The sequence below is a fragment of the Pelobates fuscus genome, chromosome 13 (assembly GCF_036172605.1).
Source record: "Pelobates fuscus isolate aPelFus1 chromosome 13, aPelFus1.pri, whole genome shotgun sequence".
Lineage (NCBI taxonomy): Eukaryota > Metazoa > Chordata > Amphibia > Anura > Pelobatidae > Pelobates > Pelobates fuscus.
Window position 1 is genome coordinate 88856929 of NC_086329.1, and position 144179 is coordinate 89001107.

At 44.3% G+C, this 144179-nt stretch overlaps 5 protein-coding genes across 12 annotated transcripts in view; 1 reads left to right on the forward strand and 4 right to left on the reverse strand.

Moving 5' to 3' along the window:
• Positions 1 to 713: 713 nt before the first annotated feature.
• Positions 714 to 4359, reverse strand: SNAPIN (SNAP associated protein). The gene is made up of 4 exons (XM_063440124.1): positions 4208 to 4359; positions 2300 to 2346; positions 1743 to 1861; positions 714 to 1521 (listed from the first exon to the last, which is right to left on the reverse strand). The coding sequence occupies exons 1-4, from the start codon at positions 4312 to 4314 to the stop codon at positions 1417 to 1419; spliced, it is 378 nt and encodes a 125-aa protein (XP_063296194.1). The 5' UTR covers positions 4315 to 4359; the 3' UTR covers positions 714 to 1416.
• A 12993-nt stretch (positions 4360 to 17352) lies between these two features.
• LOC134583135 (mothers against decapentaplegic homolog 4-like) lies at positions 17353 to 62635 on the reverse strand. Of its 4 annotated transcripts, XM_063439939.1 has the most exons (13): positions 62594 to 62631; positions 61611 to 62535; positions 27384 to 27632; positions 23045 to 23219; positions 22909 to 22929; positions 22491 to 22718; positions 20541 to 20699; positions 20219 to 20320; positions 19945 to 19998; positions 19674 to 19857; positions 19342 to 19510; positions 19004 to 19142; positions 17353 to 18633 (listed from the first exon to the last, which is right to left on the reverse strand). In XM_063439939.1, the coding sequence occupies exons 3-13, from the start codon at positions 27618 to 27620 to the stop codon at positions 18422 to 18424; spliced, it is 1680 nt and encodes a 559-aa protein (XP_063296009.1). In that variant the 5' UTR covers positions 27621 to 27632; positions 61611 to 62535; positions 62594 to 62631; the 3' UTR covers positions 17353 to 18421. The 4 variants fall into 4 exon arrangements, with proteins under 4 accessions (XP_063296009.1, XP_063296008.1, XP_063296007.1 ...); XM_063439938.1 differs by having other exon boundaries at positions 61611 to 62635; XM_063439937.1 differs by lacking the exons at positions 61611 to 62535; positions 62594 to 62631 and adding an exon at positions 32313 to 32662 and having other exon boundaries at positions 22491 to 22697.
• A 34565-nt stretch (positions 62636 to 97200) lies between these two features.
• Positions 97201 to 111794, reverse strand: CHTOP (chromatin target of PRMT1). Its single transcript, XM_063440154.1, has 6 exons — positions 111660 to 111794; positions 109711 to 109792; positions 108472 to 108622; positions 100364 to 100544; positions 100152 to 100283; positions 97201 to 98437 (listed from the first exon to the last, which is right to left on the reverse strand). The coding sequence occupies exons 2-6, from the start codon at positions 109773 to 109775 to the stop codon at positions 98235 to 98237; spliced, it is 732 nt and encodes a 243-aa protein (XP_063296224.1). The 5' UTR covers positions 109776 to 109792; positions 111660 to 111794; the 3' UTR covers positions 97201 to 98234.
• Positions 111795 to 117246: 5452 nt separating this feature from the next.
• S100A1 (S100 calcium binding protein A1) lies at positions 117247 to 120393 on the reverse strand. Its single transcript, XM_063439061.1, has 2 exons — positions 120163 to 120393; positions 117247 to 117468 (listed from the first exon to the last, which is right to left on the reverse strand). Exons 1-2 carry the CDS (start codon positions 120298 to 120300, stop codon positions 117325 to 117327), a joined length of 282 nt encoding a protein of 93 aa, XP_063295131.1. The 5' UTR covers positions 120301 to 120393; the 3' UTR covers positions 117247 to 117324.
• Positions 120394 to 134396: 14003 nt separating this feature from the next.
• Positions 134397 to 144179, forward strand: part of S100A13 (S100 calcium binding protein A13) — a 12259-nt gene continuing 2476 nt past the window's right edge. The window contains exon 1 of one of the 5 annotated variants that reach the window (XM_063439208.1): positions 134397 to 134456. In XM_063439208.1, coding sequence (XP_063295278.1) covers positions 134431 to 134456 — 26 coding nt within the window. In that variant the 5' untranslated portion in view covers positions 134397 to 134430. Of the gene's footprint in view, positions 134457 to 137241; positions 137332 to 143251; positions 143331 to 144179 lie in introns of those variants that run through there. The other 4 variants (XM_063439210.1, XM_063439212.1, XM_063439211.1 and 1 more) reach the window with 4 other exon arrangements.

Below are 144179 nucleotides of genomic sequence, written 5' to 3' on the forward strand. Positions count from 1 at the left end.
CCAGATACATAAGGGCAGTAACCGGAGATATAACGGTTTGCTTCGTGGTTTTGGCCCACTGCAAGGCTTTAGGAAGTGTACAATTTGAAGGTAGTGTAGTGATACTATTTGGAGATATCCCCTTCGCGGTCCTCACAGAGAAACGCAAATTGGCTCTGATCTCTAAGAGACCATCAGTCCGATATCGCTAGGGAGCGGATGGTGCTTTAATAATCCCACATAAAGACAAGACCTTCACCTTAACCTGAGACACAACTGGGGAACCTACAACTACCAACTACCTACCAGGCAGTACCCGCCACTAAGAGAAAAGACACAGCATGGAAGGAATCCAGGAGAAGGCACTTCGCTGACTGTGACCAAGCCACACATATTAGGCAGTGCTAGTATAGTTCCTATGTGAGGCCTCTTTGTGCTGTCCTCACTATCACTGTTCCTAGTGTTTTACAGTCAACTTACGCACATCTTACTCGTGCTAAATATTAAATAGTGCACAAAGTGGCTACCCTGGCTTATTGTATGAAAATGTTTTGTTGCTTCGTACCTAGTTACTTTTTTCATTTTTATCAATTTTCTTATCATAAATATGCAATGTACTTGGAGTGTTTAAAACGTGTAACTAGATGTGATCTTGACTCAAATTTTACATGACCTTAGAGGTATCTATTGATTCATGCACAACAACAAAAAAATGAAGGGGAAAGAAAAAAGTATTTATATACATTCAATTTAATATTTATTGCAATTCAAATGTCGGAAAAACACAACAGGAAAAATACACTTAATTTAAGCAAAAGCCTGTTCACTTTGAGAGACATCACATTAACACAGAAGGTGCCAAACAGAATGTAATAAATTAACCATTTCTCCTCCTGATATATGGTATTCCGCAAACGATTAATCCTGTTCTTTATTCAACATACAGGTAATAGTGAAACCACTGTTCTCGTGGAATGTATGGAAGCTAGCAACGGAAACACCTACCATAAGAACAAGGAATTTACCAAAATGTTTTTTTAGTTTTACAGCACAGCCAGGATCTGCATGACATTGCAGAAGCGACACAATAGGTTTACAGAGACAGGCTTTGTAAAAGTAGGTTATGTTCGACAATAGCAGCCAATTCTGAGGACATCTGACCTGCAGCTAGAGACACATGAAATCAGCATCTTTAATCGCTACAGCGACAAAGATCTGTGTTATTAAAAGATGTTTCATGCATTAGGACAGAGGATATTCCCTCCTAGTGCAGTTCATCAATACATTTTTGGCACTGCTGGCCCAGGGTCAGGCTTTGTGTAGAATTCGGTCTCAGAAGATGTGAAACGAGACCACTACACACCTGGGCTGGCGGGAATCTCATCTGGCAATCGAAAGGAGAGACTGCTCAGCTCCAGAATTTCTCCTTTTCACGCTTCATTTATTGGGAGATGCTTGATTGTGGTGGGTACCAGAGTCCAGCATTGCTCTTCTGCGAGCGCTCTCTTTGGCCACGCTATGATTGAGACGCCTCAGACGTTCCTGCAGAGATCAAAAATGCTGATCAGCACATGCTTTCACATAAGTAGTGGGAACCACTGATCCTCCAATGATTTCCTAATCAAACATTGGGCAGCTTAGCAAAGACCAAAAATATGTTTTGTGTCTTTAAAAATAAAAATGTTTCACCCCAGCAACATTCTTTCTATTATATTATTAGGTGACCCTCCATATTTATCGCTGACCCGATCTTCTTTCATTACCTGTGCATTCTGCAGGATATTGTTGACCAAAACCACCCGACGCCTGGCATTCAGGAGCTTCTTCACATATGGGTCCAGATCAAGAGCCACCTTCTGATCTTCATTAATCTTGCAAAGTTCTAGAGCAAGAACAGTAAGTGTTGGTTCTGATAAGCTCAGCAAGCAACCCTGCTACGAAAGGTCTCTCAATCAAAGATATTCGGAGATCGGTGCCACTTAGAATTAAATCACGGTACTGGCACTCTCTGTGCTAATTTATGGGACAGCGGATAAAACTGAATGTATTAAATGTCATGGATTTGTTACTATTTCATCTGGATTCAGGAGGACTATACACAATATACAGAGTTATTCTTACAGAATCAAGGAAAAACGGCGACATAACATTTCTCAACTCATAGCTTGTAATGTCTAACTAGAACCGCTTCCACCAGCATAAACTCTGCATAATTCTTATATTAACTTGTGATCCACTTAACCGGCTGACAGTATATAAAGTAGGAATATCATAATTCAGCCCATTCTCATTTTGCTGTGTAACCATGATACCGACTTACCTGATGCCAGACTGTCAATATGTTCCCGCAGGTCCACTTGGCTCTCTCTGCAAAGTAAAGGATTTTTGTTACAGATTACAATCCCTGTACACGTAATATGTATCATAGATTCTTCAGGTGTGATGAGTGTGCTCCAAACAATACTTTCGTAAGCAACAGTAATTCTGTAAGTGTTTGCAATAAAAATGCACATTAAAGGGACACTATAGTAACCAAAACAACTTTAGCTTAGTGAAGCAGTTTTGGTGTATAGAACATGCCTCTGAAGTTTTACAGCTCAATTCTCTGCCATTTAGGAGTGAAATCACTTTTGTTTCCGTTTATGAAGCTCAAGCCACACCTCCCCTGGCTGTGTCGGGCACAGCCTGCATGACAAAATGGTTTCACTTTCAATTAGATAGTAACTTGCTGTAAAATATTGTGTAATCTCTCTAAATTGAATTTAAAAAAACATACAGGAGGCTCGTGCAGGGCTTAGCAAGCTATTAAAGCAGAAGATAAATTCTAAATTAAAAATTATTTGCAATAAAGGAAGCATAAACATGAGATGACTCTTTACAGGAAGTGTTTAGGAAGGCTGTGCAAGTCACATGCAGAGAGGTGTGCCTAGGGCTGTATAAACAAAGGGATTTAACTCCTAAATGGCAGAGAATTAAGCAGTGAGACAGCAGGGGCATGATCTATACACCAAAACTGCTTCATTAAGCTAACAATGTTTTGGTGACTATAGTGTCCCTTTAAAATAGCCAAATGGGAAGTTGATCAGACAATAAAATACATACACATACTATTGTATCATGTAAAAAAGATGCTAAAGCAGGACCTTCTTTCTTGTCTAACTATCACAGTGGCAATCAAATCTAAAAAGAGGGGTTTTTGGCTATAGACCATGTAATTGGCTAAACAGTTATTCATTTATTTGGAGTCCATCTTTGTCTCAAAATAAAAATCCCCTTTTCCTAAAATGCCAGTAACACTTTGTATTTTAGGGTAACACTCTGTGGTTCCATGTTATTTAAGTCTCATTGTTTAGGGTCCCTTGTATTTTGTGCATGGATCCCCAGAGGTTTATTGGAGTGGGTGTTACCCCATGTTTGTGCAGGAATCCCCAGAGGTTTATTGGGGTGGGTGTTACCCCATGCTTGTGCAGGGATCCCCAGAGGTTTATTGGGGTGGGTGTTACCCCATGCTTGTGCAGGGATCCCCAGAGGTTTATTGGGGTGGGTGTTACCCCATGCTTGTGCAGGGATCCCCAGAGGTTTATTGGGGTGGGGGTGTTTGTGCAGGGATCCCCAGAGGTTTATTGGGGTGAGGGGTTACCCCATTTTTGTGCAGGGAACCCCATAGGTTTATTAGGGTGGGGGTGTTTGTGCAGGGATCCCAAGAGGTTTATTGGGGTGGGGGGTGTTACCCCATGTTTGTGTAGGGATCCTCAGAGGATTATTGGGGTGGGGGGTTACCCCCATGTTGGTGCAGGGATCCCAGAGGTTTATTGGGGTGGGGGGTGTTACCCCATGTTGGTGCAGGGATCCCCAGAGGTTTATTGGGGTGGGGGGTGTTACCCCATGTTGGTGCAGGGATCCCCAGAGGTTTATTGGGGTGGGGGTTACCCCATGTTGGTGCAGGGATCCCCAGAGGATTATTGGGGTGGGGGTGTTACCCCATGGTTGTGCAGGGATCCCCAGAGGTTTATTGGGGTGTGGGGGGGGTTACCCCATGTTTGTGCAAGGATCCCCAGAGGATGAGAGGGGTGTTACCCCATGTTTGTGCAAGGATCCCCAGAGGATTATTGGGGTGGGGGGGGTGTTACCCCATGTTTATTGGGGTCAGTTCATTTGGGCGGGGCCAGTAACAGGAAGCTGCTGTGTGTGGCCCCCCATATTCCCGCTCTGGGGCCCCTCACAGTACCTCACGGCGTGTACATGGGAGTCGAGCTGCTGCACGGCCGGTTTGAGCAGCTCCAGCAATCCCTCCGCAAAAACATCCCGCCCGGGTGACACAGGGACCGCCATCATGCGAGATGCTGAAAATGACGTCACTACACAACATCCCTCGCACTGCCTGCCGGGAAGTGTAGTCCTAGCCAGCCACAAGCCGGGTTAGCAATGCCGCCTTCTGATTGGCCGCGGTCAATACATAGATCCACAACTCACCGCCCACTACAAGTCCCATCTTTCTTATTATACCAGGAGTAGTACTAACTCTTAACTCAATGCAAGTCCCACCATCCACTGTATGGCCAAAGCTCCCTGCTAACTACAAGTCCCATCATCCTAATTATGACTGTAACATGCCTAGGTCTCTACTACCAATCCCATCATCCTCAGATACTTGTAGCACACCTCTCTCCATTCACTTCAACTACCATCATGCAAGATCAGGGCTGCCATCATCACCCACAACCATGTGTACAGTGGATGCAGTGTGTGTACAGTGGATGCAGTGTGTGTACAGTGGATGCAGTGTGTGTACTGTGGATGCAGTGTGTGTACAGTGGATGCAGTGTGTGTACAGTGGATGCATTGTGTGTATTGTGGATGCAGTGTGTGTACAGTGGATGCAGTGTGTGTACTGTGGATGCAGTGTGTGTACAGTGAATGCAGTGTGTGTATTGTGGATGCAGTGTGTGTTTATTGTGGATGCAGTGTGTGTACAGTGGATGCAGTGTGTGGGTATTGTGGATGTAGTGTGTTTATTGTGGATGCAGTGTGTGTACAGTGGATGCAGTGTGTGTATTGTGGATGCAGTGTGTGTACAGTGGATGCAGTGTGTTTATTGTGGATGCAGTGTGTGTACAGAGGATGCAGTGTGTGTTTATTGTGGATGCAGTGTGTGTAGTGGATGCAGCGTGTGTACAGTGAAAGCAGTGTGTGTTTATTGTGGATGCAGTGTGTGTATTGTGAATGCAGTGGGTGTACCGTGGATGTAGTGTGTTTATTGTGGATGCTGTGTGTGTATTGTGGATGCAGTGTGTGTACAGTGGATGCAGTGTGTGTACAGTGGATGCAGTGTGTGTATTGTGGATGCAGTGTGTGTACAGTGGATGCAGTGTGTGTACAGTGAATGCAGTGTGTGTATTGTGGATGCAGTGTGTGTTTATTGTGGATGCAGTGTGTGTACAGTGGATGCAGTGTGTGGGTATTGTGGATGTAGTGTGTTTATTGTGGATGCAGTGTGTGTACAGTGGATGCAGTGTGTGTATTGTGGATGCAGTGTGTGTATTGTGGATGCAGTGTGTGTACAGTGGATGCAGTGTGTTTATTGTGGATGCAGTGTGTGTACAAAGGATGCAGTGTGTGTTTATTGTGGATGCAGTGTGTGTAGTGGATGCAGCGTGTGTACAGTGAAAGCAGTGTGTGTTTATTGTGGATGCAGTGTGTGTACCGTGGATGTAGTGTGTTTATTGTGGATGCAGTGTGTGTACAGTGGATGCAGTGTGTGTATTGTGGATGCAGTGTGTGTACAGTGGATGCAGTGTGTGTACTGTGGATGCAGTGTGTGTACAGTGAATGCAGTGTGTGTATTGTGGATGCAGTGTGTGTATTGTGGATGCAGTGTGTGTTTATTGTGGATGCAGTGTGTGTACAGTGGATGCAGTGTGTGGGTATTGTGGATGTAGTGTGTTTATTGTGGATGCAGTGTGTGTGCAGTGGATGCATTGTGTGTATTGTGGATGCAGTGTGTGTACAGTGGATGCAGTGTGTTTATTGTGGATGCAGTGTGTGTACAGTGGATGCAGTGTGTGTATTGTGGATGCAGTGTGTGTACAGTGGATGCAGTGTGTGTACTGTGGATGCAGTGTGTGTATTGTGGATGCAGTGTGTGTATTGTGGATGCAGTGTGTGTTTATTGTGGATGCAGTGTGTGTACAGTGAATGCAGTGTGTGTATTGTGGATGCAGTGTGTGTATTGTGAATGCAGTGTGTGTACAGTGGATGCAGTGTGTGTATTGTGGATGCAGTGTGTGTACAGTGGATGCAGTGTGTGTACTGTGGATGCAGTGTGTGTACAGTGAATGCAGTGTGTGTATTGTGGATGCAGTGTGTGTATTGTGGATGCAGTGTGTGTTTATTGTGGATGCAGTGTGTGTACAGTGGATGCAGTGTGTGGGTATTGTGGATGTAGTGTGTTTATTGTGGATGCTGTGTGTTTATTGTGGATGCAGTGTGTGTACAGTGGATGCAGTGTGTGTACAGAGGATGCAGTGTGTGTTTATTGTGGATGCAGTGTGTGTAGTGGATGCAGCGTGTGTACAGTGAAAGCAGTGTGTGTTTATTGTGGATGCAGTGTGTGTATTGTGAATGCAGTGCGTGTACCGTGCATGTAGTGTGTTTATTGTGGATGCAGTGTGTGTACAGTGGATGCTGTGTGTGTATTGTGTGGGCAGTAAGCATCTTCTTTCTTTTTTTAATTAAAAAAAAATATCTACATATGCACATTGGTGTTATAGGGTCCGGTTTGCGGGATCCATTATGGCGTCTCCTCTCACACTACGTGTGGAATGCCTAGCTCTCTATTTACTACACCTCTCATTGTCCTGAGTAATACTGAAAACATGCTCTGCTCTTCATTTACATGGCTCATGGCTATCTGATCGCTATTGAACACTGTGGCGAAACCAACTTCGCCACTGTGAACTGGAGAAGCCTGGTTGCTAGCCTCCTGTCCTGCGACTATGGCCCCTGGACATATTGCACTGTAAAAACTATATTTGGGCATGTAATAGTTTATATTACTGCTACTGGGCCTTTAAGGGCCATCCGTGGACCTATTGGGACTTTTTGGGATATGTGAAATGTCTGTGTGTTATGTGTAAAATGTGACTTTATGTATTTTAAAGTGTTTTATGTCGTTTTGCAACCATGTGGTTAATGGAGTCTGCCTCTAGTCCTGGATAATTGGATTACTTCTCCAATTAACTCCAGGGCAGAAGGGAGGAAACCAGGGTGCATTGTGGGGATGTTTTTCTGCCAGCCAGGAGGGACAAAAGATACTTTTAGTAACTTTTGAACCCCTGGTCGGATTCATGCCATTTTTTAATATGTTGTTCCCCTGAATGGATTGATTGTGGATATGTATTTTTATGTGAATGTGATGTATGGTTTTAAAGTTATGAAAGTTGTGTAAAAGTATATTTTACACTGTATGCATAATGGGATTATGTGTCACACTAAGGGGAGGGGATGTGTGGGAGGTAACATCTATGTCATTGGTTATTTTATGCCTCCCCCTGGGTGTGGCCTGTATGTGTGAGATGGAAATAAAAGCCGGGCTGGATGAGCCAGTCCAGAGTTCCTGTTTAACCCTCAAAATGAAGTGTCGTCTCGTTCTTGGGGGGGGATTGGATTGTATGCTGACTGCCAGGAGTGTAAGCGGATTGTATGCTTTTCTTGTTCAGCTGTTCCAGTTCGGAGTGTTATCTTGTATCCAGTTCGGGAGTTTGGTGTTCTGCAGTAGCTGTGCCGGTCTCTCAAAAAGGGGATTATCGCCTAAACTGGGTTTTATCCTCTCGTAAGTGAAACGGTCCGTTACAATTGGTGGCAAGCGGCGGGATTGTTCCTACAACCAGAGGGACAGCTACAGACAACACCATTCCTGGATTACAAATTGAGGGCAACGCTAGTACCCGTACAGCGACCCTATCTACAAGGAACCAACTGCAGCAGAGCAAGCATGGCACCCAGCTACACGCAGGAGGAGTTTGACAAAGAGCTGAGATCACGGCTGATTTTCCTCGGACCCAACCTCCCGGAGAAATACGTGCAGCTTGTGAGTAGACAGGTAGAAGAGTACCTGCAGGTCGGAGCAGGGCGGGCACGGAAGTTGGCAGGTTGGGAGAGACCCCAGTGGCCAAGCAAGTTGCAGGGAGAGAAGCGTGTTGTCCTTCCTCCCCCGCGGCAGTGTGTACCCCAGGGAGCTGATGGTGTCGTCCGTCCTCCCCAGCGGCAGTGTGTGTCCCAGGGAGCAGAAGGTGCAGTCCTTCCTCCCCAGCGGCAGTGTGTACCCCAGGGAGCTGATGGTATCGTCCGTCCTCCCCAGCGGCAGTGTGTGTCCCAGGGAGCAGAAGGTGCCGTCCTTCCTCCCCAGCGGCAGTGTGTACCCCAGGGAGCAGAAGGTGCCGTCCTTCCTCCCCAGCGGCAGTGTGTACCCCAGGGAGCAGAAGGTGCCGTCCTTCCTCCCCAGCGGCAGTGTGTACCCCAGGGAGCAGAGGGTGCCGTCCTTCCTCCCCAGCGGCAGTGTGTACCCCAGGGAGCAGAAGGTGCCGTCCTTCCTCCCCAGCGGCAGTGTGTGTCCCAGGGAGCAGAAGGTGCAGTCCTTCCTCCCCAGCGGCAGTGTGTACCCCAGGGAGCTGATGGTGTCGTCCGTCCTCCCCAGCGGCAGGCTGAGTTACAGGGGGCAGAGGTAGTTGTTCCTGCCCCCCAGCAGCAAAGTGATATGCCAAGAAGGCAGTGTGAAGTGAAGGGAGAGGAGAGCAGCGTCCTCCCTCCCCAGCGGCAGTGTGTGTCCCAGGGAGCAGAGACAGTCAGTCTCGCACCCCAGCAGCGGGACAAGAGAATGAAAGGGGAGACAGCTGGTCTCCCTTTCCACCAGCAGAGAGAGTGGCAGGGAGAGGAGCCTGCTAACCCCTCTCCCCAGCGGCAGTTCACCGTCCAGAGAGAGGAGCTTGTTACACCCTCTATCCAGCAGCAGCCTAACCCACCAAGGGGAGATGTTAAGCCCCACAACTGTGCAGATGGGACCGTAGTCTCTGCACTTACAGCACAAGGGGTAGGGACGGTCGGTCCTGTTCTCCAGCCACAGAGCGGTGTATCCAAAGGGGAGACAGTCGGTCTCCCCCTCCGGCAGCCGAGCTATGCACCTAGAGGGGAGACAGTCAGTCTCCAGCAACCAGGCTCCAACCAGCCTACTCCCGTGGTAGTGCTGGCACCAGGACAGAGTACCGCTGGTCTCTGCCCACTCAGCAACCCACCAAGGCGGCCTACCAGTCCCCCACACAGCCGTGGTAAGGCACCTGGACATGGACAAAATTCTCCCTTACCCAGGTGGAGTAACCATTTATTGTGGGTGGGCTGTACTGCTGGTTTTGTCTTGTGGGTGGGTTGCTGGACTAACCAGGGCACTGACCGGCAGGAGGTCAGGTACCCTGTTAGTCTAATTGGTAAAGGGGAGAATTGGGGCGAAACCAACTTCGCCACTGTGAACTGGAGAAGCCTGGTTGCTAGCCTCCTGTCCTGCGACTATGGCCCCTGGACATATTGCACTGTAAAAACTATGTTTGGGCATGTAATAGTTTATATTACTGCTACTGGGCCTTTAAGGGCCATCCGTGGACCTATTGGGACTTTTTGGGATATGTGAAATGTCTGTGTGTTATGTGTAAAATGTGACTTTATGTATTTTAAAGTGTTTTATGTCGTTTTGCAACCATGTGGTTAATGGAGTCTGCCTCTAGTCCTGGATAATTGGATTACTTCTCCAATTAACTCCAGGGCAGAAGGGAGGAAACCAGGGTGCATTGTGGGGATGTTTTTCTGCCAGCCAGGAGGGACAAAAGATACTTTTAGTAACTTTTGAACCCCTGGTCGGATTCATGCCATTTTTTAATATGTTGTTCCCCTGAATGGATTGATTGTGGATATGTATTTTTATGTGAATGTGATGTATGGTTTTAAAGTTATGAAAGTTGTGTAAAAGTATATTTTACACTGTATGCATAATGGGATTATGTGTCACACTAAGGGGAGGGGATGTGTGGGAGGTAACATCTATGTCATTGGTTATTTTATGCCTCCCCCTGGGTGTGGCCTGTATGTGTGAGATGGAAATAAAAGCCGGGCTGGATGAGCCAGTCCAGAGTTCCTGTTTAACCCTCAAAATGAAGTGTCGTCTCGTTCTTGGGGGGGATTGGATTGTATGCTGACTGCCAGGAGTGTAAGCGGATTGTATGCTTTTCTTGTTCAGCTGTTCCAGTTCGGAGTGTTATCTTGTATCCAGTTCGGGAGTTCTGCAGTAGCTGTGCCGGTCTCTCAAAAAGGGGATTATCGCCTAAACTGGGTTTTATCCTCTCGTAAGTGAAACGGTCCGTTACAAACACAAGTCCCATCATGCAAAGCATATTGAAAGCATGTCTCACTCTACAGCACACTATGCGAATACATGAGTCTGCCAGAGTAACCAGAGTTATTCAACAAAACCAGGAATTGGCAAAATTCAAAGAATTAAAATGTTCTGACAAAATAGCTGAATTTAAAAAAAAAATCAGACTGAGCCATGATTTTCCAAGTCTATTTTGGCTTAGAACAGATTGAGGTTCTTTAAATGCATACTCTACACACCATAACCACTACAGCAAGCTAAGGATGGCAGGGGTCTTCTTCTGCGCTGTTTCTCCAGTCTGAGCTGGTATTCTGTGACCTTCCTATATCCGCAACATCACACTATCTAATACCAAGCTGAAACAGCATAGACTTACACACTAACGACTCATTTGAAATTCACTTTACATTTCTGACAATTCTCATTTTAGTAAATAACCCTGTCAGTCTTATTTTTTACTAGGAAAAGGCCTTGTTTGTTCTTGTCTTGGACGTTAGGGACAAAAAGACTGAACTACATAGGTACACGGTGGTATGTGTACATCAATGGTACAAGCCACTAGGAAACATTTTGCACCAATGTCTTGCAGCACCATCTTCGTCTTCTTAAAAAACTGTGAACAGATTTGCGTTTGTGAAAGGGACACTAAGCATCAGGACCACTTTATTTATTTGAAGTGGTCATGGTGCCTGCAGTCTGTATGTGCAGAGTTTTACTTTGAAACAAAGCATATAAACAGGGGATAACCTCTCTGCTGCTCCTCCAGCACCATCATAGGGGCATCGTTAATCAGCCTGCAACTAGAGGGCTATAATTAGGGTAATTTATTAAAGTTCTAAATTCTGCACTCTTTGTAAAACAAAAAAAAAGGATTTTTTTTTTACACAAAAAGCACTTTAGCAAGTCCGAATGCTTTAGGTGTTTGGCGTGTCCCTTTAATGCGGAAATGTAGTCACTACATTGTCAAGGAAGCTGAAATGGCAGCGGACAATGGGTGCTGGGGAGAGCCCCGTTATTGTCAAGGCCTCCTAGAATGGTTTGATAAAAAATGGACAGGGCAGCGTCCATAGAATTCTAGCACCATAATCACTAGAATGAGATATGAAATGATGATGTACTCTACATTGTAAGCTCATTAGAAGAACCAATGAGTTGTTTGTTTGAAATTTCCCAAACATATTGCACTAAATTTACAAATAAAAGACTGTTAGTGGGGCAAACCACCGCCAATCTATAGAGTTGAGCACACCTAATGGTGTGTGTATATACAATAAAAAACCTACCCCTGGTTGGGGAGCAGCAAATAATTTTGGGTGTCCTAAAAAAGGAAAAAGATCTTTATTGTGCAGATAACTTTAAACTTGTAAGACCCCTATGTGAAGTAGTGATGGTTAAACTCACATGGTTCTGAGCCAGATATGGCAGCCTCAGGTCGTTCTTGCAGTAGTGTACTTGGCACAATCCCCTTCCCAGATTCTGTGGTATATACTCTCAAGGAGACAAAAGAATGGAAGTATAGGAGATAATACTCCTAGTATTATACAGTTGACTTTCAGTTGAATACCATATACCATAAATGACTGCTCACCTTTGCTAGAGCCCAAGGAACCTGGCTCTTGGTATGTTCACTTGTGTGCCTGTTAAGGTGACACAACCCTTCTTTGGAAACAGACAGGTCCTTTACAAAAATGTATTGTACACTAGAAAACACAAATAATAAAAAACTTGCTCAAAAGTGCTTCAAGGTCCTCTGGCTCTCCCTCTTCCGAGACGCCTTTTCGCCCGTCCACCCGGCTTTCTCAGTTGGTATGATGAGATATGAAATGATGATGTACTCTACATTGTAAGCTCATTAGAAGAACCAATGAGTTGTTTGTTCAAAATTTCCCAAACATACTGCACCAAATTGCTCTCCTTTCTAATACAATTCTTTTCTCTCCATTATTGGAGGATACTGACAATACCACTCCACAAGAAGGTAGTGTTGCCGCCTTAAACGCAGGTAAGCCCATACAATTTAGAGCTTTTTTTTCTACAAAAGGCTCCCCAAATGCGAGTGTTTACTACCAATATTCATATCATACAGAGTTGCACTATTATGTTTTTTATATGTCTATATGCTGCCCCGTTGTATATACTAAGGGGTCAGTGTTTGTATCACTTTGCGTTTTTTGGTGGGACATATCACCTAAACACTGAGTATAAACTGAGTGTTTTTTTGTTTTTATTGTGTGATTTAGAGGAGTATTCACAGAGTGCTAGTATTTGCTGTTTTCAAATAATACGTATTCATTTATAATAAAGCGCCAATTTTCACACTATTGTATTTTTCTTTCTTATTGCTAAATTTATCTTTATAATAATGGAAAGCACTGCAGATTAAGTTGGCAATATATACATGACATTAATAATAATGTAAATTAGAGCGTTTATATCAAACTGACCGGCACACGACTTGCATTACCTGCTTTTGTCAGTAGGTGGCGATTTGACCCTAGGAGAAATGCATTATCACGGTTATTTTACCAAATGACAGGAGGCTTCATATTTTTGCTTTAAACTTGTTTTACGAACTCCAACAGCAGCACCAATTTACAAGACAAACTAGAAACCAATCAGAAAACGAGAAGAAGATAATATCATGTAATATAAGGGAACCAGCACATCTCACAGGTTTGGGCTCCTGTAGTCCAGACTGTACTATTTATTTGCCTTACTTGATTTATTTCTCGATTTATTTTATTTTAATTGTGTTTCATCTTTATGACTTAGTTGTGTTACCCGACTTTACATCCCCCATCTGCGGCCCCGTTTTGCCTCGCCACTTTTAGCTACGAAGGAGCTTACTGGGGTTTAAGGGGACTTCCAGAGGCCTAGTGTGACTTTTCCTGGCCTTTTGTGGGTCATGGGAGCTCATCTCCCGCAGACCGGTTTGAGCACAGCCAACATCTTGCTTCATTTATTTATTGCCTTGATTGTGCCCGTTTTTTTCTGTGTGCATCTCTTATTGGCATAAACCACTTATCACATCCTGGCAATCGTAGGGCTTTTCCACGTACTGATCTCTGGACAGTTCTTGTTTTAGAAGGTTGCTTTCTAAAGGATGCGCTGTCCCACCCTGATTGGGCAAATTCTGGGTGAGCCTCAGTTCTGCAGCGTTGCCCGTTTATTATATTGAAACGATTTACGGTCTCTCAGACAAAATTCGCTGCCTGTGAGGGTTTCTAGCCATGGAGGATTCTGTTGACCATCCTCCGTAATATCAGATCGTGATAAACACTGCTGTGGCTGTCAGTTGTAAAGGCATTGTCTAAAGTACTCACACAAATTCCATCAGAATGCATTACATGCCAGAACGCTCAAAGCAGACGAGGGTTGGTAGAGGAACTGGATTTTTTTTCTAAGAGTAGAAATGTGATGTTATCCTGATACCATGTTTAAACGCTGTTAGAAGGGCTCAAAATTGGCATCCAACAGCTTGAAAGACAAGAACCTACTGAAAAGAGCATGCCAAGTGGAGGACATAGACTGTGGTCTGGTGCCTTCCCATTCTTCAGAGGACGAGGACAATGCTCCCCTGCCCTGTGAAAAGAAGAGGACCACCACGCTTTAGATGGGTACCCAAATTTGAATGCTTACTACTATGAAGACCTCCCCCTATGTTAAAGAATCATAGTGGGAAACGTTCAGCGATTCACAGCTGTCCTCTTACCTCACTGATGAAAAGGTTTTCTTGGACGCGAGTGGATGACCGCTATTCGATCAATGGATTATAGAACACCCTTGTTCATTAGAATGTGCTCTTCCTGATCATTTAGCCAATTAAAATCCACTCAACTCTTGCATAGTGTACAGACACTGCAAGATGGAGTGTGTACATCTTCTACAAGACATACTCGTAAAAGACAACTGGTTCACGCATCTGGATGTCCAGGAAGAATATTTGTCGGTACTGGTGATCCAAGTAAGCCACTGGTTCTTGCGTTGGAATGGAGGAACATGTCAGTTAATTTACCTGCCTTTTACGCTGGAGTTCCCACCCTTGGTATTTCACCAAGATGATGAAGATTGTGATGGTTCATCTCAGAGCGGAGGCCTTTTTTTTTCCATTGCCTAATTTACTTTGATGATCTTATGCAACACAGCCTCACGCTTCAGATTGCAATCCACGATTCGCTTATTGAATCGCTGGACTTCTAGATCAAGTCGGATTGGATTCCACCATATCATAGGAAGCACTGCAAACCCGCTCCTTCTTCCAGTACCTGTGCTTTGGTACCAGAAATGTAAATAATTAAAGGTCCAAAGAACCCACCTACCTTAACGGAAGACCCATTCAATTGCCCTACAATGTTTTCAGCAATACAGAGCATTTAATAATTTGTAGAAATAGATCAGGATTAAACTGAGAATATACTCCTGAGCTATTTTGAATTTTTAGGCCAACTGTGGTGATTTAGGTTCCAGATTGGATAAATATAAAAGTAGTTTGCTAAATTTCTAGCATAATAAACTCTATTGAACTACACCAGCTACAATATATCCTCGAAATTCTCCCAAGATGCAACAAAATATAAATGTAAACTTATGCACAATATCACCGTCACAATGTGGAGAGTAGAACAAGACTCTGCATCTCAAATCCAAAAGCTACACATCTGCATATAAAGTTGTTTTAATTTATTTTTACAGGGTTATTTCACCAACATGTCAAATGGTAGAATTCTAAGTGAAATACAAATTTTACACTTAACTGAAAACGTAGCGGACTTGGACAATATTTCCATTTTATTTGTTTTGGCGTAGAAATTCACATGGAATTCTCAGTATTTTAGTTTATAGAATAAGCCTGAAGTACTTATTGATAAAATGGCACAGACTTCACAAAAGCCATATACACAAAAATAAGTCCTGCGCTCAGATTCCCACTACTCGTGGGCAGTAGCAGTGGCCATAGTACACATCAGCCCCAATACATACAATAAAAAAAACAAAGAAAAGACTTGCACGCTATCAGAAATTCCTATGCATATTTAAAGGACCACTGTAAGTGCCAGGTCCCTCTAGTTTTAACCTTGCAGCTGTAAACATAGCAGTTTCAGAGAAACTGCTGTGTTTACACTGCAAGGCTAATCCAGGCTCTAGTGGCTGTCTCCCTGACAGCCACTAGAGGCCACTTCCGCGATTCTCAGTGAGAAAAATTGCACTGAAATGACGCTGGATGTCCTCACAGAGTCCAGAGTCAAATAAGATCCCCATAGGAAAGCATTGAGTAATGCTTTCCTATGGGCGGTTTAAAGGAGTGGGCGGCTCCACTCGGGAGCTGACGTAGGCAGAGGGAGGAGAGGTCACCAGCACCGAGGGAGCCCGGTGCTGGATTAAGGTAAGTGGCTGGACCAATTAAACCCTATAGTGCCAGGACAATGTGTTTGTTTTCTTGGCACTATAGGATGCCTTTAACCCCATAAGGACACAACTTCTGGAATAAAAAGGGAATCTTGACGGAATATTTCCGTCATGTGTCCTTAACCCCTTAAGGACCAAACTTCCGGAATAAAAGGGAATCATGACGTGTCACACATGTCATGTGTCCTTAAGGGGTTAAGGCCATTACATTGTAAGATCACCTGCCATGTCAAGGCCTGGCAGGTGAGCGTACAATTTAATGGTCATTGGAGTAATACTAAAAACCTCCATTTATTTAAATATACACAGGGATTTGGGATAGTGCGCAAGTCACTCTTATTTGGTTTTCACAAAAGCCACAACTCACACCTATCAAACAACATCCACACGGTCACAAACCGATAAGTTGCTACACACAAGTGACAATATAAAGAAGTGCATCGTGGTGACGTTCAGTATATTCACGGTACATTTTTCAGCTTGTTTCCAACAAGAAATGTACAGTTGAAATCAAACACGGTGTTATTTGCATGTGCGGTAGTACTAACATGTTCTGGCATTACCATCCCTCCCTCGTCAATATGCATTTTCATCTCCCCTTACAAGATTCCAGCTGTGTGTGATGTCATTCAATTGTGGATACAGCTGTGCCAAGGAAAACACATTAACAAAGCCCGCAAATTAATTAATGTCACATCACAGCTTTGTTATAAATGTAGCTAATTGCAATGTCTGCAAGCTTCCGTAAAGATCTGAAGTACAACTCCTTTCGACCCTGGTGCCTCAAAAACACATAGGCATGTCAGGATTGGCTAATGGGTATTGTTTAATTACAGATGTTCACTGTTGGCTCTTTTTAAGGTGTGTGTTATTCTCTGATTAAGTCTATCACGTTTATCTAGAAGAAATGAGTCGGATCATTTTATCCAAATTAATATTTCATCCACTGCTCCAAGTTTGTGCTTGTCCTCTCTTTGCATTTTTGTCTGTATAGTACATTTTGCTCAATATTTAAATTTCTCACAGAAATAATTTTAGATTATAAATTATTAATATAATTTATATACAAAGCGAGGTCTGCAGCGAATCAGGTGTTTTTACAAGTGAGCGGATTAACTCCTAACATTCTAAAGAACAGTGATTACTAAATGGTTCTGTGATCTGGATTGCCTTCATGGGTTTGACCATGGTTTGATATATGAATGGTATGGTTTAGGTCGTTTTTAACATTACAATATGAATTTTCAAAACGAAATTGTTGAAATGAATAACAGATCTTTTTTTCGGTCTGGTCCACAGTCACCTGCAACTACATCCCCAAAGTCCCCAGCTCAGACTTCGTTCGGGTTGGGGGGGGTATATTTTATATATTAAATTAATCACACCTGTAATTCTAACTCATGTTTTAGAGCATGGGACGTGTAGACATCCAAGAGAACAATGTGCTATTAATAAAACAATTTTTTTTAAAAAGACCGTCACTAACCAGAAAAAACAAAACAAAAAAAAAAAGAGTCACTATCAGCAATCCTGAACAAAACAGAACTTCATTTTCTTCAAGCAACCGTACATAAATATTTTATTTCGATTAAGTCCGAAGATATGACAGTTTGTGAAAACCTTCTTTGTATCAAAAAACAAAAACAAAAAAAACTGACTATTCTCCATATCTGTGCCCGTGTCCCCATACTGAGGATTTTTGGTAGGGCTTTGTCTTTTCTAATATTTTAAACATGGTAAATAAGCACTCTTCCATTTGTAAAATTCATTTTGACAAATTGTTTAAAAAATATTTTTAAAATATAAAAGCAAGACACAGATGAATTACTGGTGTGCTATATCTAATAATGGCACATGATCATTTCAATCTTAAAAAACAAACACAAAAAAAATATATATATATAGAAGTTGACCATTGCCTTTTTGATATGGATGCAATCTTTTCTTTTGGTGTTGGAGGAAACTTTAAAGATTGCAACTGAGGTAGCCACAAATTGTTTTGACCACAATGGCAAAAAAAGAAATAAAAAAGATTGTGAATACATATTTCTTTTGGAAGTTAATGCATTAAGTGCTCAGTGAAAGCGGGCGCCTGTAATTTTGAATAGGTCTTTAAGTAATACAGGGTTAATTTATATATAAAAAAATACCAACGCCATTGCAGTTTCATCCGCTGTCCTTGACACCCAATTTGATGTGCATTTTAGTGATGTAAAGCTCAGTCCGAAGAAATTTAAGGCTTTCTACAATAGACGACATCTTACAAGATGAAGAATTCTCCTTCTAAACGGCGCAAATTCCAAGAGTCCTAAAATGCCTCAGTCACCAAACTGCTGAGCCCAGACTATTCACAGGGTCACAAACATTTTGTGGAGTCTTTTGGCTTCTACTCAACTTCTCATTAGTCTCTTTGCATCTGGTGCCAATTACGATCTCTGTGGCGCAGTACTACCCCATCCTTATGGCATATGATTGGAGCGATTTGCAGATGGGACAATGTGAAACATTTGAAAAACTCGTAGAGGTGAATGTCTCCGAACGTGTGAACTCTCGAGCCTCTAGAGAAGTTTTCCCAGAAACGATATCACACTGGCTGATACATCATCATGGGAGGCAGGACTAATTCACAGAATTTGGGTCTGCCATGGGCAACGTGTGTAAGACCTCATCCAAAAGCTGCAAGGCGCGGTGGAGGTGGACCTCGATCCAACATGGGGTCTGCTTGATGCTTTGTCGTGGGTAATCTGGACCCCAGCCCTTTACAAAGCTTAGTCGCAAGATACAGAGGCGTCGAAGGTCATCCACGCCGATACCGGCCGCAGCAGACAGACCTATGGAAAAAGCCAAAAGTGCTTAATTTTCCAGCGGACTACTAGTTACTTAGAAAAGGGACTCCAGTCTACTGATAATCTTGCTTGCCAGCAGTGCCAACAGTATAGAAACATTTACAATCTGTTGGATATACCCAATAAAGACAATTTTAGGTACAGGATATATCACTGTACTTCTGAAAGCAGGAATTGTGACTTCAATGGAAGTTGGTTTATAACAGACATAGTTATAAGCTCTTTCAGGGTATATAAAGGGCACATACCGCTGCAATCCTTTGCATATATAGTTTTTGCCTACATATCTTTTGCTTTTGTTAAAAAAAATACAAAAATAAATAAAGTCCTGTATTTCTTGGTACACAATACTCACTGACAGCAGGAGCAATGCCCCCCACGGAGCCCGGTCCAGGGATTGTTCCAGCCACAGCAGCCGCCTGAGCTGCAGCCGCAGCCTGTGCCGTGGCTGCTTGCTGCTGCATCTGCCGATGACACTGCCGTAGATCAAACACCTAGGGTACAGATATTAAACACACAGACACTTTAGGTCCACTAACTGCATGGAATAGTAGTTTGTCAGTAAGCCAGTAACGACACCTGGCTCGAACAGTCATTATCACATCTCAGAGAGTGATAGGAATTTTATTTAAATCAGTTCGTGCCTAAGTCAGCCAAAACCAATTTCAGTGGATGTAGAAGTTAGTCAGTCACCTTAATGTAAGCTCCAGGATATATTTTATGAACAGCATCCCCTGGTGCACGACCAGCTTCTCTGTCTAGGTAATAACTCTGCACAAATACAGCGTGGTCGCTGAGACATCTCATCCAGACATCCCCTTCTCCCCGACACTCCAGTTGCACTCCTTTACCAATGTGCAACCTGTTCCAAAAAAAAATAAAAAAAAAATAAGAATAATACGACAACTCAACCAAAAACAAACAAACAAAAAACAGCACTGTTACATGCAGGATGCCATCATATCATTCCTTGTTGTTTTCCCTTCCTTGTTCTATAGGACATTTCCTGGTCCTCAGGTTCTTACCGAGCTCGCTCACTTGTGTCTGTGCGATGCACATTTGACAGCTGTCCCAGACAAAATCTGTCACCACCAGATGGGTCCACATACCCATCGACCGTGACCACAGGGCAATTAGAGGGAACTTTGAATATTTCTCCAACTTGGACATCCATCTCAAAGTAGGCAACGGAACACCAGAATTCTGGGCCTGGGGAAAGAGGGGAAAAGAGTGGTAGAAACACTGGCAGGTGCCACAGTGTCACTCGTCTGACCATGTTCTTGGAGAGTTCCTCACCTGGGTGGTTGGAGACTTGGTGCTGGTACTGCGGAGGGCTTTGGTGAAGGGGCCCTGAAAGGAAGAGGCAGCAAGAGGTTATGATAAATAGTAAGGTGTAAGTAATTTAAGACATAATAAAAAGGGATAAAGATAAAATCACAATGGGAGATCATTTTCCCCTAGTGCAAGAAAATAATGAAAAAAAATAAACAGACTACATAAAAATACATTTTCACATTTCACTGTAAAGAGACCACCAAAGAAGTCAAGGCTGATGTAATAAGAGACTTACAGTATGGATTTTGATGATGCAGATTTGGTTGTTGGTTCCCCCTCCCGTTCTGCTGGGGTGGGTTAGGGGTATATGCAGCTGTGCTGCTTCCCGTCCACGTGGCTGTAAAATCAGAGAGACAGGTGCAATAGGTGAGGCATGAGTAAGAGACATTCAGCACTGCAAAACATGCATATTCCTGGCATTCTGTAATGAGTTCCTGGTTATTAGTATGCTAGCAGGGACAAAAAAATAATAATCTGTAATCGGTTTGTGCAAAGCTTTTATAAAAAAAGGATCCATGGACATGAATGCCGTCAAAGATGTGAGGGTGGTAACTCACGGAGGTACTGCTGTTTGGGCGGGGATGGGTATCCGTTCTGCTGTGAATTTTGGCTTGGCGTGGAAGGGGGTGAAGTGGTCATCAACGATTGGTGGGAAGGAGCAATCTGCAAGAGTCCATCCCCATGTGTGAGGGGGCCAAGAGGACAGCCAGGAGCAACTGTATGAAAAACAGTAGCTGTTAAAAACAGTATGTAGAAAGCAAATGCATTCAAAATAGACCTGGCCACAAATCTACAACCTGTTGGCAATGCCAGGCTTGAGCACTGCATTCCACATTATCTCCACCTCATATCTATTATTTTTATAGCGCCAGCAAATTCCGTCTACTATAAGAATACAGATCTCTTGGCAGCATTATAGCTTCAAAGCTGCAGGCTGTCCGTCCGTCCGTCCCTGGCTCTAGCTCTCATTCTAGGTTTGGTTATATGAGAAATAAGATTTTCTGAATCCTGTCAAGTATATTACTTTACTTAGAGCCTACTGCACTTGTTAGATTTAGGGATTCTAGGTCAGTAACACACAAAGCTGTTTAAGAGAATTCAGAGAGGAAGAGAAGACAGTCCAAAGTTGGATTTTTTGTATCACAATCACAGTTGGTTCAATCATAGACTGACACAAAGGCATGTCAGTTCATCTGTGTTTGCACATCATACTGATCATTAACAATACTCTAGGTGAGATCTTACCAGGGATCTATAAAGTACTATCACTACCTCTCTATGTCCTCCTGGAGATCTGCTCTATAGAACTGAACGCAATACTCTAGGTGAGATATTACCAGGGATCTATAAAGTACTTTCACTACCTCTCTATATCTTCCTGGAGATCTGCTCTATAGAACTGAACACAATACTCTAGGTGAGATATTACCAGGGATCTATAAAGTGCTATCACTACCTCTCTATGTCCTCCTGGAGATCTGCTCTATAGAACTGAACACAATACTCTAGGTGAGATCTTACCAGGGATCTATAAAGTACTATCACTACCTCTCTATGTCCTCCTGGAGATCTGCTCTATAGAACTGAACACAATACTCTAGGTGAGATCTTACCAGGGATCTATAAAGTACTATCACTACCTCTCTATATCCTCCTGGAGATCTGCTCTATAGAACTGAACACAATACTCTAGGTGAGATCTTACCAGGGATCTATAAAGTACTATCACTACCTCTCTATATCCTTCTGGAGATCTGCTCTATAGAACCGAACACAATACTCTAGGTGAGATCTTACCAGGGATCTATAAAGTACTATCACTACCTCTCTATATCCTCCTGGAGATCTGCTCTATAGAACTGAACACAATACTCTAGGTGAGATCTTACCAGGGATCTATAAAGTACTATCACTACCTCTCTATATCCTCCTGGAGATCTGCTCTATAGAACTGAACACAATACTCTAGGTGAGATCTTACCAGGGATCTATAAAGTACTATCACTACCTCTCTATATCCTTCTGGAGATCTGCTCTATAGAACTGAACACAATACTCTAGGTGAGATCTTACCAGGGATCTATAAAGTACTATCACTACCTCTCTATATCCTCCTGGAGATCTGCTCTATAGAACTGAACACAATACTCTAGGTGAGATCTTACCAGGGATCTATAAAGTACTATCACTACCTCTCTATATCCTCCTGGAGATCTGCTCTATAGAACTGAACCCAATACTCTAGGTGAGATCTTACCAGGGATCTATAAAGTACTACCACTGACTCTATATTCTCCTGGAGATCTGCTCTATAGAACTGAACACAATACTCTAGGTGAGATCTTACCAGGGACCTATAAAGTACTATCACTAACTCTCTATAATCCCCTATAGTATTGTATTCAGTTCTATACAGCAGATCTTACCAGTGATCTATTTAACTCCTTATTACATTCTGGGAGCACACCATATGATTACAGAAAGACGTTAAAGTAGAGAATACCCACCAGAAGGTGACAGAGGCATATTGGGATATATGCTGACGGCAGCCTGTGGACTTTTAGGTAATGTAAGCGGGGGGAGTGGCTGTCGATAGGACTCTGAAGGAGGCATTGGTGGTAGTGTAACCCGTTTGATGGGCGGTGGGAGATCTTGGGGTACAGAGAGACATGAAGACGATTCCATCTCACACTCATGGGTATATTCTTCTTTAACTGAACGACAAGGAGTACTTGCTGTAGGACAATATATTACATTACAAGAAGAACAAGCGTTTTCCGAGGCCATTCAGAAATCAGAAGGACAAGGAAGAACAGCCAAAGCAACAGATATTTCAAAGGATGCACGACAGAAACCATTTACAAAGAAGAGAGAAAAACATTAACAGAGATGTAGAACTGTGTATTCTGCATGCAGCGCACTCACCAGAGCTTGGTATACTCAGTCCTGTAACATAAAGAAAACAACCTTTAATATGGAGCAACAACAACTCATCCAAGGCAGGAATACACTCCAGGAATGCAGAATAAAGGATTGATTGGACGTTCCCACAAACACTCACCGATGCCTGGGGACACCACACGCTCATAGTGATATGGATTAACACAAACACTGTCGTACTTCAGGTCAAAGGCAAATTGACAGAACTTAACGTGCTTCAGCTCATTCTTGTGCAGGTCGGGCCAACGCCACAGTCGTGCATATATAACATGAGGAAATCCCTTCCTGCCAGCCACCTGTATGAGAAAGGATAGCAGAGATCAGATACAAACACTATGAAGATGGCAGCAAGCCTTTTGAGAGGACTGGTCAATAGATCCCTCTAAGTAATTATTTGAGCAATGTTAATTTAAAGTGACTGTCACCTTCTGTGGTCTTTGCTGTATAAAGACCCCAGATGGTGACATTGGCGTGCAGTGGCCTGGGGTCCCAGTAGAGGTTAAAAACATTTATACACTGATCAACCACAACACTGAAAGCACTGACAGGTGAAATTAATAACATCGATCATTGTGACGAGATTGTATGAATTAAGCTGCTACGGCTCTTGCCTTCTCTTAGTAGACACTACCAGACCAAGTGCCCAAAAATCCTACCACCCGGTCACCTATCTGTGCTCAGAGAAAATCTGCTAATTCGGGCAGGCCGTACGGAACTATTCCTCGGCTCATAACTCCATCGCGGCCAGTCAAACGTTTAATCGTACATGGTATAGGGCTCTATTTTACCAGTTAAGGCGCTTGGGGATGAACTATCCAGGAATACCGTATAATTCCATTGTACAGTGCTGTGGATTTTGTTGGAGCTTTATAACTACTACTACTACTACTAATAATAATAATAACGTGGGGTTTACCGATGTCTAAAAGTATGCCTGGATGGGATCTACATTGTTCTAGCTAAGGAGCCCCTGCCGGAAGTCTGTGGAACCCAATAAAGTTTTCCTGACTTTGACAAGGGCCAAAAAAAAAAAAAAAAAAGGCTCTCTCGTCTAAGTCCATTAAACAGAAGAGCTACTGTAGCACCAATTGTTGAAACATTTCAGGCTGGACCATGATAGCATGGTGTCAGAACACACAGTGATCATGGTTTGACCGGTCTGAGGTTACTCGGCCCGGTACGCAGCAGAGTGACCCTGATGTCCCCTTTCCATCACCAAAAGTGCCTTCAATGGGGACGCAAGCATCACAACTAGACCATGGAGCAATGGAAGAATGTTTCCTGGTCTGATGATTCACTTTTTATTTTACATCAGGTGGAATGCAGAGTTAGTGTGCACCTAGGGAAGAGATGGCAGCAGGATGTAGTATGAGAGGAAGGCAGGCTGTCAGACGCAGTGTTATGTTGTGGGCAATGCTCTGCTAGGAAACCTTGGGTCCTGGCATTCATGTGGATGTTACTGGCCATATGCCACCTACCTAGAGATTGCTGGAGATCACGTACACCTATTCATGGCAATTGTGTTCCCTTTGTGTACCTGATGGCTATGGCCTCTTTCAGCAGGATAATGCACCCCGCCACACTGCAAAAAAATTTCAGGAATGATTTGAGGAACATGATAAAGAGTTCAAGGTGTTGCTTTGGCCTCCAAATTCCCCAGATCTCAATCCGATTGAGAATCTCTGGGATGTGCTGGAACAACAAATCCGATCCATGGAGGCTCCTCCTCGCAACTTGCAGGACTTGGAAGGATCTGTTGCTAATGTCTTGGTGCCAGAAACCACGAGACATATTCAGAGGTCTTGTGGAGTCCATGCGTTAATGCATCAGAGCTGTTTTGGCAGCACGGAGGGGACCTACACAATATCAGGCAGGTGGTTTTAATGTTGTGGCCGATTAGTGTTTTAGACAGATGTCTATGGAGGATCCCATGAGAGCCTTCATAGATAATGACTTTTTCTCAAGCCGTCACTAGTGACAGCTGGGGTAACTGACAAAACTGGACAATGACAGCTTTTCCCTTTTGTCAAGCAGAGGAAAAAAAAAATATACATAAGACGAAGAAGTTCCTAATTTGTCTTATGATTTTTTTTGACTGTGTTGGAATTTCAATGAAATATGAGTATTTCATAAAGATTGTACTTCTATGGAATGCTCAATTTTTATTTATCTATTTTTGGGGAGGACAACAAAGCATTACAGCCGGTGAAAGCCTCAAGTATATCCAGAGTGCTCGCTGCTCCCAATAGGACTGTCACAAGTAAATAAAATAAAGAATACCCAGCAACATATACCACACAGGGTACACAAAGGCTACATAGGTCAACATTCAGAGTACTAAAGAGAGGGAAAAAAGTGCGGCAACTCTTTAGGAGTATATGTGTTGTACTAGGCATTTGTTTCCTGTGATTCCACATACTCAATCTATGTTTATTTAATATTTTTCTTTCTGATGTAGTTTCAGTCTATGGTTTGCTAGAGACCATTTTTGTTCATAGTGTTCCACGTTGGCATCTGATCTAATTTTTTTGTGTTATGCCCATCACTCCATGTATCCCACTCAACAATCTTACAAAGGCTATGTGTGTGGGTTATCCATTTTTTGAACCCTTAAGGCTCAGGTTCAGAAACCAGTAAAAGTCCTGGTTTTGTCAGTATTTCCTTTGGAATAGAAATTTGGGAAATTTGGGGTCCTGATTTGGGAACCACTGCCTTAAAGTATCTGACCAGCCAGGACCACGTGTACATGGAATACATACGCATGCGAGTATAGGAAAGTCAAACAGAAATCAAGGAATGGGCACACAGAAAAAGCACAAAAATCATGACGTCCTCTTTGTTATCCTGAGATCTGAATCTAAAGCAGGTTATCCTGAATAAAGACGAGCTTGTATTTTAACTCCGCCATGCTCATAACCGCTGTATAATCGATAAGGCTGCCTCCGTCAGACTGTATGCTACAGGTCAGTATTTACAGAAATCAGACTGACTAAGCTTTACAGTTGCTCTACCTAAATAAATTCCTGACTCGAGCCACCAGTCCTGCAAGTCAGACAGTACTAGTAGAGTATGAGCTCCCACAGTGTTTAGAACTGGGTGTTTGCCTGTTAGCAAAGCCTTCCTGTCCGTACTGTTTATAGTACGCTTGCAGCGCCTGCTTCCCTCCCCCCCTCACACTCCTCTCCCTGGAGGGATCTTTGCAGACAAAACATCCCCCCCCCCTGATCCTGCCAGACAGTGACTCATCAACACAGCCAGCCCAGTTGCTAATTGCTGGGGAGAAGGAAAGTAGAAGACTTGGAAAGCAAGGATAGGGGGAAGAGTTGAAGGAGGAGAGAAAGAGACTTCAGGAATGAGAGGAGGAGCAAGCAAACAGAAAGAGCAGCTGGAATTACTGAGGATTACAGGAGAAACATAGTGTAAAGGCGCTTGGATGCAGCTAGGAGTCAGAAAGAGAATAAAATAAAATAGAAGAGGTGAAGTAGCGTTGGGCCAGGAGCCACAAAGAAGCCAGTCTGAAGCCAAAAACAGAGTCCAGGTAGCTGTAGGCCAGTAGCCAGAATGGAGCCAGTGAGAAGCAATGAGGAAGTAGCCAGAGGCCATGAGCAAATGTAGTAGAGCTAGCCGTAGGCCAGAAGAAAGAAGCAGGCTTGCCAGAGGCATAGAAGGAACAAGCAGCCATAGGCCAGCAGCCCTAAACAAAATCTGTGGGTAGAAATGGAAACAGAGGGAAGAAATAGCTTGCAGCAATGAGGAACTAGACACTGCCTGGTATATAACCAAGATGTTATTCATGGCCATCTATTGTGCTTAGTAAGATAGTAGAGGGGGGGGGGGTTATTTTGCTTCTTGGTGTGTAGCTGGTATTTGACATCAAGTAGAGCTAGCCAGGGAGAAGTTTGACTAGCCATTCCACTAGTCAAGTCAACGTTCTGACACAAGAAATACATTCTGAGGCCAGAATGTTAGTGGCTGAGCCTATGTGCAGTAACAAGACCTCACTACTGGGCTGAACGAGAAGCCTAGAAACAGGGAAAAGGGGCAGTACATGACTTTAAAAGACTTAACTAAAACTATTCATACTGCAGTCTGGAAAATACTTGGCATGTTAATCATACCATACACATTATGCAAACATGCTGCATGCAGTACATGTCTTGTGCTTGAACACACTCTACGTAAGTTATAGGTAACCTTCGGCAATCCAGAGGTTTTTGACTACATCTCCCCTGATGCTTTGCCAGCGTTATGGTTATAAGAGCATTATGGAAGGTGTAGTCCACAACATCTGGAGTGTGGAAGGTTGCCTACTGCTGCTCTATGTGGTGACGCACGTTACATATAGCCTGTGCTGAGAAACATGCACACTCTTCATAAATACGCTATTTGCACACGCTCAGTGACACACTTCATTACGAGTACATGTTCAGCTCCATCAACACACATACACCATGTTGTACCTGCAGTCTTCCGTCCAAGGTGCGCTGGATGGTAACGCACTTGCTGGGATGCACCCCGTTCGTGGTGATGGCAGTTATCAGCGAGTCAAGCTCATCTTTCTTCTCTTTTAGCTTCTTCACCAGGCTCTCGATGGCTCTCTTGGCAAAGCCTTCGTTCTCCCCCCCCTGCCGGTGGCACATCAGGCTGTGCACAATGCTGAGACAGGCGTCATTGCTGTTCGGGGGGGTTAGTGACATGGCAAAGATCTCCTGCAAGACAGAGATTAGCTTTAGATGTCGTATACACCATTTCTAACGTTGTGCGCACACATGTTCAACGAAACACCCCCCCGCATTAACTTGTTAACCATCTGTGTGCTGGGCGACAAAAAAATAAATTTCTGAAGCAGCTGTATTTGAAATTGGCCACCGAGAAAAATAAGCAAAGAAATAATACTTCAGAAATAGACACCGAGTCATCAATTGAAGAATGGATGGGGGGGGACGGGTGGAAGAGAATATGCACACATTAAAATGCTTCATTTTTAATATCAACCAGAAAGCCAATCAAAGAGATTCAAGAGCTTAAAATGAACTGTCTAGTGGGAAAGCTGACTAAAGACAGCAAGCATATTCATTGAGGGGGGATGTCCTGATGACTTAAGAATAAATTCAGAAGGTACGGACTTTTTGGAGAGCGGAGGGCAATGACAAAACGATAAGGAGAATAAGGAGGAAGTGAGATGCCGAGGGGCCACACAAGCAAGCCAGATGCCAGTGATAAGTGGTGCGCATGGGAAGACCGATATCAAGGAAGGGCAGTGTGAAGGGGAGGCCAGACCCCATGTGAGAGATGGCACGCAGGGGAGGCCAGACCCCCGGGGAGGGACGGAGCGTAGGGGAGGGCTGGGAGGCATAGGACACAGTGCTGCAGAAGTAATGGAGGGACAGAGTTGAAGGAAGGTCGGCGCTAGGGAATGATCTATCTAAAATATGCAGAATAGAGAAAATGTAGCAGACGAGATACTTTGGCGTGGAGGGTATAGATGAAGAGAGACAGAGCAGAGGGAAGGTAACCTAGAACTAAAATGTAGCAAAGCAAACCTGTTTTAAATAAGAAACACAGAATGAGAGGTAATGAAGTAAAAGCAGAGATAAAAGAAAGACTGATCGGTGATAGAGGGGTAAAAGAGAAAGCATGAGGTTCTAAAAAAAAAAAAAAAAAAAGATATACTGGGGGTTGGGAGACATAGCCTGCCATGGTAATGACTCAGATCAGCCAGGCTTTCGAGTCTTTCCATAACATTTCCCAACTCTAAAAGAATGACCCAGCATTCCATCACTAGTCCAGGACACACAGAGCTATACGCTGTACCTAGATATATACAGAGAGCATTTACTGCAATATATCCAGTCTAGAGCTGCCATGTTATATAAAAGGAATACATGTCCCCAACAGCTTCTTTGGATGGAGGCTTCACTGTAAACTTTTATGGATCAGCTAAAACAGTGCTTTGCTTTAATACTGTAATATAAAAGGTGGGATGTATTAGAGCTAACCTCATGCCCTCTCAATGTTAATACAGGTTTTCCTATGGCTGAATCCGAGCTGTGGGGGATGGGGATCCGAGGAATGTACTGCTTACAGAAGTCTAGGGTGGAGGCAGGCAGTGGCCACACAGGGTGCTGATTGACAATTTTACTGGCAGGATACCTGCCAGGGAGCACAACGTGTACTGCACAAATACTCACCTGGAGCCCCCCCACTCCCTGGAAGTGAGAAATACCTGTCTAGCAGCAATCACAACTTCAACAAGGGACAACTGCCCAAATAATGCTACATTAACCACTTCAGCATGGGGTGCCCGGAGAGACCCCCTTCATGTTTGGGGTGGGGGGGAATTACCTATATTGCAGTAATGGGACACCTTACCACTCCCAGAACGTTGGCAGTAGGGTTGCCATATTGATCACGTATGCTTGAACACTGTACATACCAATAGGCTCCTTGGAATGTGTAGAATTTAAATATTAAAAAGGAGGGAGAGCAAGTTCTCAATCACTGCAGAATCATGTAGCATGTGAATGCTACATACTGCAGGGCACCACTTTTCTTGCACTGCCCATTTTAAATGTGCCCTCACAAAAAAATAAATTGGTGGGTCTGGAACTCTAGATGAGGTACACGGGTACAAAAATGACTCACTGCTTCCAGCAAGGGATATCAATACTGAAAACAGCTAGACGGTAATAAGATTAGGAAAATGACAAAAAGCAGCAGGGCATGTCTTCATTTTAAACAGGAGGCACAACGGTATAGTAGGAGTGTGACTACGTTAATGCCTGCTATACACAGGGTTATTCACTAAAAGTGAGAACTGCATTCAATTCTGTGTGATTCAAAATAGCCAAACTGAACAATAAATCAGCGATATTGACTTTAAATGTGAAATTCTCTTTGAATTTCCAACAATTCGCACTTTATTGGATTTACCCTGACAATGCAGATTTTGCAAGGACCCACCAAAACTGACGCTTTAGATGCCAGGAGCCACGTCAGTGTTAGACTCTTGCGCATGTGCGAGATATACTGCTGGGTATCACAGAGGATCGAGTCTGAATCCCACAGCCATCATTTGTGAAAGTAGTCCACAGTATTTGTGAAATACTGACAAGTGACAGACCCGCTTTGAGGTTTACTGAGAATGCCAACAGTTTAAAAGGGGTATTTAGTTCCAAATTATTTGGATTTATCTGAAATGAAGACAAGGCATGGGATACAATGTAAATAATGATATTTCCTACCGTTACATCATGTCTACAACAAATTGCAGGCCTCCTAACAGTCCCTATTTCAGGGTCCATTTAACAAAAGAAGAATTGTAACCAGATTCACTATGAACAAATCCAGTAGGAAGCAAATTCTGCGGATAATTTCATCTCCTTTTTGCAGGAGAATCTACAAACACGCACATTATTTGCCAATTGGCAAAGCAAGAAGGCAAATAGGTAAAATAATAATTTAATAAAATAATTACCAAAAAGTTACAAATTACAGCTTCTAGCAGAATTGGCAACTGCCTGCCAGGAAAATCATCAAAATGGAATTGCACACATCCGGCTGGACTAAATTTACATGCTGACAGATGCCTATTCTAACTGTCTTTGAATTGGACCACTCGGTTGTGCACTTCCATACTTTATTTCAGATATCAGCCCTTTGGTTTTAACAGGCAGGCGTAACGGGACACTATAATTACCAGTACAACTACAGTTTAATGTAGTTGTTCTGGTGTCTACTCCCTGTCCCTGCAGGCATTTTCATGTAAACACTGCCATTTCAGAAAAAAAAAAACCACAGTGTTAACATTTCTCCCTAGGGACACTTCACTCAGATGGCCACTAGAGTTCTTCCTGGGTTAGTGCACGTGGAGGCGCTTATCTTTTCCCATAGAGATGCATTGATACAATGCAACTCTATGAGAAAATGTTGATTGGTGCGTTTTGCCATGCATGCGCAATAGCCTCCCAATGCTTTCCCATAGGGAAATTTTGATGATCTCAGCCCAGGGGCAGAGCCAGCGCTGGCAGACATGTGCCGCACCAGATAACCATAATTAAGAGGGGGACCTTAAACATAAAATGTGTTTTTAACACTATAGAATACATGTTTGTATTCATGACCCAACAGTGTTCCTTTAAGTCTAACTAGAAATCAGTACAGGAATATGTGGACAGTGATACATGGAGAACAATGTCTGGATTTTAAAGTCCAAATACACCTAGATAGTATCAAACAATTTTTATAATCTGGACCTAATGTATTTGGGCTTTATTGAATGATCAGTCTTAGCTTGGTCATTTTGGCCTTAATTTCAATTTATGTCAAATTTAGCAAATAATTCTTAAAGAGTTCAGGTTATAAACTCTGCTGAGCTGATCTTAAAAATTAAAGGAACACGATAGCGTAATGGAATAAAAACCATGTATTCTAAACGTTATAGTGTTCCCCTACCAATCCAGGTGTCTCTGCCATACCCTCCCTGATGGTTTAACCCCTTAAGGACACATGACATGTGTGACATGTCATGATTCCCTTTTATTCCAGAAGTTTGGTCCTTAAGGGGTTAAAAGGCTAAGTAAGTTCTTCTTACCTTCTATCCCATGACACAATGGTCTCGGCACGGCCAGCCTGTATCTTCGGCTGAGAGGACGTGGTATGGTCCCTTTAAACACTACTTAGTCCACAAAACATAATCTCTGTAAACTCTAGAAAAAGTAGGGCTGCTAGATCCTCTATGTTGTCCTGGACGCATCATTGATGGGCAGTACATGAAACGTGCTTCCCTGTAGTATGTATATATATATAGTAGTATATATAGGAAACATGGGGGGATGGTTGCACTCACCTAAACATGCTTAAATGGGGTGCTGCTGGGGGCCATATTATACAATAAACAATACACAAGATCCAGCGCACTCTCCTATCTGCTAAACAGCAACTTCAATGTTGACAGATTTTATTAGTTTGTAAAAGTTTTTTTTTGGGGGTACATTGACGTTGTGGCAGGCTTATGCAATGTATGATCATATAATGTAACTAAATCCCCATTTTTTTGCCTAGATTAGGTGTTTAAAAAAAAAAAAAAAAAAAAACACCTAATCTAGGCAAAAAAATGGGGATTTAGTTACATTATATGATCATACATTGCATAAGCCTGCCACAACGTCAATGTACCCCCCAAAAAAAACTTTTACAAACTAATAAAATCTGTCAACATTGAAGTTGCTGTTTAGCAGATAGGAGAGTGCACTGGATCTTGTGTATTGTTTATAGTAGTATATATATATACGTGCTTCCCTGTAGTATGTACTGCAGTGCAGCACGTCTCAGGAAGATATACAGAACATCTGTTGAGAGAAGCCCACCCATATGTATTACAAACTTACCTCTTCATATAATTCATCACTCAGCACGCGTTGCTCCAGCCATAGCTCCAAGTAAGAAGACATGGTTCAACGTATGTCCACAATGGAGGTACCGAGAATAGGTGCTGAGCGTACTGAGAGTACAAAGTGTATGACCTAGACTTAACTGCCACTAAGTGTTTTCAGGTGAATCAAATAAACTCTGTTTCTTCATATCCTGCAAACAGATCAGGTAGCTCAGTGTGGTGAATGGGAAACTGGCATAGTGTAAGGGTTTTTATTTAAACCGGGAACCAACACAGGATATTAGACCAAAATAGTGGAGCTGGTAAAATAGCCAAATTGAAGATATTTTTTCCTATTCAACTAGTTTAGCCTCAAACGTGCAGCACCCTTTCATGTTCTCCAAAAACTGGTTTCAACGTGAACAACTGCACCAGGGTTATTAACTGCCCTCAGAATAGTACACAATTGAAATATGAAATAGACAAGCTGTGGCTATCGCTCAGTTGCAGAAATCTTCCAGATCAGCTCATTTTTGCCATTCGGATTTCAATTCCCTAAAATTGTGAGAGTAGACTGGAGGCACAAACAAGGATTCATTCCTTAAAGGAACACTAATGTTGTAAATCAATGTATTTGTAACAGAGTGTTCCACTGCTTGTTTACACTATGGGTCCCCCATGTGAGAGGGGGCAGACACTCCTCTTTTTAACCCCTTAAGGACAAATGATGTGTGACATTTCATGATTCCCTTTTATTCCAGAAGTTTGGTCCTTAAGGGGTTAAACTATCCTAGTGGATGATGTAAGAACAGCCCAATGCTTCTATAGAAATCACAGAGACCCTACCAGGCATGCACAGCAATCCCTGCACTTAGCCAATCAGATGCTTTCCATACAAAAGCTATGAATCCAATGCATCTCTATGACGAGCAGTGTGATGCTGGACGTTCACAAGGAAGTACATCTCATGGCTGCCTGATTGACAGCCACTAGAGGCAGGCTGACTGATAAATGTAAACATTGTTGTTTTTATGACTGCAGGAACAGCAGCCAGGCACCAAGACCACAAAGAGTATCATTTTATTTGTGATAAGTACATGGATCACCCCTGCAGAAGTTGGCTTTGAGTATATTACAGTCCTGACATTACCTTCCCATACATTATCCATCTATAGATTTATGTAACATATAAACAGAGTACTCATTCTATACAGAGGTAGGCATACGACAGATTAATCAAACACAACTCCCACCACTCTAGGCAAGCGAAAACACAAATCCCATGAACCTCTCCAGCTGATGACCACCTGCCACGACCATCTTCCTCTAACTAGAGGCTTCCCATGCACCTAGAATTGCAAGATTCACCATGTGTTCCAGGAAACGTATCATTTCGTTGGGTGGATGGGTGGTAAATGGAAAGTGCTTCACCACAGTATTATTATTATTTATATAGCGCCAACAAATTCTGCAGCGCTGAAGTGCAAATACAGGCCAGCCATTAATTCTGTATATACCACTATGGGTACAGTGACCAACCATTAATTCTGTATATACCACTATAGGTACAGTGACCCCTTCCTCACACAGAGACCAACCATTAATTCTCTATATATACCACTATAAGTACAGTGGCCCCTTCCTCACACAGAGACCAGCCATTAATTCTGTATATACCATTATGGGTACAGTGACCCTTCCTCACACAGAGTCCAGATGGTAATTCTGTATATACCACTATGGGTACAGTGACCCCTTCCTCACACAGAGTCCAGCCGTTAGTTCTGTATATACCACTATGGGTACAGTGACCCTTCCTCACACAGAGTCCAGATGGTAATTCTGTATATACCACTATGGGTACAGAGACCCCTTCCTCACACAGAGACCAGCCATTAATTCTGTATATACCACTATGGGTACAGTGACCAACCATTAATTCTGTATATACCACTATAGGTACAGTGACCCCTTCCTCACACAGAGACCAACCATTAATTCTCTATATATACCACTATAAGTACAGTGGCCCCTTCCTCACACAGAGACCAGCCATTAATTCTGTATATACCATTATGGGTACAGTGACCCTTCCTCACACAGAGTCCAGATGGTAATTCTGTATATACCATTATGGGTACAGTGACCCCTTCCTCACACAGAGTCCAGCCGTTAGTTCTGTATATACCACTATGGGTACAGTGACCCTTCCTCACACAGAGTCCAGATGGTAATTCTGTATATACCACTATGGGTACAGAGACCCCTTCCTCACACAGAGACCAGCCATTAATTCTGTATATACCACTATGGGTACAGTGACCCTTCCTCACACAGAGTCCAGCCGTTAATTCTGTATATACCACTATGGGTACAGAGACCCCTTCCTCACACAGAGACCAGCCGTTAGTTCTGTATATACCACTATGGGTACAGTGACCCTTCCTCACACAGAGTCCAGCCGTTAGTTCTGTATATACCACTATGGGTACAGTGACCCTTCCTCACAACGAGTCCAGATGGTAATTCTGTATATACCACTATGGGTACAGTGACCCTTCCTCACACAGAGTCCAGCCGTTAGTTCTGTATATACCACTATGGGTACAGTGGCCCTTCCTCACACAGAGTCCAGCCGTTAGTTCTGTATATACCACTATGGGTACAGAGACCCCTTCCTCACACAGAGACCAGCCGTTAGTTCTGTATATACCACTATGGGTACAGTGACCCTTCCTCACACAGAGTCCAGATGGTAATTCTGTATATACCACTATGGGTACAGTGACCCCTTCCTCACACAGAGTCCAGCCATTAATTCTGTATATACCACTATGGGTACAGTGACCCTTCCTCAAACAGAGTCCAGATGGTAATTCTGTATATACCACTATGGGTACAGAGACCCCTTCCTCACACAGAGACCAGCCATTAATTCTGTATATACCACTATGGGTACAGTGACCCCTTCCTCACACAGAGTCCAGCCGTTAGTTCTGTATATACCACTATGGGTACAGTGACCCTTCCTCACACAGAGTCCAGATGGTAATTCTGTATATACCACTATGGGTACAGAGACCCCTTCCTCACACAGAGACCAGCCATTAATTCTGTATATACCACTATGGGTACAGAGACTCCTTCCTCACACAGAGTCCAGATGGTAATTCTGTATATACCACTATGGGTACAGTGACCCCTTCCTCACACAGAGTCCAGCCGTTAATTCTGTATATACCACTATGGGTACAGAGACCCCTTCCTCACACAGAGTCCAGCCGTTAATTCTGTATATACCACTATGGGTACAGAGACCCCTTCCTCACACAGAGTCCAGCCGTTAATTCTGTATATACCACTATGGGTACAGAGACCCCTTCCTCACACAGAGTCCAGCCGTTAGTTCTGTATATACCACTATGGGTACAGTGACCCTTCCTCACACAGAGTCCAGATGGAAATTCTGTATATACCACTATGGGTACAGAGACCCCTTCCTCACACAGAGACCAGCCATTCATTCTGTATATACCACTATGGGTACAGTGACCCCTTCCTCACACAGAGTCCAGCCGTTAGTTCTGTATATACCACTATGGGTACAGTGACCCTTCCTCACACAGAGTCCAGATGGAAATTCTGTATATACCACTATGGGTACAGAGACCCCTTCCTCACACAGAGACCAGCCATTCATTCTGTATATACCACTATGGGTACAGTGACCCCTTCCTCACACAGAGTCCAGCCGTTAGTTCTGTATATACCACTATGGGTACAGTGACCCTTCCTCACACAGAGTCCAGATGGTAATTCTGTATATACCACTATGGGTACAGAGACCCCTTCCTCACACAGAGACCAGCCATTAATTCTGTATATACCACTATGGGTACAGAGACTCCTTCCTCACACAGAGTCCAGATGGTAATTCTGTATATACCACTATGGGTACAGTGACCCCTTCCTCACACAGAGTCCAGCCGTTAATTCTGTATATACCATTATGGGTACAGAGACCCCTTCCTCACACAGAGTCCAGCCGTTAATTCTGTATATACCACTATGGGTACAGAGACCCCTTCCTCACACAGAGTCCAGCCGTTAATTCTGTATATACCACTATGGGTACAGAGACCCCTTCCTCACACAGAGTCCAGATGGTAATTCTGTATATACCACTATGGGTACAGAGACCCCTTCCTCACACAGAGACCAGCCATTAATTCTGTATATACCACTATGGGTATGATGTGGAATTATTAAAAATCTTTATTGTACTTGTACTGAATTATTGTACTAACTCCATTTTGTCCTCCTAACCTGACTTCCTCAATCCTCCATTTTGTCCTCATGACTTAACTTGTTCATTTTAAAACTACATTACGTGACTGAACTTCTCAACCCAATTAGTACAGTAGACAAAGACTGTGTTTCCTTCATGGACAAGTACCAGGAGGTGCTGGCTACTCCTTAAGACTTGCTGGCTACTCCTTAGAGCTTGTAAGATAGTACAGTTTGAAGGCCACAGAACACAGTAGTAATGAAATGTTCTATTCATAAGAGACCTTGCACCTGGACATAAAGCCTGATATCATTGACTGTGTAAAATGACGCTTAGGACCCCCTTGTCCCCCACCCGTGTCCAGAATAATCCCACCTCTGATGGGTGGGCACGGGACTAACCTCTTAATTTTACGAACCAATAGGTAAGACACTAACCCCGTCACTTAACAATTAATCCAATTGATGATGTTTATTTGCTGATATTCTAATAATCAATGATGACGCAAAATGCCTCTTAAAAGGGCCTGCGCGCCCGCTTTTACTGCACTTGCCAATAAACTTTCTCGAAGTTATTTTAACCTGAACCTCGTGTGTCAGACTTAATTACTTCAGCGTATATACGCAATTTAATTTATTGATTTGGACAGGAACAGATAGACTTTGAACATTTTGGTTTACTTTCAAAAAGTACCATAACAACTTGGCGCCCAACGTGGGGCATCGGGCTATGTCCGGCCGGTGAGCCGTCCTAAGGAAGACAAGGGTGGACGGAGGAATCCAGGGGGAAGGAAGGGAGATTGATCACCTCCAGATACACGGTAGAGACTTCTGCAGAGCCACCGGTATGTTCCGGCCCCTTTGATTGACCCGTCCACGTGTCTGTGACTGCTTCCCGGGAGGACATCAAAGACAGGTAATATCTTGCCCGGTGTCTCGTTACTCATTTGTTTACCTGCATTTTAGTCTATCTGTTGCCTGGGTGTGTTCGAATTGTGTTTGAATTGTTTGCCTGTTTCCCCATTTTGAGATAAAGGGGGGGTGGACCTGCAGGGGATTTGCCTGGGGTTCTGTCTTGCTTGTTTTCCCCTTTTTGGGATAAAGGGGGGTGGACCTGCAGGGGATTTGCCTGGGGTTCTGTCTTGCTTGTTTTCCCCTTTTTGGGATAAAGGGGGGTGGACCTGAGGGGATTTGCCTGGGTCTTCAGTGTGTTTGTCTGTTTGTATTTTACCCCTTTTGGGATAAAGGGGGGTGGACCTGTGGATTCGTTCCTGGGAGTCTTCTGTTGCCTGTTTTACCTCTTTTAGGAACCACTGTGCTGTGGTTGTAAGGAAAAAGGGGGGTTGACCTGTGGATGTGTTCCTGGGGGTCTTCTGTTGCCTGTTTACTTCTTTTAGGAGCCTCGTGGCTGTGGCTGTAAGGAAAAAGAAGTTGGTGGAACTGTGGGATCTGTGTAGAATCATAGGTTTCTGTGATCCAATGGTGTGTCACTTTGATAGCCTAGCTAGCTTCACTGTGCACGTTCGGACCATCCAGCTCTAGTTGAGTTGGGGACGTCCTGGCCCGGACCTTTCGGCTCTAGTTGAGCCGGAGATCCACTGGTTATTTAATTGTGGTAGGAGTCTGAGCCTTGTGGCAGGGGACTCAGTTTCCGGGGGGGATTCAGGCAGGTATTGCTTGTTTTTCGCATCACGTGGTAGTGAGACTTATAAGTGGGTTTTATAGGGGCACTACGGGAGTGAGGATAGACGTGGCCACATTCTCGTGGACTGCAGAGTAGAGGGAGGCTGGAAAGGATTTCGGACCGGTGTTAGCTGTTATCCTTGGCCGCTGGTAGTGAGACTTATGAAAGTCGTTCTCCGAGCGGGGACACTACGAGGTTGAGAAAGGTGACTTTGGAGTAAGCACATGTAGAAGGAAAGGGATTATTGTTGATTTTATTTGAACTGTAATGCATGCACTGTATTTCAATTGTATTGTTGTCTTGTCTGTTTTATTAGGAGTCTCATGAACTCCTGTGTCTGTCTCTAAGGATTTTTCCTTGCCTTTCATCTTTTCTACACTTCCTATATTATTATACTATCCACCCCCATTTCTCTTGAAAGAGAAGTGATTGGTCACACACTTCTCACCTCGCTCCAATCCGTGTCTACCACCCCGGGTAGGCGGATTCAGTGACTAGTCTACGTTTTGGGAAGACGCACCTGAGAAAGTCCCACGATTCTCGGGTGGCAGTCGAGCATTGTAGACGTTCTTGTTCAGTTTTCCGTCTCTCTCCCTATATCTAGGACGCTGGTATAGGGGTAAAGGGATTATGGGACAGGATTTAAGCAAGCCCAGTAAGGGCTGGTTAGCATGTGATTTAGTCGAAGACAGAGAGGGTGAGGAAATGGTTAAAGGTGTTGAAAAAATTGCAAAAGTATGTAGAATTGCTGTACCGACATGTGGAAGATTGCAACCAGAAAGTTGGCGTAGGTTACTGACAGAAAAGAAAGGCAAGCTTACAGATAATGGTTTATTAAAGACTGCTGAAGCATGGTATAGAGTAGCGAAGGCTATTCAGCTAGAAGGTTGGATTGAGGAAGAGATAAATCACAAAGGTGTGAAATTGTTTGTGTATCATAATAATTGTGTTGCTGGGGTCTACCCTCAGCCAGCGCCCAAAACCGGCGCCCAGGGAATGTCTATCCCCAAGGTTCAGTCAGCAATAAGTGATAGCCAGCTGACTATGTTCCCCACTCCCAATACCCATCCCATTACCTCCCCTGTCTGCCCGGTCCTGAATTCTGATGGATCTTTCTTTTCCCCTGCCCTATCTTTAACATTCCCATCATCCTCATCCATCCCTACGCTACCTGCTATACCTCCCCCTAACATGTCATCTGCCATTCCTTCCCTACACTCCCTCTCCATTAATGATCCCCTCCCCTCTTCATCCGCCCAGCTAACCACCTCTTCCACACTCACCCCGGCTCCTCCCTCTACACCCACCCCTACCAATCCCTCTCCGTCCCCTCCCATCTCCGCCCCAGTCCAATACCCCACCTCCTTTCCCTCCCCAGCCTGGCCCTACCCCTTCCCATATCCCATGGCCCTGCCCTATCCCGGATATCCACTACCCCTTCCCCAAGCCACTCCCCAGGTTCCGGTTATGCCCAGTCCGGCACAGGTTGCTCCGGGTGTGCCCACATCTAACATGGCCGCCACTCCTTCCCCTAACCCTAATGTAACACCTTTTCCGGCCACCAATATGGCGGCCCCCAGTTCGGCCCTGATGCCGGTAATTCCCGGTGACTACCTATCCCCAGGTTATGACTCGCTAGCCACCCCTGCATCTGGGGCCCGTTCCCAACCACCGATCCTTTCACCTCATGCGGGCCCTGCACCGCGCAAAAGAGCCAACATCATAGAATTCGATGATGACGAGATGGACAGGGTGTCCCATGTCTCATCGGAGCTTGCCGCGGGAGCCCCAACTCATCGTTCTATCGATGACCCCTTTGGCCACAAGGGTCGGGGAGAACAGGCCCCTCCTAAATATGTTGCTTTCAATCCCACCCAAGCTAGTGCTCTAATGAAATCACTCCCTGACCCAGAAAAACAGCCTATGCCCTTCTACCGAGGGATAGTTCAAATTCAAAAGACTTATTCCGCAGCATGGCGTGATCTACTGAGCATTTGTGCTATAAAAGCAGGGGATGCATATTGGCCAAGCATGGCCCGACACCTCAGTACGGATCTGCTCGGCAGTGACGTTGATTACCCCTCCGGAGTAACTTTTTGCACCCAATTAAGAGAATGGGCTAAGGACAAACTTGCGGATCAGGCTGCTGGCCTTACTGATGTTATTCAAGATAAAGGAGAATCAGTGGAAAGGTTTCATGCAAGACTGTATCAAATGTTCACAGATTTGGGGTTTGATCTTACTGACAAGATTCATTCACAAATGCTGTCAGGTGCGTTTGTCCAAGGTGTTAAAGACTCTATACGCAAGGGAATTATTGCTGCGCGTCCTGAATACAAGGTTGTTCCCCTGGATACCCTGCTTTTAGTTGCTAGAGGGTTGGAATCTGTTCAGACCCCAAGAAGATCCAATCCAGCTCCCCTCATGGTAGCTCGCGCTACCCCCGTCACCTCTGGCACCAAGAGAGTCAGGTTAGAAGATGTAACTTGTTTCAATTGTGGGGCTCAGGGACACTACAGAGGCGACTGTCCGGAACCTAAAAAGGAACCAGGGGCACCCAAGAAGTTCTCTAAGCCTGCCCCAGGCCCCAGGACCGAGACAAAGGTTCCAATTGTTGAAGAACCGGACGATTAGGAGACTGGCAAGCCTGTGTCTGTAACCCCTGTAATGGCAGTGTCTACAGGGGATAAAGGGGGGCCACTCGCCACAGTGACTTTGCCTATTGAAGGCCACCCTACCACATTCCTTGTTGACACAGGTGCAGCCCGTAGTGTTCTGCGAGAACAAGACCTGCCAGACCCATCTTTTCTGTCAAATATCGATGTCTCTTGTGTTGGAGTGGATGGCCAGCCGAGACATAGCCCCCTAACAACTCCGCTGCGAGTTGGTTCTAGCCTGCTCGCTCGCTTTGTAGTATCCTCCACATGCCCCATTAACCTGTTAGGTGCTGATGTCCTCTCACGCCTGCAAGCATCCATCACTTTTACCCCGGATGGGCAGGTAGAAATGTTTACACCTCTGTCTGTATCAGACACTTCAGCCCTATGCTCTTTGCCTCTGATGCTGCATTTAGAAAAGCCCCGTGAGGAGGCAGCAGAATTAAGGTCCAATTTCCCAGAGGAATTAAAAACACAGGTGCCCGCTAAGTTATGGTCCTCAGGCCCAGAGGACATAGGTCACCTAAATGTTCCCCCTGTGGTGGTAAAGCTTATTTTAGGAGCTAAGTTACCAAGAAAACCACAATATCCATTAAAACCAGCACAGTCTGCTGCAATTTCTGTCCACATCAAGGCACTCTTGGGGAAGGGTGCCCTTGTCAAATGTAAATCTGAATGCAACACCCCGTTATTTCCTGTGAAAAAGAAAACTCCAAAGGGTGAGCCAGAGAAGTACAGGATGGTTCAGGATCTCCGTGCTGTTAATGAAGCTACCGTCCTGGACACCCCTCTTGTACCAAATCCTCATACTCTGCTCTCTGGAGTCCCACCATCTGCAAAATTCTTCACAGTTATTGACCTGGCCAATGCCTTTTTTAGTGTCCCACTGGACCCATCCTGTCAATACCTGTTTGCTTTCACTCATGAAATGCAACAATATACCTGGACTGTCATGCCCCAAGGGGCACAAAATTCTCCGAGTCAATTTGCTAAGGCCATGGGCACCATTCTTGACCCATGGCAAGCTGAGCACCCAGAAGTTGTCCTGCTTCAGTATGTGGATGATCTATTGCTATGTGGAGATGATAAGCCCACTACTGAAAGGTGTTCACTTAGTCTTCTTTCCTATTTGGCAGAACAGGGATGTAAAGCTTCCCTCATCAAGCTACAATTCTGTCAATCTTCAGTGATCTTCCTTGGACATTGTCTATCTCAAGGTACCAGACATCTTACTCGAGACCGGGTAAGAGCTGTGCTGGACATTCCGCCTCCAAGGACTTCTAAGTCCCTTCATGCCTTCCTAGGCCTCATTTCCTACTGCAGAGCATGGATCCCAGAAGCCTCTCTGCTCATGCAACCTCTCTATGATGTTCTTAAGTCTGACCCATTCTGTCTGGCTGCTCAAGCTCTGGACAATTTCAATGCCCTCAAACGGGCCATCGCCTCTGCTCCTGCCTTGGGCCTGCCTGACTACTCCAAACCTTTCAAATTATTTGTCTCTGAAAGACAAGGCCATGCAACGGGAGTCCTCACCCAAACTAATGACTTAAGAGGCCGCCAGAGGCCTATTGGATATTTCTCATGTCAACTGGACATTGTGGCCAGAGGGACTCCTTCCTGTCTCAGGGCTGTTTTTGCTGCAAGAGAACTCATAGAAAGAACCTCAGACCTAGTCCTTGGCCACCCTCTGGTTGTTTTGGCCCCTCATGACATTTCTGCCATCATCAACCAAGTCCAGCTCAAGCACGTGTCTCCAGCCAGACATCTGCGCTTACAGTGTCATCTTCTTTTGCCTGACAACATTTCCATCCAAAGATGTCAAGTGCTTAATCCGTCCACTCTTCTTCCACTCCCTGAGGGGGGTATCTATTATGGATTTATCACGGATGAAACCTACATTCACCTGCTCTGTGGATGTATCAAGAAAGTCATGCATCCACATTTGACATTTTATGAAGGCGAAAAACCTCTCTGTGAAGGCCCAGATCACGCCTTCTGCACCACGTGGTACAAACCGAACATTACTCCTGAACCTTGCTATGAAGATGAGCTTTACCACCGGACCGATGTAAAGCTTACTGCACAAGACTTCTATTGTGACTCTGAAGGCAATAGCATGGTCTTGATCCAGCTACCTCAACAACTTAACTACCTTTACCGTCATTGGGACACTGCTATCCCACATATTCCTGTTACCAAGTTGAAGACAAGGTCATGGAATGATCTTGGGCCCATGGCAAAACTATGGGCCACCATGAATGAAGAACAGCTACAGGAAAATGGTATTGTCAAATACCCAACAACTGACCTTCTAGAAGCATGGCCACGCCATTTCCTGGAAAAGGAATTTCAAGATCTGGTCATAAAGAATGATTATGACCCAGAAACACCTCATGACTGTTTTGAACAGATGAAAATGGAAACAGTGCACTTACCAACTGTGCATGAGAACCCATTACCAGATCCGGATTTTACCCTGTTTGTGGACGGATCGAGATATGCCGATGAAGGAGGAACATATCACACAGGATATGCCGTAACCACAACAGATGAAATTATTAAATCATCATCCTTACCGCCAGCAATGTCTGCGCAAGAAGCTGAATTACAGGCTCTGACTTCAGCATGCAAAATTTCCGAAGGAAAACGTGCCAATATCTATACAGATTCAAGATATGCTCTGGGTGTGGCACTTTACTCCCTAAAGAAGTGGCCGTTTTGAAAGTTAAGGCCCACGGGAAATTGGATACAGATGAAGCAAAGGGCAACCATTTGGCTGACCAAGCTGCTAAGTTAGCGGCCAGGGATCTGCAGGAAGTGGATGAAGAAGTGTCCGGACAACAAGAAGAAGAAGTCCCTATTTTTGCTCTGCAAACTCTTCCTACTGATTTGCGAATCTTACAAGAACAACAAGCTGCAGTCACTCCTGAAGAAATCCAGAAATGGAAAAAGAAAGGAGCTGTCCAAAAGGACGGAATATATTATAACAACTTCAAATTTTGTCTCCCCAGAAATTTGTATCCAGCAGTTGTCCAATGGGCACATGGGCCTGCACACCTGTCAAAAGAATTGATGGCCGCTCTCATACAGAAGTATTATGAAGCACCTGGAATCACAACATTGATCAGTAGCTTCTGCAAGGCCTGTGTCATTTGTGCAAAATGCAATCCAGGAAGACCAGTCAAGGTGCCTGCAAAGAACCTGGCAAAGCCCATGTACCCCTTCCAACGAATTCAAATTGACCACATCCAAATGCCCAAGAGTGGGCCCCATGAATATGCACTAGTAATAGTGGACATGTTCTCAGGTTGGCCAGAAGCCTACCCAGTGGCCAATATCACTGCAAAGACAACCGCAAAGCGCCTAATTACAGATATTGTATGCAGATTCGGACTCCCAGAAGTCATTGAGAGCGATCAAGGCCCAGCCTTTACAGCAACTGTGACTAAAGAAATGTGGACCGCTCTAGGGGTGACTCTAGCCTTCCATACCCCTTACCACCCACAAAGTAGTGGTAAAGTGGAGCGCATGAATGGCACCCTAAAAACCAGAATGTTAAAAATGTCACAAGAAACAAAGATGCCCTGGCCAGAAAGTCTGCCAATAGCTTTATTTAGTGTTAGGCACACACCTAGAGGGAAGCATTCACTGTCCCCATATGAAGTTCTATTTGGGACAGCACCCAGGCTAGGTTGTTATTATCCACAGCAGTTACAGCTCCAATCAGATGTTTTAGTAGATTATGTAACTGAACTTGCAAGTGTTTTAAACAAAATACATGCCCAAGTTTTCTCTTCAATTCCAGATCCCGAATTGGATACAGGTTCCCATAACCTGCTTCCCGGAGATTGGGTCCTGGTCAAGAAGTTTGTGCGGAAAAATACCCTAGAACCGAGATTTGACGGTCCATTCCAAGTTCTCCTGATTACCGCAACCTCCGTCAAATTGGCCGGTAGACCAAATTGGATCCACGCTTCCCACTGCAAGAAATCTTCTGCCCCAGAGGAAGCGAATATCGCACAAACATGTATCTCTGGTACATCTTCTCCTTAATTAGCCTTATGAAGGCCCAGCAAGTAGCCATTACCAAAGATATTAGTGGGTACACCTTCTGGTATAATTCATCGTGCACCCAGGTGGCTACTTACACCTTTGACTACTGTGATATTGTAGAATGCCCATTTCCCACACCACAAATCCAGAGCATCTATAGAGATATCCCTCATTCGAAAGACCCATATGTTTGTGTAGTTGACAAGCAATGGGGGCACAATTGTGACCATTGGGGGGCAGCGGGATGGAATGCCGGGCCTGCCTGGGGTTACAAACCAAAAAGTGCCGTAGCTAAAGTAGATGATCATGGTAGATCGCTTCTCCAGAGAATGACTTTAAGAAAGCCTGGGGGGAGCACACCAATGAAATTAATCCTTAACATTGAGCACCCAAGCCCAACAGATGCAGACCAGTATGTGATGGGAATGTACTGGAAAAGGGGTTCCTACCAGAAATTAGGACATTTCTACCTCAAAGATATGTGCAACTCTTCTGAGTGGCAAGGGGCCACCCATATGGTCCCCAATCCATTAAAACCTCATATACAGACCTTTCAGGACATGATGGCCATTGCTAACCCCACCTTTGAAGATACCATGGCCGCTGAAACAGGTTTTAATGATGTAAATTTATGGTTAGAATGGATGAAATATAATGCTAATAAGCATAATAGAACTGCATGTTACGTGTGTGGCGGTGCCCGGCCTCACCTGGGTACCGTACCTTTAATCCTACCCGTAGATATAGAAGAATGTATTTTAAGCCTTTTTGCCTATCACTATAATTTTAACAGGTCCATATGTATTGCATGGACAAAGGAGTATCCTCTCCTAGCCAACGATGTCAAACCCCCTGATGGTATTACCGTATATAAAGGTAATTACACGTGCTATGCCATGTACGATGGTATTGGTAAATTTGTGGGTAACTTCTCCAAAGGTTATTGTGCTACATACAGAACTGTTCCTGTACGCTTGCTGCAACACCATACTAGGTCACTAGGAGACATTTACTGGTTGTGTGGGGATTTACAGCTGAGATCCAGAATGGATACGGAATGGTGGGGAGAGTGTACTTTGACTAAGGCCATTATGCCTATACATATTATTTCTGACACACACCTCAACACCCATGAGTTCAGCCACACTAAGGTTAAACGTGACGCCCCAGTGAAAGGAAGTTTTGATCCTCATGTATATATTGATGCCATTGGAGTGCCCAGGGGGGTGCCCAATGAGTTTAAAGCTAGGGATGAAGTTGCTGCAGGATTTGAATCAATTTTTACCATAGTTACCGCAAACAAGAATCTAAATTGGATAAATTACATTTATTATAATCAACAGCGTTTTGTCAATTACACCAGAGACGCCCTCCAGGGGTTGGCCGAACAGTTACAGGCCACATCCCAAATGACTTTCCAGAATAGGATGGCCCTAGATATGATCTTAGCCGAAAAAGGAGGGGTTTGTAAGATTTTGCCCGACACTATGACATGTTGTACCTACATCCCAGAAAACACAGGCCCTAATGGTAAAGTCACACTAGCTATAGAAAAATTAAATGACCTGTCTGAAGAGTTAAAAAGGAATTCTGGGATAAAAGATCCCTGGGAAAGATGGTTTGGTTGGATGACAGGATGGCAAAAGGCTTTAATGCAGATTGGTATGGCTATACTAATTTTTCTTTTTATCTTTGCTCTTCTCTTTTGTTGTGTCCTCCCATGTCTGAGAAAATCCCTCATGAAGACTGTTGACCAAGCGGCACCCACTTTCACCCATCTCGAAGTTGATGACCAAGAATTTCAAGACATCAACTCACCCTGTCTGCCGCTGCAAATTATCCCCTTTGTTGATAAAGTGCAGGAATTCTAGGAAGGGACTAGATTAGGGACAGCATCTGTCAGTGAATGGTAAAGGCCCCATGTGGAGAAGTGGTGGGTTAGCTGCCATGGGATACCCTTGGGTGTGAAGCGTTCGAGAGCCATACTGATGGATGGTTAGCCTATTAGGGTCAGATCTAGGGACAGCCTTGCACTTTGCATTAACATCTAGCTAGCGGCCACGGGGTTTCTGTGCCTTTGGGTTAACACGTCTTCTGATACTAACATAATAAAGTTTTATCTCTTAGAATCTAACATTTCATAGGGGGGACTGATGTGGAATTATTAAAAATCTTTATTGTACTTGTACTGAATTATTGTACTAACTCCATTTTGTCCTCCTAACCTGACTTCCTCAATCCTCCATTTTGTCCTCATGACTTAACTTGTTCATTTTAAAACTACATTACGTGACTGAACTTCTCAACCCAATTAGTACAGTAGACAAAGACTGTGTTTCCTTCAAGGACAAGTACCAGGAGGTGCTGGCTACTCCTTAAGACTTGCTGGCAACTCCTTAGAGCTTGTAAGATAGTACAGTTTGAAGGCCACAGAACACAGTAGTAATGAAATGTTCTATTCATAAGAGACCTTGCACCTGGACATAAAGCCTGATATCATTGACTGTGTAAAATGACGCTTAGGACCCCCTTGTCCCCCACCCGTGTCCAGAATAATCCCACCTCTGATGGGTGGGCACGGGACTAACCTCTTAATTTTACGAACCAATAGGTAAGACACTAACCCCGTCACTTAACAATTAATCCAATTGATGATGTTTATTTGCTGATATTCTAATAATCAATGATGACGCAAAATGCCTCTTAAAAGGGCCTGCGCGCCCGCTTTTACTGCACTTGCCAATAAACTTTCTCGAAGTTATTTTAACCTGAACCTCGTGTGTCAGACTTAATTACTTCAGCGTATATACGCAATTTAATTTATTGATTTGGACAGGAACAGATAGACTTTGAACATTTTGGTTTACTTTCAAAAAGTACCATAACAGGTACAGTGACCCCTTCCTCACACAGAGTCCAGCCGTTAGTTCTGTATATACCACTATGGGTACAGTGACCCTTCCTCACACAGAGTCCAGATGGTAATTCTGTATATACCACTATGGGTACAGTGACCCCTTCCTCACACAGAGACCTGTCATTAATTCTGTATATACAACTATGGGTACAGAAACCCCTTCCTCACACAGAGTCCAGCTGTTAATTCTGTATATACCACTATGGGTACAGAGACCCCTTCCTCACACAGAGTCCAGCCGTTAATTCTGTATATACCACTATGGGTACAGAGACCCCTTCCTCACACAGAGTCCAGCCGTTAATTCTGTATGTACCACTATGGGTACAGTGACCCTTCCTCACAACGAGTCCAGATGGTAATTCTGTATATACCACTATGGGTACAGTGACCCTTCCTCACACAGAGTCCAGCCGTTAGTTCTGTATATACCACTATGGGTACAGAGACCCCTTCCTCACACAGAGACCAGCCGTTAGTTCTGTATATACCACTATGTGTACAGTGACCCTTCCTCACACAGAGTCCAGCCGTTAGTTCTGTATATACCACTATGGGTACAGTGACCCTTCCTCACACAGAGTCCAGCCATTAATTCTGTATATACCACTATGGGTACAGTGACCCTTCCTCACACAGAGTCCAGATGGTAATTCTGTACATACCACTATGGGTACAGAGACCCCTTCCTCACACAGAGACCAGCCATTAATTCTGTATATACCACTATGGGTACAGTGACCCCTTCCTCACACAGAGTCCAGCCGTTAGTTCTGTATATACCACTATGGGTACAGTGACCCTTCCTCACACAGAGTCCAGATGGTAATTCTGTATATACCACTATGGGTACAGAGACCCCTTCCTCACACAGAGACCAGCCATTAATTCTGTATATACCACTATGGGTACAGAGACTCCTTCCTCACACAGAGTCCAGATGGTAATTCTGTATATACCACTATGGGTACAGTGACCCCTTCCTCACACAGAGTCCAGCCGTTAATTCTGTATATACCACTATGGGTACAGAGACCCCTTCCTCACACAGAGTCCAGCCGTTAATTCTGTATATACCACTATGGGTACAGAGACCCCTTCCTCACACAGAGTCCAGCCGTTAATTCTGTATATACCACTATGGGTACAGAGACCCTTTCCTCACACAGAGTCCAGCCGTTAATTCTGTATATACCACTATGGGTACAGAGACCCCTTCCTCACACAGAGTCCAGCCGTTAGTTCTGTATATACCACAGTGACCCTTCCTCACACAGGGTCCAGATGGTAATTCTGTATATACCACTATGGGTACAGAGACCCCTTCCTCACACAGAGTCCAGCCGTTAGTTCTGTATATACCACTATGGGTACAGTGACCCTTCCTCACACAGAGTCCAGATGGTAATTCTGTATATACCACTATGGGTACAGAGACCCCTTCCTCACACAGAGTCCAGCTGTTAATTCTGTATATACCACTATGGGTACAGAGACCCCTTCCTCACACAGAGTCCAGCCGTTAATTCTGTATATACCACTATGGGTACAGAGACCCCTTCCTCACACAGAGTCCAGCCGTTAATTCTGTATGTACCACTATGGGTACAGTGACCCTTCCTCACAACGAGTCCAGATGGTAATTCTGTATATACCACTATGGGTACAGTGACCCTTCCTCACACAGAGTCCAGCCGTTAGTTCTGTATATACCACTATGGGTACAGAGACCCCTTCCTCACACAGAGACCAGCCGTTAGTTCTGTATATACCACTATGTGTACAGTGACCCTTCCTCACACAGAGTCCAGCCGTTAGTTCTGTATATACCACTATGGGTACAGTGACCCTTCCTCACACAGAGTCCAGCCATTAATTCTGTATATACCACTATGGGTACAGTGACCCTTCCTCACACAGAGTCCAGATGGTAATTCTGTACATACCACTATGGGTACAGAGACCCCTTCCTCACACAGAGACCAGCCATTAATTCTGTATATACCACTATGGGTACAGTGACCCCTTCCTCACACAGAGTCCAGCCGTTAGTTCTGTATATACCACTATGGGTACAGTGACCCTTCCTCACACAGAGTCCAGATGGTAATTCTGTATATACCACTATGGGTACAGAGACCCCTTCCTCACACAGAGACCAGCCATTAATTCTGTATATACCACTATGGGTACAGAGACTCCTTCCTCACACAGAGTCCAGATGGTAATTCTGTATATACCACTATGGGTACAGTGACCCCTTCCTCACACAGAGTCCAGCCGTTAATTCTGTATATACCACTATGGGTACAGAGACCCCTTCCTCACACAGAGTCCAGCCGTTAATTCTGTATATACCACTATGGGTACAGAGACCCCTTCCTCACACAGAGTCCAGCCGTTAATTCTGTATATACCACTATGGGTACAGAGACCCTTTCCTCACACAGAGTCCAGCCGTTAATTCTGTATATACCACTATGGGTACAGAGACCCCTTCCTCACACAGAGTCCAGCCGTTAGTTCTGTATATACCACAGTGACCCTTCCTCACACAGGGTCCAGATGGTAATTCTGTATATACCACTATGGGTACAGAGACCCCTTCCTCACACAGAGTCCAGCCGTTAGTTCTGTATATACCACTATGGGTACAGTGACCCTTCCTCACACAGAGTCCAGATGGTAATTCTGTATATACCACTATGGGTACAGAGACCCCTTCCTCACACAGAGACCAGCTGTTAATTCTGTATATACCACTATGGGTACAGTGACCCCTTCCTCACACAGAGTCCAGATGGTAATTCTGTATATACCACTATGGGTACAGAGACCCTTTCCTCACACAGAGTCCAGCCGTTAATTCTGTATATACCACTATGGGTACAGAGACCCCTTCCTCACACAGAGTCCAGATGGTAATTCTGTATATATGTCAGGATCGGGACAGGGATCCAACACGCAAAGTACAAACAGGTACAGGGTACGTATACCGGTCCTTAGAATGGCCGGGCTAACGTACAGAGAGTATAGAGAATGGTCAGAGACAAGCCGAGGTCGAGGGAACGAGAAGACAGGTAAGCGAGGAACAAGCCGGGTCAAGGATAACGGAGGTAAACAGAGTAAGGAAACAAGCCGGGTCGAAACCAAAAGGATAATAGAGAAACACCAGAGCACTGTGTGACTAGACAGGCTAGAACCACGACAGGGCAATGAGCAACAGGGCGAAGTATGTTTAAATACCCTGGCTAGAGAGGATAGACACGCCTCCGACGAAACCTGATTAGTCTGTCTCGGACTGAGTGACAGGTCGTTCCGGATTGGCGTGATGACGTCGGCCTCCGGGCACCATGCTACAAAAGGAAGAGACTCCCTCGCGGCCGGCGTTTGTGTGACCGGGTCGACCGCGAGGAACAGAGGAAACATGGCGTCCGGACGGATGAACGTCTAAGTCTCTACCTCTCTCGGAGGTAGAGACTTCAGGTACCCTGACAGTACCCCCCCCCTCAGATACGCCCACCGGGCGGAAAGAACCGGGACGAGATGGAAAGCGAGAGTGATACGCCCTGCGGAGACGAGGAGCATGAACATCCTCCTGAGGTACCCAACTCCTCTCCTCAGGACCGTATCCCTTCCAATCGACCAGATATTGTACTTTCCCCCGGGAGATACGAGAATCAATAATAGAGTTAACCTCATACTCCTCCTGACCCTCCACCTGAACAGGACAAGGAGGGGCTGTTGTGGAGGAGAACCTGTTACAAATAAGAGGTTTCAGCAACGACACATGAAACGAGTTAGGGATGCGTAAGGTATCAGGAAGAGCTAGACGATACGCAACTGGATTGATACGAGACAACACCCTGTAAGGTCCAATATAACGGGGAGCGAACTTCATGGAGGGCACCTTTAAACGGATGTTCCTCGTGCTCAACCATACCCTATCACCCGGAACAAAGAGCGGAGCCGCCCTTCTACGTTTATCAGCATGTTTCTTAACCAGCATAGAATTGTGCGTAAGGATTTGCCGAGTTTGATCCCACAACTTCCTCAAATTAGCAACATGAACATCAACCGACGGCACCCCCTGGGAAGGAGAAGCCGAAGGAAGAATAGACGGGTGAAAGCCATAATTCATGAAGAAGGGGCTTGAATGAGTAGAATCGCAAACGAGATTGTTGTGTGCAAACTCTGCCCAAGGAATCAAACCGACCCAATCATCCTGGTGTTCGGAAACAAAACATCGCAAATATTGTTCAATTTTCTGGTTGGTACGTTCAGCAGCTCCATTAGACTGAGGGTGATAGGCAGAAGAAAAGTTCAATTTGATACCAAGTTGCGAACAGAAGGACCTCCAAAAACGGGAAATAAATTGGGAACCTCTGTCAGACACAATTTGAGAGGGTATCCCATGTAGGCGAAAAATCTCCCTAGCGAATATCTCGGCCAATTCGGGAGAAGATGGAAGTTTAGGCAGAGGAATGAAGTGTGCCATCTTAGTGAATCTGTCAACCACGGTGAGGATAACAGTCTGTTTTTTAGAGATAGGTAGATCGACAATAAAGTCCATGGCCAAGCAGGACCACGGCTTCTCTGGAACTTCTAAGGGGTGCAGGAATCCACAAGGAAGCGTATGAGGTTGTTTGGTCTTAGTACAAACCTCACATGCAGCGATGAAATCTTTAGTATCCCTACGTAAAGCAGGCCACCAGAAATCCTTAGAGATCAACGCAAAAGTCTTGCGAATACCAGGATGTCCCGCCATCTTGCTGTTATGGAAACACTGCAACAGTTCCAGTTGAAGAGCAGGAGGAACGAAATGTCGACCCACAGGAGTCTGTCTAGGTGCTAAATGTTGTAGCTTAACGATCTCGGCCAGTAACGGAGAATGAATCCTGAGATTCGTATTAGCAACAATATTGCATTTCGGGACTATAGAGGAAAGGACCGGCTCAGGTACAGTAGAAGGTTCATACTGGCGAGATAAGGCATCGGCTTTAGAATTTTTTGAACCAGGCCTATAAGTCAGCACATAGTTGAAGTGAGTCAGGAATAAGGACCAACGAGCCTGCCTAGAGGACAGGCGCTTAGCCTCCCCAATGTAGGACAAGTTCTTGTGGTCCGTCAGGATAGTAATAGGGTGTAAGGTTCCCTCTAATAAATGTCTCCATTCCTTTAAGGCTTTAATGACTGCTAAGAGTTCTCTGTCGCCAATGTCATATCTGCTCTCAGGGCCCGAAAGTTTCTTAGAAAAAAAACCACATGGGTGCAATGGTTTATCTACCCCCAATCTTTGTGACAGAACCGCCCCTACTCCTGTCTCAGAGGCATCGACCTCGAGCAGGAACGGTAAGGTCGTATCCGGATGGACTAGTATTGGAGCAGAAGCAAAAAGTTCTTTGAGACTCTTGAAAGCAGCTAGAGCATCAGTAGACCATGTCTTAGTATCCGCCCCTTGTTTGGTCATATTGGTGATGGGCGCAATAATAGACGAGTAGCCCTTAATGAAGCGTCTATAATAATTAGAGAAGCCAATAAATCTCTGAATAGCTTTGAGTCCCTGAGGCAATGGCCAATCTAAAATAGACTGGAGTTTGTCAGGATCCATCTTAAAGCCCTCCCCAGAAATCACGTATCCAAGAAAGTCTATCTGGGTCTGGTCAAAACTGCATTTCTCAAGTTTACAGTACAAACCATGTTGTAAAAGTTTGTGTAATACCTGTCTGACTTGTCGATGGTGGGTCTCAATCTCTTTAGAGTGTATGAGTATGTCATCCAGGTAGACAATAACACAATCATGTTGAAATTCCCTAAGAACTTCGTTAATCAAATCTTGGAAAACTGCAGGTGCGTTACAGAGACCAAAAGGCATGACCGTATACTCATAATGACCATAGCGGGTATTAAACGCTGTCTTCCACTCATGGCCTTGCTGAATTCTCACCAAGTTGTACGCCCCTCTGAGGTCCAACTTGGTGAAAATCTTAGAGCCCTTTAACCGATCAAAGAGTTCTGTAATCAAGGGGATAGGATAGGCATTCCTGATGGTTATTTTATTCAACCCTCGATAATCGATACAAGGTCTGAGTGACCCATCCTTCTTCTTAACAAAAAAGAACCCAGCCCCGGCAGGAGATGAGGATCTCCTGATAAATCCCTTGTCTAAATTCTCCTGAATATACTCCTCTAAAACAGCATTCTCTTTAGTGGATAGAGGGTATACATTGCCCCTAGGAGGCATGGTACCAGGTAATAGGTTAATTTTACAATCAAAGGACCTGTGTGGAGGTAGAGTATCAGCGTTCTTTTTATCGAATACTGCCTTTAAGTCCATGTACAAAGGAGGTATCTGTCTCTCTTTAGGCTGGGTAGTAGTGTCAGGTGTGTAAATTACAGCCAAAGGGGATACCTTCTGTAAACACCTCTCCTGACAACCCTGACCCCACGAGAGTATCTCCCCTAACTCCCAATCGATAGTAGGGTTATGTCTCTTTAACCAAGGATACCCCAGGACTATGGGAACGGAAGGGGACGAAATAAGCATAAGAGATATACTCTCCTCGTGTAAGATACCAACAGACAGGCTCATGGATATAGTCTCACGAGTAATAACAGGCTCGAGTAGTGGTCTACCATCAATGGCCTCAACGGCCAAGGGGATCTCTCTTAACTGGGAAGGAATAGTGTGCTTAGTGGCAAAGGCTTGATCGATAAAATTCTCAGCAGCGCCGGAATCTATCAATGCCACGGTCTTAAGTACTTCCCTCTTCCATGTTAAAGAAACTGGTAGTAAAAGCCTGTGATTTTTGTAATTATGCGTAGAGGACAAAATAGAAACACCCAAGGCCTGTCCTCTAGAGAAACTTAGGTGCGGGCGTTTCCCGAGCGAACAGGACAATTCAGGCGTAAATGACCTCTGACTCCACAATACATACACAATCCCTCCCTTCTCCTGTACAGTCTCTCCTCTTCTGAGAGATGAGTATTGCCTATCTGCATAGGTTCAGGAATTAGTGAGGTATTGGACTCAGGACTTAGAAATGCAGGTGCTAATTTAAAGGCAGGTCTTAGGTTCCTCTCTCGAGTGTTCTGTCTTTCTCTTATACGTTCATCAATACGAGAAATGAACGAAATTAAGTCCTCTAAATTCTCTGGTAGCTCCCTAGTAGCAATTTCGTCAAGGATAACATCTGATAACCCGTTCAAGAATACATCCATATAAGCCTGTTCATTCCACTTAACTTCTGACGCCAGAGACCTGAACTCTAGTGCATAATCCACTAATGTTCGGTTCTCCTGTCTCAGGCGCAACAGTAATCTGGCTGCATTGACCTTTCTACCAGGGGGGTCAAAAGTTCTTCTAAAAGCAGCTACAAAGGCAGTATAATTGTATACCAACGGGTTATCGTTCTCCCATAATGGGTTAGCCCATCTCAGAGCTTTCTCAATGAGTAAGGTGATAATAAACCCAACCTTTGCCCTATCGGTAGGATAGGAGCGAGGTTGCAATTCAAAGTGAATGCTGATCTGGTTTAAAAAACCACGACACTTCTCAGGTGACCCACCATAACGTACAGGTGGAGTAACACGGGAAGAGGCACCTACAGTAGCTACCTCTAGGCCTGAACCTACAGAGGAAATAGGAGTAGGACGCGTCTCCTCTGGAGGATTATTAGCACGAGACAACAATGCCTGTAGTGCTAAGGCCATTTGGTCCATTCTGTGTTCCATGGCGTCAAACCTGGAATCAGAGGAACCAACCTGACTGTTTGTACCTGCAGGATCCATTGGCCCTGTCGTAATGTCAGGATCGGGACAGGGATCCAACACGCAAAGTACAAACAGGTACAGGGTACGTATACCGGTCCTTAGAATGGCCGGGCTAACGTACAGAGAGTATAGAGAATGGTCAGAGACAAGCCGAGGTCGAGGGAACGAGAAGACAGGTAAGCGAGGAACAAGCCGGGTCAAGGATAACGGAGGTAAACAGAGTAAGGAAACAAGCCGGGTCGAAACCAAAAGGATAATAGAGAAACACCAGAGCACTGTGTGACTAGACAGGCTAGAACCACGACAGGGCAATGAGCAACAGGGCGAAGTATGTTTAAATACCCTGGCTAGAGAGGATAGACACGCCTCCGACGAAACCTGATTAGTCTGTCTCGGACTGAGTGACAGGTCGTTCCGGATTGGCGTGATGACGTCGGCCTCCGGGCACCATGCTACAAAAGGAAGAGACTCCCTCGCGGCCGGCGTTTGTGTGACCGGGTCGACCGCGAGGAACAGAGGAAACATGGCGTCCGGACGGATGAACGTCTAAGTCTCTACCTCTCTCGGAGGTAGAGACTTCAGGTACCCTGACAATATACCACTATGGGTACAGAGACCCCTTCCTCACACAGAGACCAGCTGTTAATTCTGTATATACCACTATGGGTACAGAGACCCCTTCCTCACACAGAGTCCAGCCGTTAATTCTGTATATACCACTATGGGTACAGAGACCTCTTCCTCACACAGAGACCTGTCATTAATTCTGTATATACCACTATGGGTACAGAAACTCCTTCCTCACACAGAGACCAGCCATTAATTCTGTATATACCACTATGGATACAGAGACCCCTTCCTCACACAGAGACCAGCCATTAATTCTGTATATACCACTATGGGTACAGAGACTCCTTCCTCACACAGAGTCCAGATGGTAATTCTGTATATACCACTATGGGTACAGTGACCCCTTCCTCACACAAAGTCCAGCCGTTAATTCTGTATATACCACTATGGGTACAGAGACCCCTTCCTCACACAGAGTCCAGCCGTTAATTCTGTATATACCACTATGGGTACAGAGACCCCTTCCTCACACAGAGTCCAGCCGTTAATTCTGTATATACCACTATGGGTACAGAGACCCTTTCCTCACACAGAGTCCAGCCGTTAATTCTGTATATACCACTATGGGTACAGAGACCCCTTCCTCACACAGAGTCCAGCCGTTAGTTCTGTATATACCACAGTGACCCTTCCTCACACAGGGTCCAGATGGTAATTCTGTATATACCACTATGGGTACAGAGACCCCTTCCTCACACAGAGTCCAGCCGTTAGTTCTGTATATACCACTATGGGTACAGTGACCCTTCCTCACACAGAGTCCAGATGGTAATTCTGTATATACCACTATGGGTACAGAGACCCCTTCCTCACACAGAGACCAGCTGTTAATTCTGTATATACCACTATGGGTACAGTGACCCCTTCCTCACACAGAGTCCAGATGGTAATTCTGTATATACCACTATGGGTACAGAGACCCCTTCCTCACACAGAGTCCAGCCGTTAATTCTGTATATACCACTATGGGTACAGAGACCCCTTCCTCACACAGAGTCCAGATGGTAATTCTGTATATACCACTATGGGTACAGAGACCCCTTCCTCACACAGAGACCAGCTGTTAATTCTGTATATACCACTATGGGTACAGAGACCCCTTCCTCACACAGAGTCCCGCCGTTAATTCTGTATATACCACTATGGGTACAGAGACCTCTTCCTCACACAGAGACCTGTCATTAATTCTGTATATACCACTATGGGTACAGAAACTCCTTCCTCACACAGAGACCAGCCATTAATTCTGTATATACCACTATGGATACAGAGACCCCTTCCTCACACAGAGACCAGCCAGTAATTCTGTATATACCACTATGGGTACAGTGACCCCTTTCTCACACAGAGTCCTGCCGGTAATTGTACAGGCAAAGTGATTCCTTTTTCTTGTGGGGGCCAACCAGTACCCAAGCCAGTGCCTCTGCAGACATTGGTGATACTATCTGAACACTCGGACCAGCTGTCAGTGCCACAACTTCCAGGATAAAGCCTTCATCACACACAGACCAACCGGTAGCCATGTTATTACAAGACCGCTACAACGATCTCTTCCTTTTGCAAAAATCTACCGTGATGCCTTCTTTACACAAAGGGCTGCTGGTACTCAGTCAAACACGTTATGGAAGACTTTGCAGATATATACATAAATGTTGTTTACAATGCATGCAATGTGGGGAACAGAATAACTCATAAAATATCTTCAGTGCAATAAGTACGAACATTAAAGGATCACTATAGGGTCAGGAACACAAACATGTATTCCTGACGCTTTAGTGTTAAAACCACCATCTAGCCCCCCTGGGCCCCTCATGCCTCCATGAACATAGTAGAAATCTGTCTGTATTCAAGCCTGAAGCTGTAACTCTGCATGCTGTTAGACTCAAAAACAGGCAGTCTGCTGACATCATTAGAAGTGGTGGCCTGATCCAATCACAGTACTTCCCCATAGGATTGGCTGAGCCTGACCAGTAGGCAGATGAGGGGCAGAGCCAGCATGATTCAAACACAGCCCTGGCCAATCAGCATCTCCTCATAGAGATTAATTGAATCAATGAATCTCTATGAGGAAAGTTCAGTGTCTGCATGCAGAGGGAGGAGATGTTTGGATGCATTTTAGGCAGCCATGACCCAGGAAGGATCTCTAACAGCCATCTGAGGAGTGGTAAACACTGCATTTTGTCTGAAAAGACAGTGTTTACAGCAAAAAGCCTGAAGGTAATGATTCTACTCACCAGAACAAATGCAATAAGCTGTAGTTGTTCTGGTGACTATAGTGTCCCTTTAAATTGATAACCAATTCCCAAGAAACCCACTGGGACACACTAGGACTGCAGCAAGGCCTCCAGAAATATTAGGACAGAAAATGTTAAACAGCTGGGGGACGGCCGAGGCTGGCAATGGGCTTAGTTCACAGTGAGAACCAATAGAGACTTGGGGTCAAGATAGCAGTATGGAGGAGGAAGGGGCGAGCTGGAGAAACAAAATATGGTAATATGTTTTAGGGGCACGGAGAAGTTAATGAGAGTGTAGCTGGGAAGTTAGTATAGAGGAGTTGGTGCTGAGCAAAAGCACACAGTCCAGTGGGACAGGAGGGGAGCATTGGGCATCTGAGTGACCAGATTTACAGGAATACAGCAGACAAACCGGTGGGAGCTTGGAGAGCAGACTGGGCAAGCGTAGATAGTAGCTGTGTGGCAAATTAGCTGAGATGAAGTTAGGCTGAAGTGGGAGGCCATGAGTCAGTGTAATCGTTCTTAGAGGATTACTCCATGCATCATGAGCACTTTAGTGATCTGAAGTGGCCATAGAGCCTGGAGTCTTTATGTGCAGTGTTTTACTAGGAGTATCTCTTTAGAAGAACATTACAAGCACCATAATCACTACAATGTGTTAGAACAGTTCGACTTTGTATGTAGGGAGTGCCAGGCATCACCTCCTGCCTCTACTAGAGCCTTCTCTTTAGCCATAAATTCTCTGTCTGAGCTAAGCCCAGTGGTGAAGAGTTTAGCCTATTTGCAGATAGCGATCAGCTAACACATTCAGCCATTAAGCTCAGGAAAGCTAAGCAGGACCATCCGTCTTGTCTGAAGGTTTAGAGGAAGTGGGGAGCAATGCCCAGCATATCCTAGAAGAAGTCAAAATGACTACTTAAAGTGGTTGTGTGGGGCGCCAGGGCACCCCTTGAATTATAACAATCATGCTCACAAAAGGGTCCACTACAATTATTATTATTATTTTATTATTTATATAGCGCCAACAAATTCCGTAGCGCTGTACAATGGGTGGACTAACAGACACATAATTGAGATCAGACCACTGGACGTACAGGAACAGAGGGGGTTAAGGGCCCTGCTCGATGAGCTTACATGCTAGAGGGAATATATATACAATAATATATTCTGTCTGTTTCAACCAGTGGGGGGGGCTCACACATAGGTCAAGATCAACTTTTGGTATGAGGGGGTTAACCTCAGTTGGTACCCAGTGGAGAGGAAAATGAACTAGTATTAGTAATATTTGGTGGGGAGTTTGGTGGAAATTATGAACCAGGATTAGTAATTACTAGTGGGTAGAAGAATGAACCAGGATTACTTATTAGTAGTGAAGAGAGGGAATGAAAAGGCAGCTAGTGATGGTGAGAAGCAATGAACCAGGCTAGTAACTAGTGGTGGGATGTAAAGATAACCAGGATTGGTAAATAGTGGTGGGCAGTAAAGATAACCAGGATTAGTAACTAGTGATAGGGAGATGAAATGAATCAGCCTAGTAACTAGTGATGGGGAGAGGGGTGAACCAGGCTACTTACTATTAATGGGGGGAGGGAATGAGCCAGGCTAGTAACTAGTGATGGGGAGAGGGGTGAACCAGGATTAGTAATTACTAGTGGGTAGAAAAATTAACCAGGATTAATTATTAGTAGTGGAGAGAGGGAATGAAAAGGCAGCTAGTGATGGTGACAAGCAATGAACCAGGCTAGTAACTAGTGGTGGGAAGTAAAGATAACCAGGATCAGTAACTAGTGATGGGGAGAGGGGTGAACCAGGCTACATACTATTAATGGGGGGAGGGAATTAGCCAAGCTAGTAACTAGTGATGGGAGTGGGGTGAACCAGGCTACTTACTATTAATGGGGGGAGGGAATGAGCCAGGCTAGTAACTAGTGATGGGAAGTAAAGATAACCAGGATCAGTAACTAGTGATGGGGAGAGGGGTGAACCAGGCTACATACTATTAATGGGGGGAGGGAATTAGCCAGGCTAGTAACTAGTGATGGTGAGAGGGGTGAACCAGGCTACTTACTATTAATGGGGGGAGGGAATGAGCCAGGCTAGTAACTAGTGATGGGAAGTAAAGATAACCAGGATCAGTAACTAGTGATGGGGAGAGGGGTGAACCAGGCTACATACTATTAATGGGGGGAGGGAATTAGCCAGGCTAGTAACTAGTGATGGTGAGAGGGGTGAACCAGGCTACTTACTATTAATGGGGGGAGGGAATGAGCCAGGCTAGTAACTAGTGATGGGAAGTAAAGATAACCAGGATCAGTAACTAGTGATGGTGAGAGGGGTGAACCAGGCTACTTACTATTAATGGGGGGAGGGAATGAGCCAGGCTAGTAACTAGTGATGGGAAGTAAAGATAACCAGGATCAGTAACTAGTGATGGGGAGAGGGGTGAACCAGGCTACATACTATTAATGGGGGGAGGGAATTAGCCAGGCTAGTAACTAGTGATGGTGAGAGGGGTGAACCAGGCTACTTACTATTAATGGGGGGAGGGAATGAGCCAGGCTAGTAACTAGTGATGGGAAGTAAAGATAACCAGGATCAGTAACTAGTGGTGGGAAGTAATGATAACCAGGTTTAGTAACTAGTGGTGGGCAGTAAAGCTAACCAGGATTAGTAACTAGTGATAGGGAGAAGAAATGAATCAGCCTAGTAAACTAGTGATGGGTGGAGGGATGAACCAGGATTAGTAATTAATGATGGAGGGGGATGAACCAGGCTAATAACTAGTGGTGTGGGGGGTTAATAACTAGTGGTGGGGAGGTTAATAACTAGTGATGGGTGGAGGGATGAACCAGGGTAGTAACTAGTGGTGGGGAGGAGGGATGAACCAGGATTAGTAATTAGTGATGGAGGGGGATGAACCAGGCTAATAACTAGTGGTGGGGAGAAAGGATGAGCCCAGGCAGACTAGCTCTGCGATAAGAAAGAATGAGCGAGGGTTACTAAGAAGGGTTTGATAGAGGGGGAAAGCGATCCCGTAACGTTGTTTAGTAAATAATCCTCATTTAGGGCAGATACTCACAGTTTGGGCAGTGTGTTCTTCAGCCTGCAGTGCTGGACCTCCACAGCATCCTCACCCAGCCAGGCCGGAGACTGACCCTCCTACTGACACTCCCCCACAGATAGGTACCTCCCTGTGCTGTCTCTACATCCCCCGACAGACAGACCCTGCACTCTACTGACTGTCTCTCTAACTCTAACCCTCACTCACACACTCTGTCACTGACTTACTAACTCTATCCCTCACTCACACTCTCTGTCACTGTCTCACTAACTCTAACCCTCACTCACACTCTCTATCACTGTCTCACAAACTATCCCTCACTCACACTCTATCACTGTCTGACTAACTAGCCCTCACTCACACTCTATCACTGTCTCTCAGTCTCTCTATGTGATTTTGTCTCAGTCTAACAGTAGCTCCCTCTATCACTGTTTCCCTCTCTCTTTTTCAAACTCTTCCTCATCCTCAATACTAAACTTGTGGCCTTCACTGGTTTATATCTCTAAATCCCTGCTCGCAATCTCACTGTCTGTCTCTGTCCTGTGCTCACAATCTCACTGTCTGTCTCTGTCCTGTGCTCACAATCTCACTGTCTGTCTCTGTCCTGTGCTCGCAATCTCACTGTCTGTCTCTGTCCTGTGCTCACAATCTCACTCACTGTCTGTCTCTGTGCTGTGCTCACTCACTGTCTGTCTCTGTCCTGTGCTCACACTCACTGTCTGTCTGTCTCTGTACTGTGCTCACAATCTCACTGTCTCTGTCCTGTGCTCACACTCACTGTCTGTCTCTGTCCTGTGCTCACTCACTGTCTGTCTCTGTCCTGTGCTCACACTCACTGTCTGTCTGTCTCTGTACTGTGCTCACAATCTCACTGTCTCTGTCCTGTGCTCACACTCACTGTCTCTGTCCTGTGCTCACACTCACTGTCTGTCTCTGTCCTGTGCTCACAATCTCACTCTCTGTCTCTGTTCTGTGCTCACAATCTCACTGTCTCTGCTCACACTCACACTCCCCCTGTCTCTGCTCACACTCCCCCTGTTTCTGCTCACACTCACACTCCCCGTCTCTGCTCACACTCCCCGTTTCTGCTCACACTCCCCGTTTCTGCTCACACTCACACTCCCCCTGTCTCTGCTCACACTCACACTCCCCCTGACTCTGCTCACACTCACACTGTCTCTGCTCACACTCACACTCCCCCTGTCTCTGCTCACACTCACACTCCCCTGGGTGAACTAGTTGCTGCCCATAATAACAATAGGTAATGCCGGGGTCCAAGTCGGGAGCTTCTGAAAGAATTAACCAATCAGAGCACGTCTTCCATCACCCTGAACGACCACCAGCCAACCACAGGCTTCGTACCTTACGGGCGCTGTCTGCTCCTGTCTGACGCTCTGTGCTCTTGTTTACTTTAGGTTTTAAGGTGGAACAGAGCTTTCCCAGAGCTTTCCTGGTTATACATTACATTATACAGAGTATATTTTATATAAATTATATACATTACATAGAGACAGTGTACATTATACAGAGTATACATTATACAGAGTATACATTATACATTATATACATTACATAGAGACAGTGTACATTATACAGAGTATACATTATACAGAGAATACATTATACAGAGAATACATTATACATTACATAGAGACAGTGTACATTATACAGAGTATACATTACATAGAGACAGTGTACATTATACAGAGTATACATTATACAGAGTATACATTACATAGAGACAGTGTACATTATACAGAGTATACATTATACAGAGTATACATTATACATTATATACATTACATAGATACAGTGTACATTATACAGAGTATACATTATACAGAGCTTTCCTGGTTATACATTACATTATACAGAGTATACATTACATAGAGACAGTGTACATTATACAGAGTATACATTATACAGAGAATACATTATACAGAGAATACATTATACATGACATAGAGACAGTGTACATTATACAGAGTATACATTACATATAGACAGTGTACATTATACAGAGTATACATTATACAGAGTATACATTACATAGAGACAGTGTACATTATACAGAGTATACATTATACAGAGTATGCATTACATAGAGACAGTGTACATTATACAGAGTATACATTATACAGAGCTTTCCTGGTTATACATTACATTATACAGAGTATACATTATACATTATATACATTACATAGAGACAGTGTACATTATACAGAGTATACATTATACATTATATACATTACATTATACAGAGTATACATTATACAGAGTATACATTACATAGAGACAGTGTACATTATACAGAGTATACATTACATTATACAGAGTATACATTATACAGAGTATACATTACATAGAGACAGTGTACATTATACAGAGTATACATTATACATTATATACATTACATTATACAGAGTATACATTATACAGAGTATACATTACATAGAGACAGTGTACATTATACAGAGTATACATTACATTATACAGAGTATACATTATACAGAGTATACATTACATAGAGACAGTGTACATTATACAGAGTAAACATTATACATTATATATATTACATAGAGACAGTGTACATTATACAGAATATACATTATACAGAGCTTTCCTGGTTATACATGACATTATACAGAGTGTACATTATACAGAGTATACATTATACATTATATACATTACATAGAGACAGTGTACATTATACAGAGTATACATTATACAGAGTATACATTATACATTATATACATTACATTATACAGAGTATACATTACATAGAGACAGTGTACATTATACAGAGTATACATTACATTATACAGTGTATACATTATACAGAGTATACATTACATAGACAGTGTACATTATACAGAGTAAACATTATACATTATATACATTACATAGAGACAGTGTACATTATACAGAGTATACATTATACAGAGTATACATTACATAGAGACAGTGTACATTATACAGAGTATACATTACATTATACAGAGTATACATTACATAGAGACAGTGTACATTATACAGAGTAAACATTATACATTATATACATTACATAGAGACAGTGTACATTATACAGAGTAAACATTATACATTATATACATTAAATAGAGACAGTGTACATTATACAGAGTATACATTACATAGAGACAGTGAACATTATACAGAGTAAACATTATACATTATATACATTACATAGAGACAGTGTACATTATACAGAGTATACATTATATACATTATATACATTACATAGAGACAGTGTACATTATACAGAGTATACATTATATACATTATATACATTACATAGAGACAGTGTACATTATACAGAGTATACAATACATAGAGACAGTGTACATTATACAGAGTATACATTACATTATATACATTACATAGAGACAGTGTACATTATACAGAGTATACATTATACATTATATACATTACATTATACCGAGTATACATTATACAGAGTATACATTACATAGAGACAGTGTACATTATACAGAGTATACATTACATTATACAGAGTATACATTATACAGAGTATACATTACATAGATACTGTACATTATACAGAGTAAACATTATACATTATATACATTACATAGAGACAGTGTACATTATACAGAGTAAACATTACATAGAGACAGTGTACATTATACAGAGTAAACATTATACATTATATACATTACATAGAGACAGTGTACATTATACAGAGTAAACATTATACATTATATACATTACATAGAGACAGTGTACATTATACAGAGAATACATCATACATTATATACATTACATAGAGACAGTGTACATTATACAGAGTATACATTATACATTATATACATTACATAGAGACAGTGTACATTATACAGAGTATACATTATACAGAGTATACTTTACATAGAAACAGTGTACATTATACAGAGTATACATTACATTATATACATCACATAGAGACAGTGTACATTATACAGAGTATACATTACATTATATACATCACATAGAGACAGTGTACATTATACAGAGTATACATTACATTATATACATTACATAGAGACAGTGTACATTATACAGAGTAAACATTATACATTACATACATTACATAGAGACTGTGTACATTATACAGAGTAAACATTATACATTATATACATTACATAGAGACAGTGTACATTATACAGAGAATACATTATACATTATATACATTACATAGAGACAGTGTACATTATACAGAGAATACATTATACATTATATACATTACATAGAGACAGTGTACATTATACAGAGTATACATTATACATTATATACATTACATAGAGACAGTGTACATTATACAGAGTATACATTATACAGAGTATACTTTACATAGAGACAGTGTACATTATACAGAGTATACATTATACATTATATACATCACATAGAGACAGTGTACATTATACAGAGTATACATTACATTATATACATTACTTAGAGACAGTGTACATTATACAGAGTATACATTATATACATTACATAGAGACAGTGTACATTATACAGAGTATACATTACATAGAGACAGTGTACATTATACAGAGTGTACATTATACAGAGTATACATTACATAGAGACAGTGTACATTATACAGAGAATACATTATACATTATATACATTACATAGAGACAGTGTACATTATACAGAGAATACATTATACATTATATACATTACATAGAGACAGTGTACATTATACAGAGTATACATTATACATTATATACATTACATAGAGACAGTGTACATTATACAGAGTATAAATTATACATTATATACATTACATAGAGACAGTGTACATTATACAGAGTATACATTATACAGAGCTTTCCTGGTTATACATTACATTATCCATAATATACATTATACAGAGTATACATTATACAGAGTATACATTATACAGAGCTTTTCTGGTTATACATTACATTATACATAATGTACATTATACATTATATACATTACATAGAGACAGTGTACATTATACAGAGTATACATTACATAGAGACAGTGTACATTATACAGAGTATACATTATACAGAGTATACATTACACAGAGACAGTGTACATTATACAGAGAATACATTATACATTATATACATTACATAGAGACAGTGTACATTATACAGAGAATACATTATACATTATATACATTACATAGAGACAGTGTACATTATACAGAGTATACATTATATACATTATATACATTACATAGAGACAGTGTACATTATACAGAGTATACATTATACAGAGCTTTCCTGGTTATACATTACATTATCCATAATATACATTATACAGAGTATACATTATACAGAATATACATTACACAGAGCTTTTCTGGTTATACATCACATTATACATAATGTACATTATACAGAGTATACATTATACAGAGACAGTGTACATTATACATAATATACATTATATAGAGACAGTATACATTATACAGAATATACATTATACATACTATACATTATACAGAGTATACATTATACATAGCTTTCCTGGTTATACATTACATTATACATAATACACAATTTGCAGAGTATACATTATACAGAATATACATTATACTTAATATACATTATACAGAGCTTTCCTGGTTATACATTACATTATACATAATATACATTACACAGAGTATACATTATACATAGCTTTCCTGGTTATACATTACATTATACATAATATACATTATACAGAGTATACATTATACAGAGTATACATTATGTAGAGTAGTTGGGTACCCCTGAGGGGAAGCAACTGGGTGTGTGTCTAGGTGCGAAAAGTAGACCTAAGCTGGTCAAGTGAAAAAGGGCGCCCCCTGGTGCATAACTATACATATGTACAATGAAGTTATAAAACGTAACCTTTACTGGTGGCTGTAATAAAAAACTCTAATAGAGAGTTTAAGAAAGAAAATAATAGTAAACTTAAAATAGGAGGATACGTGTCTAGAAGGGGATAAATATCCTAGCGGTATCACCTGGAGGATATAGAGCTAGATAAAGCTAGAAATCCCCCCAACCTGTATAGTTCGTCTCTTACGAGCAATCCCAGCTGGAATTGCCAAAATATAAATGAGCCGTTTCTGTAATCGCTAAATACAATTCCTATATATAGAGTGCTTGCTTGTAGCAAAAAATATGTGCACACTGAGGAAAAAATTGTAACAGAGAGTAGCGATAGAAAGGCTTCACGTATTCAACAGCTAGTCTAAGTAAAGTAAATACAAGGATACATAGTGGCAGTTTGCACAGTATCTATTGCAATACTGTCGCCAGGGGACGGACAACAAAGAATGGGAGAAAAAATCTAAGGTCTAGTTGACAGCTCTGTGAAGAGACTGACCAGCAATATAGATTGCGGGATCTGACAAAAGGTTGAAGAAATCCCCGTCACCCACAATTTCCCCGTCCCCTTACTAAATCGTACGAAGTTCTAATGATACTGAACTGGCTAGCTGATCTTAATGAGAAACTAAACTGGTCGGAGTCCAAACTTGAACTATCCTCCCTACTGCTACCTAACACGTGTTTCGGCGCTGCTAAACGCGCCTTCGTCTGAGGCTAAACAGTGGGTCAAAGCATCTGGGGCTCCTTAAATAGCCCCCTGCGTTTAATTCATGCTGGGAGTGTGTGTACCGCGTTCGCGCCAGGATTGGCCGATCGCGGGTGAAGCCCCGCCCCTAATGACGATTCCTCCTTCGATTGGTGTATGTCTGGTAAAAAAATATAGTGTGTCTGTTAACCATGTGTGTGCCAATCTCACACGGCCATGGAGTTAGACACATCACATCACATCCAGGCAGACATTTCCAGGGAGTGAAAAGTCATCATTGATAGATTAGGATGGGTGTGTAAATAGACTACGAGTTTATTGGGCTTATATATCGATTACAGTGGAGCACAGTCGTGATGGTCACTGGTTCCAATGTTGGTTCCTAATTAAACCAAGGACTTAAGTTGAGCCAAACTCTAAGTGGTGGTGATTATATTGGTTAAGATATCAGGACAGTTATATGTCAGAGTATTGGGTCAACGTCTAGTGGATGTTTCCCCACTCTTGGGTTCATATTTGTTATCCTGCCCAATAAAGGAGTCCGACGGGAGGAGAGGGGGGGGGGGGGGGGTATTGAGTGGTGTCCAATGGGACTTGGTGGCTGCAAAATAACAGTGGAGCCCATGAATATGACACCGCAGTGTCAATATTGGGTCAATCCTAAAATTAAGGGACTATTATTGTGTGCCATTAGATGGATATGGATCTTTACACTGTGGCCCAGCATGCGTATGTGGGGTTCGGAGATCCATCGATGCTTTGACTAGAGTTAAGTGAATAAAGTAAAATATATACAAAACCAGGATTGATAAAGGACGAGTGAACCAAATGTTACTATTTTGTTTGGTACCTTAAAATAAAGATCACAAGACAAAGGTTTGTGCTTAACTACTTTCATTTTCTCATATACTTTAAGACAAGTTAATGCTAAACCCATACAGCATTCAACATGGTGTTTGCGATATTCTGCGATATTATTTGGCTGCCATACAATACTGAATAATGAAAATCGGTTATAGCAGGCGAGTACACAGCTGATATATAGTTGAAGCTTACATTATAACCTCGAGTTGTGCCTGCCTCTTTCTTTGTTTGTAACGTATTAAACAAGATAATGCTAATAAACATGTTGCTCGTTAGGGTATTTACTATGTGAAGCAATAAGGGCTTATAGTAACGTGAAGCAATAAGGGCTTATGATATGCTTTGGTATTTGTGCCCATGACTTAAAGAAATACAAGTGATGCTGGCTATGAACAGGTTGCAACTGAGGATGGGACAACTTCTGGTATTTAATCTGAACCGAGTAGACATGGGTAATGTTGCGGACGTTAATCTAAACAATTCTAACAGTCATGTTGCTGGGCAGAGTAATTGCTTGGCGAAGTGGTAGAAATCATAGTATGCTCTGGTATCTGCGTCCATTACTTAACCCCTTAAGGACCAAACTTCTGGATTAAAAGGGAATCATGGCATGTCACACGTCATGTGTCCTTAAGGGGTTAAAGAAATACAAGTTATATAGGCTATGACCATGTCGTAACTGATAACAAACAGAAGCTGTGAATTAAACTGGTCTAGTTAGGCATGAACACTTATGATTAAAGGGACACTATAGTCACCTGAACAACTTTAGCTTAATGAAGCAGTTTTGGTGTATAGAACATGCCCCTGCAGCCTCACTGCTCAATCCTCTGCCATTTAGGAGTTAAATCCCTTTGTTTATGAACCCTGGTTACACCTCCCTCCATGTGACTTGCACAGCCTTGCATAAACACTTCCTGTAAAGAGAGCCCTATTTAGGCTCTCTTTATTGCAAGTTCTGTTTAATTAAGATTTTCTTATCCCCCTGCTATGTTAATAGCTTGCTAGACCCTGCAAGAGCCTCCTGTATGTGATTAAAGTTCAATTTAGAGATTGAGATACAATTATTTAAGGTAAATTACATCTGTTTGAAAGTGAAACCAGTTTTGTTTTCATGCAGGCTCTGTCAATCATAGCCAGGGGAGGTGTGGCTAGGGCTGCATAAACAGAAACAACGTGATTTAACTCCTAAATGACAGTGAGTTGAGCAGTTAAATTGCAAGAGAATGATCTATACACTTAAACTGCTTTATTTAGCTAAAGTAATTTAGGTTACATAGTTACATAGTTACATAGCTGAAAAGAGACTTGCGTCCATCAAGTTCAGCCTTCCTCACATATGCTTTTGCTGTTGATCCAAAGAAGGCAAAAAACCCAGTCTGAAGCGCTTCCAATTTTGCAACAAACTAGGAAAAAATTCCTTCTTGACCCCAAAATAGCAGTCAGATGTCTCCTTGAATCAAGCAGCTATTACCCCACTAATTAGAAATTATATCCCCGTATGTTATGTTTTTGCAGGTATTTATCCAATTGCAGTTTAAACATCTGTATAGACTCTGACAAAACCACCCCTGACTATAGTGTTCCTTTAAAGGGACACTATAGTCACCAGAACAACTACAGCATATTGAATTTGTTCTGCTGAGTAGAATCATTACCTTCAGGCTTTTTGCTATAAACACAGTCTTTTCAGAGAAAATGCAGTCTTTACATTACAGCCTAGTGATAATTTCACTGGCCACTCCTCAGATGGCTGTTATAGATCCTTCCTGGGTCATGGCTGCCTAAATGCATCCAAACATTCAGTGTCTCCTCCCTCTGCATGCAGACACAATCTTCCTCATAGAGATTCATTGATTCAATGTATCTCTATGAGGAGATGCTGATTGGCCAGGACTGTGTTTGATTCATGCTGGCTCTGCCCATGATCTGCCTCCTTGTCAGTCTCAGCCAATCCTATGGGGAAGCACTGTGATTGGATCAGGCTACCACTTCTGATGATGCTGAATGACATGCTAGATCCTTGAGTATAACACTGGAACTTGGTAAACTAATGAGACTTTGCACCCTATCGCAAGCATATCCCCTAAGCATGTGTAAACACTGAGTGGCCCCGCCGTGGCGGCCCTGGGGTCTAACAGTGACAGAGTTGCGCATAACCTGCTTATTGAGAGCAGTCATAGTTCGCACAGCAGCCTTCCCGTCATCAGCCAATGCCCATTCTCGGCCAAGGAGTCACAGGGTCCGCGAGACTGCTTAATGCTGCGGTGTGAAGCGGGAGAGTGCTAAGCGGTCGGTTTGAGGACCTCTCCAGCCCCAGGCACTTGTGGAGAGTGGCATCTGTAGGCCACAGACTCGATGGCTCCAAGAGGTCGAGTCTTTCCCTTGACGGGTGCTTCGGGAGACCCAGGTCTTCCTGCGGTGTGGGTCTCCTCAGGACTCTCGGCCCAGGTAGGCGATCAGTGTGGAGAGTTGATGGCGGAATTTGAGTTTCGACCAAGGGAGGCTGCTCCCGCCTCTCGCCCCCTCCACTCCTCACCTCTTTTGTTGTGTTTTGTGGTGGCTGGTAATCATGCCTCCAGCTTAGCCCAGAACTGGAGGAAGGGTTCGTCGAGCCGTTGGAGGCTGTGCGCACAGATGAGGGAAGCTTGTCCGCCATCTTGTCACCACATGCAAGGCTCAGTCTGGTATGTGCGTTGAGCCAGTGTGGACCGGGATGACCCCCGCTGGTCCAGACAGGGGCGTTTTAGCCGTGAGGCAAACAAGGCATTTGCTTTAGGCAGCATTTTCCAGGGGGCGGCAAAAAAAAGCCATCCCCAAATGCCCAGGGCAAATGCCTAGGGCAAATGTCCTCACGGCTAACTGACATCCTGATCATGCTGCTGGGCGGTCGGGGGGCGCGGGCGGGCAGCTGGCGAGGGAGCACTTCCTCTGAGCTGTCTGCTCAGCTCCCTCGCGCGCCGCAGAGTGAGGCTGGGAGCCGGAATATGACTAGGGCAGCACAAAACCAGGATACACCACTGGGTCCAGAGGGGGGGAAACGGGACAGAGGAGACGATGCCTCATGGAGCTGTCCTGTGGCGTTCTGCAGATAGATAAGGTGGCTGCCGTCCACCTCACCCACCGCTCAAGTAGGCCGCAAGCTCCAGATGCACCAACTCCCCGCAAGGCTTCTCAACATCCAGCCTAAAGCTCCGCCAGCGGTATCAGTAGCCACTATGGTCTCTGCTGGCCGCTTGTAGGCACAGGGTGAGTTGATTATTGGCTTTTAAGCAGCAGGTTAATTGCAGGTTTCTGGCAGGAGCTCATTGAGAGTGCCACCAACCAGCATGGCGGTCCGATCTCCTCCCCCTTATAACAAAGTTTAACTCCTTAAGGACACATGACGGAAATATTCCGTCATGATTCCCTTTTATTCCAGAAGTTGTGTCCTTAAGGGGTTAATACCCTTGCTCCCAATGTTTAATCCATACAGGGCTCATCATTAGATATTTTTTTATGGTAAGGAGCTTTTGTCTTTTGCCTGGCCAACCATGCTTTATAGTCAGTTTTTGTAACTTTAACCCCTTAAGGACCAAACTTCTGGAATAAAAGGGAATCATGACGTGTCACACACGTCGTGTGTCCTTAAGGGGTTAATATACATGTTCTCTGTTTACCGTACATATGTGGTATCCCATTAAAAAAATAAACATTTTTTTCTTCCCCACCGGAAAACCGAAAATAAGGGCATGTTTAGCTTTCTTTTATAGCTTTGGGACCTAGCGATACCAGTGCTTTCTGTATTTTTTTTTTCTGTTTTACAGTCAATAAATATCTCACTACTTTTTGTTTACTCCCGCCAATCCTATCATGTACGGCAGTCTCAGCCCTATGACTGACGGTTAATATAAATAAAACTCTACTGCCATCTAGTGACCACAGTTATGAATTCACGTAATACGGTTAAGGTTTTCTTTTGTCTTTACGATTGCACTACCTAGTGGACATGTAATACAATTACATTTGTGCCTCATACACCTATACACCTATTATATATATATATGAAAACACCCATGTACTGACCCATAAATGTTGTTGGCATGGGACTTACTTATTTACAAACCTATTACAAAGCGGCAATACTAGCAAGCATCCAGATTGGTAATACCCCACAATGGGTGTCTGTGAACGCCTTTTGGACGAATGGCATAGATATGGCAAACCTAAATTGGCTACCAGACCAAATATGTTGGATGTATTTATTACCTGTCACTAGAACGACATTATGCATTTGGGATAGGCCTAGAGAATCTCTGTGCAGCTGTCACCCCGTCTCCTTAGCTACCCAACGTAAAAGCTTACAGAATATTATACCAATCTTTAACTACCGAATATGGGTTAGATGTAATGTAATATTTTTATATCAAATACAGGACAAAGGCTCGACAGATTTTGAAACATTTTGCACCACATAATCACAAATACAAAAAAAAAAAATATGTCCACCATATATGCAAGAAAACAGCAAAAATGTATTTTTCACTTTGTCATGGGTTCGGGCATGGGACAAAGATATAGGGCACCCAATCCCTGAACAGTGATGCAATGCAATGAACTCTTACTACGGTTATTACTTTGTGTGCTTTTCACTTCAAATTATATAGAAAACTAATTTAGTATCAGGTAGATTAGCTGCCACAGGCCCTACATCCTCAAACAAATGCTGGAGACGCAAAGCGAGGACTTGCTGGTCCACACCATCTAGGTCTCTATCCACCCTCTCCAACATCTTCCTCCCTCCCACCCCCACTCAGTTCCCTGAAGTTTGTTTAACATTCTTTGGTTCTATTTAAGTATTAAAAGTACATGACACAAGCAAATGAAGGAAAGCAAAGTGTCCGGTAAAAAAGGTTTTATGTATTATACCCGTTGCCCGTTGCCCGTTGCCCCGTAATGATGGCTGGCTCGATACTGTAAAAATGTGACAAATGATGTATACACCTGATTGCTGTGTTTTGAATAGGTTAACATTGTGTATTTTTTTCTTTAGTAACTTGCAAAAAAAAAAAAAAATTTAATAAAATACAAATTGAAGAAATGTTTTTAAAAAATATATGCATGTATGAGTAGCAACAGATGACCCTAAGCAATGTTAATGTCTTTCAGTTCCAGGTATATTGAATTTCCAAACCTGCTACAGACATAAGACTATCAAGCAACTTCCTGATTATGGTGCCCCTATCTAACCCATACTATAGGCAGCCACCCAAGGAGGGTGGCCTTATGTTTAGTTCTGCTCTGACTGGATGTAACAAAGTTAAAGTGACACTAGGCACCCAGATCATTTCATCTCATTATGTGCTGTACTGTGCCCTTAACCCTGCAGCTGCAAACATTGCAGTTTTAGAAAACCTGCAATGTTTACATAGCAGGCTTAAGACAGCCGCTAGCGGCACTTTCTGCAGTTTTACAGAGTTTGACACTGGACGTCCTCGTGCTTTGATGAGAACATCCATCGTGTTGAGAAACACCAAAGGAAAGCATTGAATCAATGCATTGCTATGGGAAAGGCCTAATGCCAGCTTTAGGTTCCCGAATTGCTGCAGTCCGACCAGCGCCAAGGGAAATCGGAACTGGAAATATAAGTGAAAACTGGATGTGTGGTTTTGTTTTTTAACCATTTCTTTGCAGCCAGGGTGGGGTGGTGGTGGCAGAGGGTTCCTGTAGTGTTAGGAACATAGTTTTGTATTCCTAACACTACAGGGGTGATGGCTAACCTTGACACTATAAATTATTTCTGGACTACTTTTCCCATGATGCTTAGCTAGCTTTTAGACTCTAAAAGCTAGCTGAGCATCATGGGAAATGTAGTCCAGACACAATTTATGGTGTCAAGGTTAGCCATCACTGCACTTTAGTGTTCCTTTAACCAGTTCTGGTTTAACAGAAAAGGCCCAAAAGGTTGGCTGAGATCACAAAACTTGATAAACTGGACCATAAACTGTTATCTTCCACAAACTATGCAACCTTAAGTTTGTCTGATGGAGGACTAGCACAAATGCCCAGATTTCAAGATCAGCAATACGGCTCATTCTACAGATATTTCAAAATGTGTCTCCTCAACTAGGCCAAAAACAAAGTTCTTGCTCCATTTAACTGTACATAGTTTTGCAATAACACTTTACAAAGTGCTCTACACCCCGCTAAACTTTCTTATGAGCATGATGGTTTTAATTTTATTTCTAACACCTGAAGTGCAGGAGTCCCTTTCTACTGCTTTGCTGTTCAGTGGACCTTCCTCTTCAAGTGTAGACTCCTCCTCACCAAGTTACCTGCTGCTACAGCGTCATGGCTCTGACAGAATAAATGGAGAGAAAACATCTATGACTTTCTGTGTATAGAAGACTGATCAAAGAAAAATACAAAACTATGGTCTAATCAAGGTGATGTTAAAACTTGGGTAAGAGTTCAACAAGTCGGTGTCCTTTGGTGGGGTGGTCAGATCCAGATGTCAGACAAAGTGTTGATGTAATTTTCTCAGTGTCCCATAAGTGCTGGCTGCTATGGATTGTGTTGAGCAGTGAGGAGTAGAACAATCAGATATGATGAAGACAACAGAATAATTAAAATAGAAAATAATAATGTAAAAATCACTTTCCAGCGGTGACATATTCCCTGTATGGAAAAGTTCTGTAGCTTTCTTAGCTGCTCACGACAGTCATTCTATAAACAAAACGTGTTTAAAACTGACTCACTAGAAAGTAGAGCTAAATATTGCTTGCTGGAAGAGCTACAGGACTACCCCTTATATAGGAGTAACCGTAGAGCCAAAGAGGAACCTTGAACCCAAGAAAAAAAAGTTGGTTTTGTATGGGTTCTACTTCCCACCCAAAAAAAAGAAAACTTCCACCAAAGAACGTTTGACGCTTTCTATTTGATGCACCTCCATACCCAAACATGTCTAATATTGGCTTTGTTGCTTACTGCACAGATGCTGAATGTTGCCCTTACCTCTTCAAGGGAGACAAAAGTCACCATAACAACTACAACTTAATGTAGTTGTTCTGCAGGCTTTTTGCTGTAGACAGGCAGTGTTTTGCCTCAAAGCCTAGGGACACCTCCACTGGCCACTTCTCAGCTAAGACGTTCAGCATCTCCACCCACTGCATCGAGACACTGAACTTTCCCCATAAAGATGCATTGATGGGGGAGCGCGGCCTGGCCAGCATGGAAGACAGACGTGCTACTGCAGAGCTCCTCAGACAATAGGGCAATTTCTGTCATTTATGGCCCTAAACAACTCAAAACTGGCAACCCAAATAGACTTACCTGACCCACAATGGGGCACTAAACTGACACTGAGGTCTGCAACCAATCTGAGGCCGGCTGGCCGACTGACTTCTGACATGAGGCCGGGAGAGGGGGCCGATCTTCTGGTCCGGCGCCACAAGATGCCAGCGCATGGCAACAGGACCGCCACCAGACATTTTGGGGCCCCTAACTGAGCTCAGGGTCTGAGCCCCTGGGGGCCCGCCTACAAAACCGCCCACAGAGACCGCCTCCAAATCCCGCCCACAGGAATACACACACAGACACAAACACATTCACTGATACAAAAGGACACAGATACACACACACACACATACTGATACGCATATAGGCATACATACTAACACACAGGCGTACATAGTGACAGACACATACTAACATACATACAGACACACATGCATAAGGACATGCAGACACAGACACATTCATAATGACAAACAGACAGACATTCATACTGACATACACGCATTCATACGGACATGCAGACATACATACATTGACATTCATACACACATAATGACATGCATACAGATAGACATACATACATGCATACAGACACTGACATCCATACATACACACATTCATAATGACATACAGACATACATTCATACATACATACAAACAGACAAACATACATTCATAATGACATACATTCATACATACATTCATACAAACAGACATACACACATTCATAATGACATGTAGACATACATACACTGACATTCATACACACATAATGACATGCATACAGATAGACATACATGCATACAGACATACATAGTTACATACATACATTCATACTGGCATACATACATTCATACAGACACTGACATCCATACATACACACATTCATAATGACATGCAGACATACATACACTGACATTCATACACACATAATGACATGCATACAGATAGACATACATGCATACATTCATACAGACAGACAGACATACACACATTCATAATGACATGCAGACATACACTGACATTCATACACACATAATGACATGCAGACATACACACAGACAGACATACATACAGACAGACTTACACACACAGACAGACATACATACACACACAGACATACACACACAGACAGACAGACACACAGACAAACATACATACAGACATACACACAGACAGACATACACACAGACGAACATACAGACAGACGAACATACAGACAGACATACACACAGACAGACAGACATACACACAGACAGACAGACATACACACAGACAGACATACACACAGACAGACATACACACAGACATATAGACAGACAGACACACATACACACAGACAGACACACATACACACAGGATAGACATACACACAGACAGACAGACATACACACAGCTCATTTTCCAGCCACCCTCCTGTTTCTTACCTTGTCTTTGCAGGAGGGTGGCTGGCTGGGGCTGATGGGGCTGGCAGTCGGCTGGCTCTCCCTCTTCATGTTGGGCGCAAGCGCTCCTCCCGTGCGGAGTGAGCTGGGAGGAAGTGACCACTTCCTCCCAGCAGCACTTGCGCTGCGGCGGCATTTTTTTTTTAAAGGGGCCAGGTCGCGCTATACCACGGCTGCAGCGCTGACCGGGCCCCTGAAGATATGGGGCCCATTTGGTGGCCCTAAGTGCATGGGCCACCCGATGGGCCCCATCGGCGTGCGGGCGCCGGTGCAACTGCACCGGCGGCAGTTCCGCCGCTACACGTGGGGCCCGGGCGGCCGGGCCCCCCAGGGCCGCCAGGCCCGTGACAACCGTTATGGTTGTCACCCCATGATGGCGGCCCTGCATAGCAAGCAGAAGGCCCGTTACTCCCCCCCCTGGACCGTCGGGGGTGATCACGGTCCACATCAGGAAGGCAAACTTAGACCAGAGAGGGTGCAGTGGGGGACTGCACTGAAAAGCACGCAACACAACGCGGCAACCAGCATGGCGGATGCCACGCGTCCCCCCAAGCCTACAGATCCACAGCATGGGACCCTACAGAGGTTGGATGCAATCTTTGACAATTTCTGGCGCAAGCTGGAGGCCAGACTACAACCGCTTACCTCATTACAGACAAGCGAGCGACACATGAGCAACCAGCACAGCGCTACCAAAATGGCCACCATACTGCACCTGAAGCGAAGCAACTTGGGCCTACCAACACTAGAGTGGAGGGAACCCTGTGAAACCAAGACGGAAATCAAGCCAGCAGCACCCACCAAGAGGGCGTTCTAAACTGCAGTCCTGACTGCCCGACACCCTTCTGGGCTGGGAGCCGACCAGGAGTTCACTCCATGCCGTCCATACACCCGTAGGGACACCCGGGACAGGGAGAACCCGCGGGCCCCTGAGCCAACCAGCGAGATTGGGAGGCTCCATGGACACAAGGCGAGGGCTCTCACTAAGGCCCGGAGCCGGAGAGGCAGGAATCTGGGACGCAGAGGAATCACCCGAACGGAACGGCGAATCCGCCAAAACACAACATACCCACCTGTCTCCAGCGGCCATTGCACACAAACCCTGACTGGGAGAAACAATACCGACCTGTGGACATTACCTCTGGGCAACTCTGACAAGGCCACTCTGGGGGCCAACACCATACCAGCCACTGGCGTGGGCTGAGGGATGCACTGAGACTCTTAAGTTAACTCTGACTGGAGTGCTGGGTAACACACCTTCCGATTAGCTAAACCATAATGCATACGTTTGTTATATTTTCCTAGGATCTTTTGTAGCCTAAAATCCTGTCTCCTCGCTAAGCAACATCCCCCTAGAATAAGTTAAGTTGTGAAGGCCTAGCCTGACATAATACAGGGAGTGCAGAATTATTAGGCAAATGAGTATTTTGACCACATCATCCTCTTTATGCATGTTGTCTTACTCCAAGCTGTATAGGCTCGAAAGCCTACTACCAATTAAGCATATTAGGTGATGTGCATCTCTGTAATGAGAAGGGGTGTGGTCTATATCAGGTGTGCATAATTATTAGGCAACTTCCTTTCCTTTGGCAAAATGGGTCAAAAGAAGGACTTGACAGGCTCAGAAAAGTCAAAAATAGTGAGATATCTTGCAGAGGGATGCAGCACTCTTAAAATTGCAAAGCTTCTGAAGCGTGATCATCGAACAATCAAGCGTTTCATTCAAAATAGTCAACAGGGTCACAAGAAACGTGTGGAAAAACCAAGGCGCAAAATAACTGCCCATGAACTGAGAAAAGTCAAGCGTGCAGCTGCCAAGATGCCACTTGCCACCAGTTTGGCCATATTTCAGAGCTGCAACATCACTGGAGTGCCCAAAAGCACAAGGTATGCAATACTCAGAGACATGGCCAAGGTAAGAAAGGCTGAAAGACGACCACCACTGAACAAGACACACAAGCTGAAACGTCAAGACTGGGCCAAGAAATATCTCAAGACTGATTTTTCTAAGGTTTTATGGACTGATGAAATGAGAGTGAGTCTTGATGGGCCAGATGGATGGGCCAGGGGCTGAATTGGTAAAGGGCAGAGAGCTCCAGTCCGACTCAGACGCCAGCAAGGTGGAGGTGGAGTACTGGTTTGGGCTGGTATCATCAAAGATGAGCTTGTGGGGCCTTTTCGGGTTGAGGTTGGAGTCAAGTTCAACTCCCAGTCCTACTGCCAGTTTCTGGAAGACACCTTCTTCAAGCAGTGGTACAGGAAGAAGTCTGCATCCTTCAAGAAACATGATTTTCATGCAGGACAATGCTCCATCACACGCGTCCAAGTACTCCACAGCGTGGCTGGCAAGAAAGGGCATAAAAGAAGAAAATCTAATGACATGGCCTCCTTGTTCACCTGATCTGAACCCCATTGAGAACCTGTGGTCCATCATCAAATGTGAGATTTACAAGGAGGGAAAACAGTACACCTCTCTGAACAGTGTCTGGGAGGCTGTGGTTGCTTCTGCACGCAATGTTGATGGTGAACAGATCAAAACACTGACAGAATCCATGGATGGCAGGCTTTTGAGTGTCCTTGCAAAGAAATGTGGCTATATTGGTCACTGATTTGTTTTTGTTTTGTTTTTGAATGTCAGAAATGTATATTTGTGAATGTTGAGATGTTATATTGGTTTCACTGGTAAAAATAAATAATTGAAATGGGTATATATTTGTTTTTTGTTAAGTTGCCTAATAATTATGCACAGTAATAGTCACCTGCACACACAGATATCCCCCTAAAATAGCTAAAACTAAAAACAAACTAAAAACTACTTCCAAAAATATTCAGCTTTGATATTAATGAGTTTTTTGGGTTCATCGAGAACATGGTTGTTGTTCATTAATAAAATTAATCCTCAAAAATACAACTTGCCTAATAATTCTGCACTCCCTGTATATACCAGACACCAGCCTATTTGCAGCATAAGTACCACGTTTGGTCTGATATGCCACGAACCCAGCCTGTTTCCACTAATGGTCTCCCACACACATCACACACCACTCTCCCTCCATTTAGTATCACAGTGGCTCCAACAGTCTCTACCTCCCCATATCTGCCTAGCATGTTCCAAGCATTTAATATACAGAAAACTCCATTTGTTTCTTGAATAGCTTAAATGCAGCATATATTCAGAGTTTTCAACATATTTGCCTTGCTTTTGCATCTCTATACCCTATATGCTGATTTAGCATGATTCAAGCTTGTACCTAAATATAAAATTAGCGCACTGTTCTAACGTACCCTGATGCTCTCAATGTTATGCTATCATTGTTCTGAAACTTGCATGTGGACTGCCTTTGGGGTACCACATGCCTGTATGTTACCCTCATATGCACTGCAAAAAAAAATAAAAAAAATGCTTTGATACAATGCCCCACCCCTTGACAATTTCAGCCAATCCAATAGGGACAGCATTGGATTAGTCAGTCAAATTCATGGGGTACAGGGGCAGGCCAGCACGTCTTTAAAAATAAGGTTTAAACCCTTTCTGACCCTATAGTGATCCTTTAAGATGAGGTAATTGTACCTACAATGGTATTCTAGACAGGTCATTCTCTTTGGTGATAAGCTGGGTGTTAAATTATCTTTCTTTCCTTTACCTACTGTTATATCCACTTAAACTATTTTACGGTTTCTTGCTTGCACACCCACTGGGCGCACACACAAATCAAGCACCTACTGTAAGCATTGTTGTTCTGTCTACAACCCTTCAAGTTACTGGGACTGGTGCTATATTTAATAGTACTACGCAGAGTACTTGCAACATTTTCTATGAAAGCCATAGTTCCAGGAGTGCCATCCTAAATGCAATATGTGTTCATGGGCTATCTAGCCAAGAACTTTGTATAATAGAGCTCCAATGGCTAGTTATCAGCTTACGGGCAGGGCTCTCTCGACCTCTTGTATTTGTCTGTGTATATTGTACGTTCTCCACTAATTGTACAGCGCTGTTGAATCTGTTGGCGCTTTATAAAGAACAGTAATAAATAAATGGGATGGTGCATGTATATAGTGACGTGTTTGTGGTTGTGTTTACATGCATGCCCACGTGTTTTGGAGTATTTGTGGCCACTATGGAAGTGGGCACAAATACTCCAAAACATGTGGGCATGCATGTAAACACAACCACAACCACCTCCAGCCCCCGTCCCCCCCCAAAAAGGGCAGTTTTAAACCATGGCTTAAGCTAGGTGCTTTCTCCATAGGGCTACTATACAACACTCTAATTCTATACCGTTATGACATGAAAATATTTATTGCAGTAACCCAGGTCCTAGGGAGCACTTGGAGAATAGCCTATCAGAATTAGACATTGCAATTCTGCACACCCATCACCCTCCTGCAAAACACTGCCATGAAACTCCAGGAATTACAGTCCCCAGGTTACTGACATACAAAATTACTCACAAGAAAATCATCCAAAGCACACGAGAAACGAGTTCGAATAAAATGAAGGGCAAAGGCTTGTCTGCATTTCGACTTCAGTGCAAACTGCTAAAAACTTAAATAAGGATCTTATTACAAACCATTGTTTTAAATGCATCGTGTACTGGCACTGGTAAATAAACAGATCACAGTAGAGGACACATTACACAGAGTGTAGAAGCCTTGAGGGTACACATTACTAATAGAGAAGGAATAAAAAAACTAGTGTGTTGGGATCAGCTTCTGTATGTTTTTGCCGTAGACATGACTTGTGGCATCCCTGCTACCATTAACATGTGGTCATGGTCTACAGGGCGCCAAGTATTACCGTATTTATCGGCGTATAACACGCACTTTTTTCCCCTGAAAATAGGGGGAAAATCGTGGGTGCGTGTTATACGCCGATATCCCATAATTACTTACCTGTCCTGAAGCGTGGGCCGGCTTCACAGCGCGCACCGCGGTACAGGAACTTTAATTTAAGGTTCCGGTTTCCGGCGGGACTGAAAGGAAGTGTGCACACTTCCTTTCAGTCCCGCCGGAAACCGGAACCTTAAATTAAAGTTCCTGTACCGCGGTGCGCGCTGTGAAGCCGGCCCACGCTTCAGGACAGGTAAGTAATTATGGGAGGGGAGGAAAGTACACTATGGGAGGGGAGGGGGAGGAAAGTACACTATGGGAGGGGAGGGGGAGGAAAGTACACTATGGGAGGGGAGGGGGAGGAAAGTACACTATGGGAGGGGAGGGGGAGGAAAGTACACTATGGAAGGGGATGGGGAGGAAAGTACACTATGGGAGGGGAGGGGAGGAAAGTACACTATGGGAGGGGAGGGGGAGGAAAGTACACTATGGGAGGGGAGGGGGGGAAAGTACACTATGGGAGGGGAGGGGGGGGAAAGTACACTATGGGAGGGGAGGGGGGAAAGTACACTATGGGAGGGGGGGGGAAGTACACTATGGGAGGGGAGGGGGGGGAAGTACACTATGGGAGGGGAGGGGGGGAAGTACACTATGGGAGGGGAGGGGGGGAAATACTATGGGGGGGAGAATACTATGGGAGGGGAGGGGGGGAGAATACTATGGGAGGGGGGAGAATACTATGGGAGGAGGGGGGGAATACAATGGGAGGAGGGGGGAATACTATGGGAGGAGGGGGGGAATACTATGGGAGGAGGGGGGAATACTATGGGAGGGGGGAGAATACTACGGGAGGGGGGGAGAATACTATGGGATGAGGGGAGGGAATACTATGGGATGAGGGGGGGGAATACTATGGCATGAGGGGGGAAATTTCCTGGAATTTCTTTCTAAAAATGAGGTGCATGTTATACGCCTGTGCGTGTTATACGCCGATAAATACGGTATTTAGTGAGGCATTCAAGGACTTAAGACGACAATAATTAGCATCTAAAATGTGACCAAAGTATCCAGATAGGATGGATCATTATGTAATAGACCATTAGGTGTACCTATCAGGTCACCCAGTCTCTCAGCTGCCCTAAAAAAAGGTTTCACTACACAGCCTCGTGGATTCCGAATGGGCTTTAAAGCAGGCAAATAGAACATGCACCACTCAATGCAAGTTTCTTAAATTTAGGACAGTTTACGGGCCATATGTTTTCATGTGAGCATTGTCAATGTCTATAGATTAGATATAGAGAGAGAAATAATGCATTCTTTCTCCAGTTTTTATGGCTATGTGCCTAGGCAGTGTAGAATTTCCATTCTAAGTTACAAGCTGGCCAATTTCCAACTAACAGGTAGAGTTGACAATAAGAATGGTAGGAGGTGGCCATTCTAGAATACTTTCAGGAAGAGGAACAGGCACATAGCTGGGTAACAGTGGGGCGAGGAAGCAGGGGGAAGGGAAGAGGAAAGGTTTAGCTAGTCCTGATCTTGTGCAGACTAACAGATCGGCCGGTTTGAATGAAGATGTTGCGAGCATCAGCTCAGGTGTAGCTGCACTGCAGGAAGCTGTTCCTTCTAACAGCCGTGGGAACAGCCCCTCTAGTACGGGTGGGGTTGAGAGTGTAGGGTAGGCTAGACAGGTTGCGGTGGTAGGGGACTATTAAGAGAGTAGATAGGGTAATCTGCCACTCTGATCAACTCAACCGGACAGTTTGCTGTCTTCCGGGTGCTCTGTTCCAATAAGAGTGGTGCTGAAAGAGTGGAGGGATTATTGGGATGGGCTGGGGATGACCCAGCTGTCATAGTTCATATCGGTACCAATGACAAAGTCAGAGGAAAATGGAAGGTCCTAAAGAATGAGTTCAGGCAACTAGTAAGTAAGCTAAAGAAAAGGACCTCCAAGGTAATTTTTCAGAAATATTACCCGTGCCATGCTCTGAAGCAGAAAGGCAGCGGGAGATTAGAGATGTCAATGCGTAGCTGAAGTCTTGGTGCAGGAAAGAGGGTTTGGGGTTTTTAGAGCACTGGGCAGATTTTACACTTGGGTACAACCTGTATAGCCGTGATGGATTGCACCTAAATGGAAGACTGTCTGCTGGGGGATAGGATGGCTGGAAGAGATTTTTAACTAGTAGTAGGGGGGGAGGGTAAAGGCTATCTAGAAAATGGAGATAGAATAGAAAGGAGATGGGCTTTAGCTCAGTATAAGGGGGTGGAGGGGCAAATTTAGAACAGAAGAGGTATGTAATATTGATAAGATATATATATGTTAAAAAAAAAAAATCACAAAAAGTACAATTGACTCATGATAATATTAAGTGCATGTTTACTAATGCAAGCAGCCTAAGTAACAAAATTGGGGAACTAGAGGCAATACCATGCACTAAACAATATGATATAGGCATAACAGAAACATGGTGGGATGAGACACATGACTGGGCAGTTAACTTAAATTGGTACATGTTATTTAGGAAGGATAGGAAAAACAAGAAGGGTGGTGGGGTATGTTTGTATGTCAACCATGAGTTAAAGTCAAATCTTAGGCATGTGGAGTGTGACGAGGAAAATGTGGACGCTTTATGGGTAGATATCTGCTTGGGGCAAACAAAGGGAAATCAATTATTGGTTGGGATATGTTATAAACCACCCAATGTAAATATTAATGAGGAAGAACAGCTGTTAGAGCAAATTGGGAAAGCTGCAAATCGGTGTAACACGTTAATTATAGGAGATTTTAATTACCCGGACATAAATTGGGATAGTACTAGTACTTCAAGGAGAATACGGTTTTTGAGTGTGTTAAGACACCTTCATGTCACAACTGGTACAAGCACCAACTAGAAAGGATGCTTGTCTGGATCTCGTTATAACAAACGATGTTGATCTTTTGACCAACATTCAAGTAGGGGAGCATTTGGAAATAGTGATCACAATATGTTTTTTTTTTTTTTTTTTTTATAAATCAAAAGCACGTGGGGTATACTAAAACGTATAATTTTAAAAAAGCCAATTTCAATAAGATTAGGGCAGCTCTACAACATATCGACTGGCAAACTCCTTAGTGGAAAAAAAAAAACACTGAAGATAAAAAAAACCGTGCCAAACAAATATTAGAAAGGTAAATTTCTCAGTGTGTACCATCGGGTAATAAATATAAAAAATACAAATTGAAACCAATGTGGCTTAGTAGAAAAGTAAAACAAAAGATTAAAAAAAAGAAAGGCATTTAAATAGGACAAACCAGAGGTATCCAATATAAGAAAGCCAATAATGCTTGCAAAAAGGCAATTAAAGTGGCTAAACTAGAAAATGCGGAATAGCCAAAGAATGCAAAACCAACCCCAAAACATTTTTCAAGTACATCAATTCTAAAAAGAACAAAAAAAATTTAAAGTGTAACTACACTGGAAACAGATGTGTGGTAATGACCAGGAAAAGGCAGAAATGTTAAATAACTTTCTTCAGTATATATTTATGAGGATCCTATGGCAAGAGATATGCAAATGATAGCTGCAAAAAAAAACTTGCAGATAACTTGTGATTGGATGACTAGAGACAAGGTGCTACAGCAGTTTAAAAAAAAATTTATGCAAAAGCTCCAGGGCCTAACGGTATTCACCCATGAGTACTTTAGGAGCCAAGTGGGGAAATAAGTGAACCTCTGTATTTAATCTTTCAAGATTCTATTGTTTTAGATTTTGGACAGGAGGATTGGAGAAAGGCAGATGTCGTTCCTATATTTTAAAAGGGTTCAAAATCCTTGCCTGGAAATTATAGACCTGTGAGCTTAACTTCTGTGACTGGGAAAATATATGAAAGGCTATTCAGGGATTATATTTAAGAATTTATTGGGAATAACTTCCTGTCCTAATGTGTTAAGGGCAGCCCACCTTATTTGATTGTAAATTCCTGTCCTAATGTGTTTTACACCCCACCTCCTATAGAATGTAAGCTCGATTGAGCATGGTCCTCTTCAACCTATTGTTCCCGTAAGTTTATTTGTAATTGTCCTATTTATAGTTAAATCCCCTCTCATAATATTGTAAAGCGCTACGGAATCTGTTGGCGCTATATAAATGGCAATAATAATAATAATAACTTTGTTATTATCAATAATTAGCATGGTTTTATGAAACATAGGTCATGTCAAACTAACCTAACTGCATTCTACGAAGCAGTAGAAGTATAGATCAGGGTGCTGCAGAGGATGTGGTCTACTTGGATTTTGCCAAGGCATTTGATATGGTACCTCACACTAGGTTAGTCTTCAAACTAAAAGAAATTGGTCTGGATGAATATTCTTGTTCTTGGGTAGAACATTGGCTTAACCCCTTAAGGACACATGACATGTGTGACATGTCATGATTCCCTTTTATTCCAGAAGTTTGGTCCTTAAGGGGTTAAGGATAGAGTACAAGTTGTCATTAATGGTAAATTTTCAAGCAGGACAGAAGTGTTAAGTGGTGTCCCTCAGGGTTCTATTTTGGGAGCACTTTTAACACATTTAACATATTTATAAATGATCTTGAAATAGGCAATGAAAGCCATGTTTTAGTGTTTGCAGATGACACAAAACTTTGTAAAGTAATAAAATGTGAGCAGGATATGCCCTTTACCTGTTCGGTATTGTTAATAGAATGTTATTTCAGTGTTTGTGAATTACCAACATGCCTGAGGCCATGAGGTGGCCTAAACACTGTCTCAGCTTGCATTATGCTACATAGCATGTTTTGCTGATACCTAGCCTACATTATGAACAGATGTATAGTTGTAGATTATTGTATACTATGAATGCATTGACATTAAAGGGACACTATAGTCACCTGAACAACTTTAGCTTAATGAAGCAGTTTTGGTGTATAGAACATGCCCCTACAGCCTCACTGCTCAATCCTCTGCCATTTAGGAGTTAAATCCCTTTGTTTATGAACCCTAGTCACACCTCCCTGCAGGTGACATGCACAGCCTTCCATAAACACTTCCTGTAAAGAGAGCCCTATTTAGGCTTTCTTTATTGCAAGTTCTGTTTAATTAAGATTTTCTTATCCCCTGCTATGTTAATAGCTTGCTAGACCCTGCAAGAGCCTCCTGTATGTGATTAAAGTTCAATTTAGAGATTGAGATACAATTATTTAAGGTAAATTACATCTGTTTGAAAGTGAAACCAGTTTTTTTTTCATGCAGGCTCTGTCAATCATAGCCAGGGGAGGTGTGGCTAGGGCTGCATAAACAGAAACAAAGTGATTTAACCCCTAAATGTCAAAAATGACAGTGAATTGAGCAGTGAAATTGCAGGGGAATGATCTATACACTAAAACTGCTTTATTTAGCTAAAGTAATTTAGGTGACTATAGTGTTCCTTTAATGTTTGATCGCTCTATATCTTACAGCTTTCTGCATACTTCTCAGTATTATTGTTCTGCTCAATAAACAGCTTTGAATTATTAAAAAAAAAGTGAGCAGGGTATTGCTTTGCTGCAGAGGGATTTGGATAGATTGGGTGACTGGACACTAAAATGGCAGATTAAATTTAATGTAGAGAAGGGGGCGTGGCTTGAACACCGACCAAGATGGCCGCTTGATCTCTGAGCTCCGCCGAACCTTACCCCGCTAAAGTGATCCAACGATAGCTACAGAACACAAATGGGTCGCAACCGACGCTCAGAGCACCCACAGACACCCAAGACTCCGCACCCGAGTTCCCAACAGGGACCGATGGATGGCTACTTGCAGCCCCCGCATGTCGCCATCGGCGGGAACGAAAGCCATAGCCCGGCACCGCGTTCCCCTGCCTCGACAACAGGCGGCGATTCTCAAACACTGGAGCGGATCAGCATCGAGCTGAGGGCCATGGCGGCCACCATGGTCACTAAGGCGGACTTACTTACCCAAACAACGACTATTCAGGACGCCCTGAGAGCGGAGATGGCGGGACTCCGAGCAGAGGTGGACACGCAAGCAGGCCGCATACAGGCCCTGGAACACTCGGCTGAGGCCCAGGTGGGAAGACTTGCAGCCACCGACACAGCAATCGCCCGACAAGGGGATATGTTACTCAACATGCGCAGACACATGGAAGACCTCGATAATAGAGGCCGAAGGTGTAACATTCGGATCCGGGGGATCCCGGAGCCCGAGCGAGAGGAGAACACGGAGGAGGTCCTCACGGAACTGTTTAACTCCCTACTACACGCAGACGCACCGCAATCCTACAAATTTGAAAGGGCTCACAGAGCTCTGAGGCCACGGGCGCAAGACGAAGGCCCTAGAGACATCATCTGCTGCCTCCATTCCTTCCCCATTAAAAACGCTATTATGAGGAGAGCGAGAGACCAACCCACGTGGCCCTTCAGAGGCTCACAAGTGTCCCTATACAATGACTTATCCCCTCTCACACTGGAAGCAAGGAGGGCACTTCGCCCAGTGACAGAACTGCTTCGAGAAAATAATATTGCATATAAGTGGGGTTTCCCATTCGCATTAATGGTGAGACACCGTGATACCTGGATACCAGCCAGATGGCCCGAGGAAATCCCCCGGCTCCTGGAGGAACTCAACTTACCACCCACACCGATCACCAACTGGGTGTTGGGCCCAGCGGAGCAGGCACCTCGACAACAGCGAGCCCGCCGCAGACGCAGAGGCGGCTCTCCGGCGGATCAACCTCCCCACCACCGCCGACAGGGTCCTGGTGATCGGGACGCGTGAGTACATCCCTCCCCCGCTTGGTTTCTGCTCCCCACGCTCCCGGGTTGAGACGCTTTCCCCCCCTGCCACCGAAGCCCATGCCGCCAACCGGTGACCCGCTCCCCGAGGGAGGACACAAACTTGAACATGTTTTTTATTTTATTTATCAACCCCCCCCCTCCTTTTTGATGTTGCTGGGGTATGATGTGCTTGAAGGGGGACCCCCAAAAGCCCCGCTGTCCGACGGTCATCTATGCTCCCCATGGGGTGGGTGAAATCTTCCCTTTTTGGGTGGGGGATGTCTCCGAGACTCGATGGGATAAGACTCTCATATGGCAAGTGGCTAACCCCTCCACACCCCCAAAGGCGCTTACTCCCCCTCTCCCCCATCACGGGCCCTATTTGCAGAGAACCCAAGGGTCCTGGACACGAGACCCGTATCCGATGTCACACTGTCACCAGACCCGTCGACACTAAGCCGTAATATGAAAGTGGTGACTCTGAGACGGCCCGTTACAGCACTGGACCTCAAATGTTGGGGTGGGGGCGCAGGGGAGGGGATATTGGAACGAGGGGGACTGGAAGTTCTCTGTGGGCTCCGGGAATAAGCTGTTTAATCTGTATAACATGTATTATCTATAGCCATGTAGATGACCCTTTCACCCTCACTCATGTTTATTAACAGATGCAATTGAAATGTCTTGTACATATACCCGTAGACCCCACACTGGGCCCACATGCTGACTGGGGGGGATGTGACAACCTTCGCATACTCTCACCCGGGGACTCTCCCGGGCAAAAGCTGACGCCCTAACCCCAAAGCCGTCGTGAAACATTCCGGCCCCAGCCCACCCAAGACATGACGGACGACTGGGACGCCCACGGGCTAAACGATGTACACCCCCAGGCCACACCACCATGTGACGTGAAGCGACAACTACGATTTACGCGACGCAGGGGGGCACCAAACTCCCAGATGACCGATAGTATCCGTATCACCCCACCGCAGGTCGACTGGTTCTAGAGATAATACCACGGAAACATGGCCTCCCGACTATAGTCTCCCTAACACGCCATCCTAGCACTCCTGTTCCGGGGATCGGACTGGGACCGTGGCAGGTTATGACAAGCAGGGGGGAGGTCCGGATAGGAGGGCGACGTTGTATAATTATAAGCGGGGAACGAAGAAACTCCCTGGGAAACACGGGAGCGGGAAACCGAGAGGGGGACAAGAAGGGATTGTTATCTCATCATACGGTTATTTACATGGCACTACTATGTCAATTTTAGGTTCTGTTTTATAAACGCAATACATAAGTTGTAATCACACCATTATTGTTGTTCTGTTATTCATGCATATTTTCAACATTAACGGATCACTCTTCCTCATGTATAATTATATGTCATAGAGGGGGCCGGTTACGGAGACCCACTCCTATAACCACATACTACCCCACCTTCGGCTGGTGCGAGACCGCTCACCCCAACACACACTCGTGCTTATCCTGCACAGCGGACGCCAGAGGCTCCCTGCTACCTGGACTGGAAGCCGGAGTAGGACCTCAGGTCTCTAGCTGTAGCACGAGTCTCCTCCCTAGTGGAGGTGGCCCTTCTGAGACCCCTGTGGTCCCAGATGTGAAGCCTGTAAACACAGGCGCATCTCTTTCACTCTTATTCTTCTCGCCCATCTACGGGCCCCCCTCTCGCTATCTTATCCTTCCTGTCCTACCCCTCCCCCTACCACTGACACTGCCCTATACCTCTTCGGCTCTCTCGGGCCTGGTCCGCGGGGGCGGTGTACCCCTGGTGAGATTGCATCACTGCAGCCAATAGGAACGGTGGGACCGGTCGCTGCCGCCATGAATGCCAATAGAGCACCTGCTGCCACGGCTGCCTATCGCCCCGCTCCCCTGTCTGTCCTCACCATAAACTGCAGAGGTCTGAACATTCCGGAACGGCGGACCCACTTACTACGAGAACTGAAAAGGAATCGTATATCAGTGGCTATGCTGCAAGAAACACACTTCCGACAGGGAGCCGCTCCTAAACTAAGTAACAAGTCCTACCCATCCAGCCACTTCTGTGACCACCCCACAGCACGGAAGGCGGGAGTCGCTATCCTGCTTGCGGCGGAACTGGAATTCCAAAAATTGGACAGTATTGGGGACCCACGAGGCCGCTTTCTTTTCGTTAAAGGTACACTTGCAGGTAGGCTCTACACGTTTGCCACTGTGTATGTACCCAACAAACGACAGGCTCCATTTCTGAGAGACACCTTAAACAAACTGAGCTCCTTCTCCGAGGGAACGTTAATCTTTGGAGGCGACCTCAACGCACCCCTGGACCCACTCCTGGACTCCTCAACAGGACACAGCAGCATACCACAACTCACCATACGCTCTATGAAAAGGTCCTTAGGAGACTTGGAATTGGTAGACTGCTGGAGGACATTACATCCATCCACTAAGGACTTCTCCTACTATTCGGCAGTACATGGTCGATACTCCCGTATAGACTATATGTTTATTCGCCAAACAGGGCTACAACGACTAATATCAGCCACTATGACCCCAGCCACTTGGTCTGATCATGGCGCAGTAGTGGTCGAACTTGACTCACCCCTTTTTCGACCCTCTACATGGTCCTGGAGACTAAACGAGGCACTCCTTCTGGATCCTGGAACACGCACGCAAATTACCCAAGCACTGGAACATTATTTTCAGGAGAATGACACACCAGATACATCTAAGGTGTCAATATGGGAGGCCCACAAAAGTGTAATCAGGGGCGTACTTATTCAAATAGCCTCCAAAAAGAAGAAGGACATCACCCGAGAAATGACGGCTCTTTACAAATCCATTGCGGAACTGGAACAACGACATAAACGCTCCCAGCTGCTCAAGGTATATGGGGCACTTATGCAGGCTAGACGCCAACTACGAGACCTACTAACGAAACGCTATCTTAGGTCCCTACACCGCTCTAAGGGGTTCTTCTATACCCATGCCAACAAGGGTGGAAAATACCTGGCACGCCTCCTGAAGGGGAACATACCTCGCTCCCAGGTCCGCGCCCTACGCACCTCCGCAGGCACCACGACGATCTTCCCGGATGAGATTGCGGGAGAATTTAGGAGCTATTACAACTCACTCTATAATATACACTCGCCCACAGGACACGTTGACTCCGACGCAGAAGAAATAAGGATGCGGGCCTACCTACAAGAATCCCTCACAAGAGTGATCGACCAGGACACAATGGAAAACCTAAATGCCCTGATCTCCGATGAGGAAATCTCGGCAGCCCTAAAATCTGCAAAAAAAGGCAAATCACCGGGCCCAGACGGACTATCCGTTGGTTATTATAAAGCGTTCTCCCCCATATTAGTACCCTGGCTCACGAAAGCGCTCAACGCGGTCGCCGCTGGAGAAAACTTCGGGGCGGAATCCCAAGCGGCCATTATAACGGTGATCCCGAAACCTGGGAAAGACCCAATGATCTGCGGTAATTACCGCCCGATCTCCCTGCTGAATGTGGACGCCAAACTATTCACTAAAGTCCTGGCGATGAGACTTCAGCCGGTGGTTCCTTCCCTAGTGCACAAAGACCAAACAGGTTTCATACCCGGACGTGAAGCGCGGGATAGCACCCTGAGGGCCTTCGCGATACAACATGAAGCTAGAAAGACGAGAACACCGCTGATGCTCCTCTCAACGGACGCAGAAAAGACGTTCGACCGGGTGAGATGGCGGTACCTGCTAGCCACCCTCAGCACCATGGGGGTTGGACAGCGGCTCCTCACTTGGATTCGGGCACTGTACCACAAACCACGGGCCTCGGTACGTGTTAACGGGGCACTTACCGCTGACTTCGCTATCTCAAACGGTACGAGGCAGGGTTGCCCGTTGTCACCCCTGCTGTTCGCCCTGTCCCTGGAGCCCCTTCTCCAGACAATCAGACAAAGCACCGACATACGAGGATACCCAGGACATAGAACGGAACATAAGGTCGCCGCATACGCGGATGACCTCCTGTTCTTCATCACCTCACCTAGAACCACAATACCGAACCTGATGGAGTCGATATCACGATTCGGCACGCTATCAGGTTTTAGGCTTAACTTAACCAAATGCGAAGTCCTTAACATCACTATCCCAGATGCGGAATACCGAGCATTGGACCCCCTGTTCCCATTCCGATGGTGCTTCTGCAAGATGAGATACCTCGGTATCTGGCTTACAACGGACCCGGGGTTACTATATATTCACAACTTTGAGACACTGCTGCAGAAGGTCCTGGCTGATATGGAGCGATGGTCCTATCCACACATAACATGGTTCGGGAGGATCGCAGTTCTTAAAATGAACATCTTACCCAGACTCCTGTACTCGTTTCAGACTGTCCCGTTATGCCTACCTCCTCACTTTTTCACCACACTGAGGTCTGCGGCTATCCGGTATGTGTGGCTAGGGAAGAGACCACGGCTTCGACAAGACCTACTTTGCCTACCGAGACACCGCGGGGGCCTAGCACTACCGGACTTCCGACGCTACCACCAGGCTACCGTCCTACAGTGCATCCTAGAATGGCATGCCACCACACGATGCAAACAATGGGTGACGCTAACCAGGGACGGGCAAGAACCCCTACTGAAATCTGCCATCTGGACAGGCAACACCAACGCCAGTGGCGATTGGGAATCAGGAGGCATCATCGTCCAAACCCTGGCCGGCTGGACCCGAATGAGGGATCAACTTCATATCTCGCCAGTCCCAAGCCCATTACTCCCAGTCACATACAACCCGAAGATAGGTGGAGGATTCTCACTGCGGCGGTGGCCCTTCGCGGAAGGACGGGAATATGTACCCATCTACAAGATCCTAAGAGACGGAGCTATCCGCTCCCTGGATGCCTTGCTAGCTCCGGCGCCCCGGACGCCCCTGACCATCCTGAGATATATGCAAATACAGCACTTCTACAACACCATGCAAGGTAGGGCACGACTGCACAGGGACCTCACATGGTTCGAAAAGCTATGCGACAGGGGCTCCACGCTTCACACCCCGGTATCCACCCTCTACCAACACTTACTAGTAGGACACCTAACGGAAAACAACACATTCCGTAGACAATGGGAGACAGCCCTGGACATCGAGTTCACGGACCAGCAATGGGAAAATGCTCTGTTCTGGCAACATAAAAGCTCCTCAAGTACCCAATTTCAGGAAACGAACTATAAATTAATCTCATTCTGGTACAGGACCCCAACGCTGCTCCATAGAATCCTCCCCGCGACGTCCCCCACATGCTGGAGATGCCTGGAAGAGAGGGGCACGCTAACCCATATCTGGTGGGAATGTCGATTGATAACCCCATATTGGGATCTCATCAAAGATAAGACGTAGGAAATTTTGGGAGTCGAGTTGGACTGGTCCTCGGCTCTTGTCCTCCTACACATTTCGCAGCTCTCGAGACCCAAGTACAAACGAACCATCCTACGACACCTACTTAACGCGGCCAAGGCCCTAATCCCGCTCTACTGGAAGAAAACAGACACCCCAGGAGTCCAGGAGTGGATACGCAGGGTTGAGGACATTCAGGCCGCAGAGGCAATTCAAGCCACCTTGACGGGCAGGGAAGACAAGCATGCGGAAATGTGGCAGCCATGGTTCCTGTTCGTTTCGGGTGGCGACCGGTCCACGAGCGGGCGAGCGGAAAGGTAACTGGAGGCGGGGAGGCTCGGACCCCGGACCTGGCCTGGGATAGGCTGAGGAACTCCCACCCCCCTCGACCCCTCTTTCCCTCTTCCCTCTTGAACCCCTCACACTCTCCTCATTTTCGTAACTCCATCTACCTCTATTCTAAAATATCTGTCATATTCGATTACACACCTATTACATAAACACTCTCATAGACACGATAACATCACGCTGTTGCAAAACATGTACCTCGGCTGACACTGGCCAGAGGACACATGGGCAGACGACAAGGCAGACACCTCTCACACTAGCGCCTGTATTCCTGGTAGACACGGTGATACGTCAGTAACTTAACACGCTAGCTCATAATTACACCTGATGTATAACGCGATACCCTAATGTGACAACCCTCCCCGACCTTTTGATATGAAAGAGACACCCCCACTGCAGAAATGCCTAAAACGCACTGGATAGCAGGATGTACCAGCGACAAGCAACCCATAGGTGAACTCTACGGGGATATACGTGTCGTTAATAGGGCATGCTATGTGTTTATGAGTAAGATTGCATATTACCTGTTTACTCATGTATCTAGATGTGATACGGCTGGTCTCCATTTAGCCAACACAGCTCGGTCAGATATGTTCCATAAAGTGTATATATGTTCCATGTGATATTTTAAAGTCTCAAGGACCTGCGTGTCCGACATACTATTTTCTTACAAAACGTACTGTATTTTGCAACGATTATTCTTCTACCCTCTGAAAAACCTAATAAACAGATTTACAAAAAAAAAAATTTAATGTAGAGAAATGTAAAATTATGCACAAATAACTGAATTAGGTATAACACATGAGAAGGATTTTGGAATTGTTATAGACAACAAATTAGGCAGCAATATGCAATATCAATCTACAGTTGCTACGGTTTTGTCATGTATAAATAGGGGCATAGATTTTCCGGATGAAAATATAATTTGCCTCTTTATAAAAATCACTGGTAAGACCACACCTTGACTATGCTGTACAATTGTGGGCACCTGTTCTAAAGAAGGATATGATGGCACTGGAAAAAGTGCAGAGACGAGCTACAAAATTGATAAAAAGGAATGGAGCATTTTAGCTACTAAGAAAGGTTAAAAAATTGAAATCTCTGTAGTTTGGAAAAACAGCGCCTCAGAGGGGATATGATAACATTATACAAATATATTTGGGCCCAGTACAAACCATTATCTGGAAATACAGGGCTATACATAGGACACAAGGTCACACATTTAGGCTGGAAGAAAGGAGATTTAATCTAAGGCAAAGAAAAGGTTTTTTTTACAGTAAGAGTAATAAGGATATGGATTTATCTGCCTGAAGAGGTGGTTTTGTCAGAGTCACTACAGATGTTTAAACAGCAATTGGACAAATACTTCCAAAAACATAACATAGGGATATAATTTTTAATCAGTGGGGTAATAGCTGCTTGATCCAAGGAGATATTTTAGTAGGTGACCAATCTCAAATTTCTATTCGATCAGTAAGAGCTGGCTACGGTCTGATTTGATTTCCCAAGAACTTAAAAAAATAATCAGGTGATTATAGACAAAAAGGTGTGATTTGTTTACTTTGGGGGAATGGGAGGTACTACATGACTACAAATATTGTGTACTCAGAAAGACTTAATTTAATTTCAATGTTGAATAAAAAAGGCTGAACACTGATGAAGTAGAATGTCGTTTTTTTTTTAGGCATTTTGTGCCCCCACGGGTCTCGTGAAAGTTACTGTGTACAGGGCCTGATTCTTCCCATTTCGATATAAAAATATTAACCAACTGCCTCTTACAGAACCTTACTAAGATCAGTCACCATAAGGAACATTTATATACTCTATTTCTTATCAAGAACTTAAAACAAACTTATTTCGTGAAACAATATCGCCAGAATTTGAAAAGGAATTTTAATATCTCTAAAGTAGAACAGATCCAATTTCAAATTTTGCAGCCGAGTTAAGTGGGAAAAATGTGTTTTATTTTATAGCAATTTAAGGTTACACAGATGAACATTTGAACTTTCTTTCCATAAACCTTTATGTGTGAGGTTACAAGATGTGGAGACATGGATCCTATTAATTTTCTTCCAATAAATATAAACATTATTTAGTGACAGGAGCTAGATTGAATCTTTTAACAAACATATTTGGACCTCGGAGTCTCAAACAGTCTTTCACAGAAAGTAAAGAAAATTATATAAGTTGTCTTTTGCCAACAGGATACTAAAGGCAATGGTCACACTAGAAATTTCACTGAGCCAGTAAGATTGGTAAAGAAAAAACTAGGCAAGAAAAAGTTTCCTTTGAACAAGTTAAATCTATTCATAAAACTAATATATAGATAAGGAAACAATTTTTTGAAAGTTGACACATTACTGTTGCTTAGTTAAATTACTAGCCACAGTTTTTTTTTTTTAAACCTAATGAACCAAAATGTAACAAGTAGAAAGTGGAACGGTTCTGTTAAAAACATATAAAACCCCCCACCTTGATCTGGCTAAATGGCAGATAACATGCCAGTAACACACTTCAATGTGCCACACATATAAAACTTAGAAAAACAAAATCATGTGACTGAATGAACAAAATTGGTTTCACTCAGACTTGATGAGGCCTATTGGCAGACATGTTTATAAACACTTTGCTGCCTGGGAAATAAGAGATATTGTACTGATCTTAACGAGCCACAATGTTTTCTTCACAAAATCCAGTTATATCAAGTTGCAATACTGGGATGTCGGCTAAAACCGCCTAAACAAACTTGGGGGAAAAAAAAGCTGTACATCAAATACATAGAGCAGAAGTAAGTGTAACGGGGGATCCTACAAAACCACAATCAGCATGTCTTACAAGCCACCAATTCAAGTGGCAGAACAGAAAGAAACTGGGCCATTATTATCGCAGTTTTATACAGATGCAAAATTTGATTAGGCACCGTAACAGCTTTGAGCTGTGCAGTGCTTAATGTGGGCAGTAAAGGTTTGGATGGTGAAAAATGCCAAGTTGTATGTCTTTATACATTCAAGGTTTAATAAAATATATTTAAAGAAAACAAAAATCTAACTGTATCAAAATGTAAAAGGAACTCTAAAACGAGGTGATGATTGGCTTGTAACCCAGTGAGTCTTTGACACTGGTAGAAGTCAGTTCCTTTGCTAAAAATCAGTTTGAGTTCACTCATTGCTTTCTGGGTCGGCTTGAGCCATGTAGGCATCCAGCTCTGCATCAAGATGGCCTTTTGTTTTGGACATGTATGCATCAAGTTGGTTATCCAGCTGCTCTCGGGTCAATACAGGGCGTGTGGATCCCCTTCCTCTACCCCTTCCTCTTCCATGGACAAATCCTCCTCTACCTCGAGTCATCATACCTCCCCTGCCTGAAAGGGAAAAACAAGTTAGTAAATAATGTTAGGAGTCCATAGCACATTGTTGGTCACCCACTCATAGAAAAGCAGGGGGTTATTCACAAAAGTTAGAATTTTAATTGGTAAGGCCAAAATAAAAATAAAAAAACACTATACACACAGCTGACTTGGGAGAGTTTTTCTAAAATCGGCTATTTTTGTTGTAAAATTTTAAATTAGTTTTGAATTTCTGACAATTCTCAATTTAGTGAATAACCCTGAAAAGTGGGGTGTTTTTTTTGCATATGAGATGGTGTTTCACAAGGGTAGAACAGAAGCTTCATAGGATCGAAAGCCAAATTCCAGTGAGTGTGACCAGGTTTCACAGACTAGCCACTATACTTGTCTTTTCTTTTTCATTCTACATACATGGTAATCTGCAGTTATGCATTTCGATTGCGCCCAACCTACCCTTCTTGTTTTATTCTGTATTATTTCCTGTAGCAGCTTTTTGTTTTGTTGTATTTTCACAATTGTTTAGTGTCAGAAATCATGCATGACTGTATCCTAGAAAGTTTATGTATCATTTAATTACATTGAATATGTGATTCAGAAACCTTAATTCGTCATGTCCCCCCCATCCCCCTTAAAAAAAAAAAAAAAAAAAAAAAGTGTCGCAATAATGACAGAAACCAACGGTCTGTCCATGTTGGCTGTTTTAGCATCAGAGATGTCCCATAAAACTATTCCAAAAGGCACAAGATTTACTTGAAGGCAAGCTATTTTATACTTCTTTGATAATTCTTTTGTTTGAACCAATACATTCTATACGGAGAACACTATGCCTCTGCATTGTATATTATAGAGATCAATGGATGGTGCAATAGGTGAAGAAATCAACCTGGATTCTGCTGACCATTTATGTAAAAATTTTATTCCTGCACCTTTACATGCTTGCTATTTTTATTTTTTTTCAATTTAATTAAACATTTTTTTTTTTTAATGTACCATACTACTGTAAGGATAATAGTCTGTTACTAGAATACTTCAGCTCTAATTGGCTAGTTTCCATGCTGTCCTTATAGCAAGGATATCTGCCAAACCTCTATAAGAGCTTACATCTAATAGACATTTTTGGACTGAATTCACTCCTCTGGATTCCTGGGGGACTCATATATTCATAACTGAGATTGCCCAAGTATCGTCTACACTCACTGACATTTTGTATATTTATTTAGATACAATTTTTTGTGTATTTTCTCCTGTTGATATAGGCTTAAAAGAACTGCATGTTATTGAATCATTTCTCTATAGGGATTTATTCCTTATTTAATTCACCGTGTAGCAGATCTACTATATCTGCTGCAGGTATAGCCATTGATCACTCTTTATCTGGATCTACACGTGTATATCACAAATGCTATTCTAGGTGTTATCTACTCCTGGTTAGAGCAATAGATATTTTCTTTTTGCTTCCCCTATCACTACTTTGCTTTATAAATTCAGCCTAGGGTGTGGGCTGTTTCTACCGTCGCTTAGTGGATACACACCTCTTTCAGACCATTACTTCTACCTTCCTATTTTTTCAAAGAGGGATTATTCCCTCTTGGCCAATCCATTAAGCCATTTTATACACCTGACAATTTTGAAATGAGAAATGTCCTAGAAATAAACAAGATTTTAGTGTTTAGTTAACAGTCCAGTTTATTCCCACTCAAATTTCCAGACCTATTAGGACAACAATTACCTCTTACACTCATACCACCACGACCCATTGGACCTCCTCTCATCATGCCTCGACCAGGCCCTCCTCTGCCTCTGATACCTCCCCGCCTAAGTCCCATGCGGGGTACGCCACCTCTACCTCGGAGATTTTGTCCTAAAGAGACCAAGGAATTGTTAATGAATTAAATACATCCCTACTGTCCCAACAAAACATCTAAGAAGAGTGCCCCTTACCTCGCAACAATCTGCCACCCCTGGGTATCCCTCTGCCACCACGGCCAATACGCATCATTCCCCTTTGTGAGCCCCGGAGTCCCAATCCCACTCCTCTCATGCCTGGGGCTCCACGGAGGTTTCCCACTGGTCTTCCTAATCTAGCCTGGATATTGCTCTTACCAAGACGCTGCTTCAAACTCTAGCAGGAGAAAGAATGATGATTTATAATAAACATTCAATTTTGACAAAGACAGAAATCACACAGACTTGATTGGGAGAACGGTCTTGAACATCAGAGAAACCAGGAAAACAGATTGCCAACTGCACAGACAATACACAGAAGCAAAAACCTGACTGAAATACTAGGAGGAAAAATGGAGGAACCAGTTAAAATACAATTTACCATTATATGTTTTATGGCTGTTTGAAAAGGGAATAAAGCAGCATGTATTTAAAACTAGAAGAACATTATCTCTCACCTTTCATTAAATATTTACTGAGGCTCAGTAGGTAAAGCAGTAAGTAAAACCAGAGCGGGTCAGCATGTAAGGCTCTTTCCAGACCCACTATCCAACACAAGACACCATAAAACAGACATACAAAACATGTAATGACAAGATAAACAAAACTCAAAAGAACTGCAGAAAAATTTACTTTAAAAAAAAAAAAAATGATGCCAAACAAAATCACTGTTACACTCACAAATCCAGCAACCAATGCATATAAGAGAAATTCTGAACCATTGCCATATTGAAGGTACATTTAATTTTTTTAAGCCACTCTAGGTGGAGATATATTTCAACCAGAGCTGACACAATGAAAAAAAGTCACGATAATCTGCTCCCTCACGCTGGGATGGAACGTCTGGTTTTCGTTTTGGTAGCTCAAAGGTGCCAAGCTGTTGCAAAATGACTGGCGTTCTATTTCGTAATAAAAACTTTAAAACACTCTAAGCACCATAACCACTAGAGCATGCCACTGAGCTGTGTCCGAAAGCTGAATACACACAGCAGGACTAAGTGGAGTTAACAAAAACTAGCCAATAACTCCACAGGAAGCAAATGGTGGACCTAATGAACGGCAATGGCATTAGGACACCCCCATAGGAAACCACGGAATCAATGCTTTCCTATTGGGTTTTAGCAGACGCTGGATGGCCTCACTCTAAGCGTGAAGACGTCCAGCGTCAGTAAGGTGACCAAAAAGTCTGAAAGTCTGCTAAGAAACCAGAAGCGCCTTTAGTGGCTGTCTGGCCGACAGTCACTAGAGGTGGAGTTAACCCTGCAAGGTAATTATTGCAGTTTCTCATTAAAGGGACACTCCTCCAGGCACCCAGACCACTTCTGCTCATTGGAGTGGTCTGGGTGCCAACTCCCACTACCCTTAACCCTGCAAGTGTAATTATTGCAGTTTTTCATAAACTGCAATAATTACATTGCAGGGTTAACTCCACCTCTAGTGGCGGTCTACTAGACAGCCACTAGAGGTCACTTCCTAGTTTGTAGCACAGGTTTCCTGTGCTAGAGCGTCGCTGGACGTCCTCACGCTGTGTGAGGACCTCCAGCGTCGCTCAAAACCCCATAGGAAAGCATTGAAATGATTTTTCAATGCTTTCCTATGGGGAGACGTAATGCGCATGCGCGGCATTTCCGCGCATGCGCATTAGGTCTCATCGGCCGGTGAGCGAGATTAGTCTCGCCCACCGGCCGACGTAATCACTAGGAGGAGCGTCGCGGAGGCGGAGACAGCGGCGAGGGACATCGCCGCTGTCCCAGGTAAGTCACTGAAGGGGTTTTCACCCCTTCAGTAACCGGGGATTGGGGGGTGGGAGGGAGAGGGACCCTCCAGTGCCAGAAAAACGGATCGTTTTTCTGGCACTGGAGTTTCCCTTTAACTGCAATAATTAAGGCGACAGAGGCACAGCACCCAGACCACTTGAATGAGATGAACTGGTGTGGGTGCCTTTAGAGTCCCTTTAATGCAGAAGGGGACAATGGGGGTCCAAGGAAAGCACTACACATTAAAGCAGTTATTCTGGTGACTAGTGCTCCTTTAACTTGTCACATGTCAAAATGTTACTCATGTGGTCTTGTTTAATTTAACCCCTTAGCAACGGCCACCACACAATATGTCACAGTCAATTACTGACTTAGTGATGGTTGTCATACAGGGTAAATAGACCATATAAATGCGCCCCCTCCTTAACTTCACCCACATCCAAACCTTTCATAAGGGTGTATTGAAATATCCCCCTGAGACTCGAAGGCAGGCAATCAATATCACTTGCTCCCAGGCGGTCTGATCATCCTAAAAGTCAATAACATTGATAAATCGCCCAAGCTGTCAGCTAAGGTTAAGCAAACAATGTTTGTTGTACACATTCATTACTCAGTTTGGAGATCCATCTACTAAAAGGTGCAAGGTTAGGGTTAGAAAAAGTCAAAGCCTCACATTGGTGGACAGTATGGCGTCACATCAACCAGCAATAAAGGCATCTCAAAAGTGAGGCCTGGCTGTAAATTGACTATCAGTTCCACAAAAGCCTGGAAGAGGTATACATATAACTGCTCTACTATGGAGAAAAAGCTAAACGTATGTGCTGTAGTGGCTATGGTACTTGGAATGCTTCTTTAAAGGGACACTCCAGGCACCCAGACCACTTCTGCCCATTGGAGTGGTCTGGGTGTCAACTCCCACCACCCTTAACCCTGCAAGTGTAATTATTGCAGTTTTTTATAAACTGCAATAACAACAACCTTGCAGGGTTAAGTCCTCCTCTAGTGGCTGTCTATCAGACCAGCCAGTAGAGGGACTTCCATGTTCTTAGAACACAGTGTTTTAAACGACGCTGGATGTCCTCACGCTATGTGAAAGCAATGAATAATTATTTCCTATGAGGAGGTCTAACGTGCGCGGCCATTGCCGCAAATGCGCATTAGGTCTCCCCGCCGCCAGCGGAGCCTGACCGAGTCCATCGGCGCTGGACTCAGGTAAGTCACTGAAGGGGTTCTAACCCCTTCAGCAACATGGGATGGAACGGGGCACTGGCGGGTCCCAAGGGATCTACATTATAAAAATATACAATTCTGCAGTGATTTTGGATTGTGTGACTGCTATTTAAGCTATAAACCAGATGTATCCTTTGGGAGTACTGGAGTGGATCAGCTTTTCCTGGGGTCCACTGGGTGTCCTGCTGAGGGGAAAATGAAGGCAGGAGGCTGGCTGTGTGTACTGTAGGTAGTCGGCGAGCCAGCTGCTCGCCCCAGAGGGAACGGGCTCACAAATTCCAGTCACCAGGATAAAATTCCGGTTCGCCATAGCAACCTGGGATTTGTCGAGCCCTGTACTAATCTACTTTATAAACTTGCAGATATAACAAAGAGAGAAAAAGGATTTTGACAGATTCAGGGAGGTGGTTTTGCGAAAAACTAGACACTGGAACAGAGTAATGTTTTGGAAAACTGTATAGAGTCATTATTGGAGAATTGGTGAATTGCACAGCAAGTACTGCTAAACCTGGCATAAATCGATACTGCACAGAGTTGTATTATATGCAGATACCTATATAGAAAATACATAGCAGGGTTACATGTGTCAACACATCCAATTACATTTTTATATATCGACTGCATAACATTTAACGATATCACACAGCATCTTAATAAAATGAACACACAAGCAGTATTCCACTGGCCGCTTTTCAGGGTGTGTGGTGAACACAGCCCCTGCTAGTTTAACTTTACACCTGACTTCATGAAATCATGAATGACAATCCAGTGGTCGGTCAGTGAATGAGTGCTTACCAGAGCTGTGTTAGTAGTCCCACAAACACTGCTTTTGCATTACCCTGTACAAACTATAAAGACCTAAAAGACTCAAAATATGCACAGTAAGTTGTAACAAAGAAAATGGTAAAATGTTTTTGCCCCAGCGAATTATTTCTGCCCAAGCCTGAATTAAATCTTTTGCACTAAAGCAGATAAACTTATATTTTAACCATCTGTGGAGAGGGCCAGAGAATAGACATCTGAAAGACCTAGGCAAAAGTCAAACGGGGGAAACAGCACCAACACAACATGCATTGCAGGGGTTTTAGAATATTCAGCATTTTCCTCTCTCATTTCTTTAGTTTTGCTTTAAAAAAAAAAAAAAGTGGGGTCCTGATGTGCATGCACATCCAAGCTTCCAGACAGGAAAGCACAAGATCAATGCTTTCCTTTTGGGGCTGCAACATTACACTACCAAATTTTACTCAGTCGCTGCAGGGGAAACACCTCCAGTGGCTGTCCGTATAACAGCCATTGAAAGGTGTGTGTAACCCTTCAAGGTAAATACTGCCATGTAACGCCAATGTTTTACGTTGAATGGGTTGAATGACTGGATCACTGCACCCAGGCCATTTTATCGAGAGGGATGAATTTAGCGGCCCTTTAACCCCTTAAGGACACATGACATGTGCGACATGTCATGATTCCCTTTTATGCCAGAAGTTTGGTCCTTAAGGGGTTAAAGGGTTACGGTCACATGCCAGGGTATTTAGAGGGGTGTCTATAGCATGTCCCTTTCCAAAGAAAAGGCAGTGTTTACAGCACTGGCTAGAAACACGTCTAGGTGCAATCACTCCGTCACTAGAGGCGCTTTCTAGTCCAGTTATGCAGTGTGCACATTCTGCAAGGAGACGCTGAACCTTCCCCATAGATATACATTGATTCAATGCATCTCTGAGGAGATGCTGATTGGCACAGTGAGTGCAATAGCCTCCCAATGTTTTCCTTTGGGAAAGCATTAAATTGGCTGAGGGGACTAAAATTTTAGGTCTCAATTATAGAGGAGAGCCAGGCGAGGAAAAAGAGTAAACAAATTGATCTTACTGTGCTCAGTGGCCAACTAAAAAGTCACTTAAAAAACAGTGTCAGGAATACATGTTAATATACCGGACACAATAGTGTTCCTTTAACAAATATACATTTGTGAGATGCGGCAAATACATAAATTCACACTTTGATATCCTGAAACTGGGCACCACCAGCTTAGGTTCCTGTCAAACATAAGTTCTGTTCACTGCACTAGGCATTCAGCAAAGAGACAGCATACAAAGGTGAAATAAAACATGGTTTCCCTTTCTCTTTATCTGCAATTATTTCCCTGGCCTTTCCTTATCAGAATGAAACTCATGCCGTTTTTAAAAATCTTTTATATAAATTCAAAAGAAATGCATGAAAAAGTAAAACAAATTGCAATCGTCTGCTTAAAACATGCACCCTTTTCACAAAACACCTTTATTTGTGCGTAGCCAGTGCAGACCACCCAATGAGAGATCAATGTGAACCAACCTAGAGAACAGAGAGCATCTCTCATTGGCGGAGTACCTGCAAGCAGTAATACATTGTGACAAGAGATGTTGTGGCAGGGTAATGCTGCCAATAGAAGCAACATTTTATCTACAAAATCTATAGAGATATACCATGAAACTAGGAGAAGTCATAATTAATCCTTCTAAGACACTGTTACAATAATCAAGTCATTACAAAAAAAAAAACAAATCTGTAGCACAAGTTATCTATGTGGAGGCAAATCTTAAAATCCTCCACTAATGGTGCACCGTGATGTTATTTTATGTTACCTTCGCAGTTTTCTTTTCTGTATCAGGTGTACTTTCTACAGAAGATACCCCCCCACTATACGAATTCAGACAATTTAAAAGGCACACTATAGTCACGAGAACAACTACAGCTTAATGCAGTAGTTCTCGTGTGTAGAACATGTCCACACAAGCCTTTTGCTATAAACAGTTTACATTGCTCCCTAGGGACACCTAGGGTGGCTGTCACTCAGATGGAGACACTGAACATTCCTCAGATGCACTGAGATGCTGCTGATTGGCCAGCATGGCATTTGGCTCTGCCCCTTATCTGAGATCAGCAGAATTGATTTCAGCCAATCCAATGCTTTCTAACAGGATATCATTGGATTGGCAGAGATCTTCAATTCAGATCTCAGTCAACGCAGTGGATCAGGGGCGGAGCAAGTGCCATCAGACCCACACAACGCTGGAATAAAAGGTAAGTAAAATACTAAAAAAAAAAAAAAATAGCAGAGAGGCTAAGGGTGCTATTCCTTCAAAGTTCCCTCACATGCCTTGCATTGAGCCGGCAGCTGGGATATGACGCAATTGGTGTAAAGAATGCAAGAAGAGAACAGTGTTCCCATCACAGCAACAACCACTGGCCACCAGGTACAGGATCCACTCCAGCCCTCCTGTAGCAAGGTATGGAGGCTGGGTGGACCTCTTTATTACTAAAATGTGTATATATTAGATTATTTGTGTGGGTCTGTGGGTATGTGTGCATGTGTTTATTAGATAGCTCCCTAATTTGGTATACTTAAAGGGACACTATAGTCATCAGAACAATTACAGTTTAATGTAGTTCTGGTGAGTAGGGATTGGCCGATATTTTCGGTAATAAACATACCGATATTGCCGATAATACATACCAGTATTACCGGGGCTGGGGGCCCGCAGCAAGTGCTTACTTACCTTCCCAGCAGCTCCCGTGTGTAAACATTGCGAGTCCCGCAGCAGTCAGAGCGTTGCCACGGCTTACCATGGCAACAGGCCGCGAGATTTAGACAGGGAGCTGCTAGGAAGGCAGGTAAGCGCTTGCTGCGGGCCCCCACTGTACTTTCCATGCCACTGGACCACGAGGGAATGCTATAATCCCCCCTCCCTGGCCAAGTAAGAAGCAGGGAGCAACTAAAAAATTATAAAAAAAAATTTAAAAAAAGATGCTTCTCCCCCCAAATTACATACCTGCAGAAAAAAAACACACTACACTCACTTTGCGCACACTACATTCACTACACACACACACAAACTACACAAATACACACTGCATCCACTACACAAACAGCTCCCCTGTCTAAATACACTGCATCCACTACACGTTGCATTCAAAATGGTAAATGTACAGAATATTGGCAAGTTATCGGCCTGAAAGTTCACAGATTATCAGTATCTGCGCTAAAAAAAATTAAAATCAATATCGGTCGATCCCAACTGGTGAGTATAATTCTATGCAGGCATGTTCATGCAAATACTGCCTTTTCAGAGAAAAAGGCAGTGTTTACATTGCCCCAAGGGAAACTTCAAAGTGGCCACGCCTCAGATGACCACTGGAGGTGCTTCCTGGCTCAGTGCGGCACAGTATGGGGATGCATGGGACGCTGAATTTTCCTTAGAGATGCATTGATTCAATGCATCTCTATGAGGAGGTGCCAATTGGTCCCACCCCCTTGACCAATCCCCTTAACCAATCCAATGCTTTCCCCATGCCCAAATTGGCAATTCTGACGATGTCACCAAGGGGGCTGGGCCAGTGGCGGCAGAGCCACATGGTGCTGGAAATAAGGAGTTTTTCATGCTTTTAAGGGGGTGAAAAGGAACAATCGTACACATGCATATGGGTGAAGGTAAACCATACCACCACCTACCAATATTATTTTAAAATACTTTTTGCATGGTTGACTATCCACTCGGGCTCATTCATAAAGAACATGCTCCAGTTAGAATGGGTAGTGATTGGGAGAAATAGGGCCAAGAAGACAAAAAATCCACATGTAGGAGACCGTCTGCCAGATTACTTAATTCTTGTCAAGATTAGGGATCACCTGGCTACATTCTTTCAGAGGCCCTTTCTTTTACATCCATGGACCTTTCTAATATCACTCACACGAGAAGGTCTCCCATCTAGCCAAGAAGCCCTACAAAAATATATTGCCAGCTCAAAGAGCTGGTGCCATAGGTTGGCTATCAGAACTGCGTCACTACTCCTTATTTAAAGATGTCACACAGTCACCTAATTGACCAGAACACCTACAGTTAGAAATAATATCACCTATTTTTATGATACATGGAACAAAAAAATATGGACCTGCTATAGCCAGACTATTCTGAGGAATTGCTCTTGCATTGGGAACCTCGCTTTTCTTGACTTACAGTTAATTACCTTCCCTATTATTTTGGTGTACAGTCTTAAAATTGTAGCAGGGATGTATACTAAAGTTTACTAAGCTTTTCAATTGCCTTGTTCTTACTGTCAACAAAAAAAATATGGTGGAGGTCTCACCTGTTTCAGCTTCAGTGCTGCCTGCACTGACGGTCTGCTTTCCATCTGCTGAGCCAATCTTCGATTTCTAGCACTGGCTAAGTGCTGCTGCTGCATCGTAGCCCTGACGTTCACCGGAACCGGCTGTTTGTTCTTCAGCATGTTAGTAAAGCTTCAAGGTCGAACAAAATGGGGGCAGGGTTTAATCAAATTTCAACAGACACTATTCTGTACCTCAAAGCCCGCCAGGGGTACGATAGATGTTTTAATGTGTTTTAGTGGTACACCTCCCAGAGTTTGATACTGCCTCCGCAATTTCCACAAATGCACAGAAATAGAAACCTACATTAAGGGGGAGGAGCAAGAAGTAGACTGAGGGTGCAAGCACAGGGATTGGGAAGTGAAATTTGCAAAGTAGACAGCTAAAGTAACAAAAAACAAAACAGACGTGCAGAAAAAAGATTTAAAACAAATCACAAATTTATGATGCATGGGTATGGAGAAATATTAGAAGAAGATGGGTTTCTCCCTGCAACGCTCAAACAAAGACTACAAAAAGGGTGACAGGAGCTTAACCAGCACAGGCATTGCATTTGATGTTAGAAAAATTATAACTTTTTACTTAAGAGTGCAATGTTTGACATTAATATCCATAAGCATAAAGAAATCAGATCTGCAACACTTAGTTGTGAAATGCTTTTAGGTCCTTCATATATAAAAGCAAGTCGAGGTCAGAACGTTTAACAATCATGTAAAGTAATGAGACAGACAGAACAAAACGTTGATGACAGCAGAGAAGGGAAAGTGAAGGGAGCAAAGCATTTGCCTCTTACAAGACCCTAGAAAGTCATTAAAGGGTCTTTGGGCAGGGAGAGTGGCCTGCATCATGCCTCTTACATCACTGACCACACGTGAGTGTGTCAGAGTTGGACACGGCAGCAGGCATCACGCAGCACAGGTAACATGCTACCAGGCCGCACTAGAATTTTAACTCATGTAAAAAACGTGGAAGAAAAGGGAGGGCGTGAGGCCTTCTAGAGCTGGTTTCATTGTATTATAACCGCATGTAAATACTTAACAAAATTCTACTGATATACTCGTCACACACAGCCCCTTTTATCAAAGTGTACCACGGCTGCAATCAGCAGCTGGCGCCTGCTTTCATTTAGTTTGGCGCAGGGCAAGTGCTGCCCTTAGAAGGCCACATAGGCCACTACATTTGGTATGTTACGAAGGGCAGATGCTGTTGGGCTTCCTCACCGCTCATTCAGGGACAGCTTCGTGGTGCTTTTTAGCACAACTTTAGATGCAGACGGAGCAGCCATCTTGATATCGGGTTGACCTGCACAGCAGAACAATAAATTCATTTTAGTTTTTCAGTCAAAATTATTCTGCATTCAAAGTTTAAATATCCCCATCCTGCAGTTAAAAAAAAAAAAACACAAAACGGCACCATAACCAAACGTATTCTTCTAGAAACTACAGTTACATTCACAAAATTCCACCACCTAACCAAAAGGTTCACCCACCCAAACCCTCTACAATCCACCATCCCCAAAAGGTTCCCCCATCCACACCTCCCCCTCTCCCCCCAAAAGGTTCCCCCATCCACACCTCCCCCTCTCCCCCCAAAAGGTTCCCCCATCCACACCTCCCCCTCTCCCCCCAAAAGGTTCCCCCATCCACACCTCCCCCCCAAAAGGTTCCCCCATCCACACCTCCCCCCCCCCCAAAAGGTTCCCCCATCCACACCTCCCCCTCTCCCCCCAAAAGGTTCCCCCATCCACACCTCCCCCTCTCCCCCCAAAAGGTTCCCCCATCCACACCTCCCCCTCTCCCCCCAAAAGGTTCCCCCATCCACACCTCCCCCTCTCCCCCCAAAAGGTTCCCCCATCCACACCTCCCCCTCTCCCCCCAAAAGGTTCCCCCATCCACACCTCCCCCTCTCCCCCCAAAAGGTTCCCTCATCCACACCTCCCCCCAAAAGGTTCCCCCATCCACACCTCCCCCTAAAAGGTTCCCCCATCCAAACCTCCCCTCTCCCCCCAAAAGGTTCCCCCATCCACACCTCCCCCTCTCCCCCCAAAAGGTTCCCCCATCCACACCTCCCCCTCTCCCCCCAAAAGGTTCCCCCATCCACACCTCCCCCTCTCCCCCCAAAAGGTTCCCCCATCCACACCTCCCCCTCTCCCCCCAAAAGGTTCCCCCATCCACACCTCCCCCTCTCCCCCATCCAAACGTTCTACAACCCCCTAAAGAGGCTCCCCGTGCAACCCGAGAAGATCTTAATCCGCCCCCATAAATCCTCATCCAATGGCCCCAATGCACCCCTAAATAAAATGTTCACAGTGTTCACTGCCCCCCCCCTCCAGACCCTCACACACTGCCCCCCCCCCTCCAGACCCTCACACACTGCCCCCCCCCTCCAGACCCTCACACACTGCCCCCCCTCCAGACCCTCACACACTGCCCCCCCCTCCTCCAGACCCTCACACACTGCCCCCCCCTCCTCCAGACCCTCACACACTGCCCCCCCCCTCCAGACCCTCACACACTGCCCCCCCCCTCCAGACCCTCACACACTGCCCCCCCCCCTCCAGACCCTCACACACTGCCCCCCCCTCCAGACCCTCACACACTGCCCCCCCCCTTCAGACCCTCACACACTGCCCCCCCCCCTCCAGACCCTCACACACTGCCCCCCCCCTCCAGACCCTCACACACTGCCCCCCCCCTCCAGACCCTCACACACTGCCCCCCCCCCTCCAGACCCTCACACACTGCCCCCCCCCCTCCAGACCCTCACACACTGCCCCCCCCCCCTCCAGACCCTCACACACTGCCCCCCCCCCCTCCAGACCCTCACACACTGCCCCCCCCCTCCAGACCCTCACACACTGCCCCCCCCCCCTCCAGACCCTCACACACTGCCCCCCCCCCTCCAGACCCTCACACACTGCCCCCCCCCCCCCCTCCAGACCCTCACACACTGCCCCCCCCCCTCCAGACCCTCACACACTGCCCCCCCCCCCTCCAGACCCTCACACACTGCCCCCCCCCCTCCAGACCCTCACACACTGCCCCCCCCCTCCAGACCATCACACAGCCTCCCAAGCCGCCATTCGCGGACCCAGCTCGCCTTTTTTGGATAGTGAGGCAGACACACTCCCCCACCCTCTAGCCCGCCATGGAATACCCGGGAGACTTACCGAGAGGACCGGTAGCCAGTGTTGCGGCCTTTACCGTGTCCGGGTGTGTCTGTGAATTCAGCCTTACCAGCTCTCCCTCTAATCCCCGAGCTCAGCGCACAAAATGGACGCCCTCCCCCCAATCGTCCGAATCAAAATGGAGCTCGGTGACGTAGGTGATCCCGCCCACTTCAAACGCTGCGCGAGCACAAGGTTACCATGGAGACCAAGGAGCGTTACCGGTGGCAGCCATCTTAGTGAGGGAACTTAGCAAAGGAGGGGGGTCATTTCTGGCCATCTTGATAGGGGAAAACTCGAATGGCTCAGAATCCTATTCTGTGCTACAGCCTGGCATGGTGATATAAGCCAGTCACACTGCTGCAGGCTACAAAATCTATCCCTCTCTCCACCTTAGCCATGTCATACATTCTTAAAACAAAAAGCAGTACATATACCAAAGTGTTAAATTGTGTATATATTGTTTATTAATATAGTTTTTGTATTTTATTGTACCCTATTGTATCAATGCAATGTTTTGTGGATCCAGGACCTACCTGAAAACGAGAGAAATCTCAATGTATCTTTCCTGGTAAAATAGTTTATAAATAAATAAATAAAGTAGTGGAAACATTTTTCATGGTTACGTACATCCCAAGTACCCCTATTTAAGGGAATAGGGAAAAGTCCCTATTTTTGGGCCCAAATGCCTCTGTCCCGGGTTTCTATCCCAGTGTCCCTCTTTTCTAGCAGATCCATATGTGTCTAAATATATAACCGAGCTCTGCAGCAATAATACTCCCAGTAATGTGTCTTTAACCCCTTAAGGACACATGACATGTGTGACATGTCATGATTCCCTTTTATAACAGAAGTTTGGTCCTTAAGGGGTTAAACTACAATACATGTGTTAAGAAATCAGTCTGGGTAAATAAGATACATTGTTCTTGTTTCAAATTACATTTTAATTCCATTCATTGTTATTAGTAAGTCACCTAAGTTTGCACAGAAGGGAGGTATAGGCTCAAATATGTTACCATCAGATTATACACTTAACAACAATAAATAGTAGCGAATTAAAAATCTAAATGGTAGTTAAAATAAATTAACTGGAAAAATTCTCTCAGCATTATTGGCTAACAACAACATTTTAGCAAATTATATCCAAAGGGCAAACTAAGGGAAGGCTAACCAATCTGTCGCTATAGCTGATTTAAACCAACTCTGTTAAACCCCTGACCTCCTCGAAAAAATTTAGGAAATACATCGACTGTGTTGAAATTCCAACAGTCAAAATATGTCATAAGACAAAGTAGGGACTATTTTGTTTTATGTATTTTCTCTCCTTTTGACAAAACATGGAGCTATCGCCTTCAAGTTTTGTAATTTCTCCCCGCTGTCACTTATGACAGCTGTGGGGAAAAGGCATTGTCTATGGAGGGTTCCTAGGGAATCAAAATCCTACATAGACAGCAGTGTTGTATTCTTGCGCATGTGCGGGAGTACAGCACTGACGTCAGCCCCTGGCAGATGAATTGCCAGAAACTGAAGAAGGATCCTTCAGTTGGAGATGGTGGCTGCAGCGAGGGATAGCTTCTGGTAAGTAAATCTTACCGTACCCTGGACTCCTGGGTTACGATAATATAATTTTTCCTCTTTATAAATCACTGGTAAGACCACATATTGAATATGCTGTGCAATTTTGGGCACCTGTTCTAAAGAAGGATATTATGGCACTAGAAAAAGTGCAGAGGTGGGCTACAAAAATTATAAAAGGAATGGAACATATCAGCTATGAAGAAAGGTTAACAAATTTAAACCTATTTAGTTTAGAAAAACATCGCCTGAGAGGGGATGTGATAATATTATACAAATATATTCGGGGCCAATACAAACCATTGTGTGGAAATCTATTCACAAACCGGACTTTACATAGAACACAAGGCCATGCGTTTAGACTGGAAGAAAGAAGATTTCGTCTAAGGCAAAGGAAAGTTTTTTTTACTGTAAGAACAATCAGGATGTGGAATTCTCTGCCTGAAGAGTGCGGTGTCCCTGTCCTCTTAACCCGCTAATGTAAAACTTCAGTATGACAACCACTAGAGGCGCTTCTGCTGCACTGGCCAAGGAAAACTTTGTCACTTGACACAGGAGCCCCACATAAAAACATGCATGCATGGACATTTGGTGGAGTTACCGGAGGCGGGGAGGCAAACAGCACCAACAGTGGGATTGCCTGCTTGATTGACAGGCTGTCTGGTGTGCATTCATGCCAGGCTGACCTACAAGTAATTCGGGTGCACCCGCAACTGATATAGTCATTGCTGGGGGTGTCCGGAATTGGGGTCTTTAGCCCCAGATCTCCACAGTTGGTGTAGAGCAAGCATGTCAAACTTGTGGCCCGGCGAGCCGCGAGTACATGCTTGGTGTTAACGCAGAGTAGGCAGCTGCTTTCTCCACATTGCAGGTGCCTACTCTGCTAAAATGTACCCGGCCATGGAGGAAGCAGGACGCTGGCGGCAGCGAGGGAGCTCAGTCTTCCTGCTCCTCACTGCTCCCTCCCTGTCTGTAGTGATGCCGGGTGCCGGAATACAACGTAATTCCGGCCCAGCATAACTAAACTGTGCGGAGCAGTGAGGAGCAGGAAAGAGATCTCCAGATAGAAGATCACCACTGGACCCCAGGGAATGATGTGTGTGCAAGAATGTGTAAATGTGTGTGTCAGTCAATGAGTGTGTGTCTGTCTGTCTGTGTGTGTCTGTCAGTGAGTGTATCTGTGTGTGTGTGTCTGTCAGTGAGTGTGTCGATTTGGCACAGGGTGCGGACGGCGCCATTTGGGGTATACCAAAGGCCAGACTCCGGAGTCGCATACTGGCAGCGGCAAAGTGAGTGGAGTCTGCTTGTTGGCTAGAGGGGGGTGCTGAGATTTAGTAGAGGGGGGGGGGGGCTGGGACTTAGTAGAGGAGGGAGCTGTAGTTTAGTAGAGGGGGGTGCTGTTTTTTTTATACTGTACTTTTTTTTTTTTTTTAAAAAAACGTTTCTATGAAAATGTAAGTTTTTTTGTGGCACACATTAACTTAAACCTTGTTTATTTGGCCCGTGCTAGACTTTAAGTTTTACATGCTTGGTGTAGAGGTTAGGTAAATATTAGTATTTTTTTTTCTTTTAAGTAGTTCATGTGATCAAAGGCATGGTGTGGAGGCTCGGCTATAGTGGGACATGCTTGGCAGGCTGCTGTTTACTGCTTGTGCTAATCCGATCCCTTCTGGGCGCCAGGTGCAGACCCTGGGAGTCCCTGATACCTGGAACAACAAAGGCAAGTCTCTGGCTGAGTGCCGGGTTCGCGGCTTGAGGTGGTGGAAGCTTGTTTTGTCTGGTGGTCGGATCTGTCCCGGTGGTGCTTCACGTCCGGTGCGGGATTGTGGTGGCTTAAGGTGGAGGCGAGTGCTTTATGTGGGGCAGGCTCTGCATTTCTGTTTGTGCCTCCGGTCCCGTCTTTGACGCCTTTTGCGTTGGTGGATTTTAATGGGGACTGCTTTGCTTAGCTGTGGTGGAGCTTGTTGGGGCTGTGGTGGAGCTTGTTGGGGCTTCCTGCTTGTTATTTGCTTCCAAAATTGATTAAAGTCTTTCCAGCTTAGACTCAATATCCTGCCATGCTTTGCTGGTACCAGGAGGACACGCGGCTGCCGCCATATTGGGAGAGTCGCAGATGAGTATGTCAGCCTGGACGGCTGTGCTCTGTGCGTCCATTAGCTCCAGACAGCCTCTCAGGGGTGGACCGGGATAACCCCCACCGGTCCGAGGGGGGGGGGGGGGGTAACGGAGCTCCTGCCAGGAAGTAGCTGCTCCTGGGCATCCCAGGATCGGGAGATCGGCCGCCTCTCCCGCCCGGTGAGCACCAGGCCACACTTGCCACGCGTAGGTAAGTAAGACTCTGTCGAGTTGCTGACCGCTATTAAGCATGTTGGGTCGCTCAGGTAGGAGCATCATTGCTGGGTCATCCCCTTCTGGGGTGAAATTCGCTTGTTGATAGCTGCTTAAAGTGAGATATTGAGGGAGCTCACATGAAGTGTGTCTTTCCTCCATGACAGCTAGGCCCCGCCCCCCGGAAGCTGCATTCTTAGTGAGAGGAGGGACAGTGTAGCTGCTGCTGATTTAATAGGGAAATACAGTCCTGAAATTCGCCTGCCTATTGAAGTCTATGGCGGTTCGCGAACATTTGCGGAAGTTCGCGTTCGCCGTTCGCGAACGGAAAATTTTATGTTCGCGACATCTCTACCCGGGACATAAATTTGTGAGCCAGAACCCCAAAATGAGTGGCTGTCCTGGCAAATTTGTGGCTGTTAGCACCTATGCATGCTGTTCATGTGTTTATAGGACAGGACATAACATAGAAAGGCAGGGACATGCTATGACATATCTTTCCTTCTCTGTCAGTCTCATTAAGTTTTTCCTTGGGGATCAAGCCACAGGTGTTACTGAAACCTAGCAACACTCCTTTTTGTAAGAGCAGTGACAGGTGATGCACATGGCAACTTTCCAAGTGGTATTCCCCAAGTGAGCGGGGGTTGTCGATGCTGTGTTGGATTTGATATCACATTCCTTTTACCTCCGCAGCAGACCTTGCACACTTCGAGAATTCCACGCAGACAACAGTGAAAACCACCCGTCATACATATTGTCTGTTACTGTAACTATATTCCTATTGCAGGCAGCTCCCATACTTAGTGCTTAGGGTCATGTGTGTGGGGTGGGAAACAAGGAGAGATTGAAAGTGTGATTGATAAAACTTTAAAGATAACGCAAAAAGGAAATTAAATGGCGAAGGGTAAAGTAAGTATTAAATGGAAATGGAGATGGAGATTGGAATCAGGACGGAGAGGGTTAGACGAGATGAAGTGAGGGAGATTAACAGAGAGAAGAAAAGGTAATGACAAGGTGGCTGAAGACGAGTTATTATTATTATTTATATAGCACCAGCAAATTCCACAGCGCTGTACAATGAGTTCATTTCAGCCAGCTTCTTAATTGGAAAATTAATGTAATCTTCCCAAGAACGCTGTATAAACTATATATCTGTTACTTGTTTAATTAAACAATACACACTCTCACTCGTAAATTCTATAAAAAGCAATGCTTCCAGATACGTTTTGGACGTATTCACTGGTTTTTCAGTAATTGCTCATACTGTGCTAATTTATGCTCCCTGTACTCTATGGCAAACATACGGCCTAGTACAAACAGAAGTTTGTGCTGGATAGCAAGCGAGCGGATGATGTTAGCGACAAAAACAAGTTCTCCAATGTAAGAAAGACATGTTTTTAATGACTTCGTAAAGGAAATGTGGAAAACTACATTTTTTAATATATAGTAACTGCCGGGGTTCAAGTGCATAAAAAAAATATGCATTTGTTTTACCTAGACTTTCCCGTTATGTCTCAAAGCATCAGAAACTGTTATTTTTTTCCAGATTCCTTTGGCATCAGGGAATACAGCATGATTCTTTTCTGATTGTTGTACTTAACCAAGTACTTGTATCAAGCCAGGAGAAGTATCACTTTAAATGACTTAATTACCTTTGCAATGACAAAATAACAATTCAGAGCCAAGAGACAATTGTAAGATTTTTAATCAGAGATAAAGTTTTTGTATTATATAACAGTTCTCAGTCTACAGTAGATCCCAGAGCTCATGAGTTCTCAGAGAGGAAGGAGTTGCAAGCCACTGTAAGGGAAGCCACCAAAATAACGAACTCCTGAAAGTCCACCTCACCATCTCCATTCTCATCCAGTTCTTTCATAATCTTGTCTACAGAAGAAGCATCTTTCTGGGTCTTTAGAAAGAACAAAAACGATAAGGACATGTTAGATAACAGACAGAAAAGCACAATGAACCAGTGAATATACTCCTATAGATCCTAGTTACATAGTGCTTCATTGGGTGTAATGCTAGGTGGGGCTTGATAGCATTCCCACTATTAAGGAGATCCCATAGCTGTCAGGAGGACTGCCACTAGAGGTGGATTTAACTCTTCAATAGAAACATTGCAATTTCTAAAAAAATAAAGACATGTTTTATGTTGCAGGGTTAATACTAAAGGCCCCCTAAACTCAGACCACTTCATTGAGATGACGTGGTTTGGATGACTACTGTGCTCATTTAATGCACCTTGGCTTTTGGAGAGACTGATCCTTTCCTATAACACTGTTAATACACTTTGACTCTAGGAGAAGAACTATAACCACTATAGCCCACAGTACAGCACCGGGGCACTTTTGGCACCAAAACCCCTACAGTGGTTATGGTGACAGGATTGCCCTGGCACACTCCCTTTGGCAAGCTTTAGAATGGTTTGACTTTTTACCTGGGGTCTTATGGGTGTCACTCCTTACCTCCACTAACTTAGCAAGAGAGCTATTCGCTCTCAGCCAAATAGCTACTCACTGCACTGCTGGCTTTAGTTCAGACAGAGAGGTTCTGATGCTTTGGCTGAGGTAGGGGTGGTGGGGAGTGTGGAAGGAGCACTATAGGGTCAGACACTAAATGTCAGTGCTGCACATTGTGCAGCACTGCCCCAGGAAACACCTCTAGTAGCCATCTGAGGAGTGGCCACTGGAGGTGTCCCTAGGCTGTAATGTAATTACTGCATTTTCTCTGCATTTTCTTATAACAAAAAGGCTGCTGGGACTGAATATACTCACCAGAACAACTACAATACGCTGCAGTTGTTCTGGTAACTATAGTGTTCCTTTAAGAATTAAAACAAGAAGCCTCGGGATACTCCATGCAACATAACCACGACAGTACATTGTAGTGGTTAAGGTGTTTAGAGTGTTCCATTAACACACTATGACCCTAAGAGAAGATGATCTTTCTCGATAGCACTATAAATACGTCGGCCCTAAGAGAGACTGGCTCTTTCATATACCACTGTAATACGACTTGGTCCTAAGAGAGATTGACTCAAACATGTAAAGGTAGAGTGGACAGGCTACATGTGTTAAAATGCAATTTTAATGTTATACATTTTTTGGGCCATTTTGAAGATAGAGAAAATGGCTAAATATATACACACTAAATGGCACCCGGGTAAAAATTCACCGATTGTGCGGTCATGGGACCTCCATGAAAACAAAGGGGAAAAAATAAAAAACACAAAGAAAATGACACGCGTTATCCACTATTGTAAATAATACTCAGTAAACTCGTGTAATACAAATAGACATTTTTACTAGCTAACAGATAAATGCCATAACAGTTATTATATCTGGTAAAGTATACAATAAAACAGGATAGCCCACCATTGTATATTGCATACAACATACCCGTGGAAAGCTGGACTCAAATGATGGATAGCAAATTCCCTGTGAACAGAGCACCAGTACTTGTAAATGTGCTTGTTTTCATATTTAAAATATGATTTTAAAAGTTACACCATCATGAGTGGGGGAGAGTTAATGGAGCTATCGGCTCTCTGAAGGACGTAGTGGAGGCAGGGAGTGATAGCTGGGTGACCACAGGTGAGAAATCAAACCATTCTAAATTTATTGGACAATCCTCTAGATTGTAAGCTCTTTTAACCCCTTAAGGACCAAACTTCTGGAATAAAAGGGAATCATGACATGTCACACATGTCATGTGTCCTTAAGGGGTTAAGCAGGGTCCTCATCAACCTATTGTTCGAGTAACATCTTGTAATTGTCTCATTTATTGTTAAATTTCCCCCTTTATAGTATAGTAAAATGCTGCAGAATAAGTTGGCGCAATATAATGCCAATAATGATACTTACATTGGGGGAGGAGTGTGTGCCAGAGGAGTTCTGGCACCATAACCACTACAAAATGCTGTAGCTGATATTGTGCTTGGAGAGGTTTTTTTTTTTTTTTTAGAGGTTTAGTCTCTTAACACCAAATATTAACAAATTAAAAAATAGAAAAAAAATAAAAAATCTTCTCCAAAACTCTTCAATTCAGCTACCGTGACAGCTTGGTAATTTTGCCTAAATTTTTCAATATGTTGTTCAGTTCAGTACAATCTGGCGATTAGTGCAAAAACCCCAAACAAACAGTTTTCGATGGGTGTTAACAGCTGAATTACCCATTAAGTTTGTCAGCACAGGATTTATAATTTTTTTGTTACCTTTTATGTTAAGGTTTAACTTGATATTTCCCATTATACTGTTTTTACCATCTTAGATGAAAGACATTTCCATGTATCTACAACAATTAAAATATATATATTTTTTTAAATTTAAAAATAAAACTAGATCATAATATATTTCCTGTCACCAGCACAATTCCTTTTCTCCAACTTCATGATATGTCCTCTAGTTCTAGCTCCCTTACCTCCAGACAAATTGGAACCCTGTTGCACTTTGTGAAATCCCTTGAGATATAATTTTTATCTGACAAGAAAGATAATACTATGTCTGTTTCTCCTTAGATCAATGACCTTAGGTCAGTGAACATTTAAAAACTCTCTCTTAAATAGATGTTTCAACAAACTCTTCCAGAAGTTGGGTCTTACCTCAAGGAATTCCCCCAGCTCATTCTGTAGAAGATCTTTCAGCTCTCTCTTACTCAGCTTCTCTTTGTCCCCTTCGCGCTCAGAGTACGTATGGAAAACGGAGATTAGCGTATCCATCGCTGTTTCTAACTTAGACATGATTGGGTCTATGGCTTCGTCAAGTCGCAAGTCCTTCGGATAATGATTTGAGATACCTTAAAGATAAATATTGAAACTGTAAAGTATGATTTCTCCTTTAACTGAAGGAGACCCCCAGAACCCAATCGATAGAAGCTAGAATATGGAAAAAGGGATTGGATATCCCTGCAAAAATTATGAAATGGCTCCCTGGGCTCTGTTAAAAGATTTATCCACCCAAAAGATAGCCAAAGCTTGAAATAGTTAGTGCAAAACTTAGAGTAGAGTACAGAAATGTATGAATTTGTGAAGGAAAACTAAGTTAAGAGGTTAGTAAGTAAGGGTTAGAAGAGTGCAATGTGGCATTAGGGGCTAGCCTTACCAGTTTATGACCTATCAGAAACAGAACAGATCTCACACAGCTTTAGACAGCGATGTATCTCTCCATATAGACTCTGGTCACCTCTCCTCCCACTGGCTTGTATCTATTACATCCCAAACAATGACACCTGCTGGTCTCAGGTGTCGAGGCTGGAATTTTGGATCATCACCATGGTGACCATAGAAACCAGAGTCAAGGATGGATGTAACTTTCCAGGATGCCTGGAGCTGGAGCTGTAATAATACCCAAAATTGCTGCTAAATCATAGATGAGGACATCGCTTCCTCCCATCTTCAAGGAAAGAAACAGAAACTCTAAGCGTTTAATCCAGATATTGATAAATTCTGCAGTGGTCATACTTATCTAGTATTTAGTTGCCCGACTGGTGTCCCAAGCATCAGGTAGAACCTTCAAATATTCCTTCTGCCTTTACAACCCTCTTTACATTTTTTATCAATCATTTTTTTTATTGAGTGGAAAGAATACATGACATGTAAACAAGCATCATATATGTGACATGTAAACAAAATAATCATATACGTGAGCACTTAGAATACTACGCTGAGAATCAATGCATAATATGTCATCATATGTGGAATAATTACAGGCTGGTGCAAGTAACGGTTACTAGGTAAGTTGGTTAGAGGGTGATTGTTAGTGGATGTGTGGTAGACACTAAGTATTAAGAAGAAACATGTAATTGTAGATTATTCTAGCTTTAGTGTACCTATAATCTTAATTTTATTAATGACAGGAGGCGAGTATTTGCTTAAGTCTCTCTTTACTAGAACTCCACAGCAGCACAGAAAAACAACCAATCAGAAAAAAGTTAGGTACTATAAAACTCCCCTCCCCATGCATCATTTCCTCTTTCAAGCTGCGACAAAAACTGAAAAAAGTGAAAAAACGAAGTCCTAGATACGATGAATACAATGATGTCCACCATCCGAGAGGAACTGTTGATGGACTGTAAACTGTTGATGGACTGTAAACTGAAACGAGAGAAAAAACAGAATCGAACAGGTTGATTATCCAATGAAATGTACTCTGAATAAACATGTAGGTACCCAATGTAGCAACCAAAATTAACCTTACTATGAAGATATCTCAACCCTACTTATGAAAAACAGGCATAAGAAACAAGCGACAGGTAGCAGAGACAACAGAGTTGCATACGTACCTGATTAATCTAAACTATAACATTAAACAAGGGAGGGATAAGAATGGGTGGGAAATACTCGCCTCCTGTCATTAATAAAATTAAGATTATAGGTACACTAAAGCTAGCATAATCTACAATTTTATAACATGACAGGAGGCTTCGTATTTGCTGTTTCAACGCTCAGTTCACCAATCCAACGCTGTTTGTGTCGCTGGTACCTATTCCAGGAGATATCAGAGTAATCCTAATTGGACTTTCCAAGTACGATAAATGACAGTAGACGGATCAATGAAGATACCAGCCGACGAAGCATCTCAAATACGGAAAAAAACACCATCCGCTGATAGATCCATTGTACGTGGTGTTGCGACCTGTTTCCTAGCAGTCGGTCCACGAGCTGGCAAGCTGGCCTATCAGCCAAATTCCTGTAATTGTAAAATATCGAAGGCCATTTGCGGACCTAGGGCCGCGAGAAGAAACTGCCACCATGTCTCAACTCATGATCCGTAAGGCGGCTCCTCCGATCGTGCCAGGGTCATTCGGCGATGTGGCCCTGCAGGTAGATCTCCAATCTCAAGGAATGCGCCTAAGTCCACCACCAAAATCGCAAAACAAGCTGAGTAGGATCTTTCGTTCCCTCCTGTCCTACCCGGTGAGATGTCTCATCCGAGAATACATTTATAATGCAGGCAAGAGTGTGGTCAAACTAGCCGTATCCTAAGTGATTCCAATATTCCAAATGGACTGTGTAATCCTCGGATGCAGTAGAGAAAAGATAATAAATCATAATTAATCCTAATAAATCAAAAGCAATCCCAAAGCCACCCACTAATATTAGCAGGAGGCAGTGGTACTCTGACCTGTACTGTCTGCGGAGCAGCAAAGAAAGAGGAAATGATGCATGGGGAGGGGAGTTTTATAGTACCTAACTTTTTTCTGCTTGGTTATTTTCTCTGTGCTGCTGTGGAGTTCTAGTAAAGAGAGACTTAAGCAAATACGAAGCCTCCTGTCATGTTATGAAATTATGATGTGGTAAGAAACCGTTATAAAACTGTAAAGAAATAAAATTAAATAAAATATCAAGCTGGAACGAGGGCCCCAAGCTTTAAAGTTTTCCCAGGCATAAGCAACAGAGTAAGGTTAAAAGCCTGCCATGAAATGAAATGGTGTGAGACTGTACACCAATTATGGTGAGCAGAACCAGAACTAGGCACCATATGGCGAGCCCCATAAATCTGTCCCAGACCACGTGAGACAACATTAGTTAGAGTAATTTTGTCTATCAAGTAGAGATACAAGAAATACATAGATAAAAAACGCTCTGTGGCGCCTCTGAGGCCTCTCGCCATTCCAGAGCCTCCATCTTGGGCTGAGCTTGTAACTGGAGGTGGGCCCCAATGTCTCTTGTCCGGCATGCCCGGCAGTGATATTTGGGACTGACTCCCCAAAGTCAGCATTAGAGGAGCAAGAATCGGGTTCTGGCTCTGGTACTCCAAGTTGCGAGATGGGGCCAAATAGCTTATTCAAGTCGAGGTGTGGAGGTAGATGGTACAGAGTTTCTGCCGTTTCGAATTAGAATTGAGAAAGAACAGCATGTTTTGGATCTATGCAATGTCCAGAGGTGAGCACAAGTTCAATTTCAACTGGATGGGCAGGAGAGCCCCTGATTTTCAGAGGATTTGGCAATTTCCACCAGAGCTGATGAAGTTGGCGACTGCACTTTCTTATGGTCAAGCTCGCCCCCACCCTACATTTTTGTTTAAATTTTGGCGGAGGCAGGCCCAAAACCCAAAAAGATTGGAAATACCATAGCTGATTGATCCCGTAGTATGTCAATTAATAAATTGTAGGAGATATATGCATATTTCATTTTGTGTGTGAAATCAGTCTGAATTCCAGTATAGGTGAGGAATATCATAACACAATCTATGTATGGCAAATACTACTGTATTCACATTTGCATCATATGAACATTTGAAATATCTCAGTGCTCGATTGGAATTTCGTATCATGTTTACAACTTCACCATTGTCAGTATTCTACCTGTACAAAAACCTCATGGTGTGATGTAGGTTCTCTTATTAAGGGAGGGGGGATGCATTGGATTTACTAAGTAAAAGATTGTCCCCTGCATTTGTGCTCTAACATTGATGCACCAGATAATTGTTTAGCTAAAGAACTAGCCTGAGTCTCAGATATAGCAATTTACAACCCTGATATCCAGCTGTCTTGTCCCATCTTTTGTCTCTGAAATGGATCCTTTCGGCCATTGTTAATTAGGTCTGTATCGGGTATCAAAGCTCTGTCTTCAGAAATGCTGGGCTGTTCTGTATGTGACATGTCAATTAGCTATTGACACATTCACCTACCTATGGCAGATTCTCAATGAACCCCAGTTTACAATAACTATGACTTTTACCAAGGCATACATAAGAGAGGAAAGGTTTTAGCATGACACCACTCATCCAGTCACCTGTTTGGTATCAAGTCCACCTTAGTTCCAGTAAAATGTGAGCATATTACAATAGTCTATTAGAGCGTTGCTTGATGCTTGTGGATTGCATGCTATTTAGAGCTCGATCTATCCTCACTTCCTTAGAGCACGATCTATCCTCACTAGACTATATAGGTTTTAGAACAGTCTACCATCCTGTCCGTAGATTGCAAAGCCAGCCTTATCTTGATTAGATAGTAATGCCACCAGAAGCAGAGAAGGATTATTATTGTTATTAATAATATTATTTATAAATCGACAACATATTCCGCAGCATTGTACAATGGATGGACTAACAGACAAGTATTTGTAACCAGATGATTTAGATGCACAGGAATAGAGCTAATATGCTAGAGGGAGTAAAACAAAAATGTTAAGTGTAGGGTAAGAAAAAGGGGTTGCTAGATTCATCCTCACTGGGGGCTTCTTGGGTTGTTGGGTTTTTTGTTTTTGTTTACGACAGTTGCATGAGAGGAATTAGGGAGAGTAGGTAGGTAGGAGACTTGTAAGCAAGTACCAGAATTTTAAAATGAGCCCTATATCTTATGGGAAGTCAATGTAGGGACTGACAGAGGGGTGAGGCATCATCCTCGCTGCAGGATTCATTATAGACTGTAATGGGGCAAGTTGGGAACATGTAAGACCACCGAGAAGCAGACTGCAGTAGTCAAGAGAGGATAATGGCATGCACCACCACCTTTATTTAAGATAGTTTAAAAAAAAATGTTTTTATTGTTTGACTTCCTACCTGGTGTCAGCTAGGTGCTACTAACTGCCTCCGCTACTAACACTGCAGGGCTGGATGTTCCCAATCGTTCTCAGCCAATGAGCTAAGCCCTGCACTGCAGAAACTTAGTATTGGAAGAGGGGATCACAGGTAATAAATCAATATGTGTAACTATTACAAGTAGTCAAAACTGTTTGACTACGTCTAATGGGAGATGCCAGGTCACAGCTAGAACCATATCCACTACAGAGAGCTTAGTGGTTGTGGCGATTGTAGTGTTCTTTCAAAAATGCTTACACTTACACTGGTTATTGTGTATTAGACTTAAAGCATGTGTTTTTACGTCCGGCAATAGAAGCCCTGAGCAGCGCCTTCTGATATCAATAATTATACAATAACATTACTAGTTTCTGACTATGAAATACACAAGTACAAAATCGATGGAAATCTCTCACCTCTTTTCCCATTATTAAACAATTTAACACACACACAGAAAGAAAAAGTCAGTTTCAATTCACTAAAACTAAACATGTTCTAATCCAGGGCTTGACAACTCCCAGGTAGCCATGGCAGCTAGGAAGTTTGTCCTGATGCCTGGGCATTTGTCAGCCTGTTCAACACTACACCAATGCCTGCCGGTGCAGTGGCAGAACTACAGGGGTCGCTCAGGTCTCAAGTGCCTGGGTTCCACCTGCCATTGGGTGCCCAAGAATTAGTCACCTTAGAACTCCGAAGCGGGCGGCTGTGAGTAATGGATGTGGAGAGGAAGCTGCAATCTTTAAGCTTTTCTTGCTCTGGATCATAGCAGCTCCACTAAAACCTCAGGGAAAGGATCCACTTCAGCTCTCCCAAAGGTAAATCAAATAATAATTAGTGTGGCATAATATGTGTGTTTGTCTGTCAGTGAGTGTGTGTGTCAATGAGTGTAACCATCCGACTGCATATGGGGCCATTTGGACTGCATAAGTTGGACCCTGTTCATGCTATTCAATAATATTCAAATTGCATTAAAGCAAGTGAACGATAACCAATGAACCCAACCCTGAAATTTAGTAAAACCGGGGCTTTGTGAATATTCTGTATCCTACAATGCTGTATTCCTAACACTATAGTGTCTCTCTGCCCCCATCAGGGCTGGCCGGTCCATGGGTCCTGGTGGGACTATGGCTCCAGCCGGCAATTTCACAGGGGCGTACATACACAGACACAAATTTCACCCCCAGCACACACACAGATACACACTTCATCCCCAACACACACAGACACTGCCTCCCAGCACACACACAGACACACTGCACTCAGACATCCACAAACTGCATCTCCAGCAAACACACATACAAATTACATCCACCAGTACATGTGTCCTCCATCAACAACACGTCTTTAAAGCGTCCTGTCCTTGCCGGCGTGGTTGTGGGAGGAGGAGGATTACTTTCACCTCTTCCCCTGTTAGATTCCCGTTATCCGCTGTGTAAAGCATACTTTTTAATTTATTTTGCAAATGCTGCATCCTTTCCGACTTGTTGTAATTTGATAACATTTCAGCCACTTTCTGCTTATACCGGGGGTCTAGTAGCGTGGACACCCAGTACAGGTCGTTCTCCTTCAGCCTGGCCTGCTTCAGGACGTCCTGTAAGCCTGTGTACTTATGCACAAAGCATTGTACGATCAGATTACACACATGTGCCATGCACGGCACATGTGTCAACTTGCCCAACTTCAATGCCGCCAACAAATTTGTTCCGTTGTCACAAACCACTTTGCCGATATCCAGTTGCTGCGGAGTCAGCCACTTTTCCACATGTGCGTTCAGGGCGGACAGGAGTGCTTGTCCGGTGTGACTCTCTGCTTTCAAGCAAGTCAAACCCAAGATGGCGTGACACTGCCGTATCCGGGATGTGGAATAGTACCTGGGGAGCTGGGGGGGGTGCCGTTGATGTGGAGCAAGACGCAGCAGCAGAAGAGGACTCAGCCGAGGAGGTTATGGAAGAGGATAGAGTAGGAGGAGTAGAGGAGGTGGCAGCAGGCCTGCCTGCAAGTCGTGGCGGTGTCACCAACTCCTCGGCAGCCGTCAGCAGGTTTACCCAATGCGCAGTGTAGGTGATATACCTGCCCTGACCATGCTTTGCAGACCAGGTATCAGTGGTCAGATGGACCCTTGCCCCAACACTGTGTGCCAGACATGCCATTACTTCCTTTTGCACAATCGAGTACAGGTTGGGGATTGCCTTTTGTGCAAAGAAATTTTGTCCGGGTACCTTCCACTGCGGTATCCCAATAGCCACACATTTTTTGAACGCCTCAGACTCCACCAGCTTGTATGGTAAAAGCTGGCGGGCTAATAGTTCAGACAAGCCAGCTGTCAGACGCTGGGCAAGGGGGTGACTTTCTGACATTGGCTTCTTACGCTCAAACTGTCCTTGACAGACACCTGACTGTGGACAGATGAGCGGGAACTGCTCAAGGCGAGAGACGGAGTGGCAGATGGTTGAGAGGGGGCAAGGAGGACAGCAGTGGTTGACGTGGCTGAAGATGCTGGACCAGGAGGAGGATGGCGGCTTTGAGTTTGTGTGCTGCTTGTACTCATGTGTTGATCCCATGGGCGTTTGTGATGTGCGATCATGTGCCTACGCAAAGCAGTTGTACCTAGGTGGGTGTTGGACTTCCCACAACTCAGTTTCTTTTGGCACAGGTTGCAAATGGCATCGCTGTTGTCAGAGGCAGACACACAAAAAAAATGTCACACTGCTGAGCTCTGCAATGACGCCATTCTGGTAGTGGACACAGCATGCGTTGATTGGCGTGCTGTCAGGCTGACCCCGGGTGCCGATGCATGCTGTCTGACTGTGCCACTAGCTCCTTGCGACGACCTCCCCATGCTTCCAACTCGTCGCCTCCTCCTCCTCTCTGTCTCCCCATCTGAACTTTCACGCTGTTCTTCTTCTTGCCGAGCGGGCACCCACGTGACATCCATGGACGCATCGTCATCATCAACCGCTTCACTTGTATCTGACAACTCAGCAAAGGAAGCAGCAGCGGGTACAACATCATCATCATCACACCGGACGTCCATGTGTGTAAGGCTGCCTGCCTGAGACATATCCCTGTTATCTACATCCTCTGGCAATAATGGTTGCGCATCACTCATTTCTTCAAACGGATGTGTAAATAACTCCTTTGACATACCAAGTGAAGTGGCTATGGTGCTAGTGGTGGCGGCAGGCGGGTGAGTGGTATCTTGAGAGGTGCCCGAAGCTAAGCTGGAGGAGGATGGTGCGTCAAGGTTCCGAGCGGAAGCTGTAGAAGATTGGGTGTCCTGTGTTAGCCAGTCAACTATGTCCTCAGAACTTTTCAAGTTCAGGGTACGTGGCCTCTGAAAACTGGGCATTATTCTAGGGCAAAAGGGAATCACAGCACCACGACCACAATGGCCCCTGCGGGGTGGCCTGCCTCTGCCTGTTATTTTTTGGGGGATCAGTGGTACTATGCGTGTAAGCTACTGTGAGACCAGATATGAGTGGCACTGTGCAGTGGCAGAGGTTGGCAGAGTACACGCTGTAGGCCTGACACACCCGCTTGAAGACAAGTAACTGCTATTCAATCTATAACAGTGAAAGCAGTTTTTTGGTTTTAAATGCACGGTATTGTGATACCAGATATGAGTGGCAATGTGCACTGGCAGAGGTTGGCAGAGTACACGCTGTTGGCCTGACACACAGACGCTTGCAGACAACTAACTGCTATTCAATCTATAACAGTGAAAAACGTTTTTTGTTTTTAAATGCACGCTATTGTGATACCAGATATGAGTGGTGGCACTGGGCAAGTGGGCACAGTATCCACTGTGAGCCTGACACACAGACGCTTGCAGACAACTAACTGCTATTCAATCTATTACAGTGAAAAAAAAGTTTGTGTCCCACAGGGACTTCATCTACCCACACAAAGATGGCGGAGCCCAGGACCTAGGTCCGGGCACAAAATAATGATGCAAAAATAGGTAATATGGGGGGCTTAGGGGCATTTGGGGGTAACAAGGGGGACAATTAGATGTAGTGGATTTGGGAGGGCATTTAAAAAAAAAAACAGTGGGCGGGGCTGGTCCGTCGAGCTGAAAGGAAGCCATCTCATGCAGCTCCGGTCCTGAGCCTGAATAAACACTAATTTACAGCTAGTAAACTGACCATCTGGCCTTCAATGTAGTATATTTGAGCACGCTCAGCTAGTGTCTCATGAGACATTATAATATGGAGGTAACTGTCATCCCCAATATGCAAAGACGACCGGAGAGACCACGCTGCAGCTGGTCATCCCGGTCACTTGTTTTTTGGTTTTAAGTTACAAGTTTACACTTATGAGTTAATGGCACCCAGCTCTCACTTGCTGGACTCAGGATACAGCTTTGATCAAATGTGCCAAGTCACTGCTTAGGAAGCAGCGTTTACACTGCAGAAGTTCTCTTTTTGCCCTGCCAGGGACCAGATGAGACGACTCTCAACGCACTTACTTAGGAGTCTGCCCATGCACCACACATGTGCCTCGGAGGGACGGCCGACAAGTTATTGCAGCACGAGGACCAGGCGGTCTCGGGGTGGACAGCAGCGACACATACCTCTAGGCTATCCGGAGACCTGTAGGGTGTTGCTCCCTGTTGCTGTGAGCCCGGCCGGACTGGACTGTGGGGGTCTGCGGCGGACCGGTGACCGCGGGGCCGTGGGGCCCACGCTTTGGAGGAGTGGCCAGGGACAGAGATAGCTGACAAGGTTGCCCTGTTTGGCCTACCGAGACTCTGCAGGGACAGTGGGGGTGCAGAGGCCGCCCAGCCGGTGGACTCTAGGAGAGGGGGGTCTCGTAGACTGGGGGGACCCTTGAGTGCCCGCTGTGCCGGGAAGCTTATGGTGGGGGGCTTTACCTGGGGTTGGGTGGCGGTCAGGGGCGGACTGACCGGTCGGCCACTTCGGACATGGCCCTTTAAATACTGCAGCCGCCTGAGCGCTCTCTTAAGAGCCTCAGGCGGCTGCAGCTTCTCACCTCCACTCCCCTGTAGCGTGGCCGAGCTGCTCTCCGGTCCGCGGTGCCCGGCCGGAGTGATAGGAAGGTGCACACTGAGTGTGCACCTTCCTGTTGGTCCGGCCGGATACAGGAAACAGAAACTCCTGTTCCGCGCGGAGTTTCTGTTTCCTGTACCCGGCCGGACTGACAGGAAGGTGCACACTCAGTGTGCACCTTCCTATCACTCCAGCCGGGCATCGCGGACCGGAGAGCAGCTCGGCCACGCTACAGGGGAGGGGGTAAGAAGAGAGAGGGGGGTAAGAAGAGAGGGGGGGTAAGAAGAGAGAGGGAGGGGGGGTAAGAAGAGAAAGGGAGGGGGGTAAGAAGAGAGAGGGAGGGGGGGTAAGAAGAAAGAGGGAGGGGGTAAGAAGAGAGGAGGGGGGGAGTAAGAAAAGAGGGGGGGAGTAAGAAGGGGGTAAGAAGAGGGGGAGGGGGGAGTAAAAAGGGTGGGGGGAGTAAGAAGGGGGTAAGAAGAGGGGGAGGGGGAAGTAAAAAGAGGAAGGGGGAGTAAGAAGAGGGGAGAGGGAAGAGTAAGAAGAGGGGGAGGGGGGTAAGAAGAGGGGGGAGTAAGAAGAGAGGGAGGGGGGAGTAAGAAGAGGGGGTAAGAAGAGGGGGGAGGGGGTAAGAAGAGGGGGAGGGGAGTAAGAAGAGGGGGGAGTAAGAAGAGGGAGGAGTAAGAAGAGGTGGGAGTAAGAAGAGGGGGGAGTAAGAAGAGGGCAATTGCCCCCTCCCCTGTCCGCAGACACCGTGCGGGCAGCCGGCAGGGGAGGGAGGAAGAGAGGAACCGGGAGCTCAGCCTGCAGCTCCTCTGGGTCCTTCTTGCGCGAGCACAGATCGTTGCCGCGGTTACCACGGCCACGTTACGGCTCTTGCGAGAGTAAACTCTAGCCCTGGAGCTACGGGCTAGAGTTCACTCTCAACACTGTGACCACCAGGGATTCCTGGTGGTCACAGTGGTGAGAGTGAACTCTAGCCCCATAAACACACTGCCCCCACACACCATACACATTCACACACTGCCCCTCATACACACACACACTGCCCCCACACACACCATACACATTTACACACATTGCCTCACACACATACACTGCCCACCCATACACACACGCCCCCCATACTAACATTGCCACACACATACACAGCCCCCTCATACACACATTGCCCCACACCCTACACATTCACACACTACACCCCCTCACACACACTGAACCTTTAACACACACTGCACCCCTTACACATTGCACCACTGCTCCTATACCCTACTACAGCCTCATATCCCAGCAGACCCCAGGTAAGTTGTCAAACTGTTCTTAAACGGTTTGACTACTTACTCTGGGAGGGGGGCCTGGCCCTCCTGGCACCATAACGACTACACAGAGCAGTAGTGGTTATTGTGCATGGATTATTTCTTTAAATAATCTACAAGTGCCCCAGTAGCCAGCAAGCCAGCCAGCCCACAGGCCAGCCAGCCAGCCCACAGGCCGGCCAGCCAGCCAGCCAGCCAGCCCACAGGCCGGCCAGCCAGCCAGCCAGCCAGCCCACAGGCCGGCCAGCCAGCCCACAGGCTGGCCAGTAGCCAGCCAGCCAGCCCACAAGCCACCAGTTAGGCTTACAGCCAGCAAGCCCACAGCCTGCCAACCGCAGCCAGCAAGCCACAGCCTGCCAGCCAGCAAGCCATAGCCTGCCAGCCGCAGCCAGCAAGCCAACAGCCTGCCAGCCGCAGCCAGCAAGCCCACAGCCTGCCGGCAGTAGCCAGCAAGCCCAAAGCCTGCCAACCACAGCCAGCAAGCCACAGCCTGCCAGCCAGCAAGCCACAGCCAGCAAGCCAACAGCCTGCCAGCCGCAGCCAGCAAGCCCACAGCCTGCCGGCAGTAGCCAGCAAGCCCACAGCCTGCCGGCAGTAGCCAGCAAGCCCACAGCCTGCCAGCTGCAGCCAGTAAGCCCACAGCCTTCCAGCAAGCCCACAGACTGCCACCCAGCAACAGTAATTAAGGTAAGAGGAGCCAACTTGGCCTAGGTATCAGCGAGCTATATTGTGTTGCTATATTGTGAATAGGAACCAGAGTGTTGGAGAGACCCCCCTCCAGGCCCCATTAGACTCCATTGGACCTGGAGGAAATTCTTTCTAACACACTCTCTAAAGGACACTGAGATAGCCTCTGCTAGAATGCTCCCCCCTCCATGGCCCATTAGCCCTCAATTGTAGACTCTACTGGGGTCTGGAGGCGACTGTTTCCAGCAGGGACACTGAGATGGCCTCTGTTAGAAAGACCCCCTTCCAAGCCTATTAGACTCCATTGTAGTCTCTAATAGGGCCTGGAGGGGATTCTTTCTAACACTCTCTCTAAAGGACACTGAGATAGCCTCTGCTAGAAAGACCCCCCTCCATGGCCCATTAGCCCTCAATTGTAGTCTCTACTGGGGCCTCGAAGGGATTATTGCACTTTTGTTCCTTGTGTCTAAAGATTGTGTAGGGTGTGGCTGGAGGCGGTGCATGGAGGCGGGACATGGGTGGCGCTTGCTGCGGAGTATGGGTGGGGCCTGTAAGGGGGCCCTTGATTTATTTTGCCTGGGGGCCCTGAGGGTTCTCAGTCCGCCCCTGGTGGCGGTAATGAAGTTGGCGCCCCCGGGGTTCAGCTGTTGATGCACTGGGATTGGCTCTACAGAAGTTTTATACCATTCCTTAATCTCCTCTGAGAACGGAGGCAGGATGACACATCAGCACGCAGAGATAGCCTTCACTTATGGCAGTCAGAAATATAGATACACTCTTATGCAGGGATAGTTTTTATTTATTATGCAGAGATAACCTTTACTTAGGGCAGACAGCTATTTTTTAGTAATTAACCCTTACCCCCTCCCCCCCCCCTTTTTTTTAATGTATATATATATATATATATATATATATATATATATATATATAACCTGGCTGTACGTGCTTGGACCAAGGTCCCTGGAGCCCATGAGAGGACTCCACTAGGGACCTTCACGATGGGCCCTAACCCACAGTCCCCCCTTATCCGCGGGGGCACCCCCTTCCCCCCCCTTTTTTTGTCTTTTCCCCCTTTCCCTTTTTTTTGTATCTTATTATATTTTAGCTGCCCTGACCCGTTGCGGAAGATATACACATCACATTACTGACATAGTCTAAGCTGTAGAATTTTAATATCAGCGGGAGAATGGGGTAGTACATACAGCCGAGATAATTTCATTATTTTTGTCAAACAGTAAACTACTTTCTTTGGCTAGCTTGTTTGCTCAGCTTTATGTTATTACCTTTTAGTCAAATAAGCTTAACTATGCATTAAATCAGTATACAGGCAATGAAAGACCGCATGGTCTGAATAACACGGAAAAACTGTGTCATAAGTGGCTATCATATCCTATACAATGACTAATTATTATTATTGTCTAGCAAAAGAACCATAACTAGACTCTGACTTATAAGGAAAGACTGTGATGAAACTTACAACTTCATTAATATCAGACCCGTGTGACATATATGGTTATTAAATTAATATATCGCCCTGATACTGACATGCTAATCAGACTTAAATGAATACGCCTTGACATTGATGTGATATGTAGACATGTTTAGATTAAACCTCATGTTGCTGATTTATGCTATTTTTTTTATTATTATGCTGTTAAGTAAGATGTTATATTATGCAGCTGTCTCGCTACATTATCTTTGATGCATATATTTGCTTTCCTGATGTATGCACTGATGAAACTAAAAAACTTTGAATGAGAAAAAAAAACAAAAAACGGGATTCGGCCATGACAGTGATGCTTTAAGGGTGATGGGAGTTGGCACCCACACCACTTCAATGGGCTGAAGTGGTCTGGGTGCCTACAGTGTCCCTTTAAGTCTTTCCCTGACCCTTCTGGACAAATTGGGATGGATTATAAAAAGATATGTGCTGCCCTCTGCTGGGTTGTTTTGTTTTTGCATTAGAGCACAGATTTTTTTTTTTGTAATTCTTTATTTTGGTTGTTGCGTAGAGTAACACATATAGTCACATTGCCACAACAGCTTTGCAACGTTAAACAAGAAACAGTCGGCAACATTGCATGGCTTGTCGTATCATGCACATTTTTGGTTTAGGTCGCATTATACGTAGTGGTCTCTGCAGCTTGGGGTTGCATTCCCGGTGAGAGCACAAATTTTAATGTCTCTTGGAAAATGACTCATATTTTCTTCCTCAAGAGTTACAAGACACCACACTTTATACCCCAGATCCTCCTCTCTCGGGAATTTTCCAAACATCCTGTTTTCAGCAGATGACGAATCCAAGCAACATTGCTTTCATTATGCAGAGTAACATAGCATGTTCTGTCTGAACCCTAAACTTAGGTACAAACCCCCAGGTTTTCTCTGATACATCATTCATTTATATATATTACCCTAATACTAATACCCAACATTATGTTAAGTCATTAGATACGGATAAACGGCTTTCCCCCCAACTACAGACAGATTTTTATAAAGGGACAATGTAAGCACCATAGTTGCTAAAGATTGTTGTATTGGTTATGGTACTAAAATTCTGCACAAACTGTCCACTGTTTCCTGATCAAACCATTTTTGCACGGTTTGACCAAAACCAAAGGACTTCAAGGCACCAGGTTCCACTAACCATATCGCTAAAAAGTAATCCCAGCTCTCCGCTATAATGGGAAGATATTACTGTTTCAATAAACGATTTATTGTGAGTATTTGACAGATAGTATGATAACAAATAATGTGCCTTTTCAAGACTTGTTCACAAATCCCGGTCAACTGAGCCGAACAAATCAAGTGCCTGTTAATCTATGACGAACAAATCGGTTCATTTGGGATGGACTAATCAAATCAAGTGAATGTCAAGCTTTGACAAACAAATCGATTCATTAGTCAATTTCAAATTAATCGATTTGTTCGTCATAGATCAACAGGCGTTTGATTCGTTCGACGCAGCTGAAAGGGGTTTGTGCACAAGTCTATCCTTTTTAAACCACTGGGGACTCACGGAAACTGCGTGGGTACCCAAATTTAATACTAACTTCAGATGTAAGAATTAATTAAAGCGGAACTGTCAGTCCATTGAAGGGACCGTTCCTTGTTCCTTTACCCGAAGTAAATGCTGTTGGAGTGTTTACTGGGGAAAATAATGCAGCAGACAAGTATTACGATGCATTGGGAGTGAGCATACCCACTGATATCGGGAGAAATGCCATACATGCATGTGTGCTCGGCACATAGCCCAGCCAATCTTTAGGACGGTAATACGCCTTCTCTCTGCCTTACTAGGTCTGTCCTATGTTCTGAGTGTTGGGATTTATCCTTATACTGCCATATTGTAAAGCGCTACGGAATCTGTTGGCGCTATAAAAATGGGGATAATAATAATATACATGAATACTGAAGGGCACCAGGACATCATATCATTTGGAGCTTAATAGAGAAATTTATATCACAGATTTGGGCTAGCATACAATGCACTGGGGGGAATGGCTGGATTTTCCAAGAGGCTCGGTTGGAGTTAGCCGGGTGTCGTTGCAGGACTCTGAGTGTCCATTGCTGCATGAACAAACCCCTGAGACTGAAGGTTTCAGTGCAGCGCACGCTTGCAACATTAATATGTCCAGAAACGATGCGTGTCTGGGAAACAAACAGGACTGCAGCTCTGCAGTGCATGGCACGATTTATCTTCCTTACAGGTTACAAAAGCCTGTCCTGTTATAAATCCACCAATAGAAAATGGTATCAAACATTGTACAAAGACAGTAATACAAGGTCACGGCCAGGCAAAAGGGCTCCAAACATATATATATTGCTCCGTTAGAAAACATTAAATTGCCATGGCGCAAACCTGGCTACAAATTGACATGCCGCAAATGGAAAATGTTACCCGTAACATCAAAGAGGCCCACCTCATGGACAAATTAACAGCACAAATAAGAGATACCTACCCAATTTTTATCAAAACCTGGGAACCATGGGAAAACTATACCAACCGCTGAGAATTCCACAGGTAACGTGACCAATACACTCCATGACCTCCCTGGCGGGATCTCCCTGTGCCGCCCGCCCCTTGCTGGCTATACCCAGAACCCACCCTTACTCCCATACCCCACCTCTTACTCTTCCTCTCTACCCTGACCTCCGTACAGGTCATCTTATAGAACCACTCATGCTACTTGAGAATGTGCGGGTAGTACTAGAAAAGATATGCATACTTTGTTTACAAACAAACGATGTGATACTACCGAGATGCTATCCTTATACAGCTATATGTATGACTCACTGTACGAATATCTCTATATGTCTGAATGTGTGCAAATCCCAGTATAGCCCTTGTGACCACCATCAACAACACCGACACGCACACAGCACACGTCTGGACGACTAAAGTATAATCCTGTTAACCACTCTACTTTTGCAGCAAAAGTGCAATGCTTATCTCTAATACCACATGTTTACCTAAATATATCACCGGATTGCATATGCCGTTTAGGGCAGTGTAAAGCCATGCATTTCGCTTATGCACGAAAAAATATAGAATCAAAGAAAAATCCTGCCGACTTATGCGACAGGACAGGTTTAAGCATGAGCCAACGCACTCCTCACTGTTGTTAAACTTTAACAATCTCAATCGACAGGACATACTTGACCAAACTTGCAACATAACATTTTAACTTCTTTCCGAATAATAACTAAAATGTGCTTGTTTTCTCATCTACCCTAATGTACTGTTTAATTTTGCAACGTTGGAGGATTGCCTTTGGGGTACCTCTCACGCAACTGTTACCTGTTTATGCACTACAAAAAAAAAACAAAAAAAAACAAAAAACATTAAATTGCATAATGAGTAGCGGGTTAGTGGATTAACCCCTTAAGGACCAAACTTCTGGAATAAAAGGGAATCATGACATGTCACACGTCATGTGTCCTTAAGGGGTTAATCTTCCTCCGGGGGCGGTGTGTGTTTGTCAGACTATGCTGGTTTACAGATCATGCAGTCACCAAGTCTATGGGGCTCCCCTGGCAGGAGAGCAGTATGACCACAGGATAAGTTAGGTATACTGACTCAGTCAGTCCCAGTGATATAATGGGGAGCTGTTTGGGTGCCAGGCCCAATGGGTGTGTTAGGACAGAGGTAGCCTTTATAGCTGGGCTGCAATGAGTAATCAGCCAGTGTGCAGCAGCCTTTTCGAGACGAGACGATCCACGAATCTGGTAACACAATGTACGCTGGACATCTGTCACCCCAAGCGACATCCAGCCAGCTGCCTCATTATTAACCCTCTCATTGCCTTCTTAATAGCAGACTAATCCTTAGCCTGCTAAAATACTTATTACTCCTCTATTTACTAGAATAGCCCTCATTCTGAGTTTTCTACTAACCCTCAGCCTGCTGAGTTCTTTATTAACCCTCAGCCTGCTGAGTTCTTTATTAACCCTCAGCCTGCTGAGTTATTTAACCCCTTAAGGACCAAACTTCTGGAATAAAATGGAATCATGACGTGTCACACACGTCATGTGTCCTTAAGGGGTTAATACCCTCTCTTTATCACATTAACCTTAGGCTTTTTATTAACCCTCTCTTAACCAGACTAACCATTAAATAAGCTAAGCTTTTCTTAACCCTTTCTCAGACTAACCCTCAGCCTGCTTAGCTCTTTATTAACCCTCTCTTTACCAGACTAGCCCTCAGCCCAATGAGTTATTTTTTAACCCTCACTTTAACAGATTACCCTTTAGCAAGCTAAGCTCTGTATTAAACCTTCCATTACTTTCTTACTTGCAGACCAGCCACTCAGCCAGCTGAACTCTCAATTAACCCTCTCGATCCCAGACTAACACTCAGCCTGCTGATCTCTGTATTAACCCTATCAATCCCTAACACTCAGCCTGCTGAGCACTGTATTAACTCTATCAATACTAGATTAAAACTCTGCCTGCTGAGCTCTGTATTAACCCTAGCAATTCCTGACTAACACTCAGCCCGTGTATCTCTGTATTAACCCTATCAATCCCAGACTAACACTCAGCCTGCTGAGCACTGTATTAACTCTATCAATACCAGATTAAAACTCTGCCTGCTGAGCTCTGTATTAACCCTAGCAATCCCTGACTAACACTCAGCCTGCGGATCTCTGTATTAACCCTAGCAATCCCTGACTAACATTCAGCCTGCTGAGTTCAGTATTAACCCCATCAATACCAGATTAACCCTCTGCCTGCTGAGCATTGTATTAACCCTATCAATCCCACACAACACTCAGCCTGCTGAGCTCTGTATTAACCCTATCAATCCCAGACTAACATTCAGCCTGCTGAGCTCTGTGTTAACCCTGTCAATCCCAGACTAACATTCAGCCTGCTAATCTCTGTATTAACCTTATCAATACCAGATTAACCCTATGCCTACTGAGCTATGTATTAACCCTATCAATACCAGATTAACCCTCTGCCTGCTGAGCATTGTATTAACCCTATCAATCCCTGACACTCAGCCTGCTGAGCTATTAACCCCATCAATCCCAGACTAACATTCAGCCTGCTGAGCTGTGTGTTAACCCTGTCAATCCCAGACTAACATTTAGCCTGCTGATCTCTGTATTAACCTTATCAATACCAGATTAACCCTATGCCTACTGAGCTATGTATTAACCCTATGAATCCCAGACTAACATTCAGCCTGCTAAACTCAATATTAACCCTATCAATCCCAGACTAACACTCAGCCTGCTAAGCTCAATATTAACCCTATCAATCCCAGACTAACACTCAGCCTGCTAAGCTCAATATTAACCCTATCAATCCCAGACTAACACTCAGCCTGCTGAGCATTGTATTAACCCTATCAATCCCAGACTAACACTCAGCCTGCTGAGCATTGTATTAATCCTATCAATCCCAGATTAACACTCAGCCATCTGAGCACTGTATTAACCCTATCAATCCCAGACTAACACTCAGCCTGCTAAACTCAATATTAACCCTATCAATCCCAGACTAACACTCAGCCTGCTAAGCTCAATATTAACCCTATCAATCCCAGACTAACACTCAGCCTGCTAAGCTCAATATTAACCCTATCAATCCCAGACTAACACTCAGCCTGCTGAGCATTGTATTAACCCTATCAATCCCAGACTAACACTCAGCCTGCTGAGCATTGTATTAACCCTATCAATCCCAGACTAACACTCAGCCTGCTGAGCATTGTATTAATCCTATCAATCCCAGATTAACACTCAGCCTGCTGAGCACTGTATTAACCCTATCAATCTCAGATTAACCCTCACTTTACTATGTATTAACCCGATCAATATCAGATTAACCCTATGCCTACTGAGCTATGTATTAACCCTATCAATCCCAGATTAACCCTCTGCCTACTGAGCTCTGTATTAACCCTATCAATCCCTGACTAACCCTCTGCCTACTGAGCACTGTATTAACTCTATCAATCCCTAACACTCAGACTGCTGAGCTCTCTATTAACCCTATCAATCCCAGACTAACAGCCTGCTGAGCATTGTATTAACCCTATCAATCCCAGATTAACACTCAGCCTGCTGAGCTCTGTGTTAACCATATCGATCTCAGATTAACCCTCACTTTACTATGTATTAACCCTATCAATATCAGATTAACCCTATGCCTACTGAGCTCTGTATTAATCCTCTCAATCCCAGACTAACAGCCTGCTGAGCATTGTATTAACCCTATCAACCCCTAACATTCAGCCTGCTGAGCTATGTATTAACCCTATCAATACCAGAATAACCCTCTGTCTGCTGAGCACTGTATTAACCCTATCAATACCAGATTAACCCTGTGCCTGCTGAGCTATGTATTAACTCCTATTGTTCATGTGTCCCTGTGTATTTTTTTTAATGTCCCTGTGTATTTCATCTTTTATATGAAATTTCCCCCTTGTATAATATTGTAAAGCGCTGGGGAATTAGTTGGCGCTTTATAAATACTACTACTAATAATAATGTCAACGCTATCAATACCACATTAACACTCGGCCAAGTTATCCCTCTATTAACTCTCTCAATACCAGACTAGCCCTCAGCCAGAGCTCTTTATTAAATCTCACTTTACCAGAGTAACCCTCTGCCAGTTTAGCTCTGTATTATATGCAGGGCCGGATTAAGAGCACAGTGGGCCTGGTGCTGACAATTATGATGGGCCTAATTACGGAATCTTATCGACCAAAAACACTAAAACAGTCATACCTCCCAAGCGTCATGTATCTGATGGAGATGTTGCTGAAGGGAAACTCATAGGATGCGGCTATAAGAAAACACATACTCTATGCTAATCTCGCTCTAATTTATGCTTTCATCTTTCAAGTAAATCCATAACCCCTAACAGCAGTGTCCAGTGAAGCAGGAAGTCAATGGGCGGGGTAAAAGGGTGGGCCATTGGTGCGAATCACTTGACCAGACCTGCTAAAAGGGGAGAACATGCCCAAAAAGGGGGCATGTCTGTCCAAAGAATTTGAAGGACAGCCTGGCATGAATGCATGTCAGGCTGCCCTCCAATCCTGCAGGCTGTCCAACTAAGGGCATACTATGCAGGCAGCACCCTGAGCTTGACATAAATGTGTCTAATGATGCGTTCACTCCATGCTTTCTAAGGACTGTCCCCTAGCACTCACATGTCCACTTGTCTCCTTACTTTCTTACTAGCAGGCAGAAGTTCCTGGTATATAGTCTGGGACAGAGAAAAGGTGTATGTAGTGAGTGTAGAAGAAAGGGGACATGCCACAGTGTTAAAAGAGACAAGCGTCTGCATTACCTAAACTAATTTTATTGTCAGCCAGTCCATACAAGTTTTGTTCCCATACATCCCTGTTAAGCTTCCAAACTTAAAGGGACACTATAGTCACCAGAACAACTACAGCTTATTGTATTTGTTCTGGTAAGTAGAATCATTCCATTCAGGCCTTTTGCAGTAAACACTGTCTTTTCAGAGAAAATAACTCCACTGGCCACTCCTTAGATGGCTGCTAGAGGTGCTTCCTGGGACAGTACTGCCTAGTGTGCAGCACTGTCATTCAGTGTCTCCACCCTCTGCATGCAGACACTGAACTTTCCTCATACAGATGCATTGATTCATTTTATCTTTATGAGGAGATGCTGATTGGCCAGGGCTTGTGCTGGCTCTGCCCCTGATCTGCCTAGTTGACAGTCTCAGCCAATCCTATGGGGAAGTATTGTAATTTGCTCAGTCTGATGTCAGCAGACAGTCAGTTCAGCGGCAGAGCCAGCAGCTGCAGACTTGAATACAAGTTATATTTTACTATACTTAGGGAGGCAAGAAGGGGCCAGGGTGGTGGTTTTAACATAATAGGGTCAGAAATACATGATTGTGTTCCTGACCCTATAGTGCTCCTTTAAGCAAGAGCATGTGAAGAGTAGTTAGGGTTGCCACCTTTCTTGGAAAAAAAATACCAGCCTTAATCATTTGTATAATCACAAGGAGTGACATCAGAGAAAATTCTGTAAAATCACCAACAAACTACTCGCAGTTTGATTCTGCTGTATAGATGGATTGCTCCCAGTGTCTGTCTCGCAAGTCACCCAGTGTCTCAGTGTCCCTATGTATCACAGTGTCAGTGTCCCCATGTCGCCCAGTCCCCTAGTCTCCAAGTGTCTCAGTGTCCCCATTTCTCCCAGTGTCCCAATGTCTCAGTGTGTCCCCATGTCACTAGGATACTGGGGACACAGTGAGACATGGGGACACTGAGAGACATGGGGACACTGAGAGACCCAGGGACACAGAGACCGGGGGACACAGAGACATGGGGACACTGAAATATTTAGGGAAACTGGGAGAAATGGGGACACTGAGACACTAGGGACATAGACACTGGGAGATATGGGGACACTGAAACATGTGGGGACACTAAGACACTAGGGACACAGAGACATGGGAACACAGACACTGGTAGACTAGGGGACACTGGGAGACTAGGGGACACTGGGGGCACTGGCTGGGAGACAGACACTTGGGGACACTGGGAGACATGGGGACAGTTGTGGACATAGACATGGGGACACTGGGACATATAAGGACACTGGGACACATGGGGGCACAAGGCACACTAAGAGACATGGGACACAGACACTGGGAGACTTGGGGACACTGAGACACTAGCAAAACTGGATGGGGGACATGGGGACACTGGGAGAAATGGGGACATAGTGTCTCTGTGTCCCAATGTCTCATTGTCTCCCAATGTCCCTATGTCTCACAGCATCCCCATGTGTCTCAGCATCCCCATGTGTCTCAGCATCCCCATGTGTCCCAGTGTCCCCTAGTGTATCAGTGTCTCCTAGTGTCTCAGTGTCCCCATGTTTTCCAGTGTCCCCAAGTGTCTCGGTGTTTCCAGGTCTCCCAGTGTCTGTGTCCCCATGTGTCCTAGTGTCAGTGTCCCCTAGTGTCTGTGTCCCCATTTGTCCCCTAGTGTCAGTGTCCCCTAGTGTCTGTATCCCCATTTGTCCCCTAGTGTCTGTGTCCCCTAGTGTCTCAGTGTCCCCATATGTCACCTAGTGTCTCAGTGTCCCCTAGTGTCTCAGTGTCCACATGTGTCCCCTAGTGTCTCAGTGTCCCCATGTGTCCCTGCTGCCTTTCCCCCCATCCCTCTCTTACCTGAGCTGTAGAGCTGCTGTCTGGACTCTGTGCTGTGTTGCTGCTCCCCCACGGATCAGTAAGTAGTAGAGAGAGGCAGGGATATGCTGTAACTTCCTATCCCTGCCTCTCTCCACACACAGTGACCCCTACTGGCCGGTGCTGGTATTGAAGAGTAATCTCCATTTATTCTGAGAAAAATACCTGCATTTGTATTGCCGGTATTACTGCAATACTGGCACGGCCAGGCAGCCTCAAATACCAGTCTGGTGGCAAACCAGTAAAATACCAGTCAGGTGGCAAACCTAAGAGTAGTGTGTAAAAAAAAAAAAAAAAAATTTTTTTTTTTTTTTTTTTTTTTTTTTTAAATGGGCCTATTCCATGGGCCTGGGCCTGGAGCTGCAGCTCCATCAGCCCCTATGTTAATCCGGCCCTGATTATATGATGCCTGGCCTCCCACACACCTACACTAGTCTGGTTACATTCTTACCAGTTTCCTGCTTCCTATCTGTTTCTATCGGACTACTTGTAGCGGTCTCAGAGTTAGCGACTCTCTGTGATCCTCCCTGACTCTCTCTGTAATCACTGCGGGTAACTATCTGGAAATCTCAATTCTGTCTGTCTCTAAGTCTGAGTGTTTCTCTTACTGTGTATAATGCTCTGGATCTGACAGTGTAGCTGTCTAATTTGGTCTGTGTGAGACTTTGTTTACTTGGGGTTTGTCTGTCAGATCCAATGGTCATTTCTGGCAAATATAACAACTTCATGTTGACAAGCAACACGTGGAATGTATGGAACATTCATATACTGCAAAAGGGAAACAATACATTAATCTAATCAAGATGGTTCGTTTGGGAATCCTCCTTAATTTCCTTCCTGCTCTGATTGTATTCTTTTTTTCTGCTGTCCAAAGCATCACGTATCAAGTGTGCCTGTGTCCTGACCTACAATATGTAGAAGTTGCTGTGTGTTCATAAGACAAAGTGAATCAGGCAGACTCTTGCTATATATAATGATCTGAACCTATGAGTGTATTTTTTGGGTTTGACTTTCAGAACCGGTGTCCCCAGATTTTTTAGATTGCCAGATCCACCATGTTTTCTTAGACAAACATCACTTTTACACGTTAATATGACTTCATGGGGCTCATTCCAGTATTTAAAATTTAAAGGAACACTATAGTCACTTAAATTACTTTAGCTAAATAAAGCAGTTTTAGTGTATAGATCATTCCCCTGCAATTTCACTGCTCACTGTTCACTGTAATTTAGGAGTTAAATCACTTTGTTTCTGTTTATGCAGCCCTAGCCACACCTCCCCTGGCTATGATTGACAGAGCCTGCATGAAAAAAATAAAAACTGGTTTCACTTTCAAACAGATGTCATTTACCTTAAATAATTGTATCTCAATCTCTAAAACTAAACTATTAATCCTGCAGC

Excerpts from the sequence above, each read along its gene's own strand:
- CHTOP (XM_063440154.1), bottom strand. The coding sequence starts at position 109,775 with ATGGCTGCTCCGTCTGCATCTAAAGTTGTGCTAAAAAGCACCACGAAG. Across the intron at positions 100,545-108,471 it reads CAGCACTGAAGCTGAAACAG|AGTTTGAAGCAGCGTCTTGG; the intron begins GTGAGACCTCCA and ends TTCTCCTGCTAG. Across the intron at positions 98,438-100,151 it reads TGGTGGTATGAGTGTAAGAG|GCAGGGGAGGTATGATGACT; the intron begins GTAATTGTTGTC and ends TTTCCCTTTCAG.
- SNAPIN (XM_063440124.1), bottom strand. The coding sequence starts at position 4,314 with ATGATGGCGGTCCCTGTGTCACCCGGGCGGGATGTTTTTGCGGAGGGA. Across the intron at positions 1,862-2,299 it reads TATTGACAGTCTGGCATCAG|AACTTTGCAAGATTAATGAA; the intron begins GTAAGTCGGTAT and ends TTCTTGCTCTAG. Across the intron at positions 1,522-1,742 it reads ATATCCTGCAGAATGCACAG|GAACGTCTGAGGCGTCTCAA; the intron begins GTAATGAAAGAA and ends TGATCTCTGCAG.
- LOC134583135 (XM_063439936.1), bottom strand. The coding sequence starts at position 32,375 with ATGTCTTCTTACTTGGAGCTATGGCTGGAGCAACGCGTGCTGAGTGAT. Across the intron at positions 23,220-27,383 it reads CCTTGGACGGAAGACTGCAG|GTGGCTGGCAGGAAGGGATT; the intron begins GTACAACATGGT and ends TTTCTCATACAG. Across the intron at positions 19,511-19,673 it reads GACACAAGTGAGCGAGCTCG|GTTGCACATTGGTAAAGGAG; the intron begins GTAAGAACCTGA and ends TTTTTGGAACAG.
- S100A1 (XM_063439061.1), bottom strand. The coding sequence starts at position 120,300 with ATGTCTAAGTTAGAAACAGCGATGGATACGCTAATCTCCGTTTTCCAT. Across the intron at positions 117,469-120,162 it reads AGCTGGGGGAATTCCTTGAG|ACCCAGAAAGATGCTTCTTC; the intron begins GTAAGACCCAAC and ends TTCTTTCTAAAG.